This window comes from Tachyglossus aculeatus, chromosome 13, assembly GCF_015852505.1.
Source record: "Tachyglossus aculeatus isolate mTacAcu1 chromosome 13, mTacAcu1.pri, whole genome shotgun sequence".
Classification (NCBI taxonomy): domain Eukaryota; kingdom Metazoa; phylum Chordata; class Mammalia; order Monotremata; family Tachyglossidae; genus Tachyglossus; species Tachyglossus aculeatus.
In genome coordinates, this window is record NC_052078.1 from 4715624 (window position 1) to 4847355 (window position 131732).

Here is a 131732-nt window from a genome sequence, read left to right on the forward strand (position 1 = left end):
TGGGTAGGGACTGTCTCTATATGTTGCCAATTTGTACTTCCCAAGCGCTTATTACAGTGCACTGCACATAGTAAGCGCTCAATAAATACGATTGATGATGATATATATAGGTGCTGTGGGGAAGGGAAGGAGGTAAGATGGGGGGATGGAGGTAAGATGGGGGGGATGGACACAGTCCATGTCCCACTTGGAGCTCACATCTTCAGGCCCATTTTACAGATGAGGGAACTGAGGCCCAGAGAAACCAAGTGACTTGCCCGAGGTCACTTGAGCTGGGGTTAGAATCCTGGTCCTTCTGACTCCAGGCCCCGGGCTCTTATTGAACTCTTTCTGTATGCAAAGAACAGTACTTGGCCCTACAGGAATTTTCGGGTGGAGAAAAAGACAGGGTTCCAGCCTTCGAGGAGTTGCAATCCAATAGAGGGGACAAACAGGTGCAATCAATCAATCAATCAATCAGTGCTTTTTATTGGGTGCTTACTATGTGCAGAGCGCTGTACTAAGCTCTTGGGAAAGTACACTACAACAGAATTAGCAGACACCTTTCCCTCTCATAACGAGTGCAGTAAGCTAAACGTGCCCATGGATGGATGAAAATATCGGAACAGTTAAACAAATAATCAGATATCTGCTTCATTGTAAGGTCCTTGAGGGCAGTGGGTGGGTCTACTTTCCTTCCTTCATTCGTATTTTTTGAGCGCTTACTGTGCGCTTGCTTAGTACTCTGTACTAAACGCTTGGGAGAGTCCAGTAGAACAATAAACATAGTCCCTGCCTACAACGAGCTTACAGTCTAGAGGGGAGACATTCATATAAATAAATGAATTACAGGTGTGGACATGATGATGATGGCATTTATTAAACGCTTACTATAATAATAATGATGGCATTTATTAAGTGCTATGTGCAAAGCACTGTTCTAAGCGCTGGGGAGGTTACAAGGTGATCAGGTTGTCCCACGGGGGGCTCACAGTCTTCATCCCCATTTTACAGATGAGGTAACTGAGGCCCAGAGAAGTTAAGTGACTTGCCCAAAGTCACACAGCTGACGATTGGCGGAGTTGGGATTTGAACCCATGACCTCTGACTCCAAAGCCCGGGCTCTTTCTCCTGAGCCTTTACTATGTGCAAAGCACTGTTCTAAGCGCCGGATAATAATAATGATGGCATTTGTTAACCGCTTACTATGTGCAAAGCACTATTCTAAGCGTGGGGGGCGGGGCGGATACAAGGTGATCACGTTGTCCCACGTGGGGCTCACAGTCTTAATTCCCATTTTACAGATGAGGTAACTGAGGCTCAGAGCGCTGTGGGAGGCTGGGAGGGGAGGGGAGACTAAAGGAAGCAAGTCAGGACGACACAGAAGGGAGTGGGAGAAGGGGAAAGGGCGGCTTACTAACCCTGAGGCGCTTATACAGTGTTCTGCCCCGAGTCAGCGCTCAGTAAACACCATTGATTGAATACACATCTAAATACAAAAGGCGATGTGGGAGTCGCGGCGGAGTGGATCTTCAAATGGTAAGTACGAGGACAGCCTGGGGACTCATCAGGAAAACCTTTGTGGTTTTTTAGCAAGACTCTGAAGGGAAGGTACTCGCTAAGAGAGGCGCCGCAGGAAGCCAAGATCACGGAACAAAGTTATCAAAACTCCCAATCCTCATCACAACGCTCAGGACTCACCTTTTAGACACTTCACAACACTCGGCTTTCTCCAACCCGCCAGCCTCAGACGCACAGTTCCTTTTCATAGATGACCGAAAAAAGGAAGCAGGTTAACTCCCATTATGCTCTGCCAGATGACTGGGCCATCTGAGGCAGGGGCTTTGAGCCCACCGATTGCAAAGAACAGTGACAAATGCGATTGTGACTCTAGACCTTAAACTCGCTGTGGGCAGGGAACATGCCTACCAACTCTATTATAATCTCTCAGGAGCTGAATACAATGCTCGGCACACAGTAAGTACTCAATAAATACAGTTAATTGATTGATCTACCGAAAACTCGGCTACAGAAACTGACCAGACGCAGGTGACTAACGCTGCTTCTCACTGACCAGCGCCTTGGAGAGTCTTCCCGTTCCCTCCTGTGTCTCCCTTCCACTTGTCCTAGTGGCAAGAGCCCGGGCTTGGGAGTCAGAGGACGTGGGTTCTAATCCTAACCCCTCCACTTGTCTGCTGGGTGATCTTGAACAAGTCACTTAACTTCTCTGTGTCTCGGTTACCTCACCTGTAAAATGGGGATTAAGACTGTGAGCCCCAGGTGGGGCAACCTGATTATCTTGTATCCACCCCAGTGCTTAGAACAGTGCTTGGCCCATAATAAGCGCTTAACAAATACCATTTTTTTAAAAAAAAACTTTATTCACCCCTCCCACAGCCCCCTAGTATCTATATTCATATCTGTAATTTATGTATTTATATTACTGTCTGTCTCCCCTCTAGGATGTAAACTCATTGTAGGCAGGGGACTTATTTACCAACTCTTTTGTATTCAATCAATCTTATTTATTGAGTGCTTACAAAATTCAGAACACTGTACTAAGTATTTGGGAGAGTACAATACAACAGAATTAGACATGCTCCCTGCCCATAACAGGCTTACAGTCTCCCAAGTGCTTAGTACAGTGCTCTCTGCACATAGTAAGATCTGATTGATTGATTAATTGCTGGATAGATTCCAACTATCTTTCTGTGCCTCCCTCACTTTTATGCTCCTCCGAGGTCCTTTAGGCCTGAAAGGTGCCACTCCAAAATGCCTCTGCCTGGAGCTCTGAAGAAAACGGCGCTCTCTCGGGCCTTTAGACTCAACTTCCCAGCTTTTGCCTCTTCCGCGGCCGGTGGGAGCCAAGAAAGCAGTAGACACCTGCGAGATGACCAAGGCTAACAGCTCCCACCCCTGTCCCAAGGGAGACGCCCCCTCCCACACTCCCACACACAAATTGAGATTGCGAGCTCCACCTGGGACAACCTAATTACCTTGTATCTCCTCCAGCGCTTAGAACAGTGCTTGGCACAAAGTAAGTGCTTAACAAATACCATTATTATTATTAGTAGTAGTAGATGTAGCGTGGCTCAGTGGAAAGAGCGCGGGCTTGGGAGTCAGAGGTCATGGGTTCGAATCCCGGCTCCGCCACTTGTCAGCCGTGTGACCTTGGGCAAGACACTTCACTTCTCTGGGCCTCAGTTACCTCATCTGTAAAATGGGGATTAAGTCTGTGAGCCCCACGTGGGACAATCTGATCACCTTGTATCTCCCCAGCGCTTAGAACAGTGCTTTACACATAGTAAGCGCTTAACAAATGCCATCATTATAGGAGGCCTTCCCAGACTGAGCCCCTTCCTTCCTCTCCCCCTCGTCCCCCTCTCCATCCCCCCCATCTTACCTCCTTCCCTTCCCCACAGCACCTGTATATATGTATACATGTTGGTACATATTTATTACTCTATTTATTTTACTTGTACATATCTATTCTATTTATTTTATTTTGTTAGTATGTTTGGTTTTGCTCTCTGTCTCCCCCTTTTAGACTGTGAGCCCACTGTTGGGTAGGGACTGTCTGTATATGTTGCCAACTTGGACTTCCCAAGCGCTTAGTACAGTGCTCTGCACATAGTAAGCGCTCAATAAATGCGATTGATTGATTGATTAGTAGTATTATAAATGAACCCCCAGCCCCACGGGCTGCAGGATTGGATCCGGACCGCGGGCGCCCTCTAGTGGACGCTGCGCCGACATGCAGTTCTTGGGAAACCGGCGGCGGCGGGGGGGGTGGCTGCCGCGCCCCCTGGTGGCGAATGGCGGAACGCAGCGCGGGCCGAGCCGGGGCAGGAGGGCCCGGGAGTATAATCAATCAATCAATCAATCAATCGTATTTATTGAGCGCTTACTGTGTGCCGAGCACTGTACTAAGCGCTTGGGAAGTACAAGTTGGCAACATATAGAGACAGTCCCTACCCAACAGTGGGCTCACAGTCTAAAAGGTACAATAATAATAATGGTATTTGTTAAGCGCTTACTATGTGCAAAGCACGGTTCTAATCAATCAATCAATCGTATTTATTGAGCGATTACTATGTGCAGAGCACTGTACTAAGCGCTTGGGAAGTACAAATTGGCAACACATAGAGACAGTCCCTACCCAACAGTGGGCTCACAGTCTAAAAGGGGAAGACAGAGAACAAAACCAAACATACCAACAAAATAAAATAAATAGGATAGAAATGTACAAGTAAAATAAATAGAGTAATAAATATGTACAACCATAGCACTGGGGGGGATAGAATACAATATTATTATTATTATTACATGGTGATCAGATTGTCCCACGTAGGGCGCACAGTCTTAATCCTCATTTTGGGCACTTCAGGGGGCTGCTGAAAGCAGGCCCTTCTGCTCTGATGTGGGTACTTGGTGGACGCACTTGTCAGCTGTGTGACTTTGGGCAAGTCACTTCACTTCTCTGGGCCTCAGTTCCCTCCTCTGTAAAACGGGGATGAAGACTGTGAGCCCCGCGGGGGGCAACCTGATCACCTTGTAACCCCCCCAGGGCTTAGAACAGTGCGTCATTCATTCCTTCATTCCGTCATATTTATCGAGCGCTTACTGTGTGCAGAGCACTGTACTAAGCGCTTGGGAAGTAGGGAAGCAGCGTGGCTAAGCGGAAAGAGCCCAGGCTTTGAAGTCAGAGGTCATCGGTTCAAATCCCGGCTGTGCCACTGGTCAGCTGTGTGATTTTGGGCAACTCACTTCACTTCTCTGGGCCTCAGTTACCTCCTCTGTAAAATGGGGATTAAGGCTGTGAGCCCCACGTGGGACAACCTGATCACCTTGTAAATTCCCCAGCGCTTAGAACAGTGCTTTGCACGTAGTAAGCGCTTAATACATGCCATCATTATTATTACTATTTTACAGACGAGGGAACTGAGGCACAGAGAAGTTAAGTGGCTTGCCCAAAGTCACACAGCTGACAAGTGGCAGAGCCGGGATTAGAACCCATGACCTCTGACTCCCAAGCCCGGGCTCTTTTTACCGAGCCACAATGTCTACACTGACTTTGGTAGGGAGAGGAAGGGGAACCACGTTGAGAGAAGCATGTGGGGGTGAGCTGGGCGGTAGGTGAGAGGGTGTTGTGCATCTGAGTGTGTGTGGTGGGTGCGCAAATCTAATAATTATTATTATGGTATTTGTTAAGCTTTTTCTATGTGCCAGGCACTGTACTAAGCACTGGGGAGAATATTTCACTTCCTTTAGGCTTGAAGGGTGCCGCTGCAAAATGACTTTGCCTGAAGCAGTATGGTGAGGTGGATAGAGCGCAGGCTTTTGAGTCAGAAGATCATGGGTTCTAATCCCATTCTTTCATTCATTCATATTTACTGAGCGCTTACAGGCACTGTACTAAGCGCCTTGAAAGTACAATATTTATTTATTCTAACGGTTTTGACACCTGTCTACATGTTTTGTTCTGTTGTCTGTCTCCCCATTCTAGACTGTGAGCCCGTTGTTGGGGAGGGACCGCCTTTATATGTTGCCGACTTGTACTTCCCAAGCACTCTGTACAGTGCTCTGCACACAGTAAGTGCTCAATAAATACGATTGAATGAATGAGGATAATTCAGCAATAAAAAGACACAATCCCTGCCCACAATGGGCTCACATTCTAGAGTCAGGCTCGGCTCTGCCACTTGTCTACTGTGTGGCCTTGGGCAAATCACTTCACTTCTCTGTGCCTCAGTTACTTCATCTGTAAAATAATAATAATAATAATAATAATGGCATTTATTAAGCGCTTATTATGTGCAAAGCACTGTTCTAAGCGCTGGAGGAGTTACAAAGTGATCAGGTTGTCCCACGTGGGGCTCACAGTCTTAATCCCCATTTTACAGAGGAGGTAACTGAGGCCCAGAGAAGTGAAGTGACTAGCCCAAAGTCACACAGCTGACAGTTGGCAGAGCTGGGATTTGAACACATGACCTCCGTATATATGTATATTTGTTTGTACATATTTATTACTCTATTTATTTATTTATTTTACTTGTACATATCTATTCTATTTTATTTTGTTAGTATGTTTGGTTTTGTTCTCTGTCTCCCCCTTTTACACTGTGAGCCCACTGTTGAGTAGGGACTGTCTCTATATGTTGCCAACTTGGACTTCCCAAGCACTTAGTCCAGTGCTCTGCAAACAGTAAGCGCTCAATAAATACGATTGATGATGACTCCAAAGCCCATGCTCTTTCCCCTGAGCCACACTGCGATAAAGCGTGTGATCGGGATCGGGTCCAACCCGATTTGCTTGTAATCAATCAATCAATCAATCAATCGTATTTATTGAGCGCTTACTATGTGCAGAGCACTGTACTAAGCGCTTGGGAAGTACAAATTGGCAACACATAGAGACAGTCCCTACCCAACAGTGGGCTCACAGTCTAAAAGGGGGAGACAGAGAACAGAACCAAACATACCAACAAAATGAAATAGGATAGAAATGTACAAGTAAGATAAATAGAGTAATAAATATGTACAACCATATATACATATATACAGGTGCTGTGGGGAAGGGAAGGAGGTAAGATGGGGGGATGGAGAAGGGGACAAGGGGGGAGAGGAAGGAAGGGGCTCAGTCTGGGAAGGCCTCCTGGAGGAGGTGAGCTCTCAGCAGGGCCTTGAAGGGAGGAAGAGAGCTAGCTTGGCGGAGGGGCAGAGGGATTGGGGGCATTCCAGGCCCGGGGGATGACGTGGGCCGGGGGTCGACGGCGGGAGAGGCGAGAACGAGGTACGGGGAGGAGATCAGCGGTGGAGGAGCGGAGGTTGCGGGCTGGGCAGTAGAAGGAGAGAAGGGAGGTGAGGTAGGAGGGGGCGAGGGGATGGACAGCCTTGAAGCCCAGGGTGAGGAGTTTCTGCCTGATGCGCAGATTGATTGTAACCACCCCGGCGCTTAGCACAGTGCCTGGCACATAGGAAGCGCTTAGTAAACCATGATTACCATTTACTGATTTTTATTGTTCCAGGAAAATTGGGCTGGACACACTCCCTGTCCCACATGGGGCTCACAGACTTAACCCCCCCCCCCCCCCCTTTTACAGATGAGGGAACTGGGGCCCAGAGAAGTGAAGTGACTTGCTCACGGTCACACGGCTGACGACTGGCCTTCTGACTGACACTAGGCTGTGTGTGTGTGTGTGTGTGTGTTGCCAGGCATGTGTGTGTGAGAGTGTGTGTGTGTGTGTGTGTGTGTGTGTGTGTGTGTGTGTGGCCGCCGGTGCAGGGCGGAGTCCTCACGGAGGCGTGAAATTGGTTTGGAGCAAACACATTACGGAAAGCAATTACCGCTGGAGCCCGCGGGCCCGGCGGCGGCTCGGAGGCTGAGGAGGGAACTCGGGGGGCTCCGACCAGGCCGCGGGGCTCGGCCCAGGCACGTGTCGGCTCGTTCTGCTGTACTGTACTCTCCCAACAGCTTAGTACAGTGGCCCATCCGCCGAGCTCGCTCTCTTCCTCCCTTCAAGGCCCTACTGAGAGCTCACCTCCTCCAGGAGGCCTTCCCACACTCAGCCCCTTCCTTCCTCTCCCCCTCGTCCCCCTCTCCATCCCCTTCCCCACAGCACCTGTATATATGTTTGTACATATTTATTACTCTATTTATTTTACTTGTACCTATCTATTCTATTTATTTTATTTTGTCAGTATGTTTGGTTTTGTTCTCTGTCTCCCCCTTTTAGACTGTGAGCCCGCTGTTGGGTAGGGACTGTCTCTAGATGTTGCCAACTTGGACTTTCCAAGTGCTTAGTACAGTGCTCTGCACACAGTAAGCGCTCAATAAATACGATTTATTTATTTATTTATTTATTTATTTTACTTGTACATATCTATTCTATTTATTTTATTTTGTTAGTATGTTTGGTTTTGTTCTCTGTCTCCCCCTTTTAGACTGTGAGCCCGCTGTTGGGTAGGGACTGTCTCTAGATGTTGCCAACTTGGACTTCCCAAGCGCTTAGTACAGTGCTGTGCACACAGTAAGCGCTCAATAAATACGACTGATTGATTTATTTATTGATTTTACTCGTACATATCTATTCTATTTATTTTATTTTGTTAGTATGTTTGGTTTTGTTCTCTGTCTCCCCCTTTTAGACTGTGAGCCCGCTGTTGGGTAGGGACTGTCTCTAGATGTTGCCAACTTGGACTTCCCAAGTGCTTAGTACAGTGCTCTGCACACAGTAAGTGCTTAATAAATACGATTTATTTATTTATTTATTTATTTTACTTGTACCTATCTATTCTATTTATTTTATTTTGTCAGTATGTTTGGTTTTGTTCTCTGTCTCCCCCTTTTAGACTGTGAGCCCGCTGTTGGGTAGGGACTGTCTCTAGATGTTGCCAACTTGGACTTCCCAAGCACTTAGTACAGTGCTCTGCACACAGTAAGCGCTCAATAAATACGATTGATTGATTTTACTTGTACATATCTATTCTACTTATTTTATTTTGTTAGTATGTTTGGTTTTGTTCTCTGTCTCCCCCTTTTAGACTGTGAGCCCGCTGTTGGGTAGGGACTGTCTCTATATGTTGCCAACTTGGACTTCCCAAGCGCTTAGTAAAGTGCTCTGCACACAGTAAGCGCTCAATAAATACGACTGATTGATGGATTGATTTTACTTGTACATATCTATTCTATTTATTTTATTTTGTTAATATGTTTGGTTTTGTTCTCTGTCTCCCCCTTTTAGACTGTGAGCCCGCTGTTGGGTAGGGACTGTCTCTAGATGTTGCCAACTTGGACTTCCCAAGCGCTTAGTACAGTGCTCTGCACACAGTAAGTGCTCAATAAATACGATTGATTGACTGTGAAAAGTGACAGTGTCTTGCCAAAGGTCACACAGTGGATAAGTGGCAGAGCAGTTGAGCCTGTGAGGAGGCTGAGGTGAGTCTTGCCGTGCTCCCTCCCAACTTCTCCCCACGCCGGCCCAGGCCCTCACCCTTCTTCTCACTTCGAGGGCAGATTCAGTCCCGACTTTGAGAGCAAGGAGGCTGAGCTGATCGTGACTCCGATGCCAATTCCAAGTAGGGCTTCTCTGCCCAATGACTTGTTCCTAGTCCAAAACTGCATTTCCGCGAGGACTCTCTCCCACGTTCTATCAATATGGAATTTATTGAGCGCATACTGTGTGCCCAGCAGTGTACTAAGTGCTTGGGAGAATGCATTTCTACAGAAATGATCTGGGCATGTCACTCCCCTCCTCAAAAGTCTCCAGTGGTTGCCTATCAACCTTTACGTGAAGCAAAAACCCCTCACTATGGGCTTCAAAGCTCTCCATCACCTCGCCCCTTCCTACCTCACCTACCTCCTCTCCTTCTCCAGCCCAGCCCACACCATCTACTCCTCTGCCGCCGCTAACCTCCTCTCTGAGCCTCGTTCTCGCCTGTCCTGCCGTCGACCCTTGGCCCACGTCCTGCCTCTGGCCTGGAATGCCCTCCCTCCACACATCTGCCAAACTAGCTCTCTTCCCCTCCCTTCAAAGCCCTACTGAGAGCTCGCCTCCTCCAGGAGACCTTCCCAGATGGAGCCCCCCCTTTTTCCTCTGCTCCTCCTCCCCTTCACCCCCACTCCCTCCCTTTGCCCTACCCCTTTCCCCTCCCTACAGCACTTGTGTATATTTGTACGTATTTATTACTCTATTTTACTAATGATGTGTACATATCTATAATTCTGTTTATCTATTTTGATGCTATTGACACCTGTCTACTTGTTTTGTTGTCTGTCTCCCCCTTTTAGACTGTGAGCCCATTGTTGGGTAGGGACTGTCTCTATCTGTTGCCGAACTGCACTTTCCAAGTGCTTAGTACAGTGCTCTGCACACAGTAAGTGCCCAGTAAATACGATTGAATGAATGAATTAGAGTTGGTGGACACAGTCCTTGCCCATTAGACAGACATTAAATTACAGATAGAGGAAATGAGTGAGTAAGTGAGAAGCAGCATGGCCTAGTGGAAAAAGCAGAGGCCTGAGAATCAGAGGACCTGGGTTCTAATCCTGACTCTGGTCATTGCCATGTGACCTTGGGTAAGTCATTTAACCTCTCTGTACCTCAGTTCTCTCAACTGTAAAATGGGGATTAAATACCTGTTCTCCCTCCTACCTAGACTGTGAGCCCCATGCAGGACGGGCTGAGTCTGCCCTAATTCACTTGAATCTACTCCAGCGCTTAGAACAGCATCTGACACATAGTAAACGCTTAACAAGTACCATTAAAAAAAGGGCTGGGACCTGAGGGTGGGGTGAACATCAAGTTATTAAGAGGTACAGATCCAACTGCATTAGGACGATAAGGGTGGAGAAATGAGGGATTAGTCAGGGAAAGCGTCTTGAAGGAGATGGGATTTTAGGAGGGCTTTTAGGATTTTAGGAGCTTTTAGGATTTTAGGAGATGGGGAAGGGTGGTGGTCTGTGGGATGAAGGGGGAGAGAGTTCCAGGCCGGAGGGAGGATGAGGGAAAGGGGGAAAGGGGTCAGTGGTGAGACAGATGAGATCGAGATACGGTGAGTAGGATGGTGTTATGAGGAGCGGAATATGCATGCAGCTTGAGGTGTAATTGGAGGTCACCAAGGGAAGTAGGAGAGGGAGAGAAAATTGAGTGCCTTAAAGCCGATGGTAAGGAGTTTTGTTTGATGCTGAGATGGATGGGCAACCACTGGAGGTTTTTTGAGGAGTGGGGAGAGGTGGACTGAAAAGCTTTTTTAGAAAAATGATCTGGTCACCAGAGTGGAGAGGCAGGGCGGTCCCTCTTCCCCTTGAATCCCCATATTTCTCTCCTCCACCACCACCTCTACGTACCTCCCCGCCTACTCCCCCACCCCAAACATCAGCATTCCCCGCCAGCCGGCACAGCTGACCCTGGAATCCAGCCCTCTGGGCCAATTACCCATCAGCACCACCACTATCAAAAGCCTTTATTAAGTGCTCAGAAAGCCTTTATCTGCATGTGACACGGTTCTGGGTGTTAAACCCATGGGATTCTTGCCCTTGAGAAGTTGATAATAATAACAGTAATAATGATGACATTTATTAAGTGCTTACCATGTGCAAAGCACTGTTCTAAGCGCTGGGGAGGTTACAAGGTGATCAGGTTGTCCCTCGGGGGGCTCAGAGTCTTAATCCCCATTTTACAGATGAGGTAACTGAGGCACAGAGAAGTTAAGTGACTTGCCCAAAGTCACACAGCTGACAATTGGCAGAGCCAGGATTTGAACCCATGACCTCTGACTCCAAAGCCCGTGCTCCTTCCACTGAGCCACGCTGCTTCTCATACTGATACTATTGACAGGGACCATATTGACATATGAAGGATGTATACTTAACTGAACGAACACTCAGTGCACCCATTAAATAAAATATTTAACATTTTATGAACTTCTGCAAATCAGAGAAGTGCGTTGTTGGAGTTGTGGGGTGGCGAAAGTTATCCTCACGCCCCTAGGGACAGGGGTGACAATCCCAGCCCAGTTTGCCAGCTCTGTTGTAGACAGCAGGCCTGGGGTGGGGTTGGAGGGAGAATCGAGCAAAGAATAACTTGAAATGGTCCTGGTGAGAGATGACCAGGGTGTAGACTGTGGCTGTAATAACAGAAGGGACAGATTACGGTTATTTAACAAGAGAAAAGTCACAGCAGTAGACAGAATATGTGGATTCTAGACTGTAAACTCCTCTAGACTGTAAGCTGCTTTGGGGCTGGGAACGTGTCTATCAACTCTGTTGTACTGCACTCTCCCAAGCGCTGAGTACAGTGCTCTGCACCTCGTAAGCAATGAAGAAATACTATTGATTTATTGGAGTGAAGAGCATGGATGACTCTTCTTCTAGAATAGCCCTACTTCCCTTCTTCAGCCTACCCTCTTTTCTATCAATCAATCAATCGTATTTATTGAGCACTTACTGTGTGCAGAGCACTGTACTAAGCGCTTGGGAAGTACAAGTTGGCAACATATAGAGACAGTCCCTACCCAACAGTGGGCTCACAGTCTAAAAGTCTACCCAAAGTCCTCTTCCCTCTCTCCCTGACCAGGGGGCTTTCTCTGCACTTTTGGCCACAGCCCACTCTGCCCCTCTTGGGGCCCACCCTCACCTTGTGGGATTCTGGGAGGGAGGGTGGGTTAGACTTGAAAAGGCAGGGACATATGTGCATTGGCACGGACCCTGGCATGGCTGGGACCTGCTATCCCTAGGAAGCTGGCAGGAGAAACAGTGTGGCCTAGTGGATAGAGCCCGTGCCTGGAAGTCAGAAGGACCTGGGTTCTAATTCTGACTCCGTCACTTGTCCGCAACTCATTTAACTTTTCTGTGCCTCCATTACCTCATCTGTCAAACCCCCATATGGGACAGGGACTGTGTCCAACCCAGTTTGCCTATATCCACGACAGCGCCTGGCATGTAGCAAGCGCTAAACAAATACCGCAGTTATTATTATTGTTAGCCTTAGCTGGTTGGGGAAGTTAGAAAGGAAGATAGTCCTTCCCCAGGAAGTCTCCTTTACCCCTGAGGGTGTGGGGGTTATGGTGGTGGGGTGGTTGGGGGGCGGGGGGGGTGTGTGTGTGTGTGTGTGTGTGTGTGTGTGTGTGTGTGTGTGTGTGTGTGTGTGTGTGTGTGTGTGTGTGTGTGTGTGTGTGTGTGTGTGTGTGTGTGTGTGTGTGTGTGTGTGTGTGTGTGTGTGTGTGTGTGTGTGTGTACGTACGCGTGCGCTCCCCTCATCCCATCTCTTTGAACCTGGGGGCTTCTGGAGGGCAAGGACTGTTTCTGATGTCCAGGCGCCTGGTACTCTCCTCTGCCCCAGCGATTCAGCTGACTGGCTCGATCAATCGATCAAGGGTCCCTTTACCATCACCTTTAAAGCATTTGTCAACTCCCTCTGTCCTAGCTTACCTCGCTGATCTCCTACCACTACCCAGCCCATCTGCTTGGCTTCCCTAATGCCAACTTACTCACTGTGCTTCCATCTCATCTGTCTCGCCGCCGACCCCTTGCCCACATCTTCCCTCTGGTCTGGAACTCCCTCCCCCTTACATCAGATAGTCCACAACTCTCCCCACATTCAAAGCCCTCCTAAAATTACACCTCCTCCAAGAGGCCTTCCCTAAGCCCTCATTTTACCTATTGCGCTCCCCCTTCTGCGTTGCTTATGCACTTGTATCTGTACCCCTTAAGCCCTGGTATTCACCCCACCCTCAACACTTAGGTAGATATCCTTATTCTCTCCCATTTTCCCTATCTGTAATTTGTTTTAATGCCTGTCTTCCCCTTTAGACTATAAGTGCCTAGCGGGCAGGAATTGTATCTCCCAACTCTGTTGTATTCTCCTAAGTGCTTACTACAGTGCTATGCACACAGCAAGTGCTCAGTAAATATCTTTGATTGATTTCCTGTATGTCCCAAAGCCCACCGAGTCAGAGACAGGAGAGCAGAGGCAAGGCGATCTCCCAGATGTGGGATTAGGAGGCAGTGAGGGGCAGGGAGTCCACGGTAACCCTAACCCAATCGGCCTCCCATGGGCTCCAATAATTCCATCTGAAATCATGATGGGCACAGTGTCCCCAGCATTCAGAATCTAGGCAGCTCTGGCCCTGGAGAACTGTAAATGAATCTCTAGAGTTGAATTCCCAGGGGCTTGGGCAGTAAGGACTAACTGAGGGTCTGTGAGACCAGAGATCACTTTGGCAGGGGGGGTGTCCCAGTTTTTCTCATTCCTAGAATCACTGACCCGGAGTTCTGATGCCCCACAAGAAGCTCAATCTAGTGGCTGGACTGTGGGAGGTGAAGCTCCGGGGATCTAGTTGGGGGCTGACTCCCCAGTTCTTGGCAGGGGCATCTCATCTGTCAGGGTGGGAATGAAGGGAAGGGACACAGGGCGGTCATAAAAGAAGGTAGACTATGCCAGATCCTGTGGGAATCTCCGTCCCTCCTTCCCAGGATTGATTCTCTCCCTGCCACCCCAATATTACTAATTATTCATTATTAATAATGGTATCTGTTAAGCTCTTACTATGTGGCAACCCTGACCCAAAACATTTATGTACATATCTGTAATTTTATTTATTTGTATTGATGTCTGCCTCCCCTACTCTAGGCTGTGCCTTCATTATGGGCAGGGAATGTCCCTGTTTTTGTCGTAGGCACTTTCCCAAGCACTTAGTACAGTGCTCTGCACACAGGAAGTGCTTAATAAATACGATTGAATGAATGAACACCGTATTACATGCTGGAGTAGATACAGGATAATCAAGTTGGACGCAATCCCTGTCCCACATGGGACACACATTCTAAAGGGGAGGGAGGAAAGGTATTGGACACCCATTTTACCGAGGAGGAAACGGAGGCCCAGAGAAGTGAAGTGACTTGCCCAAGGTCACCCAGCAGGTAAGAAGCAGGGCTGAGAGTAGAACGTAGGTCCCCCCGACACCTAGGTCTGGGGTCTTTCTGCTCGGCCATTCTGCCTCCCAGGGACCCCCACCTCCACCCATGAAGGCTCCGTGGCCAGGCCCAAGGCATGGGACTCCCTCAGTAGAGAATGTCCTCGAAGTCCAGCTGCAGATAACGGAGCAGGCGAGGGGGAAGGGGCAGGCGGGGCAGGGCCTGGGGCAGGCGGTCAGCCAGGTGTGAGCGCAGAGCACAGCGACTCAGGTGCTTCAGGGAGCGTGGTTGTCCCGTCAGGGAGAAGAGGGAGGAGTAGAAGTTGTCGTATTTCTGGAGACAGAGACGGAGGATAGGGGCAGAGCTTGGGGGTGGGAAACAATCAGGGGGAGGGGGAAAAGAGGATGGTAAAGGGGAGAGGAACAGAGTCTGGGAGGCTGATTAAAGTCAAGAGAGGAGAAAGGTCATGATAGGTCCGACGGTGACCTTTCTAGGAGTCAGGCCTGTGGGGTGGGGTTGGAGGAGGAGTGGATGTCTAAGAGAGTCTCATGAAAGTGGGGATCATCTTTTGGGGACTCCCAGGATCCAGGGTGGGGGGTCTTTGAGAGGCTAGAGGTTGGGAGTTTCCTTTGGTCTGGTCTATGGGGAGGGTCTCTCTCAAGTTGAGTTTCGTCCTTAGGAATCTCTCAGGTGTCTCCTAGGTTTTCTCTCTCAGGAGAGGGGGCCACTCTAGGAAACCCTGAGGATTGGAGGGGGGCTCTAAGGGAACCCCACTACAAGGGGATGGGGGTTCCTCGGGGGGTCCCTGGGCCTCACCTGCATGACTTCAGGGGACATGAGGTCCTTGGTCGCTTCTGGCAGCTGCACACGGCTGTACGTGTTCATCAGAACCTCGATGGTCCGCGGAGACGCACACCAGCGCTCCAACACCTGAGTCAGGGGACAACGGACCCAGGCCGCACACGTGCACGGAACACGCCCTCACACGTCAGTGTCCATACAAACCTCCACACACACGATCATCCCTATCTATCCTCAGCTTCTCCCAAGCCGACATCCGGAGCCCCAGATACCATCGCATCGGCCCAGTTAGAGGCACCTGTAGACTCCCAGAATCTCTCAGAACACTGTATTAAGCACCTCTAGAGGGAAAGAGGATCTACTTTATTTTTAACTCTGATATCTACTGAGCTTGTAGTCGACTCCTGGGGCAGACATAAGGTGAACCGATCAGATTCAGCCCCTTTCTCTTAGATTTTTTGGAATCTACGAACTCTGTGTGATGTATTCTCCCAAGTGCTCTGCAAACAGTAAGTGCTCAATAACTACCTTGGATTGATTAATTGATGGGGACCTGTGTGTATTATCATTATTAATGGTATTTATTGAACATTTACAATGTGCAGAACGTTCTACTAAGCGCCTAGGAGAGTACAAGACAACAGAGTTGGCAGACACGTTCCCTGCCCACAAAGAGCTTACAGTCTAGAGGGGGGGACAGATATTAATATAAATAATTTATGAGATACAATTTATAGATATGTACATAAGTGCCTGTGGCGCTGAGGGTGGGACGAATAGCAAACACCGTGCTTAGTACAGTGGTCCCCCGCATCTTACCTCCTTCCCTTCCCCACAGCACCTGTATATATGTATATATGTTTGTACATATTTATTACTCTATTTATTTATTTATTTTACTTGTACCTATCTATTCTATTTATTTTATTTTGTTAGTATGTTTGGTTTTGTTCTCTGTCTCCCCCTTCTAGACTGTGAGCCCACTGTTGGGTAGGGACTGTCTCTATATGTTGCCAGCTTGTACTTCCCAAGCGCTTAGTACAGTGCTCTGCACACAGTAAGCGCTCAATAAATATGATTGATTGGTCTGCGCACAATAAGACCTCAATAAATACCACTGAATGATTGACAGGAGCCTAATTCCCACCCGTATAGTCTCACCCAAGGCTTAGTACAACGCTCTGCACACCGTAAGCACTTAATAAATACTATTACTTAGGAGAAGCAGCGTGGCTCAGTGGGAAGAGCCTGGGCTTTGGAGTCAGAGGTCATGGGTTCAAATCCCGGCTCCACCACTTGTCAGCTGTGTGACTTTGGGCAAGTCACTTCACTCCTCTGCGCCTCAGTTCCCTCGTCTGTAAAATGGGGATGAAGACTGTGAGCCCCCCCCGTGGGACAACCTGATCACCTTATAACCCCCCCCAGCGCTTAGAACAGTGCTTTGCACATAGTAAGCGCTTAATAAATGCTATAATTAATAAATGCTATCATTATTACTTCTACCGCCCTGAGTGGGGCTCACAATCTAAGCGGGAGGAAACATGTCTGGCTTCCGTTAACTTCTCCCAAGCACTTAGTACAGTGCTTTCCGCGCAGCAGATGCTCCACGATTGATTGGCACTTACTATAAACACCAGCTGGGGACCCTGCCTGGGAGAATTAGGGGGATCTGGGAACGTCAGTGCTGACCTCTGACCCTCTTCTCCCTTGATCGCTTCAGGCTCAGAATGCTCTGGGACAAGGGGAATGAAGCAGGACTTCCCCTCTGGAACCAGTCATGAGGCTGAGCTCATGGGGGGCCCAGAAGAGCCTCTCAAGGGGAGAGGGGAAGAAGAGGAGTGCAGATCGGTGTGGACCCTGGAGGGGTGAGGCCAGCAGCCCACTGGCCCCATCCCCCTCCCTCCTTCCCATGCTGGGAGGTCATCGGTTATCAGGGCCCCTGTCAGATTACAGGGGATTGCTCCTCTCCTAATCATCTGGTGTTAATAGGAGATTAATTAGTGTTAATTGTTGATTTTCTTGTATTTTCCCAAAGGGGAGACCAATCTGCCGAACTCTGGGGCTGGTTAATTATTCGGTCTTGTCTGGGAATCCAGACAGATGCTTAACCATTTGCAAACAGGGGAGAGGCAGGGTGGGGCCAGATCAGAGAAGCCACTATTCCCTGCCACACACTAACCCACGAGTTTGGTCACATCTCACCCACGGCCCGGCATTCAGCGCCCAGAAGTCTGTCGACAGTGTGAGAAGCGGTGTGGCCTAATGGAGGGAGCACGGGCCTGGGTGCTAATTCCGGCCCCTCCCCTTGTCTGCTGTGTGTCCCTGGGCAAGTCGCTTCACTTCTCTGAGCCTCAGTCACCGCATCTTAAAATGGGGATTAAGACGGGAAGCCCCATGGGGGAACATGGACTGTGTCCAAACCAATTTGCTTGTATCCACCCCCGTGCTTTGTATGGTGCCTGGCACTTAGTAAGCGCTTAACAAATACCACGGTTATTATTATTACCTGATTATTTTACATCTATCTCCTCGGGCAAGCAGCACAATGCTTGGCACACAGTGCTTAATCAAAACTACAAAGAATTAATTAACTGGCGGGTCTGAGTCGCTCTGAGGTTTGTGGTCTCTGCACCCCTCTAACCGCTGGGAGCCTGAGTTTCCGTTGGGCGATATGGAGTCTGGCAAGGGCCAAGTAACCCTGAAGTTCCACTAGATTTGCAAGCAGGTTGAGCTCGCTTCCCCCTTCCCCGACTCCCCAGTTTGGCCTGGTTCAGAAAGTCTCGCTGCCCCTTTTCCCCCAAGAAAATCTCACACACTTTGCTGCAGGGCAGAGAACTGCAGGGTGGTCTTCTTTTTTTAAATGGTATTTGTTAAGCGCTTATACAAGCTAATCAGGTAGGTCACGGTCCCTGTCCCACGTGAGGCTGTCTTAAGCCCCATCTTACAGATGAGGACACTGGCCCAGAGAAGTGAAGTCAGTTGTCCAAGGTCACCTAACAGACAAGCGGAAGAGCCAGGACTAGAACCCAGGTTCTTCTGACTCCCAAGCCTGTGTTTTATCCACTAGGCCACACTGCTTCTCTGGGCTTGCCTGCTTCCTGGGGCAAAAGAGGACATAACTTTGGCAGTTGCTGCACTGGCTTCAAATTTCCTAACACAAAGCTTCAGTGGGTGCCCTCCTCCCCGGAGGTGGAGGGATTTTGTCCCCAGGAGGAGGGATTTTGTCTCCACCTGACCCCATCCCGCTGACCTCTCCTCCCTCTCCCTCCTTCCCTCAGCTGACGCGGTCCCCGCCCCTCCCCAGCATCCCTAAGTCATCCTTTCCTCTTCTCCCACTCCCTTCTGCGTCCCCCTGACTTGCACCCTTTATCCATCCTCCCTCCCAGCCCCACACCACTCACATCCATATCTCTCATTCATTGCATTCTACTAATGCCTGTCTCCCCCTCTAGACTGTAAGCTCGTTTTGGGCAGGGAATGCCTCTGGTTATGTTCTACTGGACTCTCCCAAGTGCTTAGTACAGTGCTCTGCACCCTGTAAGCACTCAATAACTACAACCGAGTGAATGAAAGAATGAATGGGTACCTTGGGCAGGGCCCCGGGCCAGATGCGGACGGCGCCATGGTTGAGCAGGGCCCGGACGAGGTGCTCCAGGCCGTGCGTCTGGGTGGGCAGCGGGCCCTGCAGGGCGCAGTGCAGGGCGGTCAGCCCGCTGTAGTCCATGGAGTTGGCGCTGGCGCCCCGGGCCAGGAGCAGCTCGGCCACCGCGGTGTCGCCATGGCGACAGGCCAGGTGCAGCGGGCGGCGCCGGTCCTGGTCGGCGGCATCGGCGGTGGCCCCACTGGCCAGCAAGAGGTGGCACACTTGGAGGCGGTGGCCGGCGGCCTGCCCGGCTCCCTCAGCTCCTGGGGGCGGGCTGGGGCTGGCACAGGCGGCCAGCAGTGGCGTCTGGCCCGTGGCATCCTGGGCGTCTGGGTGTGCCCCCCGGGTCAGCAGCAACCCGACCAGCCCGGTCAGCCCGGCGCGGGCCGCCACGTGCAGGGGTGTCTCTTCCTCCTCCTCCGAGCGGCCGTCCACCTTCGCCCCAAACCTCAGCAACAGCTCCGCACATCTGGGGGTGCCCCCCTCCCCAACGTTCAACCTCCCCCACCCCCTGGTTTAGCATGCAGCCCCCCATCCTGGCGATGCCCCACCCAGCCACCCCCGCTTCCTCTGGTCAAGGGGCTGGGGAGTGAGGGCTGCCCCCCGCCAGACCCTTGGGGAAGCCGCCCCTTCCCCTGGGAAAGATGGGGTGGAAGGTCACTCACTCGAGGGCACCAGGACCCTGACACAGGTGCAAGGGGGGTCTCCCGTTCTCATCCAGGATGTTGGGGTCGGACCCCGCGATCAGCAGCAGTCGGACGCAGGCAGCGTGGCCGGAAGCGCAGGCCTCATGCAGGGCGGTGCGGCCTCCGGGAGCCCGGTCCGGACGGGCCCCGCGCCTCAGCAGCAGCTGCAGCACCTCGAGGTGGCCCCGGCCGGCGGCCACGTGCAGGGGGGTGGTCAGCTCCTCCTCGTAAGTCAGGGACCACAGTCCTGGCCGGGGGAAAAAAGGGAGGGAGACCTTATGGCCTTCCGGGAGGGGGTAGGGACTGTAAGCTTGTCGTGGGCAGGAAATGCATCTGTTGATCCTCTCCCAAGCACTTAGTACAGTGCTCTGCACACATGAAGCACTCAATAAATACAATGAATGATGCAGGGGAACATCAGTTCGGGCTCACCGCTACACTGTCAATCAGTCGATCGATCATATTTATTTATGTTAATGGTATTTGTTAAGCATTTACTGTGTGCAGAGCACTGGACTAAGGGCTTGGGAGTGGACAACACAACAATATAGCAGACACATTCCCTGCCCACAGTGAGTTTACAGTCTAGAGGGGGAGACAGACATTAAGAGAAATAAATAAATTATGGATACGAAGTACTGTGGAGCTGGGAGTGGGGGATGAATAAAGGAAGTGAGTCGGGGTGACCAAGAAGGGAGACGAGGTTTGCTTCATCTCTCCGCTCCCAGGCTCTGCCCCTCCAACTGGGTCCCTAGCCCACCAAGCCCCCTGCCCCACGGAGTCCTCAGCCTACTGGGCTTTCACTCTTCCATTCCCCAACCCTCTGTCCACCGGGCCCCAGCCCCGTCCTCCCCTCAAGCTCCACTGAACCACCACTTCCACCTCTTCGAGCACACGGATCACTGGGCCTCCAGCCCCCCCAGTCCCCCAACACCCCCTCAGGCCCTTAGGCCACCGGGCCCGCAGCCCATACTCAGAGCCCGGATGTTGTAGCGGAAATCCCTCCATCGCTCTGGATCACTGGTGTCAAAGACGGTGTCGGGAGCCAGGCTGGTCCCAGGGGTAGCCAGCAGACGGGAGACTGTGCCCACGTCCCCATTCAGGACGGCCTGCCAGAACTCCAGGGTCGGCCCCGAGGCCGTCCGGGTCACCACGGGCCTCAGGCCCTGTTCCTGACCCCTGTCGAGGCCCTCCGGCCTCGCCACCAGCCTTGCACACAGCCCTTGCCCCGGGTTGTCCCCCAGCTCCTCGGCAGGCTTCCTGCCCTCGCCTGGAGGGGACCAACTCCCCATGCAGCAAAGGAGGGGAATGGGGGTGGGGTGAGGAGGGAGACCAAGGCAAAAAAGGGAGGAATGAGAGAGGGAAGACCGAAGCCGAGGAAGAAGAAGCGAGAGGGGAGACTGAGGCAGAGAGATGAAGGAGGAGCTAGAGGGGAGACTGAGGCAGGGGAAGGAGGAGGTCGAGTGGAGACAGAGGCAGAAGGAACGAGAAGGGAGACAGAGGCAGAGAGATAGAAGCGGTGAGAAGAGGGAGACAAGGAAACAGAGTAGGGATAGGGGTATAGGGTCGAAGTTGGGGGCCGCTCTCTCGTAGCCCATGGGCCGCTGGTCAGGCTGTAGTGGTCCAGGTTTTTGTAGCAGTCGCCGCAGCAGCTGCTATTCTGGGCACCCCGTGACACCGGGAAGGGGCCAAGCTTCCAGGACGGGGCGGTGGTTCTGAGTGGGGAGGAGCAGTGGGGGACGGAGAGGAGTCCTGGCTCCGGTCAAGGCCACCCTCGGGTGTCCCAGCCCCTCTCACCCATCTGGTAGCAGGTCCAGCGCGGCTCCGCCCCCCGGCTCTCCAGCAGCAGGTCAGCAGTGCTGCCCGGAGGGAACAGGCCCTGGAGGCGGCCCAGGTCCCCCGTGTACAGCGCGTTCTGCAGCCCCATGTCCCGGCTCAGCAGGGGCGCCTTGCGGGAGGATGGGGGGACCCAGGGGGACCCCCACAGGGGAGAGGCCCGGGAGAGGGAGCCTCGGGAGAGGGGAGAGGGGCATGGTTGGTGGTCCTGGCTCCCCTCCCGGAGCTTGCTTCCACCAGGCAGGGCCAGAGCTGGGGATGGAAGGGACGGCTCCGGGAGAAGGACCAGGCCCCTGGGGGAGCGGGACTCTGAGCTGCTCGGAGCCGGTAGCTGGGTGGGCACTGGGAAGCATTTGGGCCTTGTGGGCGGGTAGCGGGGGGCGGGCCGTGACGGAGGAGGGTACTGGAGGGGTGAGGGCAGAGCCTATAAATAAGCCAAGGGTGTCTCAGCTGCCAGGCCCCAGGGTGGGGGTGGGGGAGGACAGTGGGGAGGAGGGGAGAGTGAGAGAGGCAGGACTGACCGTCTCCTATCTGGGCAGAGGCAACACCGGCAGGGGGCAAGCAGAGAGCTGGACACTAGTCACTTTCTGACAGCCTGGACTACCATGGCCTGAGCAGTGGCCCATGGACTACCGGGAGCGGCCTCCAGCTTTGACCCTTTACCCTGTCCTACTCTATTTCCTTGTCTCCCTCCTCTCTCTCCTTCTAGGTCTAGGGGTGGGGGAGGAAGCGGGGGCCGGTTTCCAATCCGGAGGGAGGAAGGGCTGAGGGCCAGGGTAGGGGGACTAGGCCCAATTTACAGTCGTGCCTCCGGCTGCCTGGGGCCGTGAGGGACCGCTCACCCCCGCCACCCCACACCGGCCACGGCTCCCACACTGCCCCCATCTTTCCGGCCCAAGCCCCGTCCTCGCGGCCAAATGGTCCCTAGTAATAACTGAGGTATTTGTTAAGCACTTACCATGTGCCAGGCACTGTACTAAGCACTAGGGTAGATACGAGCAAATCAGGTTGGACACAGTCCCTGTCCCACATGGGGTTCACATTCTGGAGAAGCAGCATGGCATAATGGAGAGAGCAGAGGCCTAGGAGTCAGATGGTCATGGGTACTAATCCCGGGTCTGCCACTTGTCTGCTGTGTGACCTCGGGCAAGTCACTTCATTTCTCTGGGCCTCAGTTTCCTCAATTGTAACTGTGAGCCTGATGTGGGACAGGGACTGTGTTCAACCCGCTTTGCTTGAATCCACCCCAGTGCTTAAGTGACACTGTAAGTGCTTAACAAATGCCACAATTATTATTATTAACCCCATTTTACAGATGAGGTAACAGGCCCAGAGACGTTAAGTGACTTGCCCAAGGTCACACAGCAGACATGTGACGGAGGCAGGATTAGAACCCGGGTCCTTCTGGCTCCCAGGCCCGTGCTCTGCCCACTAAGCCCTGCTGCTTCTCAAGGGACAGGACCCAACAGACAGTCATAGGAACATTGGCACCGTAACTGTTAAAGCCATAAGCCTAAGAAATTTAAATCTAAACAGGGGGTCTCGTAAGTCAAACAACTTCTGAAAAATCATGAAGAAGCAGCTCAAGTTTCATCCTGAAACTTGCCCATTCTGCCACCCTCTTCCCACCCGGACCCCCACCCTCTCTCCTGCGTGATCTGTCACTTCTTTTTCTTGTCCTTCATCTCCTGGGCCTCAGCCTGCTCCTGGGCCACTGTGCGTCTCCTCCTGCCCAGGGGAGTCTTGTTGTACCAGTCCTGGCGGGTGGAAGGACAGGGAGGCGTTGGGAGAGCCTTGGGGGGGACTCGACGGATCGGGAGGGTCCTCTTTCTCCCCATGTCCCTCGGTTTCCCCTCCATATTCTCCCGATACACGGCATCGGCCTCCTCTCCGAAGCGCTCAGTACACTGCTCTGCACATGATAGGTGCTCAATAAATATCACTGATTGATTGATTCCAGTTCCCCACTCGCCTCTCAGTCTTTCTCTCCTGGACTCCCTGCTCCCTTCTTCCCTCCCACCCCTTGGGGACCCTCCCCATCCTCCACCAGGGCCCTAGGCTCGTTGTGGGCAGGGGATGTGTCTGTTAATATTATATTGTACTCTCCCAAGCGTTTAGTACAGTGCTGTGCACACCGCAAGTGCTCAATAAATACGACTGACTTGACCCAATTCCCTCCCTGTGTTCGTCACTCCCCCCGCATCCTCTGGGGCCAGCGATACCCTCAACGCCTCTTCCTCTTCCGGGTACACGGGATTCATCTTGGCCAGCTGCCCCAGGAACTCGGTGGGCATCAGGGGTCGCCTGGGCAGCTGCAGGCGACGGCGCTCGGTGAGCACGGCCTGAGCGGCCTGGACCAGGCTGCCGCTGCTGTAGCCGTCCGACACCTTGGCCAGTCCGCTCATGTCCAGCGAGCAGGCCAGCGGGCCCCCGTGCTTCTCCATCAGGTGCTTCCAGATCACTGTGGGCCGGGAGGGGTGCCGGGAAATGGACCCAGGCCCAGGGGAGGAGGCGATCCGAGGGTGGGGGAGGAGGACAGAGAGGGAGGGGGAGGAGGAGGATGGAGAGGGGTCCCCCGGCGCCCCCGGGCCCACCATAGCGGGAGGCGTAGTCCGGCTGCAACAGCATAAGGATCCGCTCGTAGGTCCGGCCCAGAGCCCTGATGTCCGCGGCCTGCGGCCTATCGGTCGTCCCAATGAGCATCACCCGGTCGCCGGGGCGTAGCAGCCGCAGGGCCTTGGGCAGGTCCTTCCTCAGCCGCTTGGGGTCCATCTGCCCAGATGGGGGGCAATGGGGGAGGGTTCAGGCAGCGACCCCTCCAAGGGTCGGGATGTGCCCCCCCCCCCCTCGCCCAGCCCCATAGCACTTATGTCCACCTCTGTAATTTATTTATTTCTATTAATATCCGTTTCCCCATCCAGAACATAAGCTCTTTGTGGGCAGGGAATGCGTCTATTATAATGTTTATTCATTCAATTGTATTTATTGAGCGCTTACTCTGTGCAGAGCAATGTACTACGCGCTTGGGAGAGTACAATATAATAATAAAAAGACACATTCCCTGCCCACAACGAGCTTACAATTTAGAGAGGGAGACAGACATTAATACGAATAAATGGCAGATGTGGACATAAGTACTTTGTGGCTGGGGGGTGGTGGAGGGAGGCGGATGAATAAAGAGAGCAAGACAGGGTGAGGCAGAAGGGAGTGGGAGAAGAGGAAAGGGGAGCTTAGTCCGGCAACTCTCCCAAGTACTTAATACAGTGCTCTGCACACAGTAAGCGCTCAATAAATACAATTGACTGACTGACTGACTTCTGGCCCCCGCTGCTTCTGACCTCCTTCTCTTCCTTGGGGACCTTCTTATAAAACATCTTCTCTGCGTTCCCGACCCAGATCACGGAGGGCTGCAGGAGCCGCGCCACCTGTTCCGGTGAGAGGTCAGAATTCACAGATCAGAGGTTCAGGCTCTTCCTGGGACCACTCATGCTCTCCCCACGACCCGATGTGCTGCCAGGAGGGGACTCGGGGCCTGCTGGGTGGGAACCCTCTGGGAGACTGTTGGGTTATTGTCATCACCTTGCCCCCTCCTACTTCACCTCACTACTCTCCTAGTACAGCCCAGCATGCACATTTCTCTCCTCTAATGCCAACCTGGATACTTTCTATCTCACCGCGGACTTCCCGCTCTCATCCTGCCTCTGGCCTGGAAGACCATCCCTCCTCAAATCCGACAGACATTCACTCGCCCCACCTTCAAAACCTTATTGAAGGCACATCTCTTGCAAGAGGCCTTCCCCCACTAAACCTTCCTTTCCTCATCTCCCACTCCTTTCTGCGTCGCCCTGACTTGCTCCCTTTATTCACCACTCTCCACCAGCCCCACAGCACTTATGTCTGCATCTATAATTTACTTATATTAATGCCTGTCTCCCCCTCTAGACTGTGAATTCGTTGAGGGCAGGGAATGTGTCTGTCATATTGCTTTGTTGGACTCTCCCAAGCGCTCAGTATGGTCCTCTGCACAAAGTAAGCGCTCAATAAATACGATTGACTGATTGATCGACCTCCTGGAGGTGATGGCTCTGGGCAGAGTAAACGGTCTGTCCTGGGAGGCGGATGAGTCTCGGGGGACTGGGGCGGGGGGCTGCGACCCCCTGCCTGACCTTGAAGACCATGTGCAACATCATCTGCAGCCCACTCTTGCCCGGGTATTTCCCCACCAAGTTGTCGGGCGACAGGTCAAACAGGTTGGCGCCGGTCTCTGTGCAGACGGCGTGTACCAGCATTCTCTTGCCCATGCCCGCGGGGCCAGCCAGCAGCAGGGAGCGGACCAAGGGGGCCAGCTTGTGGGCCTCCAGCGAGCCTGGGGTGAGGCAGGGGATGGGTGGTATACAGGGAAGGGCCATGGGGGAGAGCCCCCAGCATTAGGGGTTGCCCCTATTGTGCCCAGAGTTTCCTCGGCTGCCCCCCTCGCTCCCGGTTCTCAGCACTCACCGAGCCGCAGGACCCCGTATAGAGCCACGTTCTGTCGGACGGCAAGCAGGGAGGGTCCGGGGTCCGCTTTGGCCTGCAGCAGGGGCGATCCGAGGTAGAGGCAGTCACCTGGGGGAGGAAGCCATTCCCTGGGGGATGACGGGCCTTTCCACCCTTGGCTTGGAAGACCCTTTCCCCGGGAACAGGGTATCAATCAATAGTACTCATTTAGCATCTGCCGTAGGCAGGGCACTGTACTAAGCACTTAGGAGAATTCAATAGAATGAACAGACCCGTTCCCTGCCCGTTGCAGTCTAGCAGGGGAGCCGAGCATTTAATGATTTGCAAATGTGGTATTTTTCTTAAGACTTACTATGTGTCAGGCACCGTACTAAGCGCTGGGGTAGATACAAGATAGTTGGGATGGACACAGTTCCTATCCCTCTCTGGGCTCACAGTCTTAATCCCCATTTTACAGATGAGGGAACTGAGGCACAGAGAAGTGACTTCCCAAGGTCACACTGCAGACTTGTGGTAGAACCGGGGTTAGAACTCGCATCCTCCGACTCCTAGGCCCGGGCTGTTTCCACTAGATCTTGCTGCTTCCCAATAGTATTCATTGAGTGTCTACCATGGGCAGGGCACTGTACTAAGCGCTTATGAGAATCCAATAGAATTAATAGACCTGTTCCCTGCCCATTGTAGTCTACCTGGAGAGCCAAGCATAAAATGATTTACAAATGTGCTGTTTGTTCAGCACTTATTATTGTGCCAGGCACTGTACTTAACACTGGGGTATATGCAAGATAGTCAGGTTAGTCACATCTTGAGCTCACAGTCTTAATCCCCATTTTACAGATGAAGTAACTGAGGCACAGAGAAGCTAAGTGACGTGCCCAAGGTCACACAGCTGACAAGGGGCAGAGCCCAGGTCCGCTGACTCTCTGGTCTGTGCTCTTTCCACAAGGCCACTCTGCTTCTAGGAGGAAAAAGTGCTCCAATAGCAGACCCTGTAAACTCTCCAGGGCCGAGCCTCACCGATATAGTCCGACAACTTCACCGACTTGTTTTGTTTGAGGAGGCCCTGCATCACCAGCTCTTCGTACAAAGACTCCAGGGTTCTGAAGGGGAGAACAGAGTTGCTTTGGGGTGGAGGGGGTCCCCAGTGGGACTGTGCAGGTGGGAGGGGCTGCAGCGGAGAACGGGCTCAGGAGAAGAGGGGTTGAGTGGAGGGCGAAGGGGAATAAGGGAGGGTCAACAGTGGAGGGGACGTGGTTGGAGGATGCTGGGAGGGGGAAGGGCTGGGGGATGCTGAGAAGGGACAGGATTGGGGGGTGCTGGGTGAGGGTAAAAGTGAGTACAGTGCTCTGCACACAGTAAGCGCTCAATAAATACGATTGATTGATAAAATGAAAAGGGGATTTGGAGAAACCTGGAGAGGGACACTCCAGCACCTGTCTGGAGTGAGATCTTTCTCCTTCCTCCCTCCTGTCTTCCCTTTGTCTTTTTTCTAGTTGGGCATAAATAATAATAATAATAAGCACTTGCTATGTGACAAGCACTGTTCTAAGCTCTGGGGTAATAGTAATAATAATAACAATGGTATTTGTTAAGCGCTTACTGTGTGCCAAGCACTCTTCTAAGCGCTGGGGTAGATAAAAAGGTAATCAGGTTGTCCCACATGGGGCTCACAGTCTCAATCCCCATTTTACAGATGAGGTGACTGAGGCACAGAGAAGTGAAGTGACTTCCCTAAAGTCACACAGCTGACAAGCGGCAGAGCTGGGATTAGAACCCACGACCTCTGACTCCCAAGCCCACGCTGTTTCCACAGAGCCACGCCCTAGATACAGTCAATAAACTGGATGCAGTCCCAACTTCACAGGGGGCTCACCGTCTAAGAGGGAGAACCGGTTTTAAATCCACATTTTACAGATGCAGAAACCGAGGCATGGAGAAATGAAGTGACTTGCCCAAGGTCAGACAACAGCAATTGGCAGAGCCGGGATTAGAACCCAGGTTCTCTGACTCCCAGGCATTTTATCTTTCCACTAGACCACACTGCTTCCACTCACGGCCTGGTTCTCCAGCAGTACCTCACTCCTCGCCCCTCCCAGAATGAGGCCCCTTTGCCCGCACCCATCCCGGTCCCCCTGGTACCTTGCTCTTCGCCTTTTCCTTGTCTGTCTTCCACTCTTCCCTATCTACGGCCAGGCGCAGATTCCGCAGCTCGTACTGCATCAGCTCGTCCACCTAGAGGGGAGCCGGAGGGCGGGAGAGGGGAGCGGGGCCGGGGCAGAGGGTGGACTGGACCAACTTCTTCCCGGCCAGGAGGAAGAAGAGGATGGGGCTTGGGGTGGAGGCAGAGAGATGAGAGTCTGACAGAGATAGGCGGGGAAGGATTAAGAGATCTTCCCCTTTTAGACTGTGAGCCCACTGTTGGGTAGGGACTGTCTCTATATGTTGCCAATTTATACTTCCCAAGCGCTTAGTACAGTGCTCTGCACATGGTAAGCGCTCAATAAATACGATTGATGATGATGATGAAGATCAGACCAGAGCTAGAGGAAGGGGAGGTGAGGCAGAGCTGAGGAGGGAGACGATTTGGGCTAGTGGATGGGGCCTGGGGCCTAGGAGTCAGAAGGACCTAGGTTCTAATCCTAGCTCTGTCAGTAGTCTGCTTTGTGTGACCTTGGGTAAATCACTCCTCTGCCTCAGTTACCTCATCTGTAAAAAGGGGATTAAGACTGTGAACCACAGGTGGGACAGGGACTGTGTCCAACCTGATTATTTTGGATGCACCCCAGTGTTTAGTATAGTGTCTGGCACATAATAAGGGCTTAACAGAAATGTTAAAAAATTAACTATGGTATTTATTAAGCATCTTCTGTGTGCCAAACACTGGGGTCAATACAAGAAATTCAGATTGGATACAGTCTCTGTTCCAGACAGGTGATGATGATGGCATTTATTAAATGCTTACTATGTGCAAAGCACTGTTCTAAGCGCTGGGGGGATACAAGGTGATCAGGCTGTCCCACGGGAGGCTCACATTCTTCATCCCCATTTTACAGATGAGGTAACTGAGGCCCAGAGAAGTGAAGTGACTTGCCCAAAGTCACACAGCTGACAATTGGCGGAGCCGGGATTTGAACCCATGACCTTTGACTCCAAAGCCGGGGCTCTTTTCCACTGAGCCACACTGCTTCTCAGTGTCTCAGTCTAAGAGTTAGGAAGCACAGGTATTTTATCCCTATTTGAAACTGAGGCACAGGGAACTTAAGTGACTTGCCCAAGGTTACTCAGCAGGCAAATGGGAGAGCTGGGACTAGAACTCAGGTCACCTGGCTCCCGGGTCCATGTTCTTTCCAACAGGCCACATTGCCTCCTTTCCTGTTAATAACCTTGATCTTCTTTCCTGCTCCCACTATTCGTAAATACTTTTGGCGGGCTGGAGCTAGGGCCAGAAAAGGTCACAGCAGGGGTGATAGGGAATGCGGGGGGGTGTCCCCACCGGCCCACTTGCTCTTCCGACCCACCAACCTGCACTCGGATCTCGACCTCCACCTCCTTCCGCTTCAGCTCCCAGGTCATCTCGGTGTTGTGGCTCTGACTGGGATTCGGGCCCTCTGCCAGCTGATGCCATAGCCCTAACCAGGGTGGGACAGATGGGGGCTGGACGCTCCCCCTCCACACCCGCTCCCCAGGGCCCACTCCCCAGGCTGCCCTGGCCAGACTGAAGGCCACAGGAAATCAGAGTCCTCTCCTCTGTCCGACCTCCAAGAATCTCCTCTCCAGACTAATTTTTTTAATGGTATTTGTTAAGCACTTACGATGTGCCAGGCACTATTCTAAGTGCTGGGGTAGATACAAGGTAATAAAGTTGGACACAGTCTTAATCCCCATTTTATGGATGAGGTAACTGAGCACAGAGAAGTGAACTGAAGTGCCCAAGGTTACACAGCAGACAAGGGGCAGAGCTGGAATTAGAACCCAGGTCCTATTGATTCTCAGGCCCGTGCTCTACCCATCAGGTCGCGCTGCTTCTATTGATAAATTAATGATAAACTGGACGGATCAGAAACCTACCTACTCACCTCCCCAGCACCGGGGGTCCCCAGCCTCCCCTCGGCACCCACCTGGTGTCTTCTTGATGCTGGGAAACCTCAAGACCGAGTATCACACCCAGACCTTCTCACCTAGGTAGGCCCTCCCCAATTTTCCCCAACTTTTCCCTCCAGGCCTCTCACTCATATACTCCTCGTGCACAGTGCTGATGCCTGGCAGAAATTTGGACGGTGCCATTTTCAGCATGGTCTCTTCCTCCTGGAACAGAAAAATCTCTTCTTCCCGAAGCCCTGCTCCGGCACCCCCTCCTTCCCTCCTCACATGGCCTTTCCCCTCTCCGACCTGCACCCTCCCGGATGTCTCACTCACCCCCTTCTTGGCCTTCCCTGGCTTCCCTTCCTCCTCCTTTTTCTTCTTCTCTTTCTCTGGTTTTTCTTTCTCTTTCGATTTTTCTTTTTCCTTTGATTTTTCCTTCTCCTTCTTTTTGTCATCCTCCTCCTCCTTCAGGTGATCCAGCTCAATTCTCACCTGGACCCGGGGGTGATGGGGAATTCAGTCTCAGACTCTGCATCTTCCCAACTTCAGAGCCTCCGGGGGTGAAGTCGGGTGGAGGCCCTGAGGACCAGGGAACTGCAGGATGTTGGAATCGTGTGGGCACCGGGCTTTTGGTGGGGGGGTGGGTTGGGTCACCGTCACTCCAGCCTCCCCTGGGCATCCTCCTCTGCCCCTGCCCTTCCCCGGGGGCAGCCCCGCCCTCCTGCAAGTGCCTCTCAATCAATTAATCGTATTTATTGAGTGGCTTCTGTGTGCAGAGCACTGTACAAAGCATTTGGTACCTGGTCCGGAGTCTTCTCCAAAAAGAGCACTTGGGAACCACCGATCTCTTCGTCCGGGTACTCGGGGAACTTGCCAGTGAGGTGACTGAATGAACAGAGGGACGGTTGGATAGATGTGAGCAGGCATAGGGAAGGAGGAGGAGGATCTATGGGATGGGCAGGAAGTGGGGGAAACATGGGATGGGAGGTGGCATGAAGAGGGAGATGGATGGGGCATAGGGATGGTGGGCTCTGCCCCTCCATTTGGGTAGTGCCTAGGCCTGCCCAGGTATGGGAATTGGCACCAGCTGCTACTCTCAGGGCAATGAAGGCATTTGGGATAGGCTAGAGGCAGTCAGTTAATCGTATTTATTGACCGCTTACTGTGTGCAAAGCACTGTACTCAGCATTTGGGAGAGGACACTACAAAACAATATAGCAGACACACTGACTAACTCATCAGTGAGCAGGGTGTGTGTCCATTTGCTGTTGTATCATACTCTCCCAAGCGCAGTGCTTTACACACAGTAAGAGCTCAATAAATATGACAATGAATGAATGACACATTCTGTTATACACAGACACATTCTGGGGAGCAGAGAAGCAGCTTGGCGTAGTGGTTAGAGCACGGGCCTGAGAGTCAGGAGGTCATTGGTTCTAATCCCGGCTCCCCCACTTGTCTGCTGTTTGACCTTGGGCAAGTCACTTCTCCGGGCCTCAGTGATCAGTAAGCGCTCAATAAATACGATTGTTTGATTGATCTCATCTGTCAAACGGGGATTGATGCCATGAGCCCCACATGGGACAGGGATGGGATTTGCTTGCCTCCACCCCTGTGCTTAGTACAGTGCCTGGCACACAGTTAGTGCTTAATAATAATGTTGGTATTTGTTAAGCGCTTACTATGTGTCAAGCACCATTCTAAGCCCTGGCTTAGTGGAAAGAGCCCGGGCTTGGGACTCAGAGGTCGTGGGTTCTAATCCCGGCTCTGCCACTTGTCAGCTGGGTGACTTTAGGCCAGTCACTTCACTTCTCCGCGCCTCAGTTCCCTCAACTGTCAAATGGGGATGAAGACTGGGGGCCCCACGTGGGACAACCTGGTAACCTTGTATCTCCCCCAGCACTCAGCAGTGCTTGGCACAGAGTAAGCGCTCAACAGATAGCATCATTATGATGATGATGATGAGAGGAGGGAGCAGGGAGGGACGAGGGGCGAGGGTGGGCACGGACTGGCATTCGATGAACCACTGGCGGATGTTCTCCTTCATCTCCTCGCGGATTTCGGAGCCCTCGGCTTGCAGCACGAAGTTTCGCACCTGGTCCAACTGCAGCTGGTATTCCTCCTCCTCCTCCGCCTGCCGGAGTCGCTTCTGCTCCTCCCCGATTTGCACCCGCAGCTGTGCCCCCGAAGGACCCACCAGGCCGGGCCCCGCCGCCTGGGGTGAGCATAAGGCCTCTCAACCCTATTTTTTCAACGCTTACCGTGTGCACGACACTGCCCTAAGCGCTTGGGAGAGGGCAATCCAACAGACAGGAGGGTGAGGGGCGGAGAGGCTAGGACTGGCCGGACCCTCGAGAAGAGGGGGAACTTGGAAACAGGGGGGAGGGGGCTGCCAGGCATACACACACACACACATATACTCTCCAAACACACTCGCACACATTAGGCGGGCAGCAAAGGCGGCATCAGGAGAAATTGCGTTCGGAGCCGAAATTCGTCTCTGTAAATTACTCTGATAATGAGTTTGCGAGATGCATCTGGGCCGGCTCCCTGCCCGCCCCCCGCCCTGTCTGTCCCCCCACCCTCCCCAGCAGCAGCTCCGTGTCGGCAGTCGTACTCGCAGCCACTTTCCCGCCTCATTGACTCCCAAATGTATTTTAAATATCACTCTGCGCAGAGACAATTACTGAAAACGCTGAGCTCACACTGCTGATGGGCCCCGGCCGGCCCCGGCTCATTCCTCACCTAGCGCGCCCGGCCCCCGCCCGTTATTTTCCCCCGTAGGCCCCGCCCTTATTTAAATGATGATGGCTTTTGTTAAGCGCTCACTAAGTGCCAAGCACTGTTCTAAACGCTAGGCTAGATACAAGGTCAACAGGTTGTCCCACGTGGGGCTCCCAGTCTTCCTCCCCACTTTACAGATGAGGGAACGGAGGCACAGAGATGTGAACTGACTTGCCCAGGGTCACGCAGCTGACAAGCGGCTGAGGCGGGATTAGAACCCACGACCTCTAACTACCAATAATAATAATAATGATGGCATTTGTTAAGCACTTACTTACTATGTGCCAAGCACTGTTCTAAGTGCTGGGGGGATACAAGGTAATCAGGTTGCCCCACATGGGGCTCACAGTCTTAATCCCCATTTTACATGGGGATACAAGGTGATCAGACTAGACTGTGAGCCCACTGTTGGGTAGGGACTGTCTCTATATGTTGCCAACTTGTACTTCCCAAGCGCTTAGTACAGTGCTCTGCACACAGTAAGCGCTCAATAAATACGATTGATTGATTGATCAGGTTGTTCCACATGGGGCTCACCAGTCTTAATCCCCATGTTACAGATGAGGTAACCGAGGCACAGAGAAGTTAAGTGGCTTGCCCAAGGTCACGCAGCTGACAAGTGGCAGATCGGATCTCCATTTTACAGATAAGGTAACAGGCACGGAGAAGTGAAGTGAATTGCCCAAAGTCCCACAGCTAAGTGGCAGAGCTAGGATTAGAACCCATGACCTCTGCTTCCCAAGTGACTTTTGCCACTAAGCCACACTGCTTTTCCCTCCATAGGCCCCACCCTTCCCATGACAAGCCCCGCCCTCCCCTGGCTCTGCCTCTATTTCCCCCCGAGGCCCCATCCACTCCAGCCTCCGACCCTACTCCACCGCGGGCCCCCCACCTGTGGTCCTTCCTACCCATCCTCACCCCCACCTCTCTGTGGCCCTCCCGACCCGCCCCAGCCCTATCCCCCACTTATCTGTGGCCCTTCCCAACCCCCCACCACTTCACTCCCCTCCATGGCCCTTGGAAGGGGTGTTGAGGGGTCTTGGTGGGAACTCCAGCGTGGGGTCCCTTAAAGGAAAAAGCCCAGTGTCCAAGACCCCCAGCCCAGCCTATGTAGTGGGTCCGGACCCACGTTCCAGCCTAAGGCTTGGGGGCCTAGGGGGCTCCTGGCCCTGCCGATTGACTGATGAATATTAACTGATTGACCCAGGCAGGCTGAGGGCTTGCTGACCATGCCGATGAACTCCATCTCCATCTGCCGCTCCAGCTTGGTGAGCTTCCGCTGCAGAAACCCCTTCCACACCTGGAGTTGGCAGGGGGAATCAGAGGTCAGCTCCGGGCCTCCTCCCTCCAGCCCCGTAGGGAGGACTTCCCGGAGCCGCTGGGACTACCTTCTGGATGCAAAGAGCAGCCTCCTCATGGCTGCACTCCTTGGCCACCCTCTCCCGGGCCCGCCGCTCCCGTTCCTCACTCTTCCGGATGTCCTTCATGAAGTGGGCCCGGAGTCGTCCCTGCCGGGCCCGCTCTGCCCGCTGGATCAGAGCTATCGCCTCTGATTGGCACATGGCGGAAGTGCCCTGGAGGGGCAGGCATCAGAGTCAGGGCAGGCCGGGGCAGGTCTGGCTACCGCGCCCGTTGCTTCTGGCTACCATTCATAAAAATCGTAGTATAATAATAATAATAATGATGGTATTTGTTAAGCAGTTACTATGTGCAAAGCGCTGTTCTAAGCGCTGGGGGGATACAAGGTGATCAGGTTGTTCCACATGGGGCTCACCAGTCTTAATCCCCATTTTACAGATGAGGTAACTGAGGCACAGAGAAGTTAAGTGGCTTGCCCAAGGTCACACAGCTGACAAGTGGCAGAGTCAGGATTCGAACTTTTAGACTGTGAGCCCACTGTTGGGTAGGGACTGTCTCTATATGTTGCCAATTTGTACTTCCCAAGCGCTTAGTACAGTGCTCTGCACATAGTAAGTGCTCAATAAATACGATTGATGATTGATGATGATGACCTCTGACTCCCAAGCCCATACTCTTTAAACTGAGCCCTGCTGCTTCTCTACCTGTTTTTTGTTTTTTAAATGGTATTTGTTAAGCGTTTGCTATGTGCCAAGCACTGTACTAAGGTCTGGGGTAGATACAAGCTAATCAAGTTGGACACAGTTCATATCCCACGTAGGGCTCACAATCCTAATCCCCAGTTTACAGCTGAGGCAATTGAGGCACAGAGAAATTAAGCGACTTGCCTAAGGTCACACAGCAGGCAAATGTCAGAGCTAGGATTAGAACCCAGGTCTCTCTGACTCCCAACCCCGGGCTCTTTCCACTAGGTTATGCTGCTTCCCCACAAGTCCAGGTGCTTTCAGACCAGGGAAGTCTCCTGTCAACTTCTGGAGATGATTGGGAAGGGGGTGGAGGGGTCAGGGGTGGGAGACTGGGGTGGGGTTCTCTCTGCCTCACCCAGAGGGGTTGCTGGGGCACCATTCTCTGCAAGATATCCATCAGCAAGAGCTCCCGGTTCTTCAGCGCTTTTTCCTGCTCAACCAAGAAGTATTTGGGGATCGGGATCTCCAAGTCGACCTTTAGGGGGTGAGGTGGAAGATCAGGGGTCAAGAGTCAGGGGGGCTTCCTCCCACCAGTCCATCCTACCTTCAGCCAGAGCCAGGAGGGATTGGGAGAGCCCACAGTGACTTATAGTGGTCGCTTCTGTCCTTTCCCCTGTCCTTGGGGTGCTCTGCCAGCCCCCGCTCCCCTCCAAGTCCTGACTCAGGGAGTGGTGATGGTGGCTTTTGCCCATTCATTCATTCAGTCATAGTTATTGAGTGCTTGACGTGTGCAGAACACTGTACTAAGTGCTTGGGAGAGTACAATATAAAAACAGACACATTCCCTGCCCACAAGCTTTCTCCCCTACGCTGAAGGAAGGTGATGTTTTATTTTCTTCCCACCCTCACTTCGGCTCCTGGCCACTGGTGAGAATTTGTCCCCTGGGACCCTCTCCTTCATCCCCACCCCTGCTTAGAACAGTGTCCCTGTTTTAAATCTTAAAATAAGACTCCTTCCCCTTAGCAGAACCTACGGCCCCAACTTTATTTTTTTTAAATGGCACTTGTTAGGAGCTATGTCTCAGGCACTGTACTAAACTCTGGGTAGAGACAAGATAATCAGGTTGGACACAGTTCATGTCCCACACGGGGCTTATTGTTTCATCCATTTGACAGATGAGGTGACTGAGGCACAGAGAAGTGAAGTGACTTACCCAAGGTCACACAGCCGTACTTTGGGTGTGAGCCCTTTGTGGGACAGAGACTGTGTACACCCTACTTAATTTATATCTACCCCAGTGCTTCGAACAGTGTTTACACATAATAAGCCCTCCTTTTCTTTACCTCCTTTCTGCGCTGTCCTGACTTATTCCCCTCCTCCCGGCCCCACAGCACTTATGTACATATCTGTAATTTTATTTATATTAGCGTCTCTCTCCCCCTCTAGACAGTAAGCTCGCAGTGGGCAGCGAATGTGTCGGTTATATTGTTCTATTGTAATCTCCCAAGCGTTTAGTATGATGGTCTACTAACAGTAACCGCTCAATTTGTCAAATTGACTGACAATTATTTTAAAAAACCAAAAACTGGCAGAAGTGGAATTAGAGCACAGGTCCTCTGGCTCCCCCAGGTCCATGGTGTTTGTAGAAAGCCACTCTGCTTTTCACAGTTTCTCCTCTCCCTCCATGCCTTGTGGCTGGTGGGATTACTAGTATCTCTACCCCTGTGGGGCACCTCCAGCCTGGCATGGTTGATGGGGTTGGTCAGGCCTTCCAGAGGCTGCTCTAGCTGATCTATCCTCCCAGATCAGGAAGTTCCCCCCATCGTCTAACCTCCATCCCTTCCCAGCCCTCCCTAGGTACCGGGGTCAGTTTCATGTCGTGCAGCACAGTGTCCAGGCAAGGGTACTCAGTGAGCTCCGCCTCCACCATCTCCTCCTTCAGCTCCAGGACGCGCCCGATGATCCCGTCCAGGAGTCGCCGCACCAGCCGCCGCTTCTGAGGCTGCACGAGCTGGTCGTACACGCTGTCCAGTCTCCGCAGCAGCCCCAGGTAGCGCAGGAAGAGCAAGGAGAGGGTGTGCACGAAGGAGGACCGATCTCGCTCGGGCACGGGGGCAGGAGGGGGCAGCTCTTGGGACAGGAGCTCCTGGAGGGCCATGTGGGACTGGGCCCAAACCTGCTGGTAGGCCCTGGGGGGGCGGGTGGGTGGGGAGGATAGGGGGGGACAGGGGAGAGAGAGATCAAAAAGGGGAGAGACCTGTATATATGTTTGTACATATTTATTACTCTATTTATTTTACTTGTAGATAGCTATTCTATTTATTTTACTTTGTTAGTATGTTTGGTTTTGTTCTCTGTCTCCCCCTTTTAGACTGTGAGCCCACTGTTGGGTAGGGACTGTCTCTATATGTTGCCAATTTGTACTTCCCAAGCGCTTAGTACAGTGCTCTGCATATAGTAAGCGCTCAATAAATACGATTGATGATGATGATCAAATGTGGGGATGGGGGGGCAGCAGGCGTCCGGAGTGGAAGAGTTGGGGGGTCAGAGTGATAGGGCAGGGGTCAAGGGTCAGGACCCCACAGAGCTGCAGGTGGAGACCAATTCAACCCCCTCTGTTGTATTGTACTCTCTCCAGTGCTCTGCACAGTAAGCACACAGTAAATACCATCGATTGGAAACCAGGAAGCTTTGGGTTCCCTGCCCCACTCACCCCTCTGACATGGTGCTGTGCCGGCTCCCAGCTCGGTGTTTACCATTTCCATGGAAACCCTCAAGGGTTCCATCCCTGATTCACCACCTCCCCATAGTGGGCAGCTGAATGGAAGATCGCCTTAAGTTTAACCTGGGTGACTTCCTAGAGGAGGCAGGCTCAGAAGGGGTGGGGGGAGTGTAGCCTCAAGAGTTTCAGCTGTACATTTCCAAATAGCCATGGGCCATCAGATGAGGCATTAGTACACTGCTCTCCCCAGAGTAAGCCCTCAATAAATACCATTAATTGATGATAAGCCCTTAACATAACAGAAGCAGCAGGCCTAGATTCTAATCCTAACTCTGCAATAATAAAAATTATAGCATTTGTTAAGCACTTACTATGTGCCAGGCACTGTACAAAGCGCTGGGGTGGATACAAGCTAATTGGGTTGGACACAATCCCTATCCCACATGGGGCTCAAAGTCTCAATCTCCATTTTACAGGCAAGACAACTGAGGCACAGAGAAGTGAAGCAACTTTGCCCAAGGACACACAGCAGGCAAGTGGCAAAGCCAGAAACTGTAAGGACATTGTGGGCAGGGAACACATCTCCCAACTCTATTATATTTTACTCTACCAAGTGCTTAGTACAGTGCTTTGCACTCATCAAGTACTCAAATACAATTTGAATACAGTTGATTGATATGCCTGCTGTATGACCTTGGGCAAATCACTTTTCCTGAACCTGCTCCCTCAACTGCAAAAATGGGGATTAAATCCTGTTCCTGCCTAGACTGTGAGCCCTTTGTGGAACAGGGACTGTGTTCAATTTTTCTGATGATATCAACCCCAGTGCGTAATACAGTGCTTGGCACCTAGAAAACATGTATTACTCTATTTATTTTATTACTCTATTTATTTTACTTGTACATATCTATTCTATTTTATTTTGTTAGTATGTTTGGTTTTGTTCTGTCTCCCCCTTTTAGACTGTGAGCCCACTGTTGGGTAGGGACTGTCGCTATATGTTGCCAATTTGTACTTCCCAAGCGCTTAGTACAGTGCTCTGCACACAGTAAGCACTCAGTACGATTGATGATGATGATGATCTAACAAGCACCGCAGTTATCACTAACTCTATTATAGAGTACTCTGCCCAGTCCTGGGTGCTCTGTGTAGAAGTAGGAGTTATTTGTTGAACTCCTCCCTTAAATGCAGTTTTCTTTGCCCCCACCCTACAAGCTTCCTATAGGCCTCCCAAAGAGTCTCCACTGGGGAGGCGGGAGGAATCCAGAGGCAGGGACAGACTTTGCCCCAGGCCCCCTCCCTTGCAGCAGCAGAACTCATCAGGGAAGCAGAACCATGAGCTCCTTATAGGCAGGAAAATGTGCCTGCTAATTCTTTCGTGCTCTGCCCCTAGTAAATGCTCAAATATCATTGACTGCCCATTCTGTCCACCACCCAAGAGCCATGCTCAGGCCCAGATGAGTCCAGAGATGAAGACAAGAAAGCAAAGAATCGTGCCTGAAGAAGCAGCAGCGTGGCTCAGTGGAAAGAGCCCGGGCTTTGGAGTCAGAGATCATGGGTTCAAATCCCAGCTCTGCCATTTGTCAGCTGTGTGACCTTGGGCAAGTCGCTTAACTTCTCTGGGCCTCAGTGACCTCATCTGTAAAATGGGGATTAAGACTGTGAGCCCCACGTGGGACAACCTGATCACCTTGTAAACTCCCCAGCGCTTAGAACAGTGCTTTGCATATAGTAAGCGCTTAATAAATGCCCTTATTATTGAACTGAATCAGGAAGATGGGGGATTCTCTGGATCTGAGATGGGGTTGGTGGGTTTGTATATGGAATAGGGGAGTTTGAGGGTAGGGTAATAGAAGGGTGTGAGCCACTGGCCTCATGGGCACCGAGAGGGGAAGACCCAGCCCACCCACTTTGCCCAACACCTCCAACAGTACCTCTGACCCAGGCAGTCATTTGATTCTTTATTGTAGTTCTGCCTTCCCCCTCAACCCAGCTGTCTCTCCCCAGCCCTTGAGGGTCAGCCGGCGGGTCACTTGGAGCTGGTGTATTTGGTGACGGCCTTGGTGCCCTCAGACACGGCATGCTTGGCCAGCTCCCCGGGCAGCAGCAGGCGCACGGCCGTCTGGACCTCGCGGGAGGTCAGCGTGGAGCGGCCCAGGTACTGGGCCAACCGGGCTGCTTCCCCAGCCAGCTGCTCGAACACGTCGTTGACGAACGAGTTCATGATGCTCATGGCTTTGGAGGAGATGCCAGTGTCGGGGTGCACCTAGAGTGGGGGGCAGGAGGGAAGGGGAGTCAGGAGGCCAAAGAATGGGAGGAACAAGGAAACCACATATCCATCTCCTGGGGATGAGGCTGCACGTGTGTGTGTGTATATATACACACACACACACATATACATACATGGATAAGCTAATAAATAAATAAATAAATATATATATATATAGAAGACAGCTCCCTGTGTAGCAGGAAGCAACAAGAAGCCACATCTGGTTAGGGGAGGGGCCAAAGAGTCCACAGGAGGTCTGTTTCATGTTTTGTTTTGTTCTCTGTCTCCCCCTTCTATACTGTGAGCCCACTGTTGGGTAGGGACTGTCTTTATATGTTGCCAACTTGGACTTCCCAAGCGCTTAGTACAGTGCTCTGCACACAGTAAGCGCTCAATAAATGCAACAATGAATGAATGTTTTACAGACATATTCTGTCTAACTTGCATCCCTTCTGCTGCAGTTTCTGCTCAGTTTTTTTCTTTAGTGGGCAGCAGCCAATGTGAAATAGTGACTCATTTGCCACCCTCCACCTGATGAGGGACTTGGGCAGAATTTTTTTTTTAATGTTAGTTGTAAAGTGCTTACTATGTGCCAGGCACTGCACTAAGCACTGGGGTAGATACATCCACCTGTCTCTCCCCACTTCAATCTATACTTCACACCGCTGCCCAGATCATCTTTGTGCAGAAGCGCTCTGGGCATGTTACTCCACTCCTCAAAAATTTCCAGTGGCTACCAATCAACCTACGTATCAGGCAAAAACTTCTCACTCTCAGCTTCAAGGCTGTCCATCACCTCGCCCCCTCCTACCTCACCTCTCTTCTTTCTTTCTCCAGCCCAGCCCGCACCCTCCGCTCCTCTGCCGCTAATCTCCTCACTGTGCCTTGTTCTCGCCTGTTCTGCCGTCGACCCCCGGCCCACGTCCTCCCCCTGGCCTGGAATGCCCTCCCTCTGCACACCTGAACAAGCTAGCTCTCTTCCTCTCTTCAAAGCCCTACTGAAAGCTCACCTCCTCCAGGAGGCCTTCCCAGACGGAGCCCCCTCTTTCTTCTCCCCCTTCTCCCCGCCCTACCTCCTTCCCCTCCCCCAAAGCACTTGTTTATATATTTGTACAGATTTATTACTCTATTTTACTTGTACATATTTACTATTCTATTTATTTTATTTAGTTAATATGTTTTGTTTCGTTGTCTGTCTCCCCCTTCTAGCCCATGAGCCCACTGTTGGGTACGGACCGTCTCTATATGTTGCCAACTTGTACTTCCCAAGCGCTTAGTGCAGTGCTCTGCACACAGTAAGCACTCAATAAATACGATTGAATGAATGAATGAATGAATACAAGCTGATCAGGTTGGACACAGTCCATGTCTCCCATGGGACTCACCATATTCATCCCTATTTTGCAGATGAGGTACCAGGCACAGAGAAGAAGTTACTTGCCCAAGGTCACACATCAGACATGTGGCAGAGGTGGGATTAGAACCCAATTCCTTCTGACTCTCAAGCCCATGTTCCATCAACTAGGCCACGCTGCTTCTCTTGAGAACTTGAGTTTCTTCCTTTTCCTGGCCTCACTGACCAGCTGTGTCTTTATTCCACCCCCTCTGGACTGGAGACTCTGAGTGAGCCAGAAAAAGCCTCCACGCTTCACCCATGGGGAGCCAAGAACGAGACCTCAGGCCACCTAAATTTTGACACCCCCCAACCCCCAAAGTGAGGGGCACTTCTCAGCCCAAGCCCCTCCATCTCTTCCTCTAACCGCAGCACCAAACATTTTCCCTGCAAGACCCCCGAGGCCAGATTGTAAACCCACTATGGGCAGGGAACCTATCTGGAGAAACAGCATGATGTAGTGAACAGAGGACAGGCCTGGAAATCAAAAGGTCATGAATTCTAACCCCTGCTCTGCCGCTTGTCCGCTGTGTGGCTTAGGGCAAAATGACTTCACTGTAACTCGGTTACCTCATCTGTAAAATGGGGATTGAAACGGTGAGCCCATGTGGGACCGGGACTGTTTCCAACCCAATTGGCTTGTATCCACCCCACTGCTAAATACAGTGCCTGGCACATAGTAAGCCCTTAACAAATACCACAATTACAACTGTTACCTATTCTATTGCATTCTCAAATACTTAGTGCACAATAAGAACATGACTAATTGATTCCAGCACTTATGAACAGTGTTTGACACAGCATTTAAATACCATAAAAAAAAACTGGATGGGGGGGTGGCAGGAAGGGGGCAATTGGATAATACGGGCTTAGGTTACAGAGTGAAAGAGGCGCAGTAGGGACTGAGAAGGCCCAATCAACTGCTGAATAGTTACTGTGTGCTGAGCACTGACTAGACATTTGGGTAACAAATACACTAGAATCGATAGATTCGATCGATAGAAGCTAGCTCTCTTCCTCCCTTCAAGGCCCTATTGAGAGCTCACCTCCTCCAGGAGGCCTTCCCAGACTGAGCCCCTTCCTTCCTCTCCCCCCTCCATCCCCCCTCCTTACCTCCTTCCCTTCCCCACAGCACCTGTATATATGTATATATGTTTGTACATATTTATTACTCTATTTATTTATCGATTTTACTTGTACATATCTATTCTACTTATTTTATTTTGTTAGTATGTTTGGTTTTGTTCTCTGTCTCCCCCTTTTAGACTGTGAGCCCGCTGTTGGGTAGGGACTGTCTCTATATGTTGCCAACTTGGACTTCCCAAGCGCTTAGTACAGTGCTCTGCCCACAGTAAGCGCTCAATAAATACGATTGATGATAATGATGATGATAGACAAGTTCCCTGCCTGCAAGGATTTTACAGTCTAGAGGGCAAGACATTAAAATAAATTACAGGCAGGGGACAAGGAGAGTGTAAAATTAGAGGCTCTATTTACACCCCAAATGTAGTTTTGTTGAGTCTCGTTACAGAAAAAAACCCAGTGACACGTGGAAGCAAGAATCCAATAGACCCTCCCAACCAAGCACCCAAGGGGTGGAGGATGTTGTCAGCTATCGTGTCTCAGGCCAGCCCAGGGGGTCTCCAAGACACCGGGCTCCCTGCCTTATGTCCACCCTGTGTGGCTCCTACCTGTTTCAGCACCTTGTAGATGTACACCGAGTACGTTTCCTTGCGTCTTGTTCTGCGTTTTGGCCGCCTGTCGCCTCGAGCCCGAGGTCGTTGTGGTTGCTGTTGCTGCTGACCACCCTCGGGACTCATGCCGGACAAGACTGGGCTGAGGTGAAGTGGTCCTCCCCTTCCCTCTCCCCTGGATCCCGCTTATGGGAGAGTAGCCTACCTGCCTCAGGTGTGTCAGAACGAGGAGCACCTACGAAGGGAGGGGCTAGGGAGTGAAGCCCATCTAGACTCCACAGAGGACAGCTGTGCCTATTGCAAGGCTGCAGGGCCATGGTGCAAGCGCTTAGTATGGTGCTTTGCACAGTAAGTACTCAGTAAATATGAATGAAAGGTGGGGACCTAGCCTGTACCTGCCCCTTCCTGGGCACCGGCCATTCCATTCTGTGCCCCAGAAAACTAGATGGCATTGCAGCGTGGCTCAGTGGAAAGAGCCCGGGCTTTGGAGTCAGAGGTCATGGGTTCAAATTCTGACTCTGCCAATTGTCAGCTGTGTGACTTCGGGCAAGTCACTTCTTTGTGCCTCAGTTACCTCATCTGTAAAATGGGGATTAAGACTGTGAGCCCTACGTGGGACAACCTGATCACCTTGTAACCTCTCTAGCGCTTAGAACAGTGCATTGCACACAGTAAGAGCTTAATAAATGCCATCGTTATTATTATTATTGGCTACAATTTTCGAAGTGGTCACCACCCGGGCTCTCCCTTCCAGCTCCACCCAAAGCAGCAATTTTCTCTCCATAATAATAATAATGATGATGATGGCATTTGTTCAAGTGCTATGTGCAAAGCACTGTTCTAAGTGCTGGGAGATATAAGGTGACCAGGTTGTCCCATGTGGGGCTCAGTCTTAATCCCCATTTTACAGATAAGGTAACTGAGGCTCAGAGAAGTTAAGTGACTTGCCCAAAGTCATTCATTCATTCAATTGTAATTATTGAGTGCTTACTGTGTGCCGAGCACTGTACTAAGCGCTTGGGAAGTGCAAGTTGGCAACATAAGTCACACAGCAGACATGTGGCAGAGTCAGGATTAGAACCCATGACCTCTGACTCCCAAGCCCGTGCTCTTGCTGCTGAGCCACCCTGCTTCTCCATGCTCTTGAACCCAGAGCGTTTCATAAATATTTGTCATCTGAACAAAGGCTGCCTTGGGAAACTGACCCAAATTGGGCATGCCCCTGCCTAAGAACAACCCACCACTGTTTGATTTGAAACAGAGAAGCAGCTTGGCCTAGTGGACAGAGAACCGGCCTGGGCTCTAATCCTGGCTCTGGCACTTGTCTGCTGTGTAACCCTGGGCACTTCACTTCACTTGCCTCAGTTACCTCATCTGTATAAAGGGATTAAGACTATGAGGCCCATGTGGGACAGGGACTGAGTCCAACACGATTATCTCTATCTACCCCAGTGCTTAGTACGGTGCCAGGCACATAGTAAGCACTTAAATACCATAAAAAAAATTTTCCCCAATGGGCCTCTGCTCCACTGAAGGCAAGTGGCTAGTTTCCACTGCCCAGGGCCATGTCCCTTAGAGGCTACAGGGATCAGAACCTGGGCTTCAGCTAATTGACCCAGGGCCCCAGGACTGCGGACACTGGCCACCCTTCTTGGCGGGGCCATTTTGCTGGAGGTTGGCCACCCTCGAGGCTCCAAGGCTGGGGCTACCTTTGGGTAGAGTTGGGGTTGTCCACTGTGCGGCAACTCTGCCCACCCCGGCCCCCAGCTTGAGTCAGGAGGCTGAGGAAAAGGCTGCAGCCCCTCCGCACCAGGAGGCCCTTGGCCTCCCCCCAAATTCCACCTCCTCCCCATCAGCTGAGGCTCTGGGACGTCTACTACTCCAAGCCCAACGGGGCACCCCTGCTCCCATTTCTCCCCCCAAAATTCAGCAGGGGACTGGGGTCCAGGAGCAGTGTTGCCTAGTGGATACGGCATAGGCCTAAGAGTCAGAGGACCTGGGTCCTTATCCCGCCTCTGTCACTTGTCTTGGGCAAACCATGTCCCTTCTTGGTGCCTCATCTGTAGAATGGGGACGAAGACCGACTCCCACGTGGGACACGGACTGCGCCCGAACCTGATTAGCTCCTATCTACCCCAGTGCTTGGTACAGTGCCTGGCACATAGTAAGCGCTTAACAAATATCATTTAAAAAAAACAAAAATAGGGAAGGGTGACAAGTGAGCTGAGTCAGTGGTGGGACCATTCTAACCTTGCTTCAGCTGTGCAGGGGCCAGGAAGAAAAAGGAGGAGGGTGAGCCTACCTGGAGGGAAGCCCGGCTGTGGGCGAGGATGGTTTTACTTATAGCACTGGGGCGGGGGGGAGGAGGGGAGGTAACATGATCTGCAACTCCTGATTTTATTTGCTGCCTACAGGAGGGGGGCTTTAAAATAACAACAAACCACAAAGCAAAAAAAAACTCCCCAAAAACCTCTAAACCCCCAGACCATAGAATTGGGAGGTGCTCGATCCCAGCTCCCGTCCAGGCTCCAGGAGCCGGATTCAAGGCCGTTGGCCTCACTGCCGGACTGTCCCTCCACCTGACCCAGGCCAGGCTGAACAAGGGAGAAGGGTGGGGGCGGGGGGAGCCCAGCTCGGGAAGGACAGTGGGGTCGTGCTTTTGTCTCTCTTTATTGGACGTGTGGTGGAGCTCTGGACAGAGCGGAGAGTTACACTGTTAAATAATTCAGTTAAAACCAACCGGGACCAGGATCCCGGCCCAGGGCTCCAGACCGGAAGCAAGGGGGAGGTGAGAGGGAGGCAGGCGGGAAGGGACGGGTTCCCTCGCCGGTCCCGAGGTCCCGGGCCGGGGCCGACCGCGGCGGTCCCAGCCTTCACCTCCGGGCCTCCCCAGAGGAAGGGGCCGGGGAGGGGGCGCAGACGGTCGTGGCCACGGGTGGACGGGTAACTGAGTGCTGCTAAGGAAGGGGGCGGGGGAGGAAGGGCCGGGAGCGAGCACAGGGGTCCGAGCCCGGGCCGGTGGTCAGGGGTGGGGTGGAGCGGCCGCCGGCAGTCCCCGGACCGAGCTCCGCCGGCCGCCTCACACGTTGTGGGCCCTCTTGGTGAGCTGCGGCTCCTCGTCCACCAGCTTGGACTTGAGGTGCTCCTTGTAGGCCAGGATGTCGCCCGACCACTTGGTGATTGTCTGCTTCTCACAGACCCAGATCTCCTGGGCCACCTGGAGGCGGAAGGGCCCAGGGCCCGGGTTGGCACCACGCCCGGCAGCCATCCCAGCCACACCCCCGCCTCTCGCCCGGTGCCGCCACCTCACTCCTGCATCTCGCCCGGAGAGCGTTCTGCAGATCTATCTCAAATCCCCCTCGCTGCTTCAAGGAGGTGGGGAAATCCCCTTCCCTTTAGAGGCCCGGGCACCAGGGCTGCTCTTCCCCGTGGTCCCCGCCCTGCCTGCCTCTCCCCGACCCACTTGCCCGGTCGCCTCCCGCCCCCAGATTCCCGGACCCGAGCCCCTCCCTCCCTTCACCTGCTGGATGAGGCGGAAGTCGTGGCTGACCAGCATCATGCCCCCCTCAAACTCGTTGATGGCGTCGGCCAGCGCGTCGATGGTCTCGATGTCCAGGTGGTTGGTGGGTTCGTCCAGGAAGAGCATGTGTGGGTTCTGCCAGGCCAGCCAGGCCAGGCAGACGCGGCACTTCTGCCCGTCCGACAGGTTGCGGATGGGGCTCACCTGCAGGGCGGCAGGCGGGGCCCTGGTTGGCACGGGGATAGCCACTTTTTGGGCCCAGGGCTCAGGGTCTCTGGACGTCGGACCCACTGGTCCACCCAGCCCAGCACCCCTCTCTTCAATCGGGCCACTGTCGGGCAAAAGGACGGCCAGGCCGTTGGACATCCACTTACCGTCCGTGACGGACCGCTGGATACTCAACCCATCCCCAAGTCTTTCACCAGTTCCCCCCTCACCTTCTGGCAGCTCACTTTAGCTTCCCCACCCGACTTGTTGCCCACTCTTGAATCGAGTGGCCATTTTTTTCTTTTAAATGGAATTCGTTAAACACTTACTATACGCCAGGCACCGTACTAAGCACTGGGGTAGATACAAACTAACCAGGTTGGACAACGGTCCCTGTCCAGCACGAGGCTCACAGTCTCAATCCCTATTTTACAGATGAGGAAACTGAGGCACAGAGATGTGAAGTGAGTTGTCCAAGGACACACAGCAGACAAGTGGCAGAGCCGGCACTAGAACCCAGGTCCATCTGACGACCGGGCCCGAGCTCTTATCCACTAGGACACGCTGCTTCTCTAGGCTCGCCGACTTCCTGGGGCAAGAGATGGCGTGACTTTGGCAGTTGCTGTGCTGGTTTTGAACTTCCTAATGCCATGCCTCAGTGGGTGCCCCTCCCCCTGGGGTGGTGGGATTTGGGGAACAGCTTCCAGTTTGCCCTATCCTCTGATCTGTCGGATCAATCAATCAACAGGAGCTGGCGAGAGCCTCCCGTGCACAGAATAATGTGCTAAGAGTGTCAGGAGACGTGACCCTGTCCTCGAGGAGCTTACAGTTTTGCTGGAGGGAGGATCTCCACAGTGACTTTGCCCGTTCCATCCTGTTCCCTCTCAGCCTTTGCCCACCTCACCCGGACCCTGGAGGTTCTTTGCAGCTGTGGCCCGCCGCAGCCCCCATCCCTCCAAGCCCCCGCCACTCCCCTGCATCCCTCTAAACCCCAACCTGAAAGTTGCTGGTCCCAAGATGATACAAGGAGGAGGCTCCCTCTTCCCAGCCCGGCACAGCCCAAGAGCAGGAGCAGAGCCTGCTGGGAACCATCCCCACTATCCCCGCGCCAACCCTGCCCCCACCCGCCCAGGCTCCTCAGGGATGGCCACCACACCACTGGAGGGCTAGGAAGTTCCAAGTGCTCAGTTCAGTGCTGTGCACACAGTAAGCACTCAGTAAATACAATTTAATGAATGAATGAAAAGCAGCCTGGCCCTGGCCGTCAGAACTATGAGCACCATTCGGTGGGGGGGGGTGATCTGGAGGTGGCAGCGGGACAGAAGTCCAGGGTGGAGGCCCCCGCCTCCCTTGGCTCGGTCACCCACCTGCTGCTTCCCGGTCAGGCCGTAGCGACCGATGATCTTCCGCATCTCCTCCTTCTCCTTGATCTCGGGGTAGCACTTGAGCATGTACTCCAGCGGGGACAGGTCCAAGTCCAGCTGTTCCTGCAAATGCTGTGGGGGCGAGGGCACACCGGACAGTGGCAGGGGGCTGGTTCCAGCCAGTCCCAGAGACCCTCCTGGCCTCCCCCCGTCCCGCCCAGGCTCCAGGCCCTTACGATCCTGCCCCTGGGATCCCTGCTTGGGTGACTCCACGGGCAGGACGACCCTGGCGAGTTATCAAGAGCAGAGAAACCCGAACTTCCAGCCCTAGGCCTGGGAAAATCCCACCCGGCTGTACCATGGTTCTAAGTGGCCCCCACCCCGCAGGGCAATGGCTGAGCAGCAGCCTGTCACTCACTCCGCCTATCCCCCAAAAATGATGGCGTTTACTGAAGTGCTATGTGTGAAGCACTGTGGTAGACATAAGAGAAAAAGATCAGGCTCCGCCTCAGTCCCACACGGGGCTCACAGTCTAAGAGGGAGGGAAGACGGGTATCTTATCCCCACTTTACAGACGAGGACGCTGAAGCTCGGAAATGACTTGCTCAAGGTCACCCAGCAGGCCTGTGGCAGAACTAGGTCTTGGATTCAAGTCTCCAGACTCTCGGGGCCGGACCCTTTCCACTGGGCCACGCTGTCTCTACTCTCCTCTTGCTGGGGGAGGGAGGGGAACCCAGGCCGACTGAGCTGCCCGATGCCCACACCTGATGGTAGCGCCCGATCTTGACGTGGGAGTGTTTCCGGATCATCCCATCGGTGGGCAGCAGCTGAGGGAAGAGGAGAAGGGTTAGCATGCGTACACGCAGTCACCCCCGCCACACACAGAGACCCCCCCACCATCCTTGCGCGCTTCTAGACACCAAGTAAGAGGATGTGTGGACCAAAGACCCCTGGGAATTGTAGTCCCTGGCAGGGCTGACGGTGTACGGGTTGGGAGCCGCACCAAAACTCCACAAAACCGCAAGGCAGAAGGCTGGGGCTTGGGCTCCCCAGTGACAGAAATGCGGGCCTCGGACCCCAGCTCCACCCCTTGGGGACTCAGGCTTCCCACCCCATCCCTGGGGGACGTACACCCCTTTCCCCACCTCTCCGGTCAGCAGCTTTAATAAGGTCGACTTCCCTGCGCCGTTCGGTCCGACCAGGGCCACCCGTGTGTCAAGGTCAATGCCAAATTCCAGGTTGTTGTAGATGCACGGCTGGACGGAGGCGGTGAGAAACGGGGTTGGAGATCCCACACCCCTACCAGCCCCATACCCTTTGCAGGCCCAGGACGACAGGGGTTTGGACCCTGTGTCCCCACCACGCACCCCCGACCAGTGCCCACCCAGGCCTTCCCTCAAGCTGGGAGTGGGGGTGGGGAGCAGCACAGGGTGGGCCCATTCCTCCATCCACCCCCGCAAGAAATCCAAGTTCCCTGACTTCTGGCAAGGGCTGAGCCCCCCAACAGGAAGTTGTGGGGAGAGGGGGAATAGGTGCCCAAACCCTGACCCGCCGCCCCGGGACGGCCCTGCCCTTTGAACTCACCCCGTCGCTTGTGTACTTGAAGCTCACATTCTGCACCATGATGACTGGGGGCGGGATCTTCCCGCACGGCGGGAAATAAAACGACAGAGTCTGCGGACAGAGACCAGGATGGTTCGTGGAGGACCACCCGCCGGCGGCTCGGGGGCCCGGCCCTCGGCCCCCTCCCCGCTCCCCCTGGCGCTCCCAGCCCTCACCTTGTCGCTCACGACCCTTTCCGTCAGCCCCGACGCCATCATCTTCTGCAGCGTCTTCTCCTTGCTCTGGGCCTGCCGGGCCAGCTTGGCGCTGCCGTGCCCGAACCGGGCGATGTAGTTCTGGAACCGACGGGTGGAGGCTCAGATCGCGGTGGGCCAGGAGCGAAAACCCCTCCTCCGCCACCCCCACTGCCCCCCATCCGCCCGGGCACCTTCATGTGAGCGATCTGATCCTGTTCCCAGTGGAACCGCTTCATCTGGTTCTCCTCCAGCTCCAGGCGTGTCTTCACATACTGATCGTAATTACCCTGTGGGGAAGTGCCCAGTGAGCCCAGGGTACCGGTCCGGGGCCACCGGGCTCCGCTCCTCGGCCTCGGAACCAGTGGGACCCTCCGGGCTGGGCCGGGGGCTGTGTCACCCTTGGTCCCCCACTCACTCCGTGGGTTAGGGAGAAAAACGAGTCGTTTCCTTGCCGCACCCCGGAACCCTCCAGCTAGCCCCACTCGGAGGATCGGGTGCCAATGAGGTGTCCAAAGGGGCCCGTTCCAGGTGCAAGTATGGTGGGGAGGCCAAGGTCCCTAGGAAGGGGCAGGGATAGGTCTGTGATATGCCCTGGCTCCGGGGCGGGCGGCGGGTGTCAGGGCCCCCAAAGGACTAGTCTCTGGGTCTCCTAAGGCACCGCCCCCGACAACCCCCACTCACCGTGTAGTATTTGAGCTTGCGGTTGTGCATGTGGATGATGTTGGTGCAGACCCCGTTCAGGAAGTCCTGGGAGTGGGACACGAGGACCAGGATGCGCTTGAAGCTGCAAGGCCCGACAGCCCGTTAGGGAAAGGGCAGGAGCCGGGGAGCCGGGGTCCTGCCCCGATGGACCGCCCGGCCCTCGGCCCCACCGCGGCCCCCCACTTCACTCACGTCTTCAGTTCTTCCTCCAGCCATACGCAGGCGTCCAGGTCCAGGTGGTTGGTGGGCTCGTCCAGTAGCAGCATGAAGGGCCGGATGAACAGGGCTCTGGGGAGCATGGGGTGTGACGGAGGGCCACTGCTGGTGACCGGTCCCCTCCGCACACATCCCCCTCCATCCCGACTGGGTCTGGCCCAGATAGTGACCTCGCCGATTTTGGGGGGGTTGGCAGGGGGGGAATCACAGAAGGGGCCCCGGGGAGGATTAGAAGGTCCAAACGGCAGGAGAAGAGACTGCTCGGGGGCGGGGGGGGGCGGTGCTTCTTATGTCAAGGGCCATCAGCTGGAGGAGGTGGTACCTGGTTCATCATTTCTTTATATTAATATCTGTCTCCCCCTCTAGACTGTAAGCTCATTGTGGGCAAGGAACGTGTCTGTCTATCATTCTATTGGGCACAGGGCTCGGCCCACAGTAAGCGCTCAATGAACACAACTGAATGAATGGAGGAGTAAATAGAGGCCGTCAAATACCCCATCCAGCCCCTCACCCCTGCTCGGGGAACCGATGCCTGCCTCATCAACCCCCACCGGATCCCACCTCTTCCAAGGTGCCACCACTCCGGTCCGCACCGACCGCTCCCCCACTTTGCATCTCCTCCGGGGTCTCGGACATTTGCCAGTGGGTTACGCTCTTGGTCTCTGGCCAACCAAACCTGAAGCCTGGGGGACCCGTGCCCCCGGTGGGTAGTGGTGGGGGGCTGGGGGGGAAGGGATGGACGGAGGCATCACCTGGCCAGGGCGACTCGCATCCTCCAGCCGCCACTGAAGTCCTTGAGCTTCTTGCGCTGCATGGCGGGCGTGAAGCCCAGGCCGTGGAGGATGCGCGAGGCCCGCATCTCCGCTTTGTCCGCGTCCAGCTCCTCTAGCCGCTCGTACAGCTCCATAAGCTTCTCGCACTCCGCTGCCGGGGGAAGGAGAGCCGTGGGGGGTCTCCCCAGCCCAGAGCCACCCCGCCTGCCCCCTGCCCCGTTCCCCGCCCCGTTCTGGGGTCCGTACCATCCTCGTGGGCCAGCCGCTCCGCCTCCCTCTCCAGCATGGCCCGCTCGGTGTCCACCTCCATGACGCACTGCAGTGGGGTCTTCTCGCTGGAGGGCATCTCCCGGGTCAGGTGGTAGATGTCGATGTGCTCGGGGATGGGCACTTCCCGCTTCCCGATGGCGGACAGGAGCATGGACTTTCCTGGGGGCAGGCAGTGGGTGGGGGTGAGGGATGAAGGGAGCCAGCGAGAAAAAGGGCGGAAGACCTTGGCCCAGGCCTGACCAACTGGGAAACGGGGAGGTAGGCTCTCCCCACCTTTCTCCCCCTCTTCCCCCTCTCCATCCCCCCATCCTACCTCCTTCCCTTCCCCACAGCACCTGTATATATGTATATATGGTTTGTACATATTTATTACTCTTTATTTATTTATTTTACTTGTACATATCTATCCTATCTATTTTATTTTGTTGGTATGTTTGGTTTTGTTCTCTGTCTCCCCCTTTTAGACTGTGAGCCCACTGTTGGGTAGGGACTGTCTCTATGTGTTGCCAATTTGTACTTCCCAAGCGCTTAGTACAGTGCTCTGCACATAGTAAGCGCTCAATAAATACGATTGATGATGATGATGACTCAGCCCAGTCTCTGCTCTCCCTGGTTCCTCGTCTATCTCATCCACGTCCTGCTTCTGGCCGGGAATGCCCTCCCTCGTCATAGCCAACCCATGATCACTCTCCCTACCTTCAAAGCCTTACTGAAGGCACGTCTCCAAGAGGCCTTCCTCAACTATTCCCTCATTTCCTCTTCTCCCGCTTCCTTCTGCATCACCCTTGCACTTGGATCTGCTCCCTTTATTCACCTCTCCCTCAGCCCCACAGCAATTACGTACGCATCTGTAATTCATTTAAATTAACTTCTGTCTCCCCCTCTAGACGGCAAGCTCGTTGTGGGCAGGGAGGTGTCTACCAATTCTGTCGTATTGTACTCTCCCAAGCACTTAGTACGGTGCTCTGCACATAATAATTGTTCAATAAATGCGACTGCTTGTTTCACCTGTTTACCATCTCCCTCTCCCCAGGCCCTGCTGACAGGCCTCCTCTAGCCCCCATTCCAAGGTCTCACCGATCCCGTTCAAGCCGATGAGGCCATAGCGCCGGCCGGAGTTGAGCTCCAGCTTGGTGTCGCTGAGCAGCTCCTGGCCGTGGAACGTGAGCGAGAGGTTGATGATGTGGACGTCGGTGCTGTTGGGGTGGGAGGCCAGGACCCCGGTGACCGCCCGGGCGGCTGCTTTCTTCATCTCGAAGTCCTCCAGCTCCTTGGTCAGCACGTCCACTTCTGGAGACGGAAGGGAGGGAGCAGTTAGGGATCCTACCCGATAACCGGCAGGGCCAGGGTTTGGATCGAGGCGAGCACCCCTGGACCACCAGGTCTTCCTGGGGCAAGCGTCGCCCTGCCCTGGCAAGCGGGCGCTCTGGGGGGACCCACCGGCTCTGTGACCTTGGATGAGTCACTTCCCGTCTCTAGACCTCAGTTTCCTCATCTATAAAACGTACTCTTCCTCCCACTTAGAAATTGAGTCTCATGCCCACATGGGACAAGGACTGGGCCTGACCTGATTCCCTTGTATCTATCCTAGCACTTAGTACGGTGTATGACAACGGTAAGTTCTTGATGAATACCACAGTCATTATTAGCATTACCCGTCCCCTTCAGAGGCACTGCCGACCCTCAGAACTTCTGTTTTACATTTAGTCAACTGAACCTTCAGCTGCTGACTTAGATTCCTCAGTCTGCAAAGACTTTTACACCTGTCTCTCCCGGGAAAGCAACAGCTCCAGGTGGACAGGGCATGGGTCACTCGCGTGTTTCGAGCTCACCAGGCGCTTCGTTACAGGGCACGCGCAAAATCTGACGGGTCTTTCCAAAGGCCCACGCTGTGTCCGAAGACTCAGTGAACTCCCGAGGGGTTGGGGCTGGGCTTGGTGGGGAGGGGCCTGCATCCAGAACCCCTGAAGGGCCTTGGGGAAGTGAAATTGGACACTCACTCGCCTTCTGAAAGACTACATCAAGCTTGGCTCGGGATGCCCCCTGGGACCACTGCCTCTCCGGAGAAAGGCGGGGCAAAGTGGAACCAGGGCGAGGAGGGGGAACCAAGAAGCCCTATCAATTCAAAGTGCTGCCACCTCCTTTGCCATTAACACTCCACACCCCCGTCCCCATCTCCCTCCGCAAACCGGACGAACCTCCCCACCTCCAAATCTGCTGTAGTTATCCTGGACTATCAAACCTTTCTGCTAAAGGAGATCATGTCTTCCGCGTCTACTGAGCTCTCCCAAGTGCTTAGCGCAGTGCCTTGCACACAACCGGCGTTCAATGAACGCTATAGTTTCGACTCTGACCTCTCCCCTCCCCGGGCCCTCCAGTTTCTCATTTCCAACCTGCCCGGAGCCCAACTCTTCCATGAAGTGCCCCGATTGAGGGTCCCCTTTTGCAAAGCTCCAGAAGCTCCCTGGAGCCAGGGTTCACCTGAGGTTAAAGGTCACAGTGCTAGTAGGTGGCTCCATAGCTCAGTGGTTAGAACACTAATCTTGTAAACCAGGGGGACTGAGCTCAATCCTCGATGGGGCCCGATAACCTTAATTTTAAGAAGCAGCATGGCATAGCAGATAAAGCCCAGGGCCTGGAACTCAAAAAGACCTGGTTTCTAATCCCAGCTCCGCCACTTGTCTGCTGTGTGACCTTGGGCAATGCGCTTTACTTCTCTGTGTCTCAGTCCGTAACATGGGAATTGAGACTGAGAGCCCCACGTGGGACAGGGGCTGTGTCCGACCCAGTTTGCTTGTGTCCACCCCAGCGCTTAGTACAGCGCCCGGCACATGGTAAGCGCTTAACAAATGCCACAGTTAGTAGTAGTAGTAGCTTGGGGGATGGAGTCGGGTGGGAACTCGGCTGCACCCCTCAATGCCAGCTGCTTTCGCTCACACACACACTCGCACACGCGTGCCCAGGCCTCACCCGTGGTTTCTCCGCCGTTGGCCTCATCGCTCTTCTCCTCCGCTGCCCGAGGCTCCATGGTGGCATCTCCGTTCTCCTCGGGCCCCTTTTTGGGGCGCTGCCGGGCTTTGGCGGCTTCCTTCTTCTTGGCCGCTTTCTTCTTGGCCAGGTCGGAGGGCATGATGCCGTTCTACCTGATCTTACTCTCGGGGTAGCCTGGGCGGGGGGCAATGCAGGGGAGACCCCCATTAATCAATCAATCAATCATATTTATTGAGCGCTGTGTGCAGAGCACTGCACTAAGTGCTTGGGAAGTACAAGTTGGCAACACATAGAGACAGTCCCTACCCAACCCCACCAATCCCGGCCTAGGATTCCCTCCCTCCTCCCTAACTCCGGTCCCCCTCCACCCGGCTTCTCTCGCTTCATCATCATCATCATCAATCGTATTTATTGAGCGCTTACTGTGTGCAGAGCACTGTACTAAGCGCTTGGGAAGTCCAAGTTGGCAACATATAGAGACAGTCCCTACCCAACAGTGGGCTCACAGTCTAAAAAAGGGGGAGACAAAACCAAACGTACTAACAAACTAAAATAAATAGAATAGATATGTACAAGTAAAATAATAGAGTAATAAATATGTACAAACATATATACATATATACAGGTGCTTTGGGGAAGGGAAGGAGGTAAGATGCAGGGGATGGAGGGGGGACGAGGGGAAGAGGAAGGAAGGGGCTCAGTCAGGGAAGGCCTCCTGGAGGAGGTGAGCTCTCAGTAGGGCCTTGAAGGGAGGAAGAGAGCTAGCTTCGTTCTTCAATCGTACTCACCGAGCGCTTCCCCTGTGCAAGAGCACTGTACTGAGCGCTCGGGATAGAACGGCGCTATTCTATTTATTTTATTTTGTTAGTATGTTTGGTTTTGTTCTCTGTTTCCCCCTTTTAGACTGAGAGCCCACTGTTGGGTAGGGCCTGTCTCTAGATGTTCCCAACTTGGACTTCCCAAGCGCTCAGTACAGTGCTCTGCACACAGTAAGCGCTCAATAAATACGATTGATGATGATGATGACTGTCTCTATATGTTGCCACCTTGTACTTCCCAAGCGCTAAGTACAGTGCTCTGCACACAGTAAGCGCTCAATAAATATGACTGATTGATTGATTGACTGTTGGGTAGGGACTGTCTCTATATGTTGCCAACTTGTACTTCCCAAGCGCTCAGTACAGTGCTCTGCACACAGTAAGCGCTCAATAAATACGATTGATTGACTGACTGATCGGGAGAGTGTACTATAGAGACGTTCAGCCCACAACGAGCTTCCGGCCCTCACCCTCTGGTCCCTTTTTATTCCTAACTGGTTTTGAGGGTCGGAATCCGTCCCCGTCCCCTAACTGGGGAGGGAAGGGGGGCCCCTTTCCTCCGACCCCTCGCCCCAATCCCACCCCAAACCCCCCGGATGTTCCCCCTCCATCTCTGCCCCGAGGCCGGGTGAGTGGTGGGCACGGGGTAAAGGGGGTCGTCCCCTCCTCACCAGGAAAAGCGAGGAAAATCGGGGGGATCCCAAGGAGAGGAAGGGGGGGTCGGGAAGAGGGGAGGGGGCGAGAAAAAAGGGCGATCGGAGGAAGAGGGGGGCAGAGATGGAGGGGGAACATCCGGGGAGTTGGGGCTGGGATTGGGCCCAGTCAGTGGGCTTTTCGACTGTGAGCCCACTGTTGGGTAGGGACTGTCTCTATATGTTGCCAACTTGGACTTCCCAAGCGCTTAGTACAGTGCTCTGCACATAGTAAGCGCTCAATAAACTGATTGGGGCGAGGGGTCGGAGGAAACGGGACCCCCCTTCCCTCCCCAGTTAGGGGGAGGGGACGGATCCCCGACCCTCGAAACCAGTTAGGGATAAAAAAAAGGCACCAGAGGGCGAGGGCCGGAAGCTCGCTGCGGGCTGACTGCCTCTGTGGTACACTCTCCCGAGCGCTCAGTACAGTGCTCTAGCGCAGGGGAAGCACGATTGAAGAACGAAGCGAGAGAAGCGGGGTGGAGGGGGGCCGGGGATAGGGAGGAGGGAGGGGATCCTAGGCCGGGAGCGGTGGGATTAGGTAGGGACTGTCTCTATAGGTTGCCAACTTGTACTTCCCAAGCGCTCAGTACAGTGCTCTGCACACAGTAAGCGCTCAATAAATACGATTGATTGATTGATTGATCGCTCCCACTGCCCTTGTTTCTCGCCCCCTTCCCCTGCTCCCGACCCCCCCCTTCCTCTCCTTCGGATCCCCCCCGATTTTCCTCACTTTTCCTGGTGATGGGGGAGACACCCCCCCCCCCTTTTCCCCCCTGCCCCCCACTCACCCGGCCTCGCCGCTGGGCCTCTGTCGTAACAGAGCAGGCCGGGCCCGTCCGCGTGCGGCCGGCTCGCCAACCAATCGCCGCCCGGCCCGCACGGCCTCCTGGGAAATGTAGTTCGCCCTCGCCGGCCTCCGAAGGTTGGAGCCGGGCGCCCGAACTACCCGCCCCGTGAGCCTCGGCGCCCCCGGAGTGACGCGGTGGAAACCTGCTGCATTGCCCCCTGGGAACTGGAGTCCTCAGGCCCGTCCGGCTTTGCTAAGTCGTCACGGTTGGAACTACAACTCCCAGCGGGCAGTGCGCCCGAGGCCCCCGCTTCGGCTGCTCGTCGTGGGGGATGCTGGGAAATGGAGTCCCCCCCCTGCCCGCCAAGCCGCTTTGGGTCTACGGAAGAAGTTGACGCGTTCCGGGAGGGGGCGCGTATGTCTCAATCAATCAATCAATCAATCAATCAATCAATCAATCATATTTATTGAGCGCTTACTGTGTGCAGAGCACTGTACTAAGCGCTTGGGAAGTCCAAGTTGGCAACATATAGAGACGGTCCCTACCCAACGGTGGGCTCACAATCTGGAAGCAGCGTGGCTCAGTGGAAATCAATCAATCATCAATCAATCAATCAATTAATCAATCAATCGTATTTACTGAGCGCTTACTGTGTGCAGAGCACTGTACTAAGTGCTTGGGAAGTCCAAGTTGGCAACATAGAGAGACGGTCCCTACCCAACAGTGGGCTCACAGTTTAGAAGCAGCGTGGCTCAGTGGAAATCAATCAATCAATCAATCAGTCAATCAGTCAATCAATCGTATTTATTGAGCGCTTACTGTGGGCAGAGCACTGTACTAAGCGCTTGGGAAGTCCAAGTTGGCAACATATAGAGACGGTCCCTACCCAACAGTGGGCTCACAGTCTAGAAAGAGCCCGGGCTTTGGAGTCAATCAATCAATCAATCAATCAATCAATCGTATTTATTGAGCGCTTACTGTGTGTAGAGCACTGTACTAAGCGCTTGGGAAGTCCAAGTTGGCAACATATAGAGACAGTCATCATCATCATCATCAATCGTATTTATTGAGCGCTTACTGTGTGCGGAGCACTGGACTAAGCGCTTGGGAAGTCCAAGTTGGCAACATCTAAAGACAGTCCCTACCCAACAGTGGGCTCACAGTCTAAAAGGGGGAGACAGAGAACAAAGCCAAACTTACTAACAAAATAAAATAAATAGAATAGATATGTACAAGTAAAATAAATAAATAAATAGAGTAATAAATATGTACAAACATATATACATATATACAACAGCCCTACCCAACAGTGGGCTCACAGTCTAGAAGCAGAGTGGCTCAGTGGGAAAGAGCCCAGGCTTTGGAGTCAGAGGTCATGGGTTCAAACCCCGGCCCCACCAATTGTCAGTTGGGTGACTTTGGGCAAGTCACTTTACTTCTCCGTGCCTCAGTTACCTCATCTGGAAAATGGGGATTAAAGACTGTGAGCCCCACGTGGGACAACCTCACCACCTTGTAACCTCCCCATTGCTTAGAACAGTGCTTTGCACATAGTAAGCGCTTAATAAATACCACCATTATTATTATTCAAATAGGGAGGCCGCACTCCCCCGAAGAGATGCATTGAGGCTCAGTGGAAGGAGCCCGGGCTTCAGTGTCAGATGACGTGGGTTCGAGTCCTGCTCCGCCACTGGTCTTGTGTGTGACCTTGGGCAAGCCACTTAACTTCTCTGGGCCTCAGTTACCTTCTTTGTAAAATGGGGAATAATAATAATAATAATAATAATTTTGGTATCTGTTAAGCGCTTAATAATAATAATGGCATTTATTATTGCCAAGATCCGCCCTTTCCTCTCCATCCCAACCGCTACCCTGCTCATTCAAGCTCTCATCCTATCCCATCTGGACTACTGCATCGGCCTTTTCTCTGATCTCCCATCCTCGTGTCTCTCTCCACTTCAATCCATACTTCATGCTGCTGCCCGGATTATCTTTGTCCAGAAACGCTCTGGGCATATTACTCCCCTCCTCAAAACTCTCCAGTGGTACCAATCAATCTGCGCATCAGGCAGAAACTCCTCACCCTGGGCTTCAAGGCTCTCCATCACCTCGCCCCCTCCTACCTCGCCTCCCTTCTGTCCTTCTCCAGCCCAGCCCGCACCCTCCGCTCCTCCACCGCTGATCTCCTCACCATACCTCGTTCTCGCCTGTCCCGCCATCGACCCCCGGCCCACGTCCTCCCCCAGGCCTGGAATGCCCTCCCTCTGCCCCTCCGCCAAGCTAGCTCCCTTCCTCCCTTCAAGGCCCTGCTGAGAGCTCACCTCCTCCAGGAGGCCTTCCCAGACTGAGCCCCTTCCTTCCTCTCCCCCTCGTCCCCCTCTCCATCCCCCCATCTTACCTCCTTCCCTTCCCCACAGCACCTGTATATATGTATATATGTTTGTACATATTTTTTTCACTCTATTTATTTATTTTGTTTGTACATATCTATTCTATTTATTTTATTTTGTTAGTGTGTTTGGTTTTGTTCTCTGTCTCCCCCTTTTAGACTGTGAGCCCACTATTGGGTAGGGACTGTCTCTATATGTTGCCAACTTGTACTTCCCAAGCGCTTAGTACAGTGCTCTGCACACAGTAAGTGCTCAATAAATACCATTGAATGAATGAAAAGCCACCACCTCTGACTCCCAAGCCCAGGCTTGTTCCGCTAACCCACACTGCTTCTCCAGCGATTGAATGAATGAACGAACAGTAAGCGCTCAATAAATAGGACGGAAAGAATGAGTCCAGTGCTCTGCACACAGTAAGCGCTCAATAAATACGATTGAATGAATGAAAACCCACCACCTCTGACTCCTAAGCCCGGGCTCGTTCCGCTAACCCACAATGCTTCTCCAGCGATTGAACGAACAGTAACCGCTCAATAAATAGGACTGAATTTATTTATTTTACTTGTACATATTTATTCTATTTATTTTATTCTGTTAATATGTTTTGTTTTGTTGTCTGTCTCCCCCTCCTAGACTGTGAGCCCCCTGTTGGGTAGGGACCGTCTCTCTATGTTGCCAACTTGGACTTCCCAAGCGCTTAGTACAGTGCTCTGCACACAGTAAGTGCTCAATAAATACGATTGATTGATTCTCTGTCTCCCCATTCTAGACTGTGAGCCTGTTGTTGGGTAAGGGCCGTCTCTCTATGTTGCCAACTTGGACTTCCCAAGTGCTTAGTATACTGCTCTGCACACAGTAAGTGCTCAATAAATACGATTGATTGATTCTCTGTCTCCCCCTTTGATTCTCTGTCTCCCCCTCCTAGACTGTGAGCCCACTGTTGGGTAGGGACCGTCTCTCTATGTTGCCAACTGGGGATTTCCCAAGCGCTTAGTCCAGTGCTCTGCACACAGAAGCGCTCAATAAATACGATTGATTGATTCTCTGTCTCCCCCTTCTAGACTGTGAGCCCGCTGTTGGGTAGGGACCGTCTATGTTGCCAACTTGGACTTCCCAAGTGCTTAGTCAATCAATCAATCAATCAATCAATCGTATTTATTGAGCGCTTACTGTGTGCACAGCACTGTACTAATCAATCAATCAATCGTATTTATTGAGCGCTTACTGTGTGCAGAGCACTGTACTAAGCACTCGGGAAGTCCAAGTTGGCAACATATAGTGCTTTGCACACAGTAAGCGCTCACTAAATACGATTGAATGAATCAATGAATGAATGAATGAAAAAGCGCTCACTAAATAGGGCTGAAAGAATGAACGAAGGGAGTCTACATGGTTAGGGGGCGGCGGCGGGACGATTGAATGAATGAATGAATGAATGAAAAAGCGCTCACTAAATAGGGCTGAAAGAATGAACGAAGGGAGCTACGTGGTTAGGGGGCGGCGGCGGTACGATTGAATGAATGAATGAATGAATGAATGAATCCATCAATCAATCAAATCGCATTTATTGAGCGCTTACTGTGTGCAGAGCACTGTACTAAGCGCTTGGGAAGTACGAGCTGGCAACATATAGAGACAGTCCCTACCCAACAGCGGGCTCACAGTCTAAATGGGGGAGACAGAGAACAAAACCAAACATACTAACAAAATAAAATAAATAGAATAGATATGTACAAGAAAAATAAATAAGTAAATAGAGTAATAAATATGTACAAACATATATACATATATACAGGTGCTGTGGGGAAGTTAAGGGGAGTTAAATCAATCAATCAATCAATCAAATTGTATTTATTGAGCGCTTACTGTGTGCAGAGCACTGGACTAAGCGCTTGGGAAGTCCAAGTTGGCAACATATAGAGACGGTCCCTACCCAACAACGGGCTCACAGTCTAGAAGGGGGGAGACAGAGAACAAAACCAAACATACTGACAAAATAAAATAAATAGAATAGATAGGTACAAGAAAAATAAATAGAGTAATAAATATGTACAAACATATATACATATATACAGGTTCTGTGGGGAAGTTGATGGGAGTTCAATCAATCAATCAATGAAAAAGCGCTCACTAAATAGGACTGAAAGAATGAACGAAGGGAGTCTACATGGTTAGGGGGCGGCGGCGGGACGATTGAATGAATGAATGACTGAATGAATGAAAAAGCGCTCACTAAATAGGACTGAAAGAATGAACGAAGGGAGTCTACACGGTTGGGGGGCGGTGGCGGTACGATTGAATGAATGAATGAATGAATGAAAAAGCGCTCTCTAAATAGGACTGAAAGAATGAACGAAGGGAGTCTATATGGTTGGGGGCGGCGGTACGATTGAATGAATGAATGAATGAATGAAAAAGCGCTCACTAAATAGGACTGAAAGAATGAACGAAGGGAGTCTACGTGGTTAGGGGGCGGCGGCGGGACGATTGAATGAATGAATGAATGAATGAATGAATGAAAAAGCGCTCACTAAATAGGACTGAAAGAATGAACGAAGGGAGTCTACACGGTTGGGGGCGCCGGCGGTACGAATGAATGAATGAATGAATGAATGAATGAATGAAAAAGCGCTCACTAAATAGGAGGACTGAAAGAATGAACGAAGGGAGTCTACACGGTTGGGGGCGGCGGTGGTACGATTGAATGAATAAATGAATGAATGAATGAATGAAAAAGTGCTCACTAAATGGGACTGAAAGAATGAACGAAGGGCGTCTACGTGGTTAGGGGTCGGCGGCGGTACGATTGAATGAATGAATGAATGAATGAATGAAAAAGCGCTCACTAAATAGGAGTGAGTGAACGAAGGGAGTCTACGTGGTTAGGGGGCGGCGACGGTACGATTGAATGAATGAATGAATGAATGAAAAAGCGCTCACTAAATAGGACTGAATGAACGAAGGGAGTCTACACGGTTGGGGGCGGCGGCGGGACGATTGAATGAATGAATGAATGAATGAATGCAAAAGCGCTCACTAAATAGGGCTGAAAGAATAAAAACGAAGGGAGTCTACACGGTTGGGGACGGCGGCGGTACGATTGAATGAATGAATGAAAAAGCGCTCACTAAATAGGACTGAAAGAATGAACGAAGGGAGTCTACATGGTTAGGGGGCGGCGGCGGGACGATTGAATGAATGAATGACTGAATGAATGAAAAAGCGCTCACTAAATAGGACTGAAAGAATGAACGAAGGGAGTCTACGTGGTTGGGGGCGGCGGCGGTACGATTGAATGAATCAATGAATGAATGAAAAAGCGCTCTCTAAATAGGACTGAAAGAATGAACGAAGGGAGTCTATATGGTTGGGGGCGGCGGTACGATTGAATGAATGAATGAATGAATGAATGAAAAAGCGCTCACTAAATAGGACTGAAAGAATGAACGAAGGGAGTCTACGTGGTTAGGGGGCGGCGGCGGGACGATTGAATGAATGAATGAATGAATGAATGAATGAAAAAGTGCTCACTAAATAGGACTGTAAGAATGAACGAAGGGAGTCTACGTGGTTAGGGGGCGGCGGCGGGACGATTGAATGAATGAATGAATGAAAAAGTGCTCACTAAATAGAACTGAAAGAATGAACGAAGGGCGTCTACATGGTTAGGGGGCGGTGGCGGTACGATTGATTGAATGAATGAATGAAAAAGCGCTCACTAAATAGGACTGAAAGAATGAAGGGAATCTACATGGTTAGGGGGCAGCGGCGGTACGATTGAATGAATGAATGAATGAATGAATGAAAAAGCGCTCAGTAAATAGGACTGAATGAACGAAGGGAGTCTACACGGTTGGGGGCGGCGGCGGGACGATTGATTGAATGAATGAATGAAAAAGCACTCAGTAAATAGGACTGAAAGAATGAACGAAGGGAGTCTACATGGTTGGGGGGCGGCGGCGGGACGATTGAATGAACGAATGAATGAAAAAGCGCTCACTAAATAGGACTGAAAGAATGAAGGAAGGGAGTCTACGTGGTTAGGGGGCGGCGGCGCTACGATTGAATGAATGAATGAATGAAAAAGCGCTCACTAAATAGGGCTGAAAGAATAAACGAAGGGAGTCTACGTGGTTAGGGGGCGCCGGCGGTACGAATGAATGAATGAATGAATGAATGAATGAAAAAGTGCTCACTAAATAGGACTGTAAGAATGAACGAAGGGAGTCTACGTGGTTAGGGGGCGGCGGCGGGACGATTGAATGAATGAATGACTGAATGAATGAAAAAGCGCTCACTAAATAGGACTGAAGGAATGAACGAAGGGAGTCTACGTGGTTAGGGGGCGGTGGCGCTACGATTGAATGAATGAATGAAAAAGCGCTCACTAAATAGGACTGAAAGAATGAACGAAGGGAGTCTACATGGTTAGGGGGCGGCGGCGGTACGATTGAATGAATGAATAATGAATGAAAAAACGCTCACTAAATAGGACCGAAAGAATGAACGAAGGGAGTCTACGCGGTTAGGGGGCGGTGGCGCTACGATTGAATGAATGAAGGAATGAATGAATGAAGGAATGAATGAATGAAAAAGCGCTCACTAAATAGGACTGAAAGAATGCACGAAGGGAGTCTACGTGGTTGGGGGAGGCGGCGCTACGATTGAATGAATGAATGAATGAATGAAAAAGCGCTCACTAAATAGGGCTGAAAGAATAAACGAAGGGAGTCTACACGGTTGGGGGGCGGCGGTGGTATGAATGAATGAATGAATGAAAAAGCGCTCACTAAATAGGACACAGAATGAACGAACGGAGTCTACACGGTTGGGGGGCGGCGGTGGTACGATTGAATGAATGAATGAATGAATGAATGAATGAATGAAAAAGCGCTCACTAAATAGGACTGAAAGAATGAACGAAGGGAGTCTACGCGGTTGGGGGTCGTCTGAGGAGGGCCGAGGCCCCGCGCCGGGCCATAGAGAGGAGGGCGCGCGGGTCCTCCCCGCCGGCCGGAGCGGCCGGATGCGGTCACCATAGAGACGAGGAAACCGGAAGCGGGGGGGAGGGCGAGGTCCGGCTTGTGAGGTGGCAGCGGTGGGGGCGGGGGTCGGTGAGGGGCCGGCCGGTTGCCCGGCAGCAGTCCCCTCGGCCTGCTCCTTGTCGCCCCTCCTGCCCTGCCCTGTCCCCTCCCCCTCCCCTCCCGCAGCCCCCCCGAGCGGGGCTGTACAAACAAAACCTTAGATTCATTCACTCCCCCCCCCGCCACGTCTCAAAAACCGATTTTCGGTTCCCTCGGAAACCAATTTTTTGAAGGGGAATCTCGATCCGGCTCGATAAAGCATTCTCCACCAAGATTTCCGAAGACACGTACCGAGGGCGAGCCGGCAGCACGATCCGTTAACCGGAGGACTCATCCTCATCAATCGTATTTATTGAGCGCTTACTGTGTGCAGAGCACCGGACTAAGCGCTTGGGAAGTACAAGGACTCGACAAGCAGGACTATTTGAGCGTCCCTCCTCGGCCTTCTAAGAGGACCGGTATTTCTTGAACTGGGGTCTCAGACCCTAAGGTCTCGTCACTGCAGACTTGCCCCTTACTGCTTCCGAGAGGAAGGAAATCCCAAGTTCCTACGGGGGACCAGCTTCCAGGAGTCATCGAGTTGGCGGAGAAAGGAGTTGGGACCGTCCTTCGGGCCCTAAGATCGCACCACTGCAGACTTGCTCCCTTACTGCTGCTGGGAGGAAGAAAATCCCAATACTGCTTCTGGGAGGAAGAAAATCCCAAGTTCCTACGGGGGACCAGCTTCCAGGAGTCATCGAGTTGGCGGAGAAAGGAGTTGGGACCGTCCTTCGGGCCCTAAGATCGCACCACTGCAGACTTGCTCCCTTACTGCTGCTGGGAGGAAGAAAATCCCAATACTGCTTCTGGGAGGAAGAAAATCCCAAGTTCCTACGGGGGACCAGCTTCCAGGAGTCATCGAGTTGGCAGAGAAAGGAGTTGGGACCATCTTTCAGGCCCTAAGATCTCGTCGCTGCAGACTTGCCCCCTTACTGCTTCTGGGAGGAAGGAAATCCCAAGTTCCTACGGAGGACCGGCTTCCAGGAGCCATCGAATTGGCGGAGAAAGGAGTTGGGACCATCTTTCGGGCCCTAAGATCTCGTCACTGCAGACTTGCTCCCTTACTGCTTCTGGGAGGAAGGAAATCCCAGGTTCCGACAGAGGACCAGCTTCCAGGAGTCATCGAATTGGCGGAGAAAAGAGTTGGGACCGTCTTTCAGGCCCTAAGATCTCTTCGCTGCAGACTTGCCCCCTTACTGCTTCGGGAGGAAGAAAATCCCAAGTTCCTACGGAGGACCGGCTTCCAGGAGTCATCAAATTGGCGGAGGAAGGAGTTGGGACCGTCTTTCGGGCCCTAAGATCTTGTCACTGCAGACTTGCTCCCTTACTGCTTCTGGGAGGAAGGAAATCCCAAGTTCCTACGGAGGACCGGCTTCCAGGAGTCATCGAATTGGCGGAGAAAGGAGTTGGGACCGTCTTTCAGGCCCTAAGCTCTCGTCATTGCAGACTTGCTCCCTTACTGCTTCTGGGAGGAAGAAAATCCCAGTACTGCTTCTGGGAGGAAGAAAATCCCGAGTTCCTACGGAGGACCGGCTTCCAGGAGTCATCAAGTTGGCGGAGAAAGGAGTTGGGACCGTCTTTCGGGCCCTAAAATCTCGTCACTGCAGACTTGCTCCCTTACTGCTTCTGGGAGGAAGGAAATCCCAAGTTCCTACGGAGGACCGGCTTCCAGGAGTCATCGAATTGGCGGAGAAAGGAGTTGGGACCGTCTTTCAGGCCCTAAGCTCTCGTCATTGCAGACTTGCTCCCTTACTGCTTCTGGGAGGAAGAAAATCCCAGTACTGCTTCTGGGAGGAAGAAAATCCCGAGTTCCTACGGAGGACCGGCTTCCAGGAGTCATCAAGTTGGCGGAGAAAGGAGTTGGGACCGTCTTTCGGGCCCTAAAATCTCGTCACTGCAGACTTGCTCCCTTACTGCTTCTGGGAGGAAGAAAATCCCAAGTTCCTACGGAGGACCAGCTTCCAGGAGTCATCGAATTGGCGGAGAAAGGAGTTGGGACCGTCTTTCGGGCCCTAAGATCTCGTTGCTGCAGACTTGCCCCCGTACTGCTTCTGGGAGGAAGGAAATCCCAAGTTCCTACGGAGGACCAGCTTCCAGGAGTCATCGAGTTGGTGGAGAAAGGAGTTGGGACCGTCTTTCGGGCCCTAAGATCTCGTCGCTGCAGACTTGCTCCCTTACTGCTTCTGGGAGGAAGGAAATCCCAGGTTCTGACAGAGGAGGACCAGCTTCCAGGAGTCATCGAGTTGGCGGAGAAAGGAGTTGGGACTGTCAGGCCCTAAGATCTTGTCACTGCAGACTTGCTCCCTTACTGCTTCTGGGAGGAAGAAAATCCCAAGTTCCTACGGAGGACCAGCTTCCGGGAGTCATCGAATTGGCGGAGAAAGGAGTTGGGACCGTCTTTCGGGCCGTAAGATCTCTTCACTGCAGACTTGCTCCCTTACTGCTTCTGGGAGGACGGAAATCCCAAGTTCCCACGGAGGACCAGCTTCCAGGAGTCATCGAGTTGGCAGAGAAAGGAGTTGGGAATGTCTTCCGCCCCTCGTCCCTAGGGTGCCCAGTGGCAGGGGATCGCTCGGCCTGGCACCCGGAGGGGCTGGATGCGGGCCGACATCTCATACTAAAGCCCTGAGCTTCTCCATTCGCTCTCCTTCCTGCCCTGGCAGTCGAGCCGCGACCCCAGCCCCAGGGAACTGGTTGTATGGCTCATCGCCGCCTCGTTCCACAGTTTGGATCCTGCCCTGCTGACGCTTTGGAACCGGGCAGGGCGTCCGGCCAGGAGGGCATTCGCAAGGAATTCTAGGGTTCCCAAGCCGTGTTCCCCTTTCTCTCCAGATTTCCCTGGTAATGCCGGAGCTGGGCCTTGGGAGCCCTCCAGCCTCGCCCAGCGCTCCGTCCTGGGGATCCTCCCGGGCTCTGCCGCACCCCTCGGCCCCGACGATCCCAGAAGGCGCGCCCCCGCTCTGCCCCCGCCGCTCCCAGGCCTCGCCGCCATGCGCCTGGGGTCCCTCCTGGCCGTGCTCCGGCCGGCGCTGCCCCTCATCCTGGGACTGTCTCTGGGCTGCAGCCTGAGCCTCCTGCGGGTCTCCTGGATCCAGGGGGAGAGCGAGGACCCGTGCGTGGAGGAGGTGGCGGAGCCCGGGGGCCCGCGGAACCCCGATCCCAGGGCCCGGCAGCCTCACGGAGATGACGACTTCAAGCCCCGCATCGTCCCCTACTACAGGGACCCCAACAAGCCCTACAAGAAAGTCCTGAGGTGAGAGCCCCTCGCACCACAGACCCCCGGGCTTCAGGCAGGGCCTCCCCACTTTTCCCACGAGGCCTGCTCCCCACACCTGAGCCTTCGGAATAGACACCCACACAGCAGGCAGGTGACAGAGCCAGGATTAGAACTTAGGTCTGCCGACTCCCGGTCCCGTGCTCTGTCTTCTAAGCCTCGCTCCCTCCCGTAACCTAGTCCATCCATCCCAATCCCGGGGGGCACAGGGTGAGACCCCCCATAGTGCCAGGTTCACGGGGAGGTCGGGGGGGCCACCTCCCTGAACACACACCCAGATCTGTCTGTCTGCTGCCGCCGGATCCCCTCCCTTCAGGCCCAGGTGGGCTTCTTTGGGGAGGGGTGCAGCTAATAGACCGTAAGCTCATTGTGGGCGGGGAATGGGTCCGGTCTATTGTCCTCTCCCACGTGCCGAGTACAGTGCTCTGCACACAGTAAGCGCTTAACAAATACGATTGGCTGCCACCTCCCCGAATCCACCGGAGTCTTCCCCTCTCTCTGTCATTCTCCTTCTCTCCCTACTTCTCTCTCTCTCTCCTCCGCCCCGGCCCACATGACCATCCGCGCGTCGTCCATCTCTCCCCTGCAGGACCCGCTACATCCAGACGGAGCTGGGTTCCCGGGAGCGGCTGCTAGTGGCCGTGCTGACGTCCCGGGCGGGCCTGTCCGGCCCGGCGGTGGCGGTGAACCGCACCGTGGGGCACCACTTCCCGCGGCTCCTGTACTTCACGGGGCAGCGGGGGGCTCGGGCACCGGCCGGGATGCAGGTGGTGTCCCTGGGGGACGAGCGGCCCGCCTGGCTCATGTCCGAGACCCTGCGGCACCTGCACGCCCACTTCGGGGCCGAGTACGACTGGTTCTTCGTGATGCAGGACGACACGTACGTGCAGGCCCCGCGGCTGGCCGCCCTAGCCGGCCACCTGAGCATCAACCAGGACCTGTACCTGGGCCGGGCCGAGGAGTTCATCGGGGCCGGCGAGCAGGCCCGCTACTGCCACGGCGGCTTTGGCTACCTGCTGTCCCGCAGCCTCCTGCTCCGCCTGAGGCCCCACCTGGACGGCTGCCGCGGGGACATCCTCAGCGCCCGGCCCGACGAGTGGCTCGGGCGCTGCCTCATCGACTCCCTGGGCATCGGCTGCGTCTCCCAGCACCAGGTAGGCGTCCTCCCTCCCTGCCAGCACCCGGTAGGCGCGCCCACCGGCCCCAGTCCGGAACGGCGTAAGCTCATTGTGGGCGGGGAACGGGTCTTTCTCTTCTAGCGGACTCTCCCAAGCGCTTAGGCCGGTGCTCCGCACACGGTAAGCTCTCAGCGTGTACGATTGACTGACTGATCCCTGCTCAGTACGCGCTCTGGGCCGAGCGCTGGGGTGGAGATAAGACCAACCGGGAACAGTGATACTGATGGTGACGCCCCTCTTGACTCTAGGCTCGCTGTGGGCGGGGAACGGGTTTCTTCTGTTGTTCTCTCCCAAATGCTCAGTACAGTGCTCTGCACACAATCTTCGCTCAGCGTCCACTTCGGGTGGAGATGAGACCAGCTAGGTTGGATCTGGCCCCTAGCCCCACGTGGGACTCACCCTCTGAGGGGGAGAGAGGACGGGGATTGAATCCCCATTTTAGGGACGAGGAAGCCGTTTAAGTGACTTCCGCTCTCGATCCCGCCCGGTGCCTGCACGCCTCCCCTCAGTTTTAGATCGGACCGTCCTCGCCCAAGCGCTTAGTACAGTGCTCTGCACGCAGTAAGCGCCCAGTCGGTACCACCTACGGATCGATAGCTTCCCCGCTCCTTACCTCAGGTTTGACCTCACAGCGTTCCTGGGCGGCGGAGAAAGGCAAGTGGGCTGGTCCCCAACTTGTAGGGGAGGAAGCCGAGGCACAGAGCAGTTAAGTGACTTGTCCGCGGTCCCTCAGTGGGCCGGGGGCAGAGCCGGGCCCTCACCCGCTCGAGGGATGGGCAGCCCGACTTGGGGATGGGCCGGAGAGGGCTGGACCCCCCTCTGAGATGCCCCTCATCGGGCCTAGAGGAGTGGCAGCGTGGGAGAGCTCTCCGCCGCCTGCCGCCACCATAAAGGGCTGTCTGGGGGACAGCAGTGGAGTTCACTGCCTTGTCGGGGGGGGCAGGAGAGGCGGTGATTTCCCCCGATACCCACCCTCGGGCCCCTCCCTCAGGGTCAGCAGTATCGCTCCTTTGAGCTGGCCAAGAACAGGGATCCCGAGAAGGAGGGGAGCGCAGCGTTCCTGAGCGCCTTGGCCGTGCACCCTGTGTCCGAGGGGTCCCTGATGTACCGGCTGCACAAGCGGTTCAGCGCCCTGGAGCTGGACCGGGCCTACGGCGAGATAGAACAGCTGCAGGTGAGGGGGCGGCGGCGGGGGGCCAGAGGCGGCCTGGCAGGCCGGTCCCGGGTAGGAGCCGGCGGGCGCACCCCGGAGGGGCGGCTCGGGTCCGCGAGCGAGGGTGATGAGGGATGGGCGGGCGGGCGGGGGAGAGTGGTGGGGGTGTAAAAGGGGCAGGACGGGCGAGCAGAGAGGGCGAACCGGCTCCCCCCCCCGGCCCCCTCCGCAGGCCCAGATCCGCAACCTGACCCTGCTGACCCCGGAGGGCGAGGCCGGGCTGAGCTGGCCCGTGGGGCTCCCGGCCCCCTTCAGCCCGCGGTCCCGTTTCGAGGTGCTGGGCTGGGACTACTTCACGGAGCAGCACCTCTTCTCCTGCGCCGACGGGGCCCCCAAGTGCCCGCTGCGGGGGGCGGGCCGGGCCGACGTGGGCGACGCGGTGGACACGGCCCTGGAGCAGCTGAACCGGCGCTACCAGCCCCTCCTGCGCTTCCGCAAGCAGCGCCTGCTCAACGGCTACCGCCGCTTCGACCCGGGCCGGGGCATGGAGTACACGCTGGACCTGCTGCTGGAGGCCGTCACGCAGCGCGGCCACCGCCGGGCCCTGGCCCGCCGGGTCAGCCTGCTGCGCCCGCTGGGACGCGTGGAGATCCTGCCCATGCCCTACGTCACCGAGGCCACCCGCGTCCAGCTGGTGCTGCCGCTCTCGCCGGCCGAGGCGGCGGCCGCCCCCGCCTTCCTGCGGGCCTACGCGGCCGGCGTCCTGGAGACCCGCGAGCACGCCCTGCTGACCCTGCTCCTGGTGTACGGGCCGCGCGAGGGGGGCGCGGCCGGGCGGGGGGCGCCGGACCCCTTCGCCGGGGTGCGGGCCGCGGCGGCCGAGCTGGAGCGGCGCCACCCCGGGGCGCGGCCCGCCTGGCTGGCCGTGCGGGCCGAGGCCCCCTCGCAGGTGCGGCTGCTGGACGTGGTGTCCAAGAAGCACCCCGTGGACACGCTCTTCTTCCTCACCACCGTCTGGACGCGGCCGGGCCCCGAGGCCCTGAACCGCTGCCGCATGAACGCCATCGCCGGCTGGCAGGCCTTCTTCCCCGTCCACTTCCAGGAGTTCAGCCCGGCCCTGACCCCGCCCCGGCCGGCCGCCCCGGCCCCCGAGCAGGCCCGGCCCGCCCCGGCCGGCGGCCGCTTCGACCGCCAGGCCTCGGCCGAGGGCTGCTTCTACAACTCGGACTACCTGGCGGCCCGGGCGCGGCTGGCGGCCGAGCTGGAGGGCCAGGAGGAGGAGGAGGCCCTGGAGGGGCTGGAGGTCCTGGACGTCTTCCTGCGCTTCTCGGGGCTGCACCTCTTCCGGGCCGTGGAGCCGGGGCTGGTGCAGGCCTTCGCCCCCCGCGACTGCAGCCCGCGCCTCAGCGAGGAGCTTTACCACCGCTGCCGCCTCAGCAACCTCGAGGGCCTGGGGGGTCGGGCCCAGCTGGCCATGGCCCTGTTCGAGCAGGAGCAGGCCAACAGCACCTAGCCGACCCCCCCCCGGCCGGGGGCGGATCGGACACGCGGAGGACCCGGGACCTCCTTGGCTTGTTTTTTTGGGGTTTTTTTAACATTATATTAAAAGTTTCTTCGTCCAGAATCAGCTCGGATGGTGAGCGGAGTGGAAAGGGTTCGGCGGGGTGGGAGGGGGCCGCCCTCCACCCCACCCTGGCTCCAGGAATTGCACCGTGGTTTCTGGGGAAAGACCTTTAATGAGGCTCCGTGAGGCGGCCGGCTAGGGAGTGAAGGCCGGGCCCGGGAGAGCGGGAGGAGGAGGAGGAGGGGGATGGGGGGAAGAGGAGAGGGAGGAGGAGGGCGAAGAGGGCCCCGGGGGCTGGCCACAGTGGAGAAGGAGAGGTCTGGAGGCCAGAGTCCTAGGTGTTACGCACGCCCAGCGACTGCTCCAGCTCCTGTCTGCGCTGCTGGATCTGTAACAGGAGAGGGCCGGGGCTGGACAGACGGACAGAGGGGCCGGGGCTGGACCGACGGACCGAGGGACTCCGACCCCAAGGGGCGCGGGGGCATGCTGACCCAAAAATGGCACCCTGAGGCCAGGGAGAGGGGTAAGGTTGCCCACACGGGTCGCCCACCCTCCCCACGGCCCCAGAAGTCCGCTGTTACATCGAAGTCTCCCGAGCGCTTAGTACAGCGCTCTGTACGCCGTAAGCGCTCCGTAAATACGATTCACTAACTGACCGACAAGACCGCGTACCTTGCAGTAGAAGTAGCGGCTCACGGCCTCCTGGGACCAGGGCTGGTGGTAGAACTCGGCCCGCCGCTCCTCCTCGGGATTCCCGGCCACGTCCGTCATTACCTGGGCCAAAGCAGCGCCGGCCCCTCCCGTCACGCTTCCCGCTCTCCCTCCAGCCTCGCTGCGGGCGCTCCGGACCGACCCCCTCCCCTCCCTTCTTCCGTTCCCCGTCCCCTAACCTTGAGGTCCCGACTTTGGGAGCGCAGCAGGTCCTGAACGTAGCCCTTGGGGTCTCTAGAGAAGCTGAGCATGAAGTCCCTCTGGATCTTGAGCTGATTGATGGACTCGATGGTTTCGTGGATCTAGAGGAAGACGGAGGCCGGCCGGAGCCGGGAAAGACCGGGTCCCCCCCACCCCCGAGAGCAGGATGGGGGAGGGCACCGGGTTCTGAGAAGCGGGGATCCTCCCCCCGCTGTCTACCACGCTTCCGGGCCACGATCCCAGAGCAGACCTTGCTGTCCAGCGCGCTGATCTCCTGCTGGTTGGCGGTGGACAGGAGGAAGCTGTTCATCTGGCCCTTCAGCGGCTCCTCCACCTCCACATCGATGTCGTAGCAGGCTGTCTTCTTCTGGTCTGAAGGGTCCACGCTGCCGGGGGGGGGGGGGGGCAAAGGGGGTCAGGTCCAGCTGGCATGGGAGCCGGGGGGGGCCCCAAGGAAACCGGAGGGGGCACAGAAGAGGATGAGGACCGGAAAGCAGGGAAGAGACTTAAGGCCGGGGGTGAGATGGCGGCGGGATGGCGGGGGGGAATCTGTCTCACCTGATGACGTGATTGATGACGATTGGGTCTGGGGGCAACAGCAGGGCCGTGAGGCGCTGGGGGATCTCCGAGAACTTCAGCCGGGGGCAATCGAAGATCTGCCAGAGGGAAGGGTGTTTGTGTGGGAAGATGGGGCCCGGAGGTTGTCGTGCTGCTGGTCTGGGGAGAGGGCAGCCCCCCAAATTCTCCCAGCTCCTTGGGGCCTGGATCTCCAGAAACCCACCTGGAGTGGGGGACCCCAGCCCCAGCTCCCTTTTTTTTTGTTGTTCTATTTTACAGTATTTAAGTGTTGACTACATGCCAGACACCGTACTAAGCGCTGGACGTACAAGCTAATCTTGTCCGACTCAGTCCCTGTCCCTCATGGGGCTCAGTCTTCATTTTACAGACGAGGGAACCGAAGCACAGAGATGTGAAGTGAACTGCCCGGCAGGCGAGTGACGGAGCCGAGATTAGAACCCGGATCCTTCTGACGCCCGGGCTCTAGCTGCTAGGCCGCGGTGGCGGCAGCGGGGGGCCGTCCCACCTGCTGGAAGTACTTGTCCCCGTTGATGTACTCCTTGTCGTGGGAGTCCTGCAGCCGGTTGGTCTTCACGTACTGCCACAGGGCCTGCACGATGGCTGAGCGACTCTGCGTGTGCAGCCCCAGCAGCCGGGCCAGGCGCGGGTCCAGCTTGAACTGGGGGGGCTGCGGGGAGGGGCGCAGGGGTCAGGAGCTGGGGGCGGGGAGGGGAAAGACTCCCCCCAGCAGAGGACCCCTCTTCAGATGCCTGACCCTTATTTTGTTAGTATGTTTGGTTTTGTTCTCTGTCTCCCCCTTTTAGACTGTGAGCCCACTGCTGGGTAGGGACTGTCTCTATATGTTGCCAACTTGGACTTTCCAAGCGCTTAGTACACTGCCTTGCACACTGTAAGCGCTCAATAAATACGATTGATGATGATGATGATGATGACCGATCGATCAGTGGTATTTAGTGAGCGCTTACTGTGTGCAGAAGTTGGCGTTTGGGAGGGTATGATACGACAGAGTTGGTAGTCACGTTCCCTGCCCACAACGATCTTTCAGGCTAATAATAATAATAATGGCATTTATTAAGCGCTTACTATGTGCAAAGCACCGTTCTAAGAGCTGGGGAGGTTACAGGGTGATTGTTAGGTTGTCCCATGTGGGGCTCACAGTCTTAATCCCCATTTTACAGAGGAGGTAACTGAGGCCCAGAGAAGTGAAGTGACTTGCCCAAAGTCACACAGCTGACAAGTGGCGGAGTTGCGATTTGAACCCATAACTTCTGACTCCAAAGCCCGGGCTCTTTCCACTGAGCCACACTGCTTCTCTACAGTCCCATAAGCTTAAGGGACCCACTTTTGGGGGGCAGGTAAGAAGGACCCGATCTCCCCTCCCCGGCACCAGCCACCCACCCGCTGGGACTTGGGTGCGAATGCTGGGCCGCCTCACCTGGTAGTCTAGCATGAGAAGCAGGGTGCAGCGCACGCTCAGATCTCCTGGCCGCTTCACCTGGAATCCGTCCGTCTCCTGCGTTGTGGGCGTCCGGTGCCACTGCCCGAGGGACCAGAGCTGGGTCACCTCCCTGCTCCCGACGGGCACGGGGGTTCCCGGGATCCGGAGATCCAGGCCGGGGTGGGCGGGGGGATCCGGAAGGATCTAAATGGCCTGAGAGCTCCAGCGGGGCAGGGAGATTCTGGGGGGCTCCGGGTCTCACCTCAACCAGGTGGTTGTCAGGACCGTAGAGGTCCTTGTCCAGCTCGATGACCAAGCTCTTGAAGAAGGAGGAGAACTTCCTCTTCTGCTTGCTGGGCTGCAGGGGCAGAACAGGGCCGTGGGGACAGAATGAGGCTGGATCGGGGGGGAGATCTGGGGGCGGGGGGCATGATGCGTGCCACGGGGCGGCCTCCCCCAGCCCCCAGTGCCTCCATGGGCCCGGCCCATCTTACGGGGTCACCCCCGGGCCCGTGCCCCGAGCCTAGCCCCCGGCGACGCCGGCCCCGATCCCACCCCGGGGCCCGAGGAGAGACCTGGGCCAGGACGTACGTCATCCAGGAGTTTCCCCTCCACCCGCAGCTCCCAGGAAGCAATGCTGCCGTCCGAGTCGTCGGCATCTGGCTTGGCCGGGTTGAACGTGTTGGAGATGTAGAGTCGCAGCTTCCGTTTTTGCTGTGGAAGGGAGAGGATTCATTCATTCAATCGCATTTATTGAGCGCTTGCTGTGTACTAAGCGCTAGGGAAGTCCAAGTTGGCAACATATAGAGACGGTCCCTACCCAACAGTGGGCTCACAGTCTAGAAGAGGATGTCCCCCACCCGCCGGCTGAGCCACCGGGCCCATCCCCCAGATCTGGCACGGGCCGCTCCCCGCTCCCTGGCACGAACGCCTAACGGTCTGGCCCCGGGCCCTCCCATCCTCCTCCCCCCGTCCCCGCCCGCCATCGCACCTTCATCGGCCTCTTCAGTGCTTCCTGGATGTCCACGCGCTTCCGCATGATAGTCTGGTCCAGCTTCCTCTCGAAGGCCAACAGGTCCATGTATGCCTGGGACTCGGGGACCAGCTCCCGGATCTGGAGGGAGGGGGTGGCGTGAGGGTGGCCGGGGGGAAGGAGGGTGGGCGGTGAGCCGGTCCTGGGCCGGGCAATTCCGTTCATCCCCGCTCACCTTGCCTAGGTCCGTCCGTCTGTCCCCTCAGCGAGGGGCAGCAAGTTGGTTCTTAATTCAGGGAATTCCAACCGAGCCCTGTGGGGGTGAGGCCCAGCCTGGTCTGGAGGTTGGGGGGCGGGGGGGGTGCCCACGAGATCACCAGGTGTAACCTCAGCTGGCCCCTTCATCTCCCCGGTCCTCCTGGGGGAGGTCTCTGAGAGGTCTCGGAAGGACGGGGACTTTGGCGTGGGCACCGGATCGGTGCCCCAATCCATGAGTAGGGGATGGGGCGCTCTCTCTCTCACCTACGGCAGTACCCGCCCGGCCCTCTCTCATTCTGAGCCCAGTGGGGCCAACTGCTCCATCTCACCTAACCCGGCCAGTTGCCCAGCCCTGACCAACACCCCCGGGCCCCCCGGCTACGTGCCCAGCTCAGCCCGACCCCTCCCTCTCTCAGCCTTCAGCATCCCCCAGTTCAGGAGGCCAGCCCTGCCCCTCGGGACCCTTCCTCGAACCCAGCCCCTGAACATCCAGCTTCTAGGTCCCGGCCCCTCGGATCTCCCGCCTGTTCCCCTCCCTGCCCTGGTGGAGTGTGTGTGTGTGTATGGGGGGCCTCACTTCTTAATGAGCTTTAGACAAAAAGTGAAAGTGTCTGTGATGGGGAAGAGGGGGCGGCTTTGGCCCGTGGGGGGAGGGGGAGCCGGCGCAGTAGGTGGGGTGGGGTGCAAGGAGTGGGGTGCTGCTGTGAAAGGCACTCACCCTCTGAGGGAGTATTTTGTCAGCCATCTTCCTCCTCTTGGCACTGTACATTTTTTAAAGAAAAAACCGGGTTACCATGGCGACCGATCTGGGAGTAACGAGGCCACCTGCTAAATTATCCCGACATCTCCGCCCGCCCGGCTGGGGTCCCCGCCGACCGCCCGCTCCCCCGAGTGGCCGCGCCGGCCCGGTCACGGGGCGGGGGCTGCGGCCGGCGGAGGCCCCCCGCCACCCCCTCCGGATGGAGCTGGTCCCAGCTGCTTCCCCAGCCCGGTGCCCTCCCCTCTCCCTCCGGCCCCCCACCTTCCTAGGACCGAACGAGGTCTAAGGGGGCTGGGGGTTGGAAGCTGGGCGTGTGTAGGGGGACGGTGAGCTGTGGGGAGAGGGATGGATGGGGAGAATGGAGACCCAGGCCGGGCGGATCAAGAGAGCCGTGGGCAGTGGGGTGCCGGGGTGGGGGGGCTTGGCTCGAGGTGAGGGGAGACTTGTCCTCTTTATCCTTGGGTAGGTACCATTGTTAGCAGCCTGGCGAATGGGCTCTCTGCTCAGAGAGAAGGCAGGCCGCAGACTAAACTAGCTACGGGGCAGAGGAGGAGAAGGAGAGAGGGAAGGTGGAGGCAGAAAAGAAGGAGCACCTGAAACCAGAGGGGCTGGATGATAACCATAATAATAACGATCATTATAACAATAATAATTGCTGTTCTTGTTGATAATAAATAATCACGATGGTGGTATTTGTTAAGTGCTCACTGCACATCAAGCACTTTCGTAAGCGCTGGGGTCGATACAAGCTAATCAGGTTGGACGCAGTCCCCGTCCCACAGGGCGCCCACAGTCTCAATCCCCCTTTTACAGATGAGGTAACTCAGGCACAGAGGAGTTAAGTGACTTGCCCCAGGTGACACAGCTGACAAGTGGCGGAGCCAGGATTAGAATTTAGGTCCTCCTGAAGCCCAGGTCCATGCTCTATCCACTAGGCCACGGAGCTTCTCTGCCGGGGCTTTTGAGCCCACTGTTGGGTAGGGACTGTCTCTATATGTTGCCAACTTGTACTTCCCAAGCGCTTAGTACAGTGCTCTGCACACAGTAAGCGCTCAATAAATACGATTGATTGATTGATTGGATTCAAGCAAGTTGAGTTGGACACGGTCCCCGTCCCACAGGGGGCTCACAGTCTTAATCCCCATTTTCCGGATGAGGTAACAGGCACAGTGAAGTGACTTGTCCAAGGTCACGCAGCAGACACATGGCGGAGCTGGGATTAGAACCCAGGTCCTTTGGACTACCAGCTCCATGCTGTATCCACTAGGCCGTACTGCTTCTCGTGGATCCAGGGACTCTGGCTGGGGGGTGGGGGAACAGGAAGGAGGTCCGGCCCAGTGATTTTCGACAGCTGATTTGAGACTTCTCTCAGATAATAATACTACTAATAATAATGATGGCATTTATTAAGCGCTTACTATGTGCAAAGCACTGTTCTAAGCGCTGGGGAGGTTACAAGGTGATCAGGTTGTCCCACGGGGGGCTCACAGTCTTAATCCCCATTTTACAGATGAGGTAACTGAGGCACAGAGAAGTTGACTTGTCCAAAGTCACACAGCTGACAATCGGCGGAGCTGGGATTTGAACCCCTGACCTCTGACTCCAAAGCCCGGGCTCTTTCCACTGAGCCACGCTGCTTCCATCTCGGACCCCGCCCCACTGGAAACCTAGGTGGGAGGGAGAGTGGCTAGCCCCGGAAAGGAGAGTTGGAAAAAGTGTGGCCTAGTAGAAGGAGCATGGGCCTGCCGATTCCTGCTGTGTGACCTCAGGCCAGTTCCTTCTCTGTGCCTTAGTTTTCTCAACCGTAAAAAGGGAATTCCATCCCTATTCTCCCTCCTACTTAGACTGTGAGCCCCACGTGGGCCAAGTTCCGCATCCACTCGGTGAATGTGGATCTATCCCACTGCTGAGAACAGTGCTGGACACATAGAAAGCGCTTAACAAATGCCATCATCATTACTATTACAGCATTTACAGCAGAGAGACCTAGAGCAAACAAGGAAATAATAGCCCGATGGCCCTCATCCTTCCTTGGCAGAGCGAATGGAAGCTTGTTTGGGCTGCCCGCTATCTGATGGGCTTTCCGGTACCTGTCCGTGTCCTGGCACCCTTTTTCCTCTTACTGTGTGCAGAGCACTGTACTAAGCGCTTGGGAGAGGACGGTAGAACAGCCACAATCCCCCTGCCCAAGGCGAGCTTCCACATACTGGCTTCGCGGTTCAGCCCGGAAGCCCAACTTGAAGCCGAAAAGCCAGACAAGTCAGAGTCAGTTGGGGAAAACTCAGCCCAGTCCCTCCCGGGCTCCACCCAATTCCCGTCAACGCTCCATGGATTTGGGAGTGTTAGGCCAGAGAGGGTGGTGGGTCCCTCTAGACTGTACGCTTGTTGTGGGCAGGGAACGTGTCTACCAATTCTGTTCCACTGCACTCTCCCGAGCGCTCAGTACAGTGTTCCGCACACAGTAAGCGCTCAATAAGTACCACTGATTGATCGGCTGATTGGTTGGTTGGGTCCTCCCGCCTCGATGCTCCCCGCAGGGCTAGGATCTACGCAAGCCACCACTGCAGGCTAGGGACATTAGGGAAGCAGCGTGATACAGTGGATAGAGCATAGGGCTTCTAGACTGTGAGCCCACCGTTGGGTAGGGACCGTCTCTATATGTTGCCAACTTGTACTTCCCAAGTGCTTAGTACAGTGCTCCGCACACAGTAAGCACTCAATAAATACGACTGATTGATTGATTGATTGATAGGGCTGGGAGTCAGAAGGTCACGGGCTTTTCCCGCCTCAGTCTATCCTTCACTCTGATGCCCGGATTATCTCTGTACAGAAATGCTCCGGGCATGTCACTCCCCTCCTCAAAAATATCCAGTGGTTGCCTATCAACCTTTGAATCAAGCAAAAACTCCTCACTCTCGGCTTCAAGGCTGTCCATCACCTTGCCCCCTCCTACCTCACCTCCCTTCTCTCCTTCTCCAGCCCAGCCCACACCCTCCGCTCCTCTGCCGCTAATCTCCTCCCTGTGCCTCGTTCTCGCCTGTCCCGTCATCGACCCCGTCCCACGTCCTACCTCTGGCCCGGAATGCCCTCCCTCCACACATCTGGCAAACTAGCTCTCTTCCTCCCTTCAAAGCCCTACTGAGAGCTCACCTCCTCCAGGAGGCCTTCCCAGACTGAGCACCCCCTTTTTTCTCTCCTCCTCCTCACCGCCCCCCCGCCCTACCCCCTTCCCCTCCCCACAGCACTTGTATATATTTGTACATATTTATTACTCTATTTTATTTGTACATATTTATGACTATTTATTGTCTCCCCCTTCTAGACTGTGAGCCCGTTGTTGGGTAGGGACCGTCTCTATATGTTGCCAACTTGTACTTCCCAAGCGCTTAGTACAGTGCTCTGCACACAGTAAGCACTCAATAAATATTTATTTATTTTATTTTGTTAGTATGTTTGGTTTTGTTCTCTGTCTCCCCCTTTTAGACTGTGAGCCCAAGGTTGGGTAGGGACTGTCTCTATATGTTGCCAATCTGTACTTCCCAAGCGCTTAGTACAGTGCTCTGCACATAGTAAGCACTCAATAAATACGATTGATGCTAATAAATACGATGGAATGAATTAATTAATGATGTGTATATAGCTATAATTCTATTTATTCTGATGGTATTGACACCAGTCTACTTATTTCGTTTTGTTGTCTGTCTCGCCCTTCTAGACTGTGAGCCCGTTGTTGGATAGGGACAGTCTCTATAGGTTGCCGATTTGTACTTCCCAAGCGCTTAGTATGGTGTTCTGCACACAGTAAGCGCTCAATAAATACGACTGAATGAATGAATGGCCCTGGCTCCGCCACTTGTCTTCTGTGGGACCTTGGGCAAGTCACTTCAGTTCTCTGGACCTCAGTTACCTCATGTGAACAATGGGGATTGAGACCGTGAGCCCCACGTGGGACAGGGACCGGGTCCAGCTCGACTTGCTTGTATCCACCCTAGCGCTTAGTACGGTGCCTGGCGCATTGTAAGCGCTTTACAGAAGCTTAACAGATGAGAAGCAGCGTGGCTCAGTGGAAGGGGCGCGGATTTGGGAGTCAGAGGATGTGGGTTCTAATCCCGGCTCCGCCACCTGTCTGCTGCGTGAACTTGGGCAAACCACTTAACATCTCTGTGCCTCAGTTACCTCATCTGTAAAACTGGGGACTAAGGCTGTGAGCCCCACGTGGCTTACCCTCGTTACCTTGTACCTACCCCGGTGCTTAGAACAGTGCTTGGCACACAGTAAGCGCCTAATAAAAACCATCATCGTTATTATTATTATTAGATGCCACCATAATAATTATTATCCAGAGGCTGCAGGGGAGGGGGGGGGGGGGGAGAGCCCAACTGCAGCCTCTGATGGGTTGAGGGGCCTGATAGCAAAGAGGGAGGGGGTGTGGGGATAGGGCTGAGGGGGGATTCCGGGAGCGGGGTGCCCAGGGATGGGCCGCCTGCTGCTTTGCTATAATGGCAGTACTAGCCTTCTGATGAAGAGGGGTTTGTCCTGGCGGAGGGAGTGGGGGGACCCTCAGCCCTCCCCCTCGCCCCCACCAGGGATGAAGCCCCCCCCAACCCCCCACCGTCCTGGGCCTCCGGCCCGTTCCCTGGCTCACCTGCGGCTCCGGGCGGGGGCCGTGGGTGCCGTCTGGCCCTGGCTCTGCCCCTGGCTCTGCCCGGGTGGAGGTGCCGCTCTCTTGCGGGCCGGCTCCATTCCAGCTGGGGCCAGGCCTGGACGCACGGCGGGGCTGCCCATGTACGGGGACCCCGGGGGACCCATGGGGGCCCCCTGATGGGGCATCCGGGCTCCCGACGGCATCCCGGGGCGCTGTGGGTTGGGGGGCAAAGCAGAGACGTCACTGATCCGGCGGGCCCTGAGGGGCCGACCCCCTCGCCCCACCCTGGACTCCCAGAGACCACCGCCCCCACCCCGAGGCACAGGCCGCATCGCTCGGGGGCAGTTTCTGGGGCCATGTGATTGGCAGCAGGAGGGGTGCCAAGGACAACTAGTGGGATCCCAGAGTGGTGGCACAGCCGTGTTGGATGCTGCTGCTCCCCCCCCCCAACCCAGGAGGGGCACCAAGTACAACTAGTGGGACCCCCAGGAGGGTGTCACAACCATGACGGTGCTTCACCCCCACCCCTGATGATGGGCACCGAGGACAACTAGTAGGACCCCAGGTGTTCCCCCTCCCCCACCCCATCTGTGGGGCAGGGGGCTGAAGGAAAGGAGTCCTAGACCCTGGGCAGGGTCCTCGGCTGTCCTGCGATGGTCCCTTGCCCGAACCAAGATGGGACGGAGATGGGGTGAGGAGGGAGAGGGGATGGGCGGGGAGGGTGAGAGCAAGGTCAGCAGGGTCATCGGAGGTCACTTGGAGGTCAGTGGGGAGACAAAGTGAGGTTGGCGTCGAGTCGGACTGGGCTTAGTATCCGGTGGAGGGTGGGACGTCAGGACGGGTTCAATTTGGGGTTAGAGGACACGAATTGGGGGGTACGAGGGATGGAATCCGTGCCAAGTCACAGAGGGGTGAATGCGGGACCGGGGACCCCCACTCTGCCCCCTCCCCGCACCCCATGGGTCTCAGCTCTTGCGAGGAGCCGGGGGAGGGCCGGGGAGCGACCCGGCTCTCGGGTCAGGGGGCAGGCGGGGCTCTGGCCAAGGAGGTGAGTCCGGAAACGGCATTCACCTTGGGGTGGGGGTGGGGGGTGTCCGCTGAGAGGCAAATGAAATGCAAATGAGGCGGTAATGGGCTCGGCGGGATCATTAACCCCAACTGTCCGGGAACTGGAAAGGGATGGGGTGGGGAGGGGGGAAGGGGATGAGGGGAAGGGATCCGGGTGAGGGGAGGATTGGGGCTGAGGACTAGGGAAAGTTGCCACTAGGAAAACCGGCTCTGCCCAGCCCCGGGCCCCCTCCCGCCCCCGAAACGGCTGCTGCTGTCAGGCCCAGATCCGGTCAGGGGCCCGGTTTCGGCCCCCGACCCAGGCCCTCGGTCCCCCTAATTCCTCCCGCCCGCGGCTGCTTCGCTGCATCTCCCCAGCAACCCGGAGGCGGGGGAAGGGCAGAGAGGAGCAAGCCGCCGCCCGTCAATCTCCCCCTGAAAAGCCCCCTTCGCCGGTCCCTTTCTCTCCTCTCCCCGTCGCCCCCCGGGTTCCTGAGAGCCCAGCCGGCCGGCCCGCTGTCCCTGTCACTCACACCTAAGGGGCGGCTGGCCAACACCGAGCCTCAGGGGGAGCGACCTTCTGGGGTGTCGGCTTCCCACTCCCGGCCCTCCGACCCTCCCCCATACTAGACAGGCCCCCCTCCCCAAAACACACGCACCCCCCTCCCCCAAACACACACACACACACACACACACACACACACACACACACACATATCGACAGGCCGGGTAGAGCGGAGCAATGAGGCGGGGGGGGGGGGGGGGTAGGGGGGTCAGGCCTGTGGCATGGTAGAGGGATAAGGGTGACCGAGAGTGAAATGAGTTTTCTGAATCCAGATCGAAATGGGTGTTCGGTGGTGGTTGGGGGCGGGGGGCAAGAGGCAAACCCTCTGCATAAGTCCAAGGAAGCTCAGGGGGTCCCATTCCCCCTCCCCTCCTAACACAGTCCCCTCCAGACCCCCGGCTCTTTGGCCCTCTGGGAAACTGACCCCCCACCCACCCAAGGGCCGGGCCTGCGCCCCGGGGTGGAGGAAGCACAGTTGGATTTGGACGGAGCCAACCTGACGCCCTCCACCACCAAAAAAGAAAATAAAATAACTGTACCCTTCCTAGCCCGGACACTGCCCACTCTGCGAGGACCCGTCACCCCCACTCTCCCCACCTCTACTTCCCATCTGCTTCCCACATTCCCATCCCTGGTTGGTTGGAGACGGTGCAGAACGTTTCCCTTTCCCCCCCCTCTCTACGCTTGGGCATGTGGGGGACCCTGCGGCCCCTCCCCGGTATCCTCGCCTCCCCCATCACCCCTCCCTTCCCCGGCTTCTCTCTGGACGAAGCCTCGGTGTCCGATCCCCCCCCCAGATTGCCTTCACACCTTCGAGGCTCTGCGGGGGCCGAGGGCTGCCGGGGCACCCGGTTTCTCTAGCAACCCCCTCCCCCGAGTCCGGCGGGTTTCCCCCCCGCCTCCGGGACCCCATCTTCCCCCGGGACCGACCTCGCCCCCCGCCCCATCCCCGGGGCCTGGGTCTTCCCCTCCCGCCGGTCCGTCTGCCTTTCCAGCTCCTCGGTCACCTGCTCGCCCGTGCCCGGAGGCCTCGTCCCCGGAGCTGGACGCTCGGGGGAGGAGGGGGCAGGGAGGGAAAGGAAGGTCGGGGGACTTTTCCCGGAAAATGGGGGAGCGGAGGATAGGGGTGAGGAGCAGGGCCCTTCCCCCTCCCGCCCTCCCCGGAGCCCGGGGTTCCCCGGCTGGGCCCGGGGAGGGGGAGAGGGGCGTCCGGCCACCCCGCAAGCCCCCGGGGTTGGGGGGTCGGGGGAGGGGGGGTGTCCCTGGTCGCGCCTCCAGCCTGCAGTCACGCCTCCATTCAGCACAAGCCAGCTCGCTAACTTTCCCCACTCACCACCCCATGGACCAGAAACTCAAAAAGTTTGCTTTTCGTGGCTTTGCGCGCCCCTCCGGTAACTTCGTCTGCGGCCATCGGGGTGGGCTCTGTCTGCCTCTCTCTCTCTCTCTGTCTCTGTCTGTCTCTCGTCTCTGTGTGTGTGTGTGTGTGTGTGTGTGTGTGTGTGTCTGTGTGTGTCTCCGTCTCTTCCCCTTTCTTTCCCTTTTCTGCCTTTTTCTCCAACTGTCCCCCCGTGAGTCCTGCTGGGCTCTCACACTTGCACTAGAGCGGAGTGGGGCGGGAGGGGGCCCCTTCAGGGCGGCTCGGACGGACGGGCGGACGGACGGAGGGACGGATGGACGGAGGGACCAGGGCCCCGGGCCCCGGGCCCCGGCCCCGCCCCGCCGCCGCCAACGCCGGGCTCCCGCCGATCCCGCCGATGCCGCCGCCGATGCCGCCAATGCCGCCAATGCCGCCGCCGCCGCATTCCTCCACTGATAAGCCCGAAATAGTGCGGCCCTGCGCAGGCCGGGCCCCGGCTGTTTACTCGGCGGGGACAGAAAAGGCTGCCTTTCTAAACCTCGCTGTCCAAACGGCCCAGATAAGCGCCGGGCGCCGAGGGGAAGGGCACCGGCCCGGGGGAACGGGGCCCGGGGCCCGGGGGAACGGGGGTGGGCGGTGGGAGGGGAGCCCCGGGGGCCCGGGGCCCGGGGCCCGCGACAGCGGAGGAGGGGAGGACCAGAGGAGGGAGGGGTGGGAGAGGGAAGATGTGGGAGGGGGAGAGGTGGGACAGGGAAGATGTGAGAGGGAGAGGAGGGGGGAGAGGGAAGATGTGGGAGGGAGAGGGGGGAGAGGGAAGATGTGAGAGGGAGAGGAGAGGGAGGGAGAGGTGGGAGAGGGAAGATGTGGGAGGGAGGGGAGGGGGAGGGAGAGGTGGGAGAGGGAAGATGTGGGAGGGAGGGGAGAGGTGGGAGAGGGAAGATGTGAGAGGGAGAGGAGGGGGAGGGAAGATATGGGAGGGGGAGAGAGGGAGGGAAGATGTGGGAGGGAGGGGGAGAGAAGGGAGGGGGAAGAGGGATGATGTGGGAGGGAGAGGGGAGGGAGAGGAGAGGGAGGGAGAGGTGGGAGAGGGAAGATAGGGGAGAGGTGGGAGAGGGAATATGTGAGAGGGAGAGGAGGGGAGGGAAGATATGGGAGGGGGAGAAAGGGAGGGAAGATGTGGGAGGGAGAGGGAGGGAAGGGTGGGAGAGGGATGATGTGGGAGGGAGAGGTGGGAGAGGGAATATGTGAGAGGGAGAGGAGGGGAGGGAAGATATGGGAGGGGGAGAGAGGGAGGGAAGATGTAGGAGGGAGGGGGAGGGAAGGGTGGGAGAGGGATGATGTGGGAGGGAGAGGTGGGAGAGGGAATATGTGAGAGGGAGAGGAGGGGGAGGGCAGATGTGGGGGGGAGAGGGGGAGGGAAGATGTGGGAAGGAGAGGGGAGAGAAGGGAAGGGTGGGAGAGGGATGATGTGGGAGGGAGGGGAGAGGAGGGAGGGGGAGAGGTGGGAAGGAGAGGAGAAGAGGGGGGAAAGAAGGAGGGAAGAGGAGGGGGGAGAAAGAGGAGGGACAGGAAGAGAGCGTGGGGGAGCAGGAAGGGTAAGGTGGGAGGGAGGGAAGAAGCAGTAAGGGAGGGGAGAGGAGGGAGGGTTGGAGGGGGAAAGGGAAGACAGGGAGAAGAGGAAGGTAAAGGAGAGGAGGGAGGCTGGGGAAGGCTCAGAGGAGGGGACGGCGGCTCTCACACAAATACTTTCTCAGTTAGAAAATATACCAGCAGAGCAGCGGGAAACAATTGATTCCAACTTTCCCCCAAGTCCCTCCTGCTCATTTCTAAGGCCCCTTTCCCCAGAGACCTGGCAGGCCGAGCACGGAAACATTCACTGGCAGCGATTCCACCAAGAGACCAAGAATGGAGCCCCTTCCGTGCGGGGCAGGGGGGTGGCGGGGAGAGATGGAGCTCTATGTGTGTGTGTCTGTGTGTGTCTGTCTCTCTGTCTGTCTCTGCGTGTGTCTATGTGCGTGTGTGTGTGTGTGTGTGTGTGCTGAATGCATATGTGTATCTGGGTGTGCATGTATTGTGAGGGTTTGCTAGCTTTTGTATGAGCCTGCTTATGAATGTGCAAGCCTTTATCTGCTTGGATGTGTATGAGTGCCTATGTTTGTGAGAGTGTCTAAAAGCAAGCCTGAATCTCTGCATATGTGCAAACCTGTATCTGTGTGTGTATGAGTTGAATTATGTGTCTGGGTGAATCGAATATGTGTGTGTGTGTGTGTGTGTGTGTGTGTGTGTGTGTGTGTGTGTTTTGGGGGTGGGTATGATGGCGGCTGGAGCCGGGTGGGTGGGGGTGAAGCTGTGTGAATCGGTTGGCCTCTGTGTGTGTATTTCTGCGGATGTGAGTCTGTGTGAGAAAGATGGCAACAGGGAAAGAGAGGAGGAGTATCTGGGATAAAAGGACAGAGAAAGAGTGTGAGAACAGGAAGGGAGAATCTGGGAAGCTGGGGGAGGGAGGAGAAAGGAAAGGGAGAGCCAGGCAGAGGGAGGGGCAGGATGAGAGAGGCGAAGGAATCTGAGGGGGGCGGTCGGGGGTGGGGGCCCTACCCCAGAGCTGAGGGGAAGGGGGGGATGGACACAGAGAGGTCCCTGGGGTGGGGAGGGGGGGCTGCTTCCAACTCGGAGAAGAATTTCTGGCAGGACTAGCTGCAGGGCAGCAGATCATCCCAGGGGAAGCTTTGTCTTAGGGTGTTGGTTCTTCCCTGGAGCAAGGCGGGGGGGGGGAGGGGAGGGGGAGGACGGAGAGGAAGCTTGAAGGGACCAATCTCGGACATCCAGAAGGCAGAAATGTTTGCCAGCCTCAACCCGAGCCCAACTGCCCCACGTCCCAAGGCCCAGCTCCCCGGTCGCCCCCTCCCTTCCTCCGGCCCTCTCCCCTCTCCCCTCTCCAGCAGTGTTGGAGTACCTGCCAGCAACCCAGGAGCACCCAATGTGTCTCTGTGACGGACAGGTCCAGACCGCGGGTAGAGGTCTCTGCTGCTCCTCCCATCACCCAGATGTGTCCGCAGCAAATCCATTCAGATCGGCTACAGCCAGAGCACAGCCAAAGAATCAAGGCGACCGACCCCAGACTCACGCCAGAGCCCCGCCTCGACTCTGGCGCTCTTCCTCCCCATTTTACGGATGAGGCAGCTGAGGCCCAGGGAAGCGAAGTGACTTGCCCAAGGTCAACACAGCAGACACGTGGCGGAGCCGGGACTAGAACCCAGGGGAGGGGGCTAGCTGGCCCCTCACCTCCCACCCACCCGAAAGTCTGCAATGTCACCGTCTGCCGGAAGCCTCGGCCGGAGGCAGCGTGGCTCAGTGGAAAGAGCACAGGCTTGGGAATCAGAGGTCATGGGTTCTAATTCCGGCTCCGCCACATCGGCTGTGTGACTTTGGGCAAGTCATTTAACTTCTCTGTGCCTCAGTTACCTCATCTGTAAAATGGGGATTAAGACTGTTAGCCCCACGTGGGACAATCTGATCACCTTGTATCCCCCCAGCACTTAGAACAGTGCTTTGCACATAGTAAGCGCTTAATACCACCATTTTTAGAGGCGGGGGCGGGGGAAGCAACGCTCTGAGCACGATTTGGTCAGTCCCATGGGTGGCGGGGGACACACTGCCTGGGAACGACCCTGGAGATCAATGATCATGCGGACCGTGAACGTGGCCCCTTTGCTGGGGATTCCCCCAACAGGATCCACCTCGCTCTCTCTGTGTAGGAGCTCCCGGGCCTCAGGAACACAAACACACACAGACATGCGTATATATTCATGTGTGCACATGCCTTTGCATCCCCAACACACACACACACACACACACACACACCCTGCTCCCACATGCACATGCCCACTGGAGTGCTGGGAATAGCTCATCCCAGGTCCTGATGCCAGCAGATCAAACTGGAGGACAAGCTTCTCATTGTGGGCAGGGAATATGACTGTTTATTGATATATTGTACTCCCCCAAGCACTTACTACAGTGTTTTGCACACAATAAGCGCTCAATAAATACGACTGAATGAATTAAGGAGCTCAAGTGTGCTCAGGCTGAGAGGGGTCTGTTTGGATGGAGTTGGAGTTGTCTTTCCTATTAAACTGAAATCCCCTTGAGGGCAGGCAGGAATCACACAGTTAATAGTTCTATGTGCTTTCCCAATCACCCAGTACAGCGTCCAGCCCAAAGGAGCTCAATCAATAACTACAGTACTTGTTACGGTACTTGCTCCATACTTACCATGTGCCAAGCACTGGTCTAAGCAGTGGGGGAGATACAAGTTAATCGGATTGGACAGAGTCCCTGTCCAACATGGGGCTCACGGTCTTCATCCCCATTTTACAGACGAGGCAACTGAGGCCCAGAGAGGTGAAGTGACCTGCCCAAGGTCACACAGCAGACATGTGGCAGAGCCAAGCTTAGAACCCAGGTCTTTCCGACTCCCAGGCAGGTGCTCCATCCAGGAAGCCACACAGATGTCCACCAGGATAAAGAGAGGGACACGGGGTTCATCATCATCATCAATCGTATTTATTGAGCGCTTACTATGTGCAGAGCACTGTACTAAGCGCTTGGGAAGTACAAATTGGCAACATATAGAGACAGTCCCTACCCAACAGTGGGCTCGTGAGCAGGACAGGGCGGAGAGTGGGCAGTGTCCTGGAGGAGACTTTAGGGGTAGCTTGCCACTCTGGCCAGTGATAGTCACCACTCAGCAAGCAGGGTCTCCTCCACCTCCTCCTCCTAATCCCCATAACCACTGCCCTTTAGTACTATTAATTACAATAATAATAATAGTGGCATTTGTTAAGTGCTTACTCTGCGCAAGCACTGAACTGAGCAGAAGATTTCTGATAGATTTTAAAGCTCACTGTGGGCAGGGAATGTGTCTGCTAACTCTGTTGCATTATACTCTCCCAAGCACTTAGTACAGTGCTCTGCACATAGTAAGTGCTCAATAAATACCACTGGTTGGTTGATTAACAGGCCAAGCAAAGTCCTTGTCCCACATGGGGCTCACAGTCAAAATAGGAGGGAGATCAGGTATCGAATCCCCATTTTATAGATGAGGAAATGGAAGCACAGAAAAGTTAAGTGACACGTTCAAGGTCACACAGCAGGTAAGTGGCGGACCGGGGACTACAGCTCAGGTCCTCTGATTCCCAAGCTCCATCCAGTAGGCACTGTGGTTTCCTTCCTCTTCCTCCTTTCCTCCACCTGGTCCACATACATGCACACGGAGACTCCAGGATCAGTCTCCCCTCCTCCCCACCCCGCCACGGCTCCCATGGGCAAGTACTTTTAGATGTCCCCACGCCCAAAAAACACATGGACCAATACAGGCACACAGAGATATACATTGTGCAAACATACCCGCCCCCAGCTTCACGCACACTTGCACCCAGGAGCATAGATGCACATATGAACCCATCTGCAGGGACACACGTGTCCATCTCTGCAGTCCCATGTCACCTCCGCACTTGTCTGTGGGCCCCTTAAGCATTTTGATACTCTCCTCAGCCCCGCCACACCTACATACATATCCTCCCCCTCTACTATTTCCCCTTTCTGCAATAGATTTTTCTGTCCATACCCCCCGTAGACTGTAAGCTCCTCATGAGCAGGGATCGCGTCTACCAACTCTACTGAGTCGTACTCTCCCGAGCATTCAGTACAGCACTCTGCACACAGTAAGCGCTGGAGGAATACCGTTGATTGACTGATACCCATATGGACCCATCTGCACCGACCCATGCGTGTGTCTCTGCAGAGACACGAGGGATTCCCTCTTCAGGGGTACCAACTTGCATCCCAGGTGGACCCGGCCAGGACGGGCCAGTTTGGGCTGGGGACTGAGGAGCGCAGTGCTCTGCACACGGTATGTGCTCAATAAATACGATCGAATGAATGAACGAATGAGCAGTGGCCACACTGCCCTTTGATGCCAACCCCCAGCAGCTTAGAGGACGCAGGTGATGCATTAGTGGAATCGAGGCCGGTGGGGAGGGGGAGAGTCTTTTTTAAAAAATTCATTCAATCGTATTTATTGAGCGCTTACTGTGTGCAGTTCACTGTACTACGCGCTTGGAAAGTAGCTATTTGTTAAGCACTTACTACGTGCCAGGCACTGTATTAGACACAAGCTAATCCGGTTGGACGCAGTCTCTGTCCCACATGGGGCTCACAGTCTTGATCCCCATTTTACAGACAAGGGAACTGAGGCGTGGAGAAGCGAAGTGACTCGCTCCAAGTCACCCAGCAGACAAGTGGTGGGGCCAGGATCAGAATCCAAGTCTTTCTGACTCTCAGGCCCGGGCTCTAGCCACTAGGAGAAGCTGCTGCTTTTCCCAGGTGGGACGCAGGCCCCTGGCTAAGGCCCTAGCCCCGCCTGAGGTCCGGATGCCCATATCCAGGTGTCCCGGTGTCCCGGCATTCCGGCATCCCGGCCCAGGCGCTGCAGCAGCCGGAGCCGGAGTCCCCCTTGGCGTCCCCCCATCTCTCCTTCACTCACTGAAGCACCAACAGCACCAAATGGCAAAGCTTCTCTCTCTCTCCCCATGCAGGGGGAGACGGCCAGGGAGCAGGGGCCGGGGTCTCCCACTGCAGCCGGCCTGGCTCTGGCCCACCCCAGGGACCCTCTGGCCCAGGCAGGGGGGTGGGCTGGGGGTGGGCAGTGGGGGCCACGACCCTCCCCTCCAAAGCCGGGCTCTGGGGGCCCCTGGGCAGCCCAGAGCTGGGAGCCCAGAGCAAGGCCCGGGCATGCGCAATGCGCCTTCCCTCCCGTGAAGGTCAGCCGGTGGCCTAGCTGTGGGACTCAAAGGCAGCTGGAGGGAAGAGGAGGAGGAAGGAGTGAGGAAGAAAAGGAGGGAGAGGGAGGAGGAGGGAGAGAGAAGAGAAGGGAGGGGAAGAGGAGAAGGAGGGAGGAAGAAAAGGAGGGAGAGGGAGGAGAGGAGGCGGAGAAGGAGAGGAAGGAGGGGGAGGAAGGGGACGAGGAGGTAGAAGAAGGAAGAAGAGAAGCAGGGATAGGGAGGAGGAGAAGGAGGAAGAGGGAGGAGGAGAATGAGGGAAAGGGAGGAGGAGAAAGGAGACGGAGGAGGAAGAGGACTCCTTCCTTTCCAGGAAGATGCTTGCAGCCTACATGTTCGGGGGAGGGGGATGCAGAGGGCCCAGCAGCCCTAAGTCCCCCCAGTTCCTGCCCCCTGTTACCCAGAGCCTGTCTGCAACCCGCTCTGGAGGCAGGAGGGAAAGAGAAGGGGAGCAGGGAGGTAGAGGGGGGCGAGGGAGAGAAAGGCGAGGGAGCAGAGGCCGAGATCTGGGGGAAGAGAGAAAATGGAGAGAGCGGAAGGGTGGGCAGATGCCAAGGAGGCAGAGAGATGCTCTTGAATGCAAGGGGGGAGGAGGTGGGATCCGACTGGGGCCGGGGGCTGTGTCAAGGTGGGGGCGGGTGGTCCCTAAGCCTGCCCCTTCTGGCCTACATCTTCTGGCTTTCCTGAGTAATAAGGAAGGCTGGAGCTGTGGGGAAGGGGCGGGGGACGGGGAGATGACCAAGGAAGTTTGTGGGGATGGAAGAACGGAGAGTGAGGTTCCCTGGGGTTGCTGAAGCTGACACACCCTTCTTCCAGCTTCCTTGTGGGATCTCCACCTCTGTGCCTCACCCCACTTTCAAATAATAATAATAATAATAATGATGGCCTTTATTAAGCGCTTACTATGTGCAAAGCACTGTTCTAAGCACTGGGGAGGATACAAGGTGATCAGGTTGTCCCACGTGGGGCTCACAATCTTAATCCCCACTTTTCAGATGAGGTAACTGAGACACAGAGAAGTTATGTGACTTGCCCAAAGTCACACAGCTGACAATTGGAGGAGCTGGGATTTGAACCCACGACCTCTGACTCCAAAGCCCGTGCTCTTTCCACTGAGCCACGCTGCTTCTCAAATCCCACCACCCACCCAGTATCCCAGAACCCAGGCAGGCAGGCCTCCCTCCCACCCTATGGGTCTTTTGGGGGCCCCCTGCCCTGGCCGCTCACCCATCGGTGCCCCAACTTTCACTGGAGGGTAGGGGGTGGGATGGCAGGTGGCGGGCCTGGGGAGGGGTTCAGGAATGATACCTATCCTCCTACTCTCCCATTTTCCCTACCTCTAATTCATTTTAATATCTGCCTCCCCCTCTAGGCTGTAAGCTCCTTGTGGGCAGGGATCGCATCTTCCAGTCCTACTGTACTGCTCTCTCCCAAGTGCCTAGTACATTGTTCTGTACACAGCAAGTACTCAATAAACACCACTGACTGATTTATTAATCCTCTAGACTATAAGGTCCCTGTGGGCAGGGAACATGTCTCCAACTCTGTTGTGTTGTACCCTCCCAAGCGTTTAGTACACTGCTCTGAAAGCAACAAGCGTTCAATAAATACTATTGATGAATTGATGGGTAGATGGTTCAGAATGATCTGATTTGGAGGCGGAGAGTTTTTCCAGTCCTGCTGGGAACCTTTAGTCTTGCTGGAGATTGGGAAGGCCAGTCCAAAAGTCACAGATCTGATCTTGGGTGGGTGGGGGGCCGGGAAAGGTGCATGTGTACGTAGCCCCCTTCTCCGACCACAAAGCCAGTGCCGTCTTCCCTCGGCTAGACACTTCCCACCCTGGAATGCAATTCCTGGGAGTTCCAAAGAATACATTTTTTTTTAATGGTATTTGTGGTATTATGGTATTTGTTAAACACTTACTATGTCCTAAACACTGGAGTCGATACAAGTTAATCGGGTTGGACACAGCTCCTAACCCACCTGGGGCTCAACAATCTAAGTAGCAGGGAGAGCGGGTACTGAACCCCCATTTTTACAGCTGCAGTAACTGAGGCATAGAGAAGTGAAGTGCCTTGCCCAAGGTCACACAGCAAGCAAGTGGCAGAACCAGGATTAGAATCCAGGTCCTCCAACTCCCAGGCCTCTTCTTTTTCCAGGAGGCCATACTGCTACTCATTCCTCTTCTCTCCAGGGCCCACCTTTTTTTTTTTTTTTAAATGGAATTTGTTAAGTTCTTACTGAGTGCCAGGAACTGTACTAAGCACTGGAGTAGATACAAGATAATCAGGTTGGTCACAGGCCATGGTCTACATGGGGCTCACGGTCTTAATCCCCATTTTACAGATAAAGTAACTGAGGCACACAGGAGTTAAATGACTTGCCCAAGGTCAAGCAGCAGACAAGTGAGAAGCAACATGGCCTAGTAGAAAGAGGATCTGGGTTCTAATTCCGGCTCCTCCACTTGTTGGCTGTGTGTCCTTGGGTAAGTCACTTCACTTCTCTGGGACTCCGTTTCCTCATCTGTAAAATGGGGATTAAGGCTGTGAACCCCATTTGGGACAGGGACGCTATCTAACCCAATTATCCTGCATCTACCTCAGTGCTTAGTACAGTGCCTGCCACATAGAGTGCCAAAATGTGAGACATAAGTGTCTGTTTATTGTTATACTGTACTCTCCCAAGCACTTAATAAAGTGAAGCTGTACACTACAGTACTTACTTCCCACGCTCTAATCAATTGATGACATTTATTGAGCACTTACTGTGTGCTGGACACTTTACTGAACACTTGGAAAAGTACTATTTAAGTGCTTATTCACCTATCCATTATCCTTTCTCTGTAAGTTATTTTGCTTCTTCCCCCATGCCCAAGCGCCAAGAGGGCCATGATCGTGTCTCCTACCTCTATTGTACTCTCTGAAGTGCTCAGTACAGTGCTCTGCACACATTAGGCGCTTGATAAATACCAGTGACCGAAATTCAAACAGTAAGTGCTCGATAAATAATGACTGTATTTGTTAAGTGCTTCCTATGTGCCAAGCTGAGTTAATGAACGAATAGTAAGTGATTAACAAATACCAGAATTATTATTAGTACTTACTGTATGCAGAGCCCTGTACTCTTGGGACAGTACAACAGACACACTCCCTGCCCACGAGGAGCTTGCAATTCTCTGGCCCAACTTACTCAGCAGTCTGCTCTGTGCCACCTTCTCCCCCAACGCTGCCATCTGCTCCGAAGAAGGGGGGCAGTCAGTGGGCAAGGTGGAAGCAGCAGTGGTTCGAGGGACCACCCTGCATTGGGCGTAACCCACACCCCCTGCACCCCAAAACACACACACACACACACACACACACACACACACACACTCTCCTGCGAAGTCTGGAAAACTTGAGGTGCTGGTCGGACGTCTTCAATCCCGACCGTGGTGGGTGAAATAGGGCGGGGGTCAGTCTTCCCCCTCCACAGCCCATGCAGGCTGGTGTGGGGATTGTGGGAAGGATTAATAATAATAATAATGTTGGCATTTGTTAAGCGCTTACTATGTGCAAAGCACTGTTCTAAGCGCTGGGGGGATACAAAGTGATCAGGTTGTCCCACGTGGGGCTCACAGTCTTAATCCCCATTTTTACGGATGAGGTAACGGAGGCTCAGAGAAGTTAAGTGACTTGCCCAAGGTCACACAGCAGACATGTGGAGGAGCTGGGATTCGAACCCATGACCTCTGACTCCAAAGCCCGGGCTCTTTCCACTGAGCCACGCTGCTTCTGTTCCACTTAAATAGTATTTAAGATTAAGATTAAGAGGGGTGGTGGGGCTTGGGGAAAGAGTAGGGGAAGGTCCCTGCCCCACACGCCATCCATCTCCATATCTACCACCACCCCTTCTTCACACCCTCAGCACTTATATGTCCCTCCCTGCTTGGTACAACGCTGGACACATAATAGCGCTTAACAAATACCACGATTATTATTAGTATTACCATTACTATTATTATTATTAGGAGACGGTATCGCCCCAAGAGAGAGGAAGCAAGCACTCAACCGAGAGCAAGCTTGTGTATGGCTGATTTTCTTTGGAAAAAGCAGGGAAAGGCAACCCAGAGAAATTCAAAATCTGGGAGCAAAGAGCAGATGGGGAGAGGGAGACAGGAAGAGGGAAAGAGAGAGTGGAAGAGGAGAGACAGAATGTGGTGGGAGAGAGAGGGAGGGAGGAGAAGAGAGGGAGAGGAGAAGAGAGGGAGAGGGGAACAGGAGGGAGAGGGAGGAAGTGGAAGAGAAGGAGAGAGGGAGAAAGAGGGAGGGAAGAGAGAGAGATGGAGAGAGAGGAAGAGGAGATACGGAGAAGGAGACAGAAAGGAAGAGGAGGGAGGGGGGAGCGAGGGGGAGGAAAGGAGAGAGAGAAAGGGAAGGAGAGAGATGGAGAAGGAGAGGGGGAAGGAAAGAAAAAGCACCATGAGGAGTAGAGGAAGAGATGGAGAGAGGGAAAGAGAGAGCACCATGAGAAGAGGAAGAAAGGGAAGGAAAGCAAAAGGGACTTGAGGAGTAGAGGAAGAGAGGGAAGGAAAGAGAGTCATGAGTAGAAGAAGAGAGGGAAAGAGGGAAGGAAAGAGCACCATGAGGAAAAGAGGGAGAGAGGGAAGGAAAGAGAGGGAACCATGAGGAGAGAGAGCGAGCCATGAGGAGAAGAGAAAAGCAGGAGGATAGTCATACCACCTCAGCAATCATGCACTTCTGCACTCATCCCAACCCGTAGCACTTCCGTACATATCGACTTCCCACATTCTAATCAATCGACGACATTTATTGAGCACTTACTGTGTGCTGGACACTTTACTGAACACTTGGAAAAGTACTATTTAATCACTTATTCACCTATCCATTATCCTTTCTCTGTGAGTTATTTTGTGTCTTCCCCCATGCCCAAGCGGGCGGTGATCGTGTCTACTACCTCTGTTGTACTCTCTGAAGTGCTCAGTACAGTGCTCTGCGCACATTAGGCGCTTGATGCCAATTTGTACTTCCCAAGCGCTTAGTACAGTGCTCTGTACATAGGAAGCGCTCAATAAATACGATTGATGATGATGATGATAAATACCAGTGACTGATTACACAGGAGAGCGCCCCCAGTTCCTGGGACTCCCTGAACCAGCCCTCACCACGTTTGGGGCCTCAGTTTCCCTCCATGTGATGGGAAAGAGGAAAGTCACAGGTCTTTCAGCCATGCTCCTCCAGAAGGTCAAAACTCAGGAATGTGAAACAGCCAAACTTCCTCTCTCCGCCACCAATCCTATGGCTGGTTTTCATTCGGTGCCCAGCAACCACTGTTCCCCTCCCGTCACCTTCCTCCTCATCTGTCCACTCGCCCACCCTCCTCTGCCCCATAAAGACCCTGAGCAATCCTGGGGTCCTGCCCAGCAAATCTGGTTTTAGGCCCTTATCCACCCAAAGAGTGGTCCCAATACACCCCTCCTCCTTTGTACCATACGCTGCTCCTGAGGATCACCCCTCCTCTGGTCTGGCTCTGGCCTGGAATGCCCTCCCTCCTCAATCTGACAATTACTCTCCCCTCCTTCAGAGCCTTATTAAAGGCCCATCTCCTCCAAGAGGCCTTCCCTGATTAATCCCTCCTTTCCTCTTCTCCCACTCCCTTCTACATCACTCTGACTTGCTCCCTTTATTCATCCCCCCACACCAGCCCTACTTCACTTCTGTCCATATCTGTCATTTATTTACTTATATTAACATCTGTCTCCCCCTCTAGACTGTAAACTCGTTGTGGGCAGGGAATGTGTCTGTTTATTGTTGTAGAGTCCTTTCCCAAGTGCTTAGTACAGTGTTCTGCACACAGTAAGTGCTCAATATGACTGACTGACTTCCCCCCATATACCAACACATTACCCCTGGAAGGGGACTGTCTCTATATGTTGCCAACTTGTACTTCCCAAGTGCTTAGTACAGTGCTCTGCACACAGTAAGCGCTCAATAAATACGATTGATTGATTGATTCTCTTACTCTATTTATTATTACTCTACTTATTTTTTATTTATTTATTTTACTTGTACATATCTATTCTATTTATTTTATTTTGTTAGTATGTTTGGTTTTGTTCTCTGTCTCCCCCTTTTAGACCGTGAGCCCACTGTTGGGTAGGGACTGTCTCTATATGTTGCCAACTTGTACTTCCCAAGCGCTTAGTACAGTGCTCTGCACACAGTAAGCGCTCAATAAATAGGATTGATTGATTGATTGATTCTCTTATATACTACAACCTCCTTCAAACTGGACACAATCCCTGCCTAAACAGAGCTCACAATGTAAGAAGTCATACTGGCTCTGCCACCTGTCAGCTGTGTGACCTTGGGTAAGTCACTTCACTTCTCTGGGCCTCAGTTACTTCATCTGAAAAATGGAGATTAAGACTGTGAATCCAACCTGATTAGCTTATATCTACTCTAGCGCTTAGTACAGTGTCTGGCACATAGTGAGTGCTTAACAAATACTATTAAAAAAAAGTGGAGAGGGCACGTATCTTATCCCCATTTTGCAGATGAGGACATTGGAACTCAGAGAGGTAAAATGACTTGCCTAAGGTCACACAGCAAGTCAGCGATAGCTGCGTCCCAACATGGGGGAGCCAAAACTCGCAACTTGCAGTACAGGATTCTCCTAGGTTCCTTACCCCTAGCAGAGGGTGACGGAAGAAGCAGGCAGGTGGGGAGGAAATACAGATGGGATGGAAATCAATCGGTCAATTGATCAGTGGTATTTATTGAGTGCTTACTGTGTAAAGAGTACTGTACTAAGAACTTGGGAAACTGCAATACAATAAAGTGGGTAGATCTCCAGAGAAGCAGCGTGGCCTAATGGCTAGAGCACGGGACCTAGGTTCTAGTCCCGGCACTGCTTCTTGTCTCCTATGTGACCTTGGGCAAGTCACTTCCTAAATTCGGTTGAATGAATGGACTTCACTTCTCTGGGTCTCAGTTCCCTCATCTGTAAAATGGGGATTAAGAGCGTGAGCCCATGTGGGACATGGACACGGACTGATTAGGTTATATCTACCCCAGTGCTTATTACAGTGCCTGGAACATAGTCAGCACTTAACAAATACCACCATCATCATCAGCCTCAGGGAGTTTGCCTTGTAGTGGAAGGACCTCATCTGTGTCTCTAAGGGACCATTACTCTATTTATTTATTTTACTTGTACATATCTACTCTATTTTGCTAATATGTTTGGTTTTGTTCTCTGTCTCCCCCTTCTAGACTGTGAGCCCACTGTTGGGTAGGGACCGTCTCTATATGTTGTCAACTTGTACTTCCCAAGCGCTTAGTACAGTGCTCTGCACACAGTAAGCGCTCAATAAATACGATTGATTGATTGATTGACCCCTCTCCCTGACCTTGTGACCCTATGGGCGGAAGCATGGGGGACAGAGAATAATAATAATAATGATGGTATTTGTTAAGCACTTATTATGTTCCAAGCACTGTTCTAAGCACTTTGGAAGCTTCACAGAGCTGAGCCTGGTCAGCGGGTGAGGGGCAGTGAGGAGTTGGGGGGCCTGGGCTGGGGACCAAGAACTCTCCGCGACCAGAAAGGGGGTTCCTACCCCAGGCGGCCCATCCCTCTGTTCTCCACCTCGCTCTCCCGCCCACCCCGTCCCGACTCCCCGCCGCTTCCTGAAAACTTTTCAAAGCACGAAGGAAGCTGAGGTTCCCAGGGGACCCATCCATTTTGGCTAGATGATGTAATCGTCAGAAGGCATTTTGCCTTAAATTTCCCGATGGAGTTGTGGAATAGCGCTCCGGACATATAGGAGAAAATTGTCAAAACATGGGAGAAGTGATCTTTTTAAAGTTGAAACGAGGGTCCCTTGCCTTCTGTCGCAAATGCGATAACTATTAGTCCAGCCACGCAAATTAACACACACCCACTGGTGGGAGAGAGGACAGGAAGAAGGCAAGTAGCACTTGAACTCAGTTCCACGGGATCATCATCATCATCAATCGTATTTATTGAGCGCTTACTATGTGCAGAGCACTGTACTAAGCGCTTGGGAAGTACAAATTGGCAACATATAGAGACAGTCCCTACCCAACAGTGGGCTCACAGTCTAAAATATTTGACCATCGCGGCATTTTGGCCAATGGAAGAGGGCTTCAGGCTTCGGAAGTGAATGAAGCACCTCGAAGACAGACCTTTAAATGATATATTACAAATTATTTATTTATATTAATGTCTGTCTCCCCCTCTAGGCAGTAAACTTGTTATGGATAGGGAATGTGTCTGCTAATTCTGTTACCCGCTCCCAAGGCCTTGGCACAGCGCTCTGCACATAGTAAGTGCTCAATAACTACCACTGATTGATTGACTGATTGAAGACAACCAGGGAAATCTGCACTAATCAACAGATAGTATTATCAATGAGGCAGCGTGGCTTAATGGGAAAAGCCCGGGCTTGGGAGTCAGAGGACTTGGGTCCTAATAATAATAATAATAATAATGGTATTTGTTAAGCGCTTACTATGAGCCAAGCACTATTCTAAAGGCTAATCCTGGCTCCGCCACTGTGTGATCTTGGGCAAACCACTCAACTTCTTTCTCATCATCATCACCTAATAATTACTAAGCACCTATTGTGTACAGAGCATTATGCTAAGTGCTCATCTGCAAAATGGGGATTTAATACCTGTGCTCCCTCCTACTTAGAACATAGGACTTAATTATCTTGTATCTAACCTAGCATTTAGTACAGTGCTTGGCACACAGCACGGGCTTAACAAGTACCACAACTAACCAAGAGTCGGGATATACAGGTTCTAATCCCAGCTCGGCCACTTGCCTACTGAGTGACCTTGGGCAAGTCATGCAATGTCTCTGGCCTTCAGTGTTCTTATATGCTAAAAAAATGGATAAAATAGCTTTTCTCCCTTCCCCTTAGACTGTAAGCCCCATGCAGGTCAGGGACAGTGTCTGTTCTAATTATCTTCTATCTGTCCCAGAGCTTAATGAATACCATTCTTATTGTTTTTGAGAACTGTACCGCGGACTTGGGAGAGTACAATAGAATTAATGGACAGGATTCCCGCTCTCAAGGAGCTTTTAATCTAGTGCGAGAGGCTGACACTAAAAAAAAAATTATAGACAGGAGGAAGAAGGAAAAGGGAAAATGTACATATGATAGTGCCTAAGTTCCAGGGTGTGTCAGTCAGTCAATCATATTTATTGAGCGCTTACTGCCTGCAGAGCACTGTACGAAATGCTTGGGGGAGTACAATGGAAGCGGCACAATGCCTGCCCACAACCAGCTTACAGTCTGTGAGAACTGTCACACAGTGGGTTTGGTGGTGGTGTCTCTCTGACAAGGGCCTGAAATAAATCTGGATGACGTTAGTGGAAATCAGGCAGTGGGGTCTTTGTGGCAGGGAAGAAGATGCCAGTGGTCTCAGTCTGGCACCTGGGGAGCAGAAGTAACAGTAGTAGTAGCAGTGACAGCATTTATTAAATGCCCACCGTGTCCAAAGCAATCAACAGATCACATTTATTGAGCGCTTACTATTGTGTACTACGTGCTTGTGAGAGTACAGCATGGTATAGTGGATAGAGCACAGGCCCGGGAGTCAGTAGGTCATGGGTTCTAATTCTGCCTCCGCCATTTGTCTGCCGTATGATCTTGGGCAAGTCACGTCACTTTTCTGGGCCTCAGTTACCTCATCTGTAAAATGGGGATCGAGACTGTGAGCCCCATCTGTGACAGAGAATGTGTCCATCCCGATTTGCTTGTCTCCACCTCAGAGCTTAGAACAGTGCCCGGCACATAGTAAGGGTTTAACAAACGCTATTATTATTATTATTGCAATACAACAGATTTAGCAGACAGTTTCCTGCCCATAATGAGCTTACAGCCTAGAAGCACTAAACTAAGCACAGGGGAAGAAGTTCACCGATGAGCTACAGATGCTAGACTCTTTCCCCCAAGGGAAACTAACTAGTTACACAACCCGGGAGCCCAAGAGGCCTTCTCTGACTAATCCCTCATTTCCTCTTCTCCCACTCCCTTCTGTGTCACCCTGATTTGCTCCCTTTATTCACCACCCCCTCAGCCTCACAACACTTATGTCCATATCTGTAACGTATTCGTTTATATTAATGTCTGTCTCTCCCTCTAGACTGTAAACTCATTGTGAACGGGGACTGTGTCTGTTATATTGTAATTTAAGTTTTTTTCACTATGGTATTTGTTGAGCCTATGTGCTGAGCACATAGTCCCCCTCTGGACTGTGAGCTCCTTGTGGGCAGGAATGTGTCTGTCTGTTATTATAATGTACTCTCCCAAGCGCTTCGTACAGTGCTTTGCACACATTAAGTGCTAAATATATACAAATGAATGAATGAATGAAAGTGGAGGGCATGGAAGCAAGGCTAATGCACATTTTGTGGCCCTACAGAACCAATGGTATTTATTGAGTGCTTTCTGTGAGCGGAGGCCTGTACTAAGGACCTCTGTGAGGGAAAGAACAATTCAGCATGAGAAGCAGCTTGGCTTAGAGCTTAGAGCCCGGGCCTTGGAGTCAAAAGGACCTGGGTTCTAATCCTGGCTCCGCCACTTGTCTGCTGTATGACCTAGGGTAATGTCGGTCTCCCTCTCTAAACTGTAAGCTCGTTGTGGGAGGGGAATGTGTCTATTTATTATTCTATTGTACTCTCCTAAACATTTAGTACAGTGCTCTGCACACTGTAAGCGCTCAATAAGTACAACTGAATGCATGAGTGAAAGTCACTTTGACTTCTCTGTGCCTCAGTTCCTTTACCTATAAAATGGTGATTAAGAATGTGAACTCTATGTGGGAGCAACCTGATTATCTTTCATCTACCCCAGTGCTTAATTCAGTGCCTGGCACATAGTGAGCGCTTAACAAATACCATTTTAAAAAAAATACAGCAGAGTTGGTGGACACGATTCCTGCCCTCAGGGAGCTTCTGGTGTGGCCCCAAGATTTTGGAAAGCTATTTACACATAAATCCTTGCCCTGGTTCTAGGAGGGGGCTGCCTTGGTGGTTTTTTAACATCCTTTGCTTCCTTCGGGGCAAGCTGAATCCCTGCCCTTTCCCTCTGAAAGCCATCCCCTGCTCTCTTTCTCCATATATGGGAACGCTCGCAGCCCTGCAGAATTCAGAAGAAACAAATTCAGGGCCGAAAAAGCTTTGGCAGGGACAGAAGGCTAGTGGAGTCAGGGGGTGAAAGGAGGGCTGGGAGGCCAAGCCTCTAATAATAGTAATAATATTATTCCAAACAGTTGCAGTACTTGATAAGTGCTCAGTATGAGCCAAGCACTGTGCTACGGCCTGGGGTAGATACAGGATAATCAGGTTGGGCAGAGACCCTGCCCCAAATGGGATTCACGGTCTAAGTAGGAGGGAGAACGGGTACTGAATCCCCACTTTAATAATAGTAAGAGGAATAATTGTGGCATTCGTTAAGCGCTTACTATGTCTCAGGCACTATACTATGCATTGGGGTAGACACACGATGATAGACAGTCTAACTAGGAAGCAGCGTGGCTCAGTGGAAAGAGCCTAGGCTTTGGAGTCAGAGGTCGTGGGTTCAAATTCCGGCTCCGCCACTTGTCAGCTGTGTGACTCTGGGCAAGTCACTTCACTTCTCTGAGCCTCAGTTACCTCATCTGTTAAATGGGGATTGACTGTGAGCCCCACATGGGACAACTTCATCATCATCAATCGTATTTATTGAGCGCTTACTGTGTGCAGAGCACTGTACTAAGCGCTTGGGAAGTGCAAATTGGCAACATATAGAGACAGTCCCTACCCAACAGTGGGCTCGCAGTCTAAAAGGGGGAGACAAAACCAAGCATACTAACAAAATAAAATAAACAGAATAGATATGTACAAGTAAAATAAATAGAGTAATAAATTTGTACAAACATATATACATACATACAGGTATATATGTATACTTGATCACCTTCCCCCCCCCCCCCCAACAGTGCTTAGGAGTGCTCTGCACATAGTAAGTGCTTAACAAATGCCATCATTATTATTATTATTATTAACTAGGAGGGAGAACAGGTATTGAATCCCCATTTTGGAGATGAGGAAGTGGAGGCTCAGCTCAGGGCAGCGATGTGGCCAAAGTCATTCAACGGACAAGTGTTGGAGACGGGTGCTTTGCACATAGTAAGCGCTTAATAAATGCCATTATTATTATTATTAGAATTCAGGTTCCCTGCCTCCCAAGCCTGGGCTCTTTCTCATTCATTCATTCAATTGTATTTATTGAGCGCTTACTGTGTGCAAAGCACTGTACTAAGCGCTTGGGAAGTACAAGTCGGCAACCTAGGGCATGTGGCTTCTTTTTGCTGCCTCGATCCCAGCTGGTTCCATGCTCAGGGAAGGGTGAGAGGTCCAAGGAAGTGACCGCGGAGGCAGGTGGATTCTATGGATTCCATCCCCTAGACTGGGATCTCATTATGGGCAGGGAACACGTCTGCTAATTCTGTTGTACTGTCCTCTACCAAACGCTTAGTACAGTGCTGTGCTCATAGTAAGCAATCAGTAAATACAATGGATTGATCGACTGAACTACAGAAGTGGTTGGGGGTAGGGGGTGAGGGCACTTGCCCCCTGGCCCTCCGGGGGAGGAATTTGGGGACCAGTGCTGGTCTGTTTAGCCCAGTTTGGTGTGATGCCAATTGATCAGCAGATAGTTTTTATCGAGCGCTTTCTCCTCCCCGAGCGCTGTACTAAGCGAGTTAGCAGACACAGTCCCTACCCTTAACAAACTGAAGTCTAGCTGGGGAGACAGATGCTAAAATAAATTATGGGGAAGGGGAGGTGCTTCTCCTTTTGGAATCCAGGCTGGGCCAGGGGCCCAAGGAGGTCATTCATTCATTCAATGGTATTTATTGAGCGCTTACTCTGTGCAAAGCACCGTACTAAGCGCTTAAGCAATGCACAGAGGGCCAAGCAGATTGGTCTGGTAAGCAAGGCTACCAGCCACTGGAGGCCAGATGGGAGAAGCATTTGTGAACGGAAGCGTTCCTACCACTAAGGGGCCCGCTCGGAGCTTCTGTACTCACAAATAGTAACAGAAGCAGCAGTAGTAATAATAATAATAATAATAATAATAATAACAATAATAATAATAATAATGGCATTTGTTAAGCACTTACTATGTGCAGAGCACTGTTCTAAGCGCTGGGGGGGATACAAGGTGATCAAGTTGTCCCACCTGGGGCTCCCAGTCTTAATTCCCATTTTACAGATGAGGGAACTGAGGCTCAGAGAAGTTAAGTGACTTGCCCAAGGTCACACAGCAGACATGTGGGGGAGCCGGGATTCAAACCCATGACCTCTGACTCCAAAGCCCGTGCTCTTTCCAATGAGCCACGCTGCTTCTCTAGCATAGTAGTAGTAGTAGTAGTAGTAATAGTAATAAAGGTATTTACTGAGCGTCCAGGAGGTGCAGAGCACTTTACTCAGAACTCGGGGCAGTGAACAGAAACACAAGACCTATTCCCTGCCCACAAGGAACTTACACTCTAACAGGAGAGACAGACGGAGGAATATTTACTAATGGACAGCCACCCAACAATCAATCAATCAATGGCACTGATTAAGCATCTACTACGTGCAGAGGACGTACCAAGATCTTGGGAGTGTACAAAGGGGATGGCAGACACGTTCCCGGTCCACAGCGAGCTTAGAGGGACTTGACATCTTTGTTTCACCGTGACATCTTCCTTCTTTAGTTCTTAAACACGAACTCAAGTCCATCTCCCTCTTTCTTCCACCGCTGACAGCAAATTCGAGATTGTACGTTCCCTGAGGGCAGGGATCATGACTAGTTTCTCCATTGCACTCTCCCACCTACTTAGGGTCCTTGTCTGTTTATTGTTATATGGACTCTCACAAGTGCTTGGTACAACGCTCTGTGCACAGCAAGCTCTCAATATATATGATTGAATGAATGACTGATTGATTGATCGGACCCCTGTCTGCCCCGTCTATCCAGCCACACTCTTCCAACCCCCGACCCCAAGAGCCCTGCGCACCTATTTGGCTGAAGGAATAACAGAAGCAGCGTGGCTCGGTGGAAAGAGCCCGGGCTTTGGAGTCAGAGGTCATGGGTTCAAATCCCGGCTCTGCCGCCTGTCAGCTGTGTGACTTTGGGCAAGTCACTTCACTTCTCTGGGCCTCAGTGACCTCATCTGTCAAATGGGGATGAAGACTGTGAGCCCCCCGTGGGACAACCTGATCACCTTGTAATCTCCCCAGTGCTTAGAACAGTGCTTGGCACATAGTAAGCGCTTAATAAATGCCATTATTATTATTATTATTATTATTATTATTATTATTATTATTATAACAGGCTGGAACCAATCAGGGTTGGGGGGAAGACAGGGAGGCAGGCCTCACCTGACACCCATGGGGAGATAGAGCCCCTGGATGGGGTTCTGGGCTCCGCTACGGGCTGGCTCCGCGGGACTGGCTGTGTGACCCTGGGCAAGTTACATCACCTGTTTGGGCCTCCCTTTCCCCATCTGTGAAATGGTCGGGGGAGGGAAGGATGGGATTCTGAGAATGGGGAAACAAACACGTGCTCCCCAGCAAACCCAGGAATACCAGAGGAGGAATGTGATCCCCCAACCCCGTCCCTCACCCCCAGGAGCAAACAGGAATTTGAGGCTCTATCACCTGACTCAAGGCGCCCTCCCCACTCCTTGGCATGAAGCTGAACCCTGCTCTCCCCCTCCCCCAGCACCCCTCTAATAATAAAAATGGTATTTGTTAAGCATTTACTATGTGCCAGACACTGTACTCTATGCTTAGGTAGGGGCCAGACAGGCCCGCGGGAATGAGTCTGCCGCTCTGACAGACTCGGGGCCGAGGGCCAGTCCCGCTGACGGTCAAGGAGCAGATGGTGGGAGGGCCAGAGAGCCTCTGTTCCTACCAGCTTTCCCACCCCCTCTGCCCCCCTCCTCAGGTGGGTGCCTGGAGGGAATCCTGGAAGTAATCCAGAAAGAGGCAGCCCAATATGTAGGAGGCAGGGGATGAGCAGCCCCTCTCCCCTGGGTGGAAAATCTGAGAGCTGGCAGACTTTAGATTGAAAGCTCCTCCTCTAGACCATAAGCTCGGGCAGGGATGTGTTTACCAACTCTGTCACATTGTACTCTCCCAAGTGCTTAGTACAGTGCTCTGTACACAGTAAGCGCTCAATAAATACTTTTGATTGACTGACTGAATGACTTGTTTGGGCTGGAGCACAGAAAAGAGCCCAGGGAGTCACTCTCACCCCTGCTGCCCCAGAAGTGGGGGCTAAGGTGTTGGGTGGGGGGGGTGGAGGAAAGAGGAAGATGGGGAAAGGGGAGAGGAAAACGAAGAGGAAAGTGGAGAGAAAAGGAGGGACTCCCAGTACCCTATTTGAAGTTTATTTTAATCTCTGTCTCCTCCTCTAAACTGTAAGCTCCTCATGAGCAGGGATTGTGTCTACAAACTCTGCTCTACTGCACTCTTCCAAACACGTAGCACAGTGCTCTGCACACAGTAAGTGCTCAGTAACTACGATTGATTGACTGACTGGAAGGAAAACGAGGGGAAAGGATAGGGAGAGGAAGGAAGGTGGGAGAAAAGGAGGGAAGAAGTGAAGTGGGGGCAGAAGGAAGGACGGAGGAGCCTACCTGAACCACGGTGGAGTTGGCAGGCGGGTGCTGAAGGCCGGGAGTCATCGGTGGCAGAGTGCGGAGGGGGAGGAACATCCGGTGCCCCCACGGTGCCCCGGCAAGGAGGGCTCCACTCCTCCCACCCCGCGAGCCATGCCGGTCCCGTCCGTCCGGACCTGGAAGGAGAGTGCAGGTGGGTGGGGAGCCAGGCCTCAGGGTTGGGACCCTCGACCGGTTGGTCCCCCGGGAGGAAGTCGAGGGGAAGGTGACGGGCCCCTGCGCTGGCTTCCCTGGGCTTGGGGCTCCCAGAATCACAGTCTCTGCTGGGCTGGTTGCAGGGAGCTGGGGAGGAAGAGGGAGTGAAAAATGGCTCTTGAGGGAAGAGGAGCAGTGTGGCCTACTGGATAGAGCCCTGGCCCACAAGTCAGAAAGAGCCAAGTTCTAATCCCGGCTCTGCCACTTGTCTGCTGGGTGACCTTGGGCAAATCACTTCACTTCTCTGGGAGAGGGCTGCCATAGCTCTGGGTGTGTCTGGGTGTTGCCTGGGCACCCGATGCAAGTGCCAGGGTTGCCTTCCCTCAGTGAGAGTCAGTGCCCACTTCCTGAACAAGAGAGGGTGTCAATGATGGAGACAGGGTCGGTGCAAGAGACAGATATGGCATCAGTGCAGGAGACTCCTTCATTCATTTAATCGTAATTATTGAGCACTTACTGTGTGCAGAGCACTGTATTAACTGCTTGGAAAATACAATTCAGCAATAAAGAGAGACAATCCCTACCCTCACCGGGCTTACAGATAAGATTGTATCTATAAACTCTGTTCCACTGCACTCTTCCAAATGCTTAGTAATAATAAAAATAATTATTATTATAGTATTTGTTAAGCGCTTACTACATGCCAAGCACTGTTCTAAGCGCTGGGGTAGATACAAGGTAATCAGGTTGTCCCACGTGGGGCTCATAGTCTTAATCCCCATTTTACAGATGAGGTGACTGAGGCCCAGAGAAGTTAAGTGACTTGCCCGAAGTCACACAGCTGATAAGTGGCGGAGCCGGGATTAGGACCCATGACCTCTGACTCCCAAGCCCGGGCTCTTTCCATTAAGCCACGCTGCTTCTCTAAGTACAGTGCTCTGCACACAGTAAGTGCTCGATAACTATCACTGATTGACCGACTGGAAGAAAAACGAGGGGGGAATGACAGCGAGAGGAAGGAAGATGAGAGAAGAGGAGGGAAGAAGGGAATGGAGGTTGGAAGGAAGGACAGAGGATAGATTATTGGAGTAGGAGGCAGGGGCAGTGCTGGGGAAAGACAGTGGTAGTGTGAGAGATGGAGACGGTGTCAGTGCAAGAGAGAGATAATGGAGCTGGTGCAGGGGTTTAGAGACGGGATCAAGACAGGGGCAGAAACAGGGTTTAGGTGGAGATGGAGCTGGGGCAGGGCAGAAAAATGACCGAACCAGTATCAGAGGGATCAAACCAACAGCCAAACTGCCTCTCTAGTGACAGGCACCTACATTTGCCATAACCCAATTGGTCAGGCCCAAACTGGGCCAACGACTCACTTCCGAACAGGTGGTGTTCCCGGTTTGACTCTGTTGCCTACACAGCCAGAGTGAGTTGTTCATTAGGAAGTACCGAATGTGACTAATGCCTAGATAACACCACCAGTTTGCATCCTTATAAACCAGTTCAAAAAGCCTGCCCTTAAAACTCTCCTCACCCAACCTCTGCCCCCCTCGCACTCCCCAAATAACAATACTTGTTGAGCGCTGCTTGGTACAGTGCTCTGCACAAAGTAAGCACTCAATAAATACAATCGAATGAATACACCTAGCACTGTTCTAAATGGCATAGCACCAATGCACGGGGAAGCTTCGAGTCGGGCTCTGCAAAGGGTTTCGGTATATTATAATTTATATTAGCCTGCAGCCTGATTTCTTTCAGGTTCCTAGGCTGAACCCATTCTAATTAGGAAAAAAACAAATCCAGGTTTTTGTCCAGGGAGGAGGAGGTGGAGGAGCCCTGGAGGAGAAGCACTGAATCAATCAATCGTATTTATTGAGCGCTTACTGTGTGCAGAGCACTGTACTAAGCGCTTGGGAAGTACAAGTTGGCAACATATGGAGACCCAACAGTGGGCTCACAGTCTAGAAGAGCAGTGACTGCGGAAGCAAAGTGGAGGGTTTAGGAAGAGGGTAACCCCAGGTAAGCCAGAGATGCCAACTGTGAGCCCACTGCTGGGTAGGGGCTGTCTCTATATATTGCCAGCTTGTACTCCCCAAGCGCTTAGTACAGTGCTCTGCACACAGTAAGCGCTCAATAAATACGATTGATTGATTGATTGAGAGGGAGCAGGGGTGGCGGGCAGAAGGGGCTGCTGGTTTGGGGAGGGGGGGGGGGGTCAGGCCAGGGGCTGGCAGGTGGGAGAGAATGTGCCAGCCCCGGGGGTGGGCATGCCAGTCACCGGGTGGAGGATTCCAGGGCACGGGTGGCGGCGACGGGAAAAGGATGCGGCCAACAGGAGGGAGGATGCCAGGGGCGGGGGTAGGTGCCAGGGTGCCAGGGAAAGGGTCGAGATGCCGGGAAGGGGGCTGCCAGCTGCACACAGGGGGATGCCGGGCGCGGGGGGAGACGCCAGGGAGAGGGGCGAGATGGTGGTAAAAGGGAGCTGGCAGGGGCGGGGGGATGCCAGGCCCAGGGGAGGGGCCGGCAGGCGGTTTTCCGGGCCCGCTGCGCCGCGAGGGGCCCAGGGCTCACCTGGTCCTGGTCCTGGGCCTGGGCCTGGCCCTGGTCCTGGGCCCGGGCGGACCCCGGCGACCCCGGCCCCCGGGTGGGCGGTGGGGCCGGGCTGGGCCGGGCCCCGAGCCGAAGCCGCTGCAGGCCCCCGACAGGAGAGGAGAGGAGACAGAGGAGGAGAGGAGAGGAGAGGAGAACCGGGCCGAGGGCAGCCGGGCCGGGCCGGACCGAGCCGAGCCGAGCCGGGGCGGCCCAGGGACCGTCTGCAAAGAGGCAGCCGAGCACCGCCCCACACCGCACCGCCCCGCACCGCCCCCGGAAGCCCGCCCAGTCCTAAGACCCCCGCACACTCACCCCAAACACACCGACACAGGACGGTCCCGCAGCACAGGCCCACATCCACCAAACAGCAGTCCCAAAGCACGGTCCTACAGCACAGACACACAGCAAAGACCCACAGCACAGCCCCACAATCACAGCACAGACCCACAGCCACAGGACAGTCCCAAAGCACAGCCCCACAATCACAGCAAGGACCCACGGCCACAGCCCATCCCACAGCACAGACCCCACAACCACCGCACAGCCCCACAGACCCAGCACAGTCCCACCGCGCAGACCCACAGCCAAAGGACAGTCCCACAGCAAAGACCCACAGCCACAGGACAGTCCCAAAGTACAGTCCTGCAGCGCAGACCCACAACCACCGCACAGTCCCACAGACCCAGAACAGTCCCACGGCACAGTCCCACAGACCCAGGACAGTCCCACCGCAACAGGAGAGTCCCAAAGTACAGTCCCACAGCACAGACACACAATCACAGTAGAGACTCACAGCCACAGCCCAATCCCACAGCCCAGACACACAACCACAGCACAGTCCCAAAGCACAGACCCACAGCCAGAGGACAGTCCCAAAGCACAGACCCACAGCCACCGGACAGTCCCACAGCACAGACACACAGACCCAGGACAGTCGCACCGCACAGTCCCACAGACCCAGGACAGACCCACAGCCACAGGACAGTCCCAAAGTACAGTCCCACAGCACAGACACACAATCACAGTAGAGACTCACAGCCACAGCCCAATCCCACAGCCCAGACACACGACCACAGCACAGTCCCAAAACACAGACCCACAGCCACAGGACAGTCCCAAAGCACAAACCCACAGCCACCGGACAGTCCCACAGCACAGACACACAATCACAGCAAAGATCTACAGCCCACCCCACAGCACAGACACACAACCACAGCACACAGTCCCACAGGCTCAGCCATGATACACTCCCAGAGCCACAACGCAGTCCCATAGCCCAATCCCACAGCCACATCCACAGCACAGTCCCATAGTCCTAATCCCACAGAACAGTCCACTGCTTTTAGGCAATCCCACAGCACAGTCCTGATTAATCAAGCATTAGTGTTCATCAATCATTAGTGTTCCTTGAACACTTACCGTGTGCAGAGCGCCGTACTAAGCACTTGGGAAACTACAATACGACCGAGTTGGTAGCCAAGATCTCTGCCCTTAAGGAGTTTATGGTTTGGAACGGGAGAACTACATCAAAATAAATTACAGGTAAGGGAAACAACTCAATATAATGACATTCATTCAATCGTATTTATTGAGTACTTACTGTGCGCAAAGTACTGTACTGTGCACTTGGGACAGTGCAGTATAACAGCAGACACATTCCTGCCTACAACAAGCTCAAAGTCTAGAGGGGGAGACAGACATTAATATAAGCAAATCAATCGATAAATAACAGGCATATATAGATATAAACTTAGGTGCTGTGGGGATGGGAGGGAGGATGAGTGAAGGAGCAAGTTAGAGCGGCAACGGAAGGAAGTGGGAGAAGAGGAGGGCTCAGTCAGGGAGGACTTCTTGGAGAAGATGGGCCTTCAATAAGGCTTTGAAGTGGGGGAGAGCAGCTAACAGATATGATATGAGTCCCTAAGGACCATGAGGGTGGAGGGCCTAGTGGATAGAGCCCAGGCTAGGAGTCAGAGGACCTGTGCTCTAGTCTCAGCCCTGCCACTTGTCTGCTACGTGAACCTGGGTAAGTCACTCCACTTCTCTGTGCTTCAGTTTCCTCATCTGTAAAATGGGAATTCAATCCCTCTTCCCTCTCCTGCTTTGACCGCGAACCCCACGTGGGACAGGGGCTGTGTACACACCTGATTATCTTGTATTTACCCCAGTGCTTAGTACGGAGCTTATATAATAAGCACTTTTAGCAAATCAATCAATCAATCAATCGTATTTATTGAGCGCTTACTGTGTGCAGAGCACTGTACTAAGCGCTTGGGAAGTACAAGTTGGCAACATATAGAGACAGTCCACAATTATAATTAAATTATTATTATGAGCAGGGAAGGTTTCCTGGAGGAGATTTGATTTTAGTAGGGGCTTTGAAGATGGGGAGAATGGTGGTCTGTCAGATAAGAAGCAGTGTGTCTCAATGGATAGAACACAGGCCTGGGAGTCAGAAGGTTATGGGTTCGAATCCCACACCACCACACCTCTGCTGCGTGACCTTGGGCAAGTCATTTCACTTCTCTGGGCCTCGGTGACCTCATCTGTAAAATGGGGATTAAGAGTTTGAGCCCTGTGTGGGACAGGGAGTGTGTCTAACCTGATGACCTTGTAGCTACCCTTGTGCTTATAAAAGTGCTTGGCACATAGTAAGTGCTTAATAAGTACCATTATTATTATTATTATTACTATGAAGGGGGAGGGAGGATGTGGGCAAGGGGTCAACAGCAAGAAAGATGAGGTCGATTGTAGCGTGAATAGGTTGACTTTAGAGGCGTGAAGTGTGTGAGTGTGTGTGAAGACTGTGAGCCCACTGTTGGGTAGGGACTGTCTCTGTATGTTGCCAATTTGTACTTCCCAAGCGCTTAGTACAGTGCTCTGCACACAGTAAGTGCTCAATAAATACGATTGATGATGATGATGATGATGGGCTGCTTTGGAGTAGGAGATCAGCAAGGTAAGGTAAGAGGGGGTGAGCTGAATGAGGACCTTAAAGCCGACAGTGGAGAGTTTCAGTTTGATGTGGAGATGGATGGACAACCGCTGGAGGTTTTTGAGACCATGCGAAGGGGCCAGGGCTGAGAAGACACAATAATGCTACTACTAATAATAATAATTATGGTATTTGTTAAGCTCTTACTTTGTGCCAGGCACAGATGTAAGCACTGGAATGAATACAAGCAAATCGGGTTGGACAGAGTCCCTGACCCACGTGGGGCTCACAGTCTCAATCCCCATTTTACAGATGAGGGAACTGAGACCCATAGAAGTGAAATGACTCGCCCAAGGTCACACAGCAGATAAGTGGGGGAGCCGGGATTAGAACCCATGACTTTCTGACTCCCAGGCCTGGGCTCTAGCCACTAAGCCATGCTGCATCTCTAAGTCAAAACTCCTCATGGACAGGGATCATGTCTACCAATTCTTTATGATGATGATGATAAAAAATATATTTGTTATGATTTGTTAATCATATGTGTTTACCTTGAGATCATAAACTCATTTGGGCAGGGGACGGGTCTATCAATTCTGTGGTATTGTACTCCCCCAGCACTTAGCACAGTGCTCTGAACATAGTAAATGCTCAATAAATACGAATGTTTAAGTACTTACTTTGTACCAAACAATGTTCTAAGCACTGAGTTAGACACAAGATAATCAGGTTGGCCATAATCTGTGAACCCAACGAAGTAGGAATTTATACTCTCCTAAATGCTTAGTCCAATGCTGTGCACCCATCTGTAAAATGGGGATTAAGAATGTGAGCACATAGTGTTTAAAAAATAATAATAATGATGGCATTTATTAAGCGCTATGTGCAAAGCACTTTTCTAAGTGCTGGGGAGGTTACAAGGTGATCAGGTTGCCCCACGGGGGGCTCACAATCTTCATCCCCATTTTACAGATGAGGCAACTGAGGTACAGAGAAGTTAAGTGACTTGCCCAAAGTCACACAGCTGACAAGTGGCAGAGCCGGGTTTTGAACCCATGACCTCTGACTCCAAAGCCCGTGCTTTTTCCACTGAGCCACGCCGCTTCTCTGAGCCACGCTGCTTCTCAATTATTATTATTACTCAATAAATACTATCGATTGATTGATTGATTAGAGGAGCCGGGAGATGTATGCTGAATGATTTTTAGAGAAGTGAGCCATGTAGCAGAGTGAAGTATGGGTTGGAGGTAGGAAGGTCAGCAGGGAGGCAGGACGTGGGGTGGGGATGGAGAGAGGGAGAGACAATCCCCCCCGTCTTACCTCCTTCCCTTCCCCACAGCACCTGTATATATGTACATATTTATTACTTTATTTATTTATTTTACTTGTACATATCTATTCTATTTATTTTATTTTGTTAATATGTTTGGTTTTGTTCTCTGTCTCCCCCTTCTAGACTGTGAGCCCACTGTTGGGTAGGGACTGTCTCTATATGTTGCCAACTTGTACTTCCCAAGCGCTTAGTACAGTGCTCTGCACACAGTAAGCGCTCAATAAATACGATTGATTGATTGATTGAGAGACAGAGAGAGCCATGTGGTGCTAACTGGAGTCTCATCACCCTCAGCCGAAGGATCCCAGAGGGAAGGGTAAGAGAGGAGCTAGGGATGCAGAGAAGCCCACAGACTGAGACTAGAGAAAAGAAGCCAAGGCCATAAACTTGTGTCTTCCCCTGCGCTTAGTACAGTGCCTGGCACAAAATAAGCGCTTAACAAATAGCACAATTATTATGAAAACCCTCTAGGATGTGCAATGGGAGGGGAGAGGCAGCCGCATTTAGGGCCGAAACTTCTGGACTCCTGAGTGGTTCTGTCTATTGCCTCCAGATGGGACCGCGCCCCCCCACCATCCCAGCCTGGCCAGAACTGGGCATTAATGTCTGCTGTGTGACCTTGGGCAAGTCACTTCACTTCTCTGTGCCTCAGTTCCCTCATCTGTAAAATGGGGATTAAGACTGTGAGCCCCACATGGGACAACCTCATCTCCTTGTATTCCCCCCAGCGCTTAGAACAGTGCTTTGCACATAGTAAGTGCTTAACAAATACCAACATTATTATTATTATTATTATTATTATTATTATTATTATTATTATTATCAATGGGTCGGAACTGGCTAGATTGGCTGACTCCCAGCACCCCCATCTGGCCGCCGGGAGCTTGACATTCCATGCTCTCCATTATCCTTCTCAAAAATCATTTCCTTTTTCTCCAGGATCTGGCGGAAGGAAACCCCTCCCTGGATCCAGGCCGCACCTGTATTATAATTATTATTATTATTATTATTGCACAGCCAGTCAGTCAATCAATGGTACAGAGAAGCAGCATGGCTTAGTGGCTAGAGCCCGGCCCTGGGAGTCAAAAGGTCATGGGTTCTAATCCCCGCTCTGCCACTTGTCTGCTGTGTGACCTTGGGCAAGTCACTTTGCCTCTCTGTGCCTCAGTTACCTCATCTGTAAAAATGGGGATTGAGACCGTGAGCCTCATGTGGGACAGGGACTGTGTCCGACCCGATTTGCTTGTATCCACCCCAGTGCTTAGTACAGTTCCTGGCACGTAGTAAGTGCTTAGCAAATACCATAATCGTTATTATTATTTATTGAGTGCTTACTATGTGCAGAGCACCATACTAAGCCCTTGGGGGAGAACAATCCTGTCGTGGCTCAGGATCTCGGAGCCAAAAACCACAGGCAGTGGTGCCTCGCTTAACTCTCTGGTGAATGCTAGGCTGACGCTGGATGGGGAAGGGGGTAGGAAAACCACACCTTGACAGGTGGAAACAGAGCTGGTCCCCATGCCACCCCATGCCAACTGCAGCCAGTGACACCATGGGCTCCATCGTGGGAGCTGATTGACTCTAGACTGTAAACTCATTGTGGGCAAGAAATGTGTCTGTTTATTGTCATATCGTACTCTCCCAAGTGCTTAGTAAGCACACAGTAAACGCTCAATAAATGATTGAGTGAATAAAGATTGACCACCAGTCCCTACCCCCCGGTCCCTGGGTATTAGAGAAGCAGCGTGGCTCAGTGGAAAGAGCGTGGGCTTTGGAGTCAGAGGTCATGGGTTCGAATCCCTGCTCCACCACAAGTCTGCTGTGTGACCTTGGGCGAGTCACTTAACTTCTCTAAGCCTCAGTTACCTCATCTGTAAAAATGGGGATTAAGACTGTGAGCCCCACGTGGGACAACTTGATCACACTGTATCCCCCCCAGCGCTTAGAACAGTGCTTTGCACATAGTAAGCGCTTAACAAATGCCATCATTATTAGAGTTAGCTCTGCCCCTGAACTGCCGGTTTGGGGCCTCCTGGCCTTCTGGTGGATGCCGGGTATGGCCAGGGGTTGGGGTGGGGATGGGGGGCAGGGACTGACAGGGTAGCAGGGAGACCCCCCCTCCCGTGATGTCTGGATCTCCACCTCCCTTTCAGCCATGAGGAGCAGCACCTGGGAGTCAGCAGGACCTGAGTTCTAATCCGGACTCCGCCACATGTCTGCTGTGTGACCTTGGGCAAGTCTCTTCACTTCTTTGGGCCTCAGTTACCTCATCTGTAAAATGGGGATTAAGAGTGGGAGCCCCATGTGGACTCGGGTCTGTGTACCACCTGATTAACTTGTATTTACCCCAGCATATCGTAAGCGCTTAACAAATACCATATATTTTTTTTTTTGGCTAAGGCTTTGCAGTTGAACAGTGATGGGAGTGGGGAGGGGGCCGAGGGACCTCAGGAGCTGGCTGAGGGGGAACCTGGTAGGTGTATAGCTCAGCGCACGCACACACACACACACACACGTGCCCCCCGCCGCAAAGAGGGTCACTTTCCCACTGATGAGCCCTTCTTTTGATCTGGATCTGTGTCAGGGAAAAGGAGGGAAAGAGGGTGAGCAGGGGATACAACCATGATGGGCAGGTCAGACGCCAGCTGTGAGGGTGGTAGGAAGCACTGGCAGGCCAAAGATCTTTGAAGCAGAATGGCAGGGGCACGAGCGGATGGAATCGGCTCCCGTGGGAAGCTGGACTGACAGGAGACGCCCCTGGGATCAATTCATGGACTAGCGGTGGGTGGAAGAGATGGTGCATCCCTAAACACTGTGTCCAAGAAGGCAACCATCACGTGGTTCCGCCGACCAACCTGTTGCCATGGAGACCGAATCCTGGGTTGGATGGGTCTGACCAGTCTTTTGGCTAGTGAGGCTGGGCCATGTGGGCGGGAGATGAGAGGTGGGTCACAACACGGGTCTGGGGGCTCACTCCATCCCAGGGAGACCCAGCCCGACTACAAATCTATAAATCGACCCCGGAAATCGAGCCAGGCCAGGGTGGACACAAGCCAGGCACCTCCTCCAGGGCCAGGACAATCTCGGTGCAACAGTTTCAGCCGCTCTCGGCCCATTCTGCTGTGTGAGCATGGGCAAGTCACTTACCTTCTCTGAGCCTCCGTTTCCGCACCTATAAAATGAGGATTAAATACCTGTTCTTCCTCTAACTCAGACTGTAAGCCCCTGGTGAGACAGGAATTGTTTCTGACCTGATTAACTTTCATTCATTCTTTCATACGATCACATTTACTGAGCTGTTACAGTGTGCAGAGCTCTGTACTAAGTGCTTGGGGGAGTACAATGCAATAAAAAGCAGACACAATCCCTGCCCGCAATGAACTTAAAGTCTGGGAGGGGGTGGAGACAGACATCAATACAAATAAATAAAAAATAAATGGCAGATATGTACATAAATGCTGTGGGGCCGGGAGGGGGGAAGAAACAATGGAGCAAGGCAGGGTGATGCAGAAGGGAGTGGGAGAAGAGGAAAGGAGGGGCTTAGTCCGGGAAGACCTCTTAGAGGAGATGTGCCTTCAATAAGGCTTTGAAGTGGTGGAAAGTGACTTGCCCAAGGTCACACAGCAGACAAGCGGCAGAGCTGTAATTAGAACCCATGACCGTCTGACTCCCAAGCCTGGGCTCTATCCACTACGCCATGCTTCTTCTCATTAGACACGTTCCCTGCCCACAAGGAGCTTACAGTATAGCGAAGGAGACAATGATAAAATACATTACGGATACAGACCTAAGGTCTGTGGGGGTGAAGGTGGGGTGAATAAAGGGTGCAAAGCAAAGCGCAAGGGCGATGCAGAAGGGAGGAGTATGGGACATACAGAGCACTTAGGAGTATGGGACATACAGATTCACGACCTCTGGTAGAACTTTTGTACAGATCATTCCTACCCTAATACTTAAACTCAAACTCACACACATGTCCCCTTTTCCTCCTTCGTCCTCGGTAAATTATTTTTATTGTCTGACTCTCCCAGGCAATGATTCTTTGAGGGCATCATCATCATCAATCGTATTTATTGAGCGCTTACTATGTGCAGAGCACTGTAGTAAGCGCTTGGGAAGTACAAATTGGCAACATCTAGAGACAGTCTCTACCCAACAGTGGGCTCACAGTCTAAAAGGGGGAGATGGAGAACAAAACCAAACATACTAACAAAATAAAATAAATAGAATAGATATGTACAAGTAAAATAAATAAATAGAGTAATAAATATGTACAAACATATATACATATATACAGGTGCTGTGGGGAAGGGAAGGAGGTAAGAAGGAGGAAGGAGGGCAGAGATCATATCTATTAATTCTAGTGCATTCTCCCAAGTTAGTACAGTGCTCTGCTCATATTAGGTGCTCATGAAGTGCTGTTGGTGGACTGATAGGTTGATTAGTGCCCCTGGCCAGAAGTTGGCTATCCTGGCTCACTGAAATGGAAACACTTTTTGCCCAATGAAATACCTTGGAAAAGGAGGTTGTAGAGTATCCTTGCAAGGAATTTTTCACTGTCAGTTTCCTCACATCGCTCAATCCTCCAGTTGTTCTGCATACAGAAAGCACTCAATAAATCTGAGCAGCCCAGCGTAAAAAGCCTGGAAGCCAGAGGATCTGGGTTCTAATCCCACCTCTGCCACTGATCAGCTGGTAGATCACTTAGGCAAATCACTTACCTTCTCTTTGCCTCACTATCCTCAACTGTAAAATGGGGATTAAAGCCTAATCCCTCTACTAAGACTGTGAGCCCCATGTGGGATAGGGACTGCATCCAACCTGAATGTATTGATTGTATCACAGAGCTTCACACATAGTAGGCACTTAAATACTAAAACTATTATTATCATTTTTAAGGACCCTGTAGTCTACAGGATGAGACAGTAAAATAAATTATGGAAAAGGGTCATGGCAAGAGTGTAAGCATATTGTTCATAAGTGTACTTCCCAAGTGCTGAGTACAGTGCTCTGCACACAGTAAGCGCTCAATAAATACGATTGAATGAATGAATGAATGATGTGGGGCTGGGGGTGGAGTGACTATCCACCTGCCTAAAGGATTGGGAAAAAGAAACGTCTTATGCCAAGATTTTCCACTCCACCCCTTCTGCTCTTATTTTATTTTGTGTATTTGTCCTTACCCTATGTTTTTTTCAGTGTCTTTATTATTTCATCTCTCCTTCTGTGTCTGTCCCCAGTTCCCTCTCCCCACTTTTATTCTTAGGTCGTGAGCCCCCCAGGGCCAGAGTCCATGTCTAAGTCTCACCTTTGTTCTGTTTCCAAGTGCAGAGTGCAGTGCTGTGCACACAGAAGTGCTTAATAAATACCATTCCGACTGTTACTGGGGTCTGGTGTTTCTGCCCAATGATTTGATTGCCCTTCAGAGGGAGATTGGACAAAGTGCCTTGGATTTTGGTGGGTTGGTGAAGGGAGAGGCAACGCTGAGGGGGTGGCGTGGGAGACTAGACTAGATCGGGTGACCAAGGGAATGGCTTCCTCATCCTCCTCCTTGAACCGTTATCGTGACCACAGGGGAAGGGCTCTTTAGGCCCACTGACCCTGGGACAACTAGAAGATCCGGGCTGGGGACTAGCCGAGGCCCCGGAGTGGGGGGCCCATCTCCCTACCCTTCCAGGTGAGGTCTCCAAGCACCTGGGAGGGCTGGGATGCCCCGCAGATTAAGCTCCAAATCAGGAAAAAGAGCAGGAAAATTCCAAGCTGTGGAAAGTTAGCCGTCAGGGGAGGGAAGAATGGACAGGAGTTCAAGCCACTTACCTGCTGTGTGCTTATCTTTTCTGGGCCTCAGTTTCCTCACCTATAAAATGGGGGTTAAGAGGATAAGATACCTGCTCTTTTCCATGTAATAATAATAATAATAATAATAATAATGGCATTTGTTAAGCGCTTACTATGTGCAAAGCACTGTCCTAAGCGCTGGGAGGATACAAGGTGATCAGGTTGTCCCACGTGGGGCTCACAGTCATCATCCCTATTTTACAGATGAGGTAACTGAGGCTCCGAGAAGTTAAGTGACTTGCCCAAGGTCACACAGCAGACGTGAGGCGGAGGCGGGATTCGAACCCATGACCTCTGACTCCAAAGCCCGGGCTCTTTCCACTGAGCCACGCTGCTTCTCTAGTAAGACATTACTAATAGGACAGAGACTGTGTCCAGTTTTTTGTTTGTTTGTTTTACTGTGTTGTATCTATCCACCTTAATCCAGTTCTGGGCACATAGTAAGTGAGTAGTAAATTCCACTATTATTGTTGTTGTTATATTCTTTCTATGGTATTCGTTAAACTTTATGTGGCAAGCACTGTTCTTAATGCTGCAGTAGATACAAGTTTATCAGGTTGGATATAGTCCCTGTCCCACCTGGGGCTCCGTCAAAACTGGAGGGAGGAGGATTTAATCCTCATTTTACAGATGAGGTAACTGAGGCACAGAGTCAATCAATCAATCAATCGTATTTATTGAGCGCTTACTGTGTGCAGAGCACCGTACTAAGCGCTTAAGTCATTAAGTGATTCGCCCAAGGTCACACAGCAAGCAACTGGCAGAGCCGGGATTAGAATCCAGGTCCTCTGACTCCTACGTCCTTGCTCTTTCCACTAGGCACTAACTTCCTCACGTTATTATTATTATCATCGTCATCATCATTATTATTTGCTATTACTGTTATCACTGGCAGCTCAAACAGTATTTTAAGGAAATTGGCCAGTTAGTCTGTTTGCTTTCCCGGTATCGGAATCTCTGTCAGCTTGTGACAGCGGAGGAATAGTTATATCAATAGTCCAGGTCACTACCCACACAGCTTGTTAGCCATTGAGAGTTTAATTCCTATTGAATCACAGCCAAAAGCATCATGGGATCTTGAATAATGTTTTCTTTGTCTATAGCTAATAATTCAAGGTCAATTCAAACCGGCTTTATCAGACATTAGAAACCTGGCAGGGTCCGTCGGCTTTCCTGTTATGAACTTTTCCAGAAACGCTGCTGAGACCCGGAGAACTTTCTGCATACATCATCATCATCATCATCATCAATCGTATTTATTGAGCGCTTACTATGTGCGGAGCACTGTACTAAGCGCTTGGGAAGTACAAATTGGCAACGTATAGAGACAGTCCCTACCCAACAGTGGGCTCATAGTCTAAAAGGGGGAGACAGAGAACAAAACCAAAGATACTAACAAAATAAAATAAATAGAATAGATATGTACAAGTAAAATAGAGTAATAAATATGTACAAACATATATACATCATCATCATCATCAATCGTAATATTGAGCGCTTACTATGTGCAGAGTACTGTACTAAGCGCTTGGGAAGTACAAATTGGCAACATATAGAGACAGTCCCTACCCAGCAGTGGGCTCATAGTCTAAAAGGGGGAGACAGAGAACAAAACCAAAGATACTAACAAAATAAAATAAATAGAATAGATATGTACAAGTAAAATAAATAGAGTAATAAATATGTACAAACATATATACATCATCATCAATCGTATTTATTGAGCGCTTACTATGTGCAGAGCACTGTACTAAGCGCTTGGGAAGTACAAATTGGCAACATATAGATACAGTCCCTACCCAACAGTGGGCTCACAGTCTAAAAGGGGGAGACAGAGAACAAAACCAAACATACTAACAAAATAAAATAAATAGAATAGATATGTACAAGTAAAATAAATAAATAGAGTAATAAATATGTACAAACATATATACATATATACAGGTGCTGTGGGGAAGGGAAGGAGGTAAGACGGGGGGGATGGAAAGGGGGACGAGGGGGAGAGGAAGGAAGGGGCTCAGGCTGGGAAGGCCTCATTTAGCAATAGAACTGTCTCATCCTTTGAATCCCAAAGCCGAGAATTTGGGAAGCAGTGTGGCCTAGTGGGAAGAACCTGGGGCTTGGAGTCAGAAGACCTGGGTTCTCATCCCACCTCACCATTTGTCTTCTGAAAGTCCTTGGGCAAGTCACTTCATTTCTCTGGGCCTCAGCTTCCTCATCTGTAAAATGGGGATTCCTACATAGACTGTGAGCCCTGTGTGGGGGACATGGAGTATGTCCAACCTGCTTAGCTTGTAATAATAAGAATAATAATGATGACATTTATTAAGCGCTTACTATGTGCAAAGCACTGTTCTAAGCGCTGGGGAGGTTACAAGTTGATCAGGTTGCCCCACAGGGGGCTCACAGTCTTAATCCCCATTTTACAGATGAGGGAACTGAGGTATAGATAAGTGACTTGCCCAAAGTCACACAGCTGACAATTGGCAGAGCTGAGATTTGAAGCAGCGTGACTCAGTGGAAAGAGCCCAGGCTTTGGAGTCAGAGGTCATGGGTTCAAATCCCGACTCCGCCACTTACTGGCTGTGTGACTCTGGGCAAGTCACTTAATCAATCAATCAATCAATCAATCGTATTTATTGTGCGCTTACTGTGTGCAGAGCACTGTACTAAGCGCTTGGGAAGTACAAGCTGGCAACGTATAGAGACAGTCCCTACCCAACAGTGGGCTCACAGTCTAGAAGGGGGAGACAGAGAACAAAACCAAACATACTAACAAAATAAAATAAACAGAATAGATAGGTACAAGTAAAATAAATAAATAAATAAATAAATAGAGTAATAAATATGTACAAATATACACAACTTCTCTGGGCCTCAGTTCCCTTATCTGTAAAATGGGGATTAAGACTGTGAGCCCCCAGTGGGACAACCTGATCACCTTGTAACCTCCCCAGCACTTAGAACAGTGCTTTGCACAGAGTAAGCGCTTAACAAATACCATTATTATTATTATTATTATTATTATTCGAACCCATGACCTCTGACTCCAAAGCCCGGGCTCTTTCCACTCCTTAGTACAGTGCCTGGCACATAGTAAGCGCTTAACAAACACCATTAGAAAAAAGTCAGAAGGACCTGGGTTCTAATCCCACACCTGCCACTTGTCAGCTGTGTGGACTGACCCTCCGCTCCTCTGCCGCTAATCTCCTCACCGTTAGGCCTCGTTCTTGCCTGTCCCACCATCGACCCCCGGCCCACATCATCCCCCGGGCCTGGAATGCCCTCCCTCTGCCCACCCGCCAAGCTAGCTCTCTTCCTCCCTTCAAGGACCTACTGAGACCTCACCTCCTCCAGGAGGCCTTCCCACACTCAGCCCCTTCCTTCCTCTCCCCCTCGTCCCCCTCTCCACCCCCCCCATCTTACCTCCTTCCCTTCCCCACAGCACCTGTATATATGTATATATGTTTGTACATATTTATTACTCTATTTATCTTACTTGTACATATCTATTCTATTTTATTCTGTTAGTATGTTTGGTTTTGTTCTCTGTCTCCCCCTTCTAGACTGTGAGCCCGCTGTTGGGTAGGGACTGTCCCTATATGTTGCCGACTTGGACTTCCCAAGCGCTTAGTACAGTGCTCTGCACACAGTAAGCGCTCAATAAATACGATTGATTGATTGATTGATTGGACTTCGGCAAGACAAGTCACTTCTCTGGGCCCAGGTTCCCTCATCTGTAAAAGGGGATTAAGACTGTGAGCCCCATGTGTTCCGGGGACTGTGTCCAACCGGACTAGCTTGGATCTACCTTGGCGCTAAGCGCTTAGTACAGTGCTCTGCACACAGTAAGCGCTCAATAAATACGATTGATGATGCTGATCTACCCCGGCGCTTAATACAGTTCCTATCCCATAATAAATGCTTAATAAATCGGATTAATCACAGCGCAGATGGGACCACGTCTCCCCCTGGCGGGAGCATCTGGAAACGCATCGCCTGCGGCCAGCCTCCCCTGGGCCTCCTGGCCACTGAAGGCCAGATTTGGAGGGGAGCCCAAGCCCCCCGAATAATAATAATAACGATGGCATTTGTCAAGCGCTTACTATGTGAAAAGCACTGTTCTAAGCGCTATGAGGGATACAAAGTGATCAGGTTGTCCCACGTGGGGCTCACAGTCATCATCCCCCTTTTGCAGATGAGGGCACTGAGGCTCAGAGAAGCGAAGTGACTCAATCAATCAATCAATCAATCAATCGTATTTATTGAGCGCTTACTATGTGCAGAGCACTGTACTAAGCGCTTGGGAAGGACAAATTGGCAACACATAGAGACAGTCCCTACCCAGCAGTGGGCTCACAGTCTAAAAGGGGGAGACAGAGAACAGAACCAAACATACCAACAAAATAAAATAGATAGGATAGAAATGTACAAGTAAAATAAATAAACAAATAAATAAATAGAGTAATAAATATGTACAACCATATATACATATATACAGGTGCTGTGGGGAAGGGAAGGAGGTAAGATGGGGGGATGGAGAGGGGGACGAGGGGGAGAGGAAGGAAGGGGCTCAGTCTGGGAAGGCCTCCTGGAGGAGGTGAGCTCTCAGCAGGGCCTTGAAGGGAGGAAGAGAGCGAGCTTGGCGGAGGGGCAGAGGGATTGGGGGCATTCCAGGCCCGGGTGTTGACGTGGGCCGGGGGTCGACGGCGGGACAGGCGAGAACGAGGTACAGTGAGGAGATTAGCGGTGGAGGAGCGGAGGTTGCGGGCTGGGCAGTAGAAGGAGACTTTGGACTCGCCCAAGGTCACACAGCAGACATGTGGTGGAGCCGGGATTCGAACCCATGACCTCTGACTCCAAACCCCGGGCTCTTTCTCTCCCCGGGGCAAAGCGAGCGCTCCCCCGAGCCCCCAGAGAGCCCCAGCGCCTTGAGTCAGAAAGGATGGGGGAGCTCTGTCTGAGAATGCTCTTCCACTCTGCCCTTCCCTGTCCCCCGCATTTCCGAAGCGCCCCGGAAAATAGGATTATACAGATGCCAGGAAACTACTGGCGGTTCTGCTCACTTGTAGAAGTACACCAAGCCACCTGTGTCAGCGTTAAACTTTAAATTCTGGGCCTCAGAGTCAGAAGGACCTTGGCTTTAATCCCGGCTCTGCCACTTATCTGCTGTTAGACCGTGGACAACGCACTTTACTTCTTTGGGCCTCAGTTACCTGCTCCGCCAGCTATCAGCTGTGTGACTTTGGGCAAGTCACTTAACTTCTCTGTGCCTCAGTTACCTCATCTGTAAAATGGGGATTAAAACTGTGAGCCCCCTGGGGGCCAACCTAATCACCTTGTAACCTCTCCAGCGCTTAGAACAATGCTTTGCACATAGTAAGTGCTTGACAAATACCATCATCATCATTATTATTATTATTATTACCTCATCTGTAAAATGGGGATTAAAACTGTGAGCTCCATGAGGAACAGGGACTGTGAACAACCTGATTATCTTGTGTCTACCCCAGGGCTTAGAACAGTGCTTGACACAGAGTAAGCCCTTAACAGTACCATCATTATTAATAATTGCTGGCACTGAGAGGCAAGAGTCTTATCTCTATTTTATAGATGAGGAAACTGAGGCTCAGAGGGGGTAAGTGAATTGTCCAAAGTCACACGGCAGGCCAGGGGCAGGGTTGGGACTAGAACTTGGGTTTTCTCAGTGCTGGTACCACTCTCTTTCCGTCTGACCACACGGACCCCCTGAACTGACTCACCTTCCTGTATCAATCAATCAATCATTCATATGTATTGAGCACTTACTGTGAGCAGAACACTGTACTAAGAGCTTGGGAAAATATGACAACAATATAAAAGACACATTCTGTGCCCACAATGAGAATAACATATTGCCCAGACTCCATTTCTCTCCAGTTTTTTTTTCCCTGAAGGCTTGCTTTCCCTATGTCTCTCCTTGTTTCCCTGTCTCTCCCTCTTCCTCTCCCCTTTCCTCCCCAGCCTTTCCTTTGATAAGGCATTTGTCCCCCTCTGATTATGATCCGGATCTCTACGGAACAGTAAGACTGTTCTTCAGAAAATTGCTAAGGATGAGACTTCTTTCCTGCCCATCTGGATTAATAATATAAACAAATCCGGGAGGTCGTGCTTGGAGAGTTGAGCCCAAGCATCCTAGAAGACAAAAAAAACACCTCAGTCTAATTCATTAAAATCATTTTCATGAATAATTCACGAAAGAAGGTGTCACAAATTTGTGGTCTCAAGCAAATCAGGAAAACATTCTGAAAGCCCGAGACCTCGATTCTTTATCTGAATGAACATCATATTGGTGGAAAAATAAAGCACTTGAATGGTTACTAATTTGTTTCCTCTAGCTGAAGGTAAGAAAATGGACTTTTGGCTTTAGGATCAGACCAAAAAGTTTCGTAATATTGTGGAGGACTTGTCAATCAAGTTGGGAGGCTACTCTGAAGTCCAAAGCAGCGTGGCCTAGTGGTAAGAGCATGGGCTGGGGAGTAAGAGGACCTGGGTTCTAATTCTGACTGCCACTTGTCTTCTATGTGACCTTGGGTGAGTCACTTAATTTATCTGTGCCTCAGTTTCTTCATCTGTAAAAAGGGATTAAATCCTACTCCCTCCTACTTTGACTGTGAGCCCCACGTGGACAGGGACTGTGTCCAAACTGATTATTTTGTAGTACAGTGTTTGGCACATAGTAAATTTGGCACACAGTAAGAACTTTACAAATACCCTAATTATTATTATTATTATTATTACCATTATCTCTGGATAATTCTCTATAAGTGCTCAATAAATACTGCTGATTGATTGATACTTCTGTCTTCCCCTCTAGACATAAGCTCACTGTGGGCAGGGAATGTGGCTACCAACTCTTTCCTGTAGTTCTCTCCCAAGCGCTTAGTATAGCGCTCTTCACAAAGTAAATACTCAGTAAATGCTTGACAAATACCATTGATTGACTGATTGATTACAAAACCCATGATTGGGCCTCAGTTTTCCCAGTGACCAACAATCTGAACTGAGGTTCAGACAATCAATGATAATAATAATAAATAATAATAATAACTGTGATATTTGTTATGCACTTACTATGTGCCATGCACTTTACTAAGCACTGGGGTAGATGTTAGGTAATTGGGTTGGACACAGTCCCTGTCCCCTACTGGGCTCACAGTCTTAATTCCCATTTTACAGATGAGGTAACTGAGGCACAGAGAAGTAAACTGCTTTGCCCGAGGTCACACAGCAGACACATGGCAGAGCTGGGATTAGAACCCAGATCCTTCTGACTCTCAGGCCTGTGCTCTATCCAACCTGATTAGATTGTATCTACCCTGGCGCTTGACACATAGTAAGAGCTTAACAAATCCCATCATCATTATTTCCCCTCTCTATAATTTATTTTAATATCTCTGCCTGTAGACATTAAGCTCCTTGGGGGCAGGGATAGCATCTGCCAACTCTATTTTATTGTACTTTCCCAAGCACTCAGACAGTGCTCTGCACTCAGTAAGCACTCAATAAATACCTTGATTGATGGATGACATTTACTGAGTGCCTATTCTGTACTGAGCACAGTACTAAGGGCTAGGGGAAATGTAATAGAAGACAGACACGTGTTCCCTGGCCTTAAGGAGCTTACACTTTCATGTGAAAATGACACACAAATTTATGAAGCGTTCCACATTTTTCAAACAGAAACTCCTTTCTCCCACTCCCTTCTGCATAGCCCTTGGATTTGCGCCCTTTTTTAACCCCTCCCTCAACCCCACAGCACATCTGCCCATATCCAAAATTTATTCAATGATATTAATGTCGGTTTCCCGCTCTAGAATGTAAGCTCCTTGTGGGCAGGAAACGGGTCTACCGACTCTGTTGTTCTGTACTCTCTCAAGTGCTTAGTACAGTGCTCTGCACACAGTAAGGACTCAATAAATTGATTTCACTCCTGCCTTCTTCCTTAACAGCACTTATCATCGTCATCATCAATCATATTTATTGAGCGCTTACTGTGTGCAGAGCACTGTACTAAGTGCTTATATATACACACCTGTCATTTTATTTATTTATATTGATGTCTGCCTCCTCCATTCTAGACTGTGAGCTCGTTGTGGGCAGGGAATGTCACTGGTTACTGTTGGACTGTACTTTCCCAAGCGCTTAGTACAGTGCTCCGCACACAGTAAGTGCCTAATAAATACGATTGAATGAATGAACACATTCCTTGCCTCTGCCACTTGTCTGCTGTGTGACCTCAGACGAGTCGCTTCACTTCTCTGGGCCTCAGTTACCTCATCTGTAAAATGGGGACTGAGACTGTCAGCCCGATGTGGGACAGAGACTGTGTCCGACCCGATTGGCTTGTATCCACCCCAGCGCTTAGTACAGTGCCTGCCTGGTACGTAGTAAGTGCTTAACAAATACTACAATTATTATTATTATTTGCACCACAAGAGAGAGCCCTAAGATCACACTGCTTCCTGACCAGAGGCCTAGCTAGTCTACTCTCTGAGGAACCACTCAGTAACAATAATAATAATTAATAATAATAATAATTTGTGGAATTTGTTTAGCGCTTCCTATGTGCCAGGCACTGTACTAAGAGCTGGAGTAGATGTAAGCTACTCAGGTTGGACGTAGTTCCTGTCCCACATGGCGCTCACAGTCTTCATCCCCATTTTTACAGGTGAGGAAACTGAGGACCAGAGAAGTGAAGAGACTTGCCCAAAGTCACACAGCTGACAGTTGGCAGAACTGGGATTAGAACCCAGGTCCTCTGACTCCCAGGGTTATGCTCTTTCCAGTTCAGATGAACTCCCAGCTGTAGCCAGTGGCTCCCATCTTGGCTCACTTGGTGGCCTGTAATAATGATTGTGGTATTTTTTATGGTATTTTTTTGAGTGCTTACTATGTGCCAAGCCCTGTACGAAGTACTGGGGTCCTAATCCTGGCTCCACCACTTGTCTGCTGCGCTACCTTGAGCAAGTCACTTCACTTCTCGGAGCCTCAGTTACCTCATCTGTAAAATGGGGATGATGACTGTGAGCCCCACGCTGGACAACCTGATCACCTTGTATCCCTCCCCAGTGCTTAGAGCAGTGCTTTGCACATAGTAAGTGCTTAACAAATGCCATCAAAACAAACTTCTCTGTGCCTCAGTTCCCTCATCTGCAAAATGGGGGTTCAATACCGTTTTCTCCCTTTCTACTTAGACTGTGACCCCCGGGTGTGACCTGTTTATCTAGTATGAACCCCAGTGCTTAGTATAATGCTTGGCGCATAGTAAACGTTTAATAAATGCAATAATAATAATAATAAATTATTATAATTATATCATATCATATATCACATTATATTATAATCATATATGATATGTAATTATATATAATAACATATAATACGATATATTATATTATATATTATATATAATTAATATGATATTATATAATATAATATATTATATTAATATTATATATTTTATTATACAATAATGATAATAATAATAATAATAATTATTATTATTATTATTATGAAGAGCATTTAAGCATAGCTCAACCTTCTACAGTGCTATTGTGGCAGGAACCTTTCCACCCAATTCTATGAATTTCTGTCTCCATTATTTAGAAAAGCAGCATGGCCTAGTGGATAGTCTGGGACCGGGGGTCAGGAGGACCTGGGTTCTAATCCTGGCTTCTCCTCTTGTCTGCTGTGTGACCTGGGGCATGTCACTTCACTACTGTAGCGAAGCAGCGTGGCTCAGTAGGAAAGAGCACGGTCTCTGGAGTCAGAGGTCATGGGTTCAAATCCCGGCTCCGCCACATCGGCTGTGTGACTTTGGGCAAGTCACTTAACTTCTCTGTGCCTCAGTTACCTCATCTGTAAAATGGGGATTAAGATTGTGAGCCCCCCGTGGGACAACCTGATCACCTTGTATCCCCCACCAGCGCTTAGAACAGTGCTTAATAAATGCCATTATTATTATTATTACTGTAGGCCTCGGTTCCCTCACCCGTACAATGGGGATTAAGACTGTGGGCCCCATGTGGGAAAGGGACTGTGTTCAACCCGATTAGGTTTTAACTACCCTGGTGCTTAGTACAGTGCCTGGCACCTAGTAAGGACTTAACAAATACCATTTAAAAAGGAGGTCCTTAAAAACCTTGCTCCCTGAAGGGGAGAGGCAGGATGAAGCTGGTCGCCTCTGTCCACAGCAGCTGCCTTAATGTTCAATTATCTCCAGCTTAAGACTCCAAATTCACAGCCGACTTGAAGGGAGCAATTCACTTTAGGGAAGCAAATAAGGAAGCCGGCATAAAGTCTATTAATCCACCAGAGACGCAATTAAAGCGTGTATGAGGGTAATGGCCCCTTGCAACTGAAACAAGGGGGAGGAGGAAAGATTAGGCAGACAGTTGTTGGGAGACAATTGCCTAATTAACAATGCTATAAGATAGGGCCCAGTAGAGGAACTGGGAAAGTCAACAAACGATGGTAACTTGTTTTTATGGCAAGTTAGGCCAGAAGTGCATAAATGAATACATGCAATCACCTCAGAAGGGAATTCAATTGAGATCAATAGGGGGTTGTGGAGGAAAAAGCCTGAAAAGTCGGAAAGTCTTTCAGAAACGATAAAGGATTAAAAAACAAACCTCTTTCCTGGGCACGTTCCTTTCGGGAAAACACCGGTAACACTGGTGGGGGAGAAGGGGAAAGAATGGATTAGGGACCAGACTGTAATGGAGCACTCTTAATGAGATTTTAAATGATTTCATGCTGAAAACACCTACTTCTTAGAGTAGGAGGGTGATTAGGCCTGAGCTGACTTTGACCTTCCGAAGCTAAATGATCGCTCAAGCCATGGTTCCGTATTAGACAACCTCAGAAGAAAAAAGAATAAAATAAAAAAGGCACAACAGCAGCTCTCAACAAAGGAGGGGTAAAGGAGAGAGAGATAGAGAGAGAGAATCACGATTAAACTCTCAGACAGTCTGATCAGGCCTTGTTTCTTTGCAGAAAGACATTGGTGTTTTTGCACCTGTATATATGTATATATGGTTGTACATTTTTATTACTCTATTTATTATTTATTTATTTTACTTGTACATATCTATCGTATTTATTTTATTTTGTTAGTATGTTTGGTTTTGTTCTCTGTCTCCCCCTTTTAGACTGTGAGCCCACTGTTGGGTAGGGACTGTCTCTATATGTTGCCAATTTGTACTTCCCAAGCGCTTAGTACAGTGCTCTGCACATAGTAAGCGCTCATTAAATACGATTGCTGCTGCTGCTGATGATGACGCATCATTAAGGGAGAATGTGATAATCGCAAGTTGTGGGTATATGTGCGTTTATGGGGGTTTCTAGCATCTGTCCTTTGGGTTTGAGGAAATTGCTACTACCACTGAGCAATCAAGTGACTTGGCCAAGGTCACACAGCAAACAACTGGCAAAGCTGGGCCTAGAACCTAGGTCCACTGACTCCCAGCCCTGTGCTCTTCAACTAAGCCACGCTGCTTCCCACTTACAACAATCCCATTTCAACTCACTCTGGATCAGCCGCTTGTCCAATCTGACTCCATCCGTTCTCCTCATTTCTCTCACACCTTCATCAGTGGTACTTACTGACTGTGTGCAGAGCACCGTACTAAGCGCTTGGGAGGGTACAGTACAACAGAGTTGGTAGTCACATTCCCTGTCCACAGCAAGGATCAATCTCACACAACTCACAAATTTAATGTCACCAAATCCTGTCGGTTCTACCTTCAGAACATGGCTAAAATGCACCCTTTCCTCTTGATCCAAACTGCTACTATGCTGATTGAAGTACACATATCCCATCTTGACTACTGCATCATCATCAAGCATATTTATTGAGCGCTTACTGTGTGCAGAGCACTGTACTAAGAGCTTGGGAAGTCCAAGTTGGCAACATATAGAGACAGTCCCTACCCAACAGTGGGCTTACAGTATAAAAGGGGAAGGGGGGGGCTTCCTTACTGACCTCCGGGCCTCCTGTCTCTCCCCGCTCAATCAATACTTCACTCGGCTGCTGAATCATTTTTCTACAAAAGCGTTCAGTCCACATGTC

The 131732-nt window shown here is 52.8% G+C and overlaps 7 protein-coding genes across 14 annotated transcripts; 2 read left to right on the forward strand and 5 right to left on the reverse strand.

The window, feature by feature from the left end:
• Positions 1-11258: 11258 nt before the first annotated feature.
• Positions 11259-20829, reverse strand: ASB10 (ankyrin repeat and SOCS box containing 10). 4 transcript variants are annotated; one of them, XM_038755824.1, is made up of 5 exons: positions 20499-20829; positions 19505-19772; positions 18783-19308; positions 15212-15325; positions 14367-14728 (listed from the first exon to the last, which is right to left on the reverse strand). In XM_038755824.1, the coding sequence occupies exons 1-5, from the start codon at positions 20815-20817 to the stop codon at positions 14543-14545; spliced, it is 1413 nt and encodes a 470-aa protein (XP_038611752.1). In that variant the 5' UTR covers positions 20818-20829; the 3' UTR covers positions 14367-14542. The 4 variants fall into 4 exon arrangements, with proteins under 4 accessions (XP_038611754.1, XP_038611752.1, XP_038611751.1 ...); XM_038755823.1 differs by having other exon boundaries at positions 18783-19338; XM_038755825.1 differs by having other exon boundaries at positions 14547-14759; positions 18783-19338.
• Positions 20830-23003: 2174 nt separating this feature from the next.
• On the reverse strand, positions 23004-37495 carry IQCA1L (IQ motif containing with AAA domain 1 like). The gene is made up of 19 exons (XM_038755476.1): positions 37485-37495; positions 36633-36960; positions 35186-35305; positions 34114-34299; positions 33954-34025; positions 31951-32156; positions 30742-30826; positions 30275-30433; positions 30088-30163; positions 29381-29487; positions 27998-28090; positions 27292-27347; positions 26876-26958; positions 25859-25966; positions 25528-25727; positions 24700-24786; positions 23956-24133; positions 23584-23822; positions 23004-23118 (listed from the first exon to the last, which is right to left on the reverse strand). The coding sequence occupies exons 1-19, from the start codon at positions 37493-37495 to the stop codon at positions 23023-23025; spliced, it is 2490 nt and encodes an 829-aa protein (XP_038611404.1). The 3' UTR covers positions 23004-23022.
• A 1946-nt stretch (positions 37496-39441) lies between these two features.
• Positions 39442-42993, reverse strand: LOC119936209 (late histone H2B.L4). The gene is made up of 2 exons (XM_038755685.1): positions 42847-42993; positions 39442-39759 (listed from the first exon to the last, which is right to left on the reverse strand). The coding sequence occupies exons 1-2, from the start codon at positions 42973-42975 to the stop codon at positions 39523-39525; spliced, it is 366 nt and encodes a 121-aa protein (XP_038611613.1). The 5' UTR covers positions 42976-42993; the 3' UTR covers positions 39442-39522.
• Positions 42994-45302: 2309 nt separating this feature from the next.
• LOC119936208 (ATP-binding cassette sub-family F member 2) lies at positions 45303-57074 on the reverse strand. Its single transcript, XM_038755684.1, has 15 exons — positions 56993-57074; positions 54671-54865; positions 52778-52990; positions 51677-51859; positions 51410-51581; positions 50634-50729; positions 50421-50523; positions 49931-50026; positions 49719-49838; positions 49525-49614; positions 49086-49196; positions 48705-48767; positions 47944-48072; positions 46370-46573; positions 45303-46066 (listed from the first exon to the last, which is right to left on the reverse strand). Exons 2-15 carry the CDS (start codon positions 54828-54830, stop codon positions 45929-45931), a joined length of 1878 nt encoding a protein of 625 aa, XP_038611612.1. The 5' UTR covers positions 54831-54865; positions 56993-57074; the 3' UTR covers positions 45303-45928.
• On the forward strand, positions 56106-67220 carry LOC119936097. Its single transcript, XM_038755477.1, has 8 exons — positions 56106-56137; positions 57127-57406; positions 64366-64466; positions 64700-64753; positions 64972-65045; positions 65674-66152; positions 66256-66626; positions 66762-67220. Exons 1-8 carry the CDS (start codon positions 56106-56108, stop codon positions 67132-67134), a joined length of 1764 nt encoding a protein of 587 aa, XP_038611405.1. The 3' UTR covers positions 67135-67220.
• CHPF2 (chondroitin polymerizing factor 2) lies at positions 67134-71731 on the forward strand. Its single transcript, XM_038755666.1, has 4 exons — positions 67134-67758; positions 68369-68933; positions 69949-70131; positions 70343-71731. The coding sequence occupies exons 1-4, from the start codon at positions 67496-67498 to the stop codon at positions 71621-71623; spliced, it is 2292 nt and encodes a 763-aa protein (XP_038611594.1). The 5' UTR covers positions 67134-67495; the 3' UTR covers positions 71624-71731.
• A 104-nt stretch (positions 71732-71835) lies between these two features.
• Positions 71836-109554, reverse strand: SMARCD3 (SWI/SNF related, matrix associated, actin dependent regulator of chromatin, subfamily d, member 3). 5 transcript variants are annotated; one of them, XM_038755722.1, is made up of 14 exons: positions 109494-109554; positions 106752-106909; positions 81240-81451; positions 76553-76595; positions 75595-75717; positions 75195-75317; positions 74866-74961; positions 74601-74702; positions 73671-73832; positions 73145-73242; positions 72837-72972; positions 72565-72687; positions 72347-72448; positions 71836-72084 (listed from the first exon to the last, which is right to left on the reverse strand). In XM_038755722.1, the coding sequence occupies exons 2-14, from the start codon at positions 106827-106829 to the stop codon at positions 72016-72018; spliced, it is 1467 nt and encodes a 488-aa protein (XP_038611650.1). In that variant the 5' UTR covers positions 106830-106909; positions 109494-109554; the 3' UTR covers positions 71836-72015. The 5 variants fall into 5 exon arrangements, with proteins under 5 accessions (XP_038611650.1, XP_038611652.1, XP_038611648.1 ...); XM_038755724.1 differs by lacking the exon at positions 109494-109554 and adding an exon at positions 87162-87282 and having other exon boundaries at positions 71836-72062; positions 106752-106837; XM_038755720.1 differs by lacking the exon at positions 109494-109554 and adding an exon at positions 87162-87282 and having other exon boundaries at positions 106752-106837.
• Positions 109555-131732: the final 22178 nt, after the last annotated feature.

Coding starts and splice junctions, on each gene's coding strand:
- ASB10 (XM_038755823.1), bottom strand. CDS start 20,817: ATGGGGAGTTGGTCCCCTCCAGGCGAGGGCAGGAAGCCTGCCGAGGAG. Junction 19,339..19,504: donor CAGGGTCCTGGTGCCCTCGA/GTGAGTGACCTT, acceptor GGGGTGGGGGAG/GTTGAACGTTGGGGAGGGGG. Junction 15,326..18,782: donor GGCCCGGGGCCCTGCCCAAG/GTACCCATTCAT, acceptor CCCCTGACTCAG/GTGTTGGAGCGCTGGTGTGC.
- IQCA1L (XM_038755476.1), bottom strand. Junction 35,306..36,632: donor ACGACATGAAACTGACCCCG/GTACCTAGGGAG, acceptor CACCCCCTAAAG/GTCGACTTGGAGATCCCGAT. Junction 27,348..27,997: donor AGGAAAAGGCGAAGAGCAAG/GTACCAGGGGGA, acceptor ATGCCCAACTAG/AAAAAAGACAAAGGGAAGAC.
- LOC119936209 (XM_038755685.1), bottom strand. CDS start 42,975: ATGAGTCCCGAGGGTGGTCAGCAGCAACAGCAACCACAACGACCTCGG. Junction 39,760..42,846: donor TCTACAAGGTGCTGAAACAG/GTAGGAGCCACA, acceptor CCCCCACTCTAG/GTGCACCCCGACACTGGCAT.
- LOC119936208 (XM_038755684.1), bottom strand. CDS start 54,830: ATGCCCTCCGACCTGGCCAAGAAGAAAGCGGCCAAGAAGAAGGAAGCC. Junction 51,860..52,777: donor CATCGGCTTGAACGGGATCG/GTGAGACCTTGG, acceptor GCCTGCCCCCAG/GAAAGTCCATGCTCCTGTCC. Junction 48,768..49,085: donor TAAAGCTGCTGACCGGAGAG/GTGGGGAAAGGG, acceptor CTCTTCCCTCAG/CTGCTGCCCACCGATGGGAT.
- LOC119936097 (XM_038755477.1), top strand. CDS start 56,106: ATGTTCCCCCTCCATCTCTGCCCCGAGGCCGG. Junction 56,138..57,126: donor CATCTCTGCCCCGAGGCCGG/GTGAGTGGTGGG, acceptor CGGCCTCCGAAG/GTTGGAGCCGGGCGCCCGAA. Junction 57,407..64,365: donor CGCGTTCCGGGAGGGGGCGC/GTATGTCTCAAT, acceptor GCCGGGCCATAG/AGAGGAGGGCGCGCGGGTCC.
- CHPF2 (XM_038755666.1), top strand. CDS start 67,496: ATGCGCCTGGGGTCCCTCCTGGCCGTGCTCCGGCCGGCGCTGCCCCTC. Junction 67,759..68,368: donor CCCTACAAGAAAGTCCTGAG/GTGAGAGCCCCT, acceptor TCTCCCCTGCAG/GACCCGCTACATCCAGACGG. Junction 70,132..70,342: donor GCGAGATAGAACAGCTGCAG/GTGAGGGGGCGG, acceptor CCCCCTCCGCAG/GCCCAGATCCGCAACCTGAC.
- SMARCD3 (XM_038755720.1), bottom strand. CDS start 87,245: ATGGGAGGAGCAGCAGAGACCTCTACCCGCGGTCTGGACCTGTCCGTC. Junction 73,243..73,670: donor GGGACAAGTACTTCCAGCAG/GTGGGACGGCCC, acceptor TCCCTCTGGCAG/ATCTTCGATTGCCCCCGGCT. Junction 72,085..72,346: donor GCCGCTACTTCTACTGCAAG/GTACGCGGTCTT, acceptor CCGTCTGTCCAG/CCCCGGCCCTCTCCTGTTAC.